This window comes from Limanda limanda, chromosome 17, assembly GCF_963576545.1.
Source record: "Limanda limanda chromosome 17, fLimLim1.1, whole genome shotgun sequence".
NCBI classification, from domain to species: domain Eukaryota; kingdom Metazoa; phylum Chordata; class Actinopteri; order Pleuronectiformes; family Pleuronectidae; genus Limanda; species Limanda limanda.
In genome coordinates, this window is record NC_083652.1 from 22,682,695 (window position 1) to 22,825,631 (window position 142,937).

At 41.9% G+C, this 142,937-nt stretch overlaps 7 protein-coding genes across 10 annotated transcripts; 5 read left to right on the forward strand and 2 right to left on the reverse strand.

Annotated features, from left to right (window-relative positions):
* The first annotated feature begins 15,821 nt into the window (after positions 1–15,821).
* On the forward strand, positions 15,822–34,223 carry s1pr2 (sphingosine-1-phosphate receptor 2). Its single transcript, XM_061089946.1, has 2 exons — positions 15,822–16,163; positions 31,089–34,223. The coding sequence occupies exon 2, from the start codon at positions 31,216–31,218 to the stop codon at positions 32,329–32,331; it is 1,116 nt and encodes a 371-aa protein (XP_060945929.1). The 5' UTR covers positions 15,822–16,163; positions 31,089–31,215; the 3' UTR covers positions 32,332–34,223.
* A 9,885-nt stretch (positions 34,224–44,108) lies between these two features.
* dnmt1 (DNA (cytosine-5-)-methyltransferase 1) lies at positions 44,109–61,111 on the forward strand. Its single transcript, XM_061090164.1, has 34 exons — positions 44,109–44,288; positions 44,730–44,766; positions 46,046–46,153; positions 46,255–46,480; positions 46,581–46,653; positions 46,758–46,839; positions 46,934–46,974; positions 47,058–47,112; positions 48,991–49,074; positions 49,162–49,271; positions 49,385–49,503; positions 49,599–49,691; positions 49,784–49,935; positions 51,143–51,330; positions 52,464–52,644; positions 52,769–52,866; positions 53,068–53,215; positions 53,303–53,418; positions 53,499–53,700; positions 53,773–53,903; positions 53,988–54,167; positions 54,259–54,483; positions 54,561–54,753; positions 55,500–55,590; positions 55,676–55,816; positions 55,915–56,197; positions 56,583–56,724; positions 57,653–57,819; positions 57,913–58,090; positions 58,991–59,186; positions 59,277–59,440; positions 59,662–59,778; positions 60,625–60,721; positions 60,822–61,111. The coding sequence occupies exons 1-34, from the start codon at positions 44,242–44,244 to the stop codon at positions 60,857–60,859; spliced, it is 4,503 nt and encodes a 1,500-aa protein (XP_060946147.1). The 5' UTR covers positions 44,109–44,241; the 3' UTR covers positions 60,860–61,111.
* A 1,854-nt stretch (positions 61,112–62,965) lies between these two features.
* On the reverse strand, positions 62,966–66,929 carry eif3g (eukaryotic translation initiation factor 3, subunit G). Of its 2 annotated transcripts, none has more exons than XM_061089629.1 (10): positions 66,856–66,929; positions 66,714–66,760; positions 65,276–65,367; positions 64,844–64,903; positions 64,635–64,739; positions 64,307–64,502; positions 63,667–63,777; positions 63,421–63,557; positions 63,162–63,268; positions 62,966–63,080 (listed from the first exon to the last, which is right to left on the reverse strand). In XM_061089629.1, exons 1-10 carry the CDS (start codon positions 66,876–66,878, stop codon positions 63,065–63,067), a joined length of 894 nt encoding a protein of 297 aa, XP_060945612.1. In that variant the 5' UTR covers positions 66,879–66,929; the 3' UTR covers positions 62,966–63,064. The 2 variants fall into 2 exon arrangements, with proteins under 2 accessions (XP_060945612.1, XP_060945611.1); XM_061089628.1 differs by having other exon boundaries at positions 63,661–63,777.
* Positions 66,930–68,455: 1,526 nt separating this feature from the next.
* LOC133023731 (suppressor of SWI4 1 homolog) lies at positions 68,456–77,897 on the reverse strand. The gene is made up of 14 exons (XM_061090791.1): positions 77,722–77,897; positions 77,245–77,415; positions 76,343–76,444; positions 75,843–75,893; positions 75,484–75,654; positions 75,200–75,276; positions 74,768–74,875; positions 74,507–74,630; positions 73,910–73,988; positions 73,586–73,715; positions 73,341–73,498; positions 72,245–72,649; positions 69,727–69,802; positions 68,456–69,484 (listed from the first exon to the last, which is right to left on the reverse strand). Exons 1-14 carry the CDS (start codon positions 77,734–77,736, stop codon positions 68,521–68,523), a joined length of 2,631 nt encoding a protein of 876 aa, XP_060946774.1. The 5' UTR covers positions 77,737–77,897; the 3' UTR covers positions 68,456–68,520.
* A 2,471-nt stretch (positions 77,898–80,368) lies between these two features.
* Positions 80,369–85,173, forward strand: angptl6 (angiopoietin-like 6). Its single transcript, XM_061090082.1, has 7 exons — positions 80,369–80,604; positions 81,145–81,640; positions 81,744–81,884; positions 81,983–82,184; positions 83,177–83,370; positions 84,359–84,629; positions 84,720–85,173. Exons 2-7 carry the CDS (start codon positions 81,170–81,172, stop codon positions 84,902–84,904), a joined length of 1,464 nt encoding a protein of 487 aa, XP_060946065.1. The 5' UTR covers positions 80,369–80,604; positions 81,145–81,169; the 3' UTR covers positions 84,905–85,173.
* A 213-nt stretch (positions 85,174–85,386) lies between these two features.
* icam5 (intercellular adhesion molecule 5) lies at positions 85,387–89,982 on the forward strand. Of its 2 annotated transcripts, none has more exons than XM_061090266.1 (10): positions 85,387–85,579; positions 86,132–86,407; positions 86,501–86,815; positions 86,897–87,193; positions 87,310–87,564; positions 87,774–88,100; positions 88,183–88,419; positions 88,833–89,063; positions 89,156–89,419; positions 89,532–89,982. In XM_061090266.1, the coding sequence occupies exons 1-10, from the start codon at positions 85,528–85,530 to the stop codon at positions 89,720–89,722; spliced, it is 2,445 nt and encodes an 814-aa protein (XP_060946249.1). In that variant the 5' UTR covers positions 85,387–85,527; the 3' UTR covers positions 89,723–89,982. The 2 variants fall into 2 exon arrangements, with proteins under 2 accessions (XP_060946249.1, XP_060946250.1); XM_061090267.1 differs by lacking the exon at positions 85,387–85,579 and having other exon boundaries at positions 86,166–86,217; positions 86,315–86,407.
* Positions 89,983–92,286: 2,304 nt separating this feature from the next.
* Positions 92,287–113,281, forward strand: trip10a (thyroid hormone receptor interactor 10a). Of its 2 annotated transcripts, XM_061090842.1 has the most exons (15): positions 92,287–92,377; positions 99,192–99,307; positions 99,948–100,004; positions 101,658–101,805; positions 102,882–102,944; positions 103,613–103,717; positions 103,840–103,968; positions 104,430–104,576; positions 104,675–104,863; positions 108,780–108,944; positions 109,847–109,956; positions 110,211–110,343; positions 111,212–111,297; positions 111,402–111,535; positions 111,738–113,281. In XM_061090842.1, exons 1-15 carry the CDS (start codon positions 92,354–92,356, stop codon positions 111,887–111,889), a joined length of 1,758 nt encoding a protein of 585 aa, XP_060946825.1. In that variant the 5' UTR covers positions 92,287–92,353; the 3' UTR covers positions 111,890–113,281. The 2 variants fall into 2 exon arrangements, with proteins under 2 accessions (XP_060946825.1, XP_060946826.1); XM_061090843.1 differs by lacking the exon at positions 108,780–108,944.
* Positions 113,282–142,937: the final 29,656 nt, after the last annotated feature.

A 142,937-nucleotide genomic window follows, 5' to 3' on the forward strand; every position in this document is an offset into this window, starting at 1 on the left:
AGTGGAGCGGACGCCGGTTTAGATTGTGGTAAACTGGTGAGGAAGTGCTCATTTGTTCCCCTGCACACTTTTAAAACAGTTAGAGGACGAGGGGGGGGTCGGGGGGGAAGCCGGAGGGTCTCAGGGAGAAGGAAGAGGATGATGTTTCTCCCTCGGTGCTCCACAGGGAGCGGCTGCCGAGCCGGACTGTGATTTATGAAAGACAAGAACTTTGCTGCAACTTTTTTTCCTGGAATTCATGGCTGTTCTGAGGGAGCGGCTGGACCGGGGGGGTCGGGGGAGCCGGGGGAGTCGGGGGGGTGTTGGCTGGGGATGGGGGTTAAGGGGCAAGAGTGGTCAGGATAGGAGCAATATTTCACACAGGGCGCGTTAAATCAATTCAGCTGGAAAGCCATGAACATTCTGTCTTTTCCTTTTACAAGTGCCTGTGTCCAGACCCCACGGAGGTTAAAGGATTGTTTCTCTTGGATGGAGCCATGTTGTTGGACCTGCTGGAGGTCAGCGGTGCGGATCTGTAGGTGACTGGAGCTTTCACCTGAAGTACAAAGTCAAAGAAGAAAGCTGTAACTGTTTGGAGTTTTGTCCAAACAGTAATAAAACTCTGATGCTCGGTACAGGAGAGTTCCCTCCGGATCGTTTTACACTTGGAGCAGTGGGAAGAAAATCGAGCTGAGTCGGTGAAAAATTAGATATTTTAAAAAGTGGCACCTTGACTGGTTCACGTTTAAGTACCACACCAGGAATACGAACAGTTTTTAGAGGATTATAAATAACTGGAAGGGTTCGTTTACAGATGGATAGGATAACTTCAAATTTAGTGAAATACAAAAAAAACCCACGGTGGTCCTGTTGCTGCCGTACCATGAGGAAGAATGTCTCCTTCAGTCTGTTTTGTGTTAGTGAGATCACGGCCAGTCAGAGACGAGTCCATGAGAGCTGTTAATTAAACCCACATTTTCTTTTCTGTTATCCAGCAGCGATATTCACTCGTTTTATGGAGCGTTCTCTGTGGCAGCTGCCAAACTCTACACTTTAGTGTTGCATGCTTGAACACGGACTCCACACATGTACATACACAGTACATGCCCACCTCTGACTTTGCATTTCCCATCATCTGCCCCAACACCCTGAAGGCCTGAGCGGATGCTGTCTCGATCCAACCTGCAGTGTGATTAGATCATTACGCAGCCGGCTTTATTCCACCACGCAGACGTCTTCTTTTGTTTTTGCTCTAATGACTCACACATCTCTAGTCAGAACCGGCCCAGCTGGCAAGCAGCAGCATGAGCAAACAGTCATCGTTACGTGCAAACCTCACACACAGATGTGTGTATCCAGGGCCGACAGATCCAATGACGTTACGCCTTCTCAGAATGAGTCCAGCCAGGCTGCACTCTACTCATTACGGCTCCTTGTGGACTTGAGAGTGGAAAAAGTGACGGCTACATGTCATTAGCAAGTGTGGTGATTGTTCAGTGATGTTGTGTGTGGGATGGGTTGCCAGGTCTTTAGCAAGTCGATGAAATCCGGAGCTGTAGTTAATTATCTTTTAAAGTATTGTTTACACTGTGTTTCTTCAGTGGGGCCTTTAATGTGTATGAAAGGATTCACTTGGTTCCCTGGCTGTGGTATCTGGTGAGTTCCCTTTAATTTGCCGGGGTCATTACAGTTTTGGCTGTGGTGATAAATAATTTTGAACTTGAGTGGATGTGGCCGGTGAGGTCATCGTGCATTTCGAGGGCGGCTGTATCAATATCAGCAATCTCTCTACTCGCAATGTCATTTTCCGTCCCCACCTTCCAGCCCGGACCTCCTGCTCACAGACTGGATATCGGCTCAAAGTGTCGGGAAAGGTTCTGCAACTTCTCAAACTGACCAATGTCATTAGTTGTTCCATAAAAAACTTCATGATCTAATTAACTGCTGTTCAGATGTCGCATATCAGCACATGTCATTCGACGACACACTTCTGGAACTGAGGAGCTTACGGAAAAGTTCAGGTGTAAAAACGGGAATTGGATTGTATTTATTTAACACTTCTCTAGTCTTTATGGCCACTTAGAGAGCTCTGCAGTACAGTTAAGCTATTCACTCTTTCACAGATCACTCACACTGCTGCACACACTCACACGCAATTCAAGGTTCAGAATCTTGCCCGAGGACACTTCAGCAACCAGAATAGTGGGCGAATCCATAGATTTATATATAAAGACTAGATGTCTCGTTCGACGGAGCCGGACGTCCGCACATGGCGGCCATCTTGCTACGGGGCAGCTCTCTCACCCATAACATTGTGTTGGTAGTGGTAAATAACCATAACTTGCTCAACGGTTTGGTTTGTTATAAACGTCAGAGATGTACATATGACACTGCATACTTATGAATAATTATGTTAATTTCTAAAAAAAATAAATAATTTATGCAGTGTCATAACTACATCTCTGACGTTTATAACACTACCAACACAATGTTATGGGTGAGTGAGCAACCTCTGGCAAGATGGCCACCATGTGCGGACGTTCGTCTCCGTTGGCCGGCAACGCAAACGAGACATCTAGCCTTTATATATATATCTATGGACGAATCCCCCTCTATCGATAGCCCCCTAGTGGCTGGCTGCAGTATTAATCATAAACCCAGTAGATTGGACTTGGACAAAACTTCAAAGTCAAAGTACAGGTCATATTATTTTTTCTCAAAGGCGAATTCAGTCATTTTATTTTGTTCTTATCAGACTGGTGTTTGTCCAAGTGCTCATTTATCTGGTAAGTTTGTTTTTTTGGTTTATCTGGTAAGAGGAGGCATGTCGTCCATCTTTATTTTCCGTCTCTGGTGTATAAACCCATTTGATTTGCGGCTAAAAGGGAAAAAATGTATGAACCAATGAATTATTTCTTTCCACAAAAGAACCTGTTGCACTCACTTGCTTTACTACTACTCTGCTCACTATCACACTGGAGCCTTATCACTGTCCTCTTAAAGAGGTCAGAGGTCATGGAACAGAGGGGGTGCAGCAGCAGACGCTCAGGAACAGAAGAGCCGGACAAAATCCTATTTATTAACAGAGGAAAACAGGTGAAGAAATCACCTAAGAAAGTGAAATGTGGGGACGATGATCACTTGATCACTAGTGGCGTGAACACACGTTGGATCTGAACCTGTGCAGAAACGTTTCTTCATCCTGCTCAGTGGAGTTGAAGTCACACTGAGGTGGGCTGCTGCTCGCCCGTGTGCGGCTGGGTGAGAGAGGGAGTTTGTCAGCACGACCTTGGTGGAGTGAGGTCTGAGCAACTGGAGGTGTTCCAGCTGCAGCCAATAATAAACACTGGGGTGGGGGTGGGGAGGGGTGAAATGATGATGGGAAGAATGTGTGCAGAGTGCTGATCAAAGCACCACTTCCTGGGTGGCGTGTGGGGCGTGGCCACAGGCAAGGTATACGCGTGCACAGTTAATAAACCTGAGAGCCGCCCTGTTCCGGTTCAGAGGTGACGGTGAAATGACCCAATTCAAAAAAAAAAATGAAAAAAGCTTTACCGGTGCAGAGCTGGTTTGAAACCAGCCTGTTTGAGGTGGGCTGTCTGTTTGGCTTGTGGTGGCGGTGTTTGTAGTTATGTTTCTGAAAGTAGAAGTAGGTAAGTAAAGACTGAGAGACCACAGAACCCAGAGGCATCAACACGAGAGAGAGGCTCACCTGTTTATTCACAGTTCAGTGAAATTTACTAAATCTAATCTAAATGCTCAATCTAAATCTAAATCTAAATCTAAATCTAAATGTTAAATCTAAATCTAAATGTGAAATCTAAATGATTAATCTAAATCTAAACGTTAAATCTAAATGTTAAATCGAAATCTAAATGTTAAATTTAAATTTAAATCTAAATGTTAAATCTAAATCTAAATGTTTCGGGTGAAACTAAATATTTAACTTATATGCAAATTCAAATGCCGGTAACAGGAAGTAACAAAATAAAAGCTTGAGGAGGTCAGAGTGTGTTTATAGTGGCAAATAACGAATAAATCTTATCCGGGGAAATGGACTCTTGGACATGGATTATCGTGATATTAACTACATAAAATAACAAACACATTTGGAGAAACTTTATTTGAAGAGTACTATGAGTTTTTAGTGTCACTTTTATGAAGGATGCGGGACTTTAGCCACTATAGCCAGCAAACTTTCTTCTGAAGACCAGTCAGATGTAAAGGAGATCTTCCCAATGAGGCCATCTTATTTTATGTAGTGCAAATGTACAAAAAAGTGACTCTCAAAAATTCACACCAGTTTTTTAAACATGGTTTGAAGCTAAATGTGACAAAATGTTGCTGTTATTTTGAACGTGAGCTGCTTTACAAACGGCACCCCATAACTTACAAGTAACAAACTTTGTCGACCTGTTTTGAAAAATCAAAGTGTATTCAAGAAAAAGAAAATTTAGTCATGGTCATGGTCTCTGCTGCAACTCTAGAATCATATATGAAGGCAGGGCTTGGTCTGGGTCATGCACAGTGTGTCTGGGTGTGTGTGTGTGTGTGTGTGTGTGTGTGTGTGTGTGTGTGTGTGTGTGTGTGTGTGTGTGTGTGTGTGTGTGTGTGTGTGTGTGTAGCTTTGAAGACGTGCTCCAGGCTCTGTCAGGAGAGTGTGACATTCAGACGCCTGCTTCTCCTCCTGCCATCTCTCCTCCCTCTCTTTGTCCTTTTTTTTTACAATACAATTTACCGCTAGACTACATCTGTCCGTTCCTCGCCCGGTCACATGACTGACGGCACAGAGAGCAGCTCAGGTCATACATCTGGACTCGAGTAATGGCCTGACCCTGATCCTTCTTATCTGATGACCCCCAACATTGACCCCTGGCCGCCAAGTGCCGGCTTTCCTCTGGGAAAAAAAAAAGAGACGTTCCGCTTGAGGAGGGAAACGTTCATCTTTAGATGTGTTAGCACAACACACTCTTTTGTAAACAGACTTTTACAAACAAACAGTGACGCTCTGCCTGGAGCAAAGAATACTCACCGATCAACTCATGGAGCCGGGGGTCTCTGTCGTTCAACATTCAAGCTTCTGCAGGCAAGATTCCAATAGGTGCACGCTTGACCTGGTTCCTGAAAGCTTATTTTACCCTCTAGTGACCAACTTCACTTCACTCCCTTCCCGCCTCTGCACAAAAAACACACATCCTGTTTCTATTTCCTTCTTCACCTCCTTTACGACATCGCCTCCTTCTCTCTCTCTTTTTCATTTAGAGTCTTTTTAACACGAGCGTACACCAGAAAGATCACGTCTGTTTTTTTCTTGTTTGCCGTTTCTGTGCAACATCTGTGCACTAATTCCCTCTGTTGCTTTGGCAAGCACGTAGCACCGTTACACTCCGCGTCAACAGCTGGTCAGAGAGTGCGAGCAGGCAGGCGCCGTATCTCTATTACAGATGTGACAGGAAAGCAAACAGCTTCTCAGGACTTATCGTATACAATCTGAACACAGAACGGCAGCAGCTGTGTTCTGGTGATGCACCAAGAAGAGAGTGGTTATGGCAAACCATGAAAACATCTGATTCTCAGAAATTAGTTAAATTTCAGTTCCTGGCCCTATGCTACTAACTTGCCGATACACACACACTCACACAAACACACACACGCTCATGCAATCCCTTGACTAACCTTTTGAACTCACTTTCTGGTCAATGAATTAGCCAGAAACGTCCGGGTTGGGTTTCTTTGCCAGTGCAGGAGGAATCACTGATGGCTGCCATATGGTTTCAAGTCAAATCAGCAGATGTGTGATGGGGTTGCAGATTAAATGTGCTGTCTGTGCTGCTTCTACACCTCAGCCTATATCCACACTATACTTTTTTTATTTAAAACTCATCAACTCTATTAACTCTATAGTGTCCACACTACTCCGGAGTTTAAGAGCGGCTAAAACACAGACGTTGACCCCCTTCCTTAAGAAAACAACCGGCCTTAGCCAGGCCAGGGGCTGCATCCTTCCGAGGTTATATCTGTAGACCAATAGCGTCATAGAGGCGCGACTAGTCCATCCCAGAGGACGACAAATGCATCATTCAATCCTCGAAATATTAAGGCACCAACAGTTGGATCCATACTTCTCCAACCTACACCAGGATTACCTGCATTTCAGTGTTTTCAGTCTTTCAAAGAAACAATTAGAAGCCTGATGCTAGGATCACACTTCAACTCATCAGAGCAGCATATGGTACAAATGTAAAAAAAACAAACAAGGGGCTTTAAAGCTTTCCAGAGGGGGGCCAACTTCAGCTCTCTCTTGCCAGGCAGCAGCAGTCAGGGTGGGACGAGGTGGTGACACAGATTGCGGGAAGCTTCAGTAGATCAGATCGTGCCATTTTGGTTTCGATCCTCTTCATATACGTGGCCCACGAAGACCGCTTCCTCTGTGGGCCACATGCACCGGAACGATCCAAACCGTGCCCTTCAAAGGATGCTACCCCCTGAATTGAGAAACAGCCACAGAAAATCATTCGGCGTTGTGACCTTGTTGTCTCTATACCAACGGCTGTTGTGCAGTTAAATTATGCATTTTATAATAAAACAACTGCTGGCATGTGAAGGAGACAAGCTGTTAACTGAGCAAGTCCTGTGTTCACCGGGACCTGCAGTGTACATGAGGGGTCTGGTGTGTTTTCAGGCCTGTTAGTTTGGATTAAATCTGATACGGAGCCAAAATGCTTGTGGGGACAGAGATGGTTTTATTTTGTTTTGAAAACACAAACAACAAACGTAACAGACGAGTTATGAGTTCAAATCAAATCAAATCAAATCAAAGTTTATTGTCACATGCACCAATGACATGTGTCATCGGAGCAGTGAAATTCTTATGACATGACAGGAAACATCTATGCAGTAGACAGGCTTTTTACAAAATTTAAAAAAATGACATACCATATAACATATAACATATAACCTATAGCATAGCAGAACAAAGCAGCAACATAGCAAAAAGAAGCAGCAGTAAGTGTTCACCGGGTGAAGGAGTGGGGAATATTAAATTAAATAATATGAATATGAATATATGTGTAGTAAGTGTATTTGTATGGGAGGTGGAGCAGAATGTACATGTAACTGTAACTGTTCCGAGGGTCAGTGTTGATTGAGTTCTAATGTCTATGGAACAGACTCTAATAATGGATGTGTGGATTTGAATGAGTTTTGCTAAGGGTACTTCAGCAAAGCTCAATAAACACAGCACTAATCTGCAGGAAGCCACAAAAGTCATGCCTCCCCCCCCAACCCCCCCCCCTCCCCCCCTCCTCCTCTCAACGCTTTACTATCCGCTCTCCCTCAGAAGACGACTGTCCCCCAACACTAACACTCACGCTGGGTTACCAGGACACAGGCCGGTGCAGCAGTGGATCATGGGAAACAGTCTTTTAAAGGCCCGACTGTAAAAATAAGGTAACTTTAGACTCCTGTGAGGCGTCTCAGTGCAGGGGTGGAGCAATGGATTATTGTGAAAAGACCATAAAGATGATTTCTGTGAGGCAAAACATATAAATATCATCCTTGCAAAGTGCCGCACAGGGGGAAGTCCCAACTGGTTTTAATGCACAAACACATGAGCTCACATTAGAGACCCATCAGGCCCATAGTGTCTATGTGTGTGTGAGCAGATAAAGTGACCTAAAAAACAGACTTTATTCCTGCATGTTGAACAGATCAAATTGTAAGAAGAATGCCAGTTCTTTTGTGCCGGTGGAAAAATAAAAAAAAAGGGGCTGGAACCTGCTGTAGATGTCCCAGAGATAAGCAGTAAGAAAACACTGCAGGTCTCAGGGGAGCGAGTGAAGGATGGACGGATTTCTTCTAAACCTGTGAACAGCACAGACATGTGGCACAGCCAGCACTTAAGCCCCCAGTGTGGAGAGTGTGGAGAGAGATAAGCCGGCCTGTCTCGTCCAGAGGAAACCGAATCTCTGCCGCCACGAGCACGAGTCTGTGTCAGTGAGCTGCACGCACAGATAACACCTTTAAATGACTTATTAACAAAGCCATTAGAGATTTGGTTCAGTCGACATTTCACATAGAAGCTCCTGTTTATAATTAATCTTTTCTAATGTGTGTCATCTTCCCGACTGTGCAATTTAGGTGCAGATGCGGCAAATTCATTAAACCTGGCGCCAAAATAGTGAGTGGTGTAAACCTCTCTGTCTCGGTTTGATGTTTGATGAGCAGTCATGTGGCACAGAAAAGCGGTGACAACAATCACACACTTGCAAAATGTTCACATTTCGTATAGCGCTCAATCTCTGTGCTAAAAATACACAACCACCCGAGGTGAGATGATCTGTGAGCAAACAGAAAACAGTTTTCACAGACACTTCTTTAAGCATGGGGCCTTTATTCTGCTTTTGAGGAAGAGGTGATAGAACATCTGTATGTTTCCTGTTTCCGGAGAAAGAACATATCAGTGGTTCATTACGTGACAGCTATAAGTGCACAGAGTGGCATGTGGTTACCTTTGGTTCGTACATTACCCACAGCTGCTGCTTCTGTGCTTCAGTAGTGTATGTGAATAAACAAGGGGATGGGAAGTCCCTAGATCTCACAGAACACAGAGCCTGAGAACAGTTGGAGTTTACTGTTAATGACTTCCCCAGTGTAATCCTGTGTCTAAAAGTAGGATCGCAGAATATTTAGCTTGTAAGACCAGCTTTGCCTTTTATGGATCTTGGGATCTTTGAACAAAGATCTTCAGAGACGACGAGTGATATGAAAGGTGACTGAGAGATCGCGTGTGTCGGTCGGAGAATCCACCTACAGTACTTTCTTTTGAAGTCCGACCTAAAACCCTTTCAATGTTCCACTTCTGGTAAGTTCAAAATTATGTCAAGAAACCGCAGCGCCTGAAAGATTTCGTAAATTTGTCAGTTCTGCAGTCGGTCTGGTATAAAGGGGAAAAATAATGACTTCAAAAGAAAATATTTGCTAAATGTGCATAACAAGAATAGTTACTTCCCCTTGGTTTCAATCTTTGTGCGAAGCTCAGCAAACCGTCTCCTTATAGCGTCAAACTGTTTACTGTGCAAAAGTTTGCCGTCAACTTCAATAAATCAAATCCAATTTCACACAGATTCTCTTGAGACAGAGAGGTTGTCCCGATCATCCCGGAGAACCTGACTCGGTTATTCGGTGGATTTCCGCCACGTCACCTCCTCCGTCTCTTGACGTAACACGGGGATCTGGGATCTGTGGGGCCCACACCATCTGCTGCAGGACTGAGTGTTCCTCTTGTCTCTAAAGATAGTTCCTCGTGACCCTGGCTGTATGATTAGAGCGGCTGTCATGCTGCAACATGAATCAGGGGCTGATCAGACACCTCGCAGATGGAAGAGAAGAATCTCAACATCTCATCCCGAGTGTCTCAGTGTCAAACTCTTGCTTGAACGTTTGCTTCTCAAGCTTTTTTCTGAAATGGAGGCAAAATGTAAAGGCCTGTCCAGATAGAGAGATTTAAAGAAAGGGGATAAACTCAGTAAATGCAAGAATAGTTCACTCTCTATGCAAGTTGTGGCTTGTGAAAAAGTACCGTCCCAGAGAGTTTATTTTGAGGTGCGTTCACATCCACCAGCACATGATGTCGTTCGTGGCGGTGGCGGCGGGGAGGTTTGTGCAGGAGGTTGCTAATAACAGCTGCCAGATGTGCAGAGTCCCCCGAGTCCATGCACATTCTCACAGACAATGGAATGCTTGTGAGGAGCCCCAACAGGAAGTGAGGTCAGGGCTCTTGACCGCTCCCCTTAAGGCTTCAGTGCGGGACACAGCAGTGGGGCAGCTTCACTGGAGCAGCTCCTGAAAGTGTCCCATCATAAAGCTGCCGACAGTGAGGAGCGAGTCCATGAAGCCTGTCTGACACACGGCTAGGGTTGCAAAATACCGGGAATATTCAAAGTTGGAAACTTTCCATGGGAATAAACGGGAATTAACGGGAATATACGGGAATTAACGGGAATAAACTGGAAATGTTAATTTATACTAACTGTATTTCCCTTGTCATATACAGACATAAATATAAACATTTTGTTGTGTCATAGGCTGATTTGAGCCCTGAGGAAACTTTGGGCACTTGACTATATGCTTCTGCATCGTTGTGTCATTCTTAACATAGGTCTTTGCACAGTATTTGCAAATGTACACAGCCTTTCCTTCTACATTGGATGGGGTGAAATGTCTCCACACATGAGAGAGTGCACGTGGCATTGTTCTGTAGAATAAGATGAGAACAAAGTTTGTAAAAAAACACTAATGCAATGCCAGAGATATAAATAGTTAGCCAAACAATTGGAATCGTCTGTAAACATATTTTACAATTGATGGATAAATGAATGGAAATATGCTAGATGAACAGATGAACAATCCTCAATCAGCATGCTAATATATTTTCCCAGTAATATCATGGAAACTTACCTGACTAGTCCTGCACTCTACAGCAGGCCTCAGTAGCCCTGCTGTAGAGTGAAGCATGCTGGGAGTTATCTGTGCATGTGATGGAAGAATGCACAGTGGAGGGTTGAAACTCAACGTTCCATACATCTTTAAAATAGAGTTTTGAATGATGATTTTATTGCTCAGCGTTTCATTTGCGTATTTGCACCCCTTTGCAACCCTAGTCGCGTGCAATTTTTTTCCAGCATGATATCGCTGCAGGATACATTTAACTGGTGCTGCATCGATATGCTGCGAACACGTCCTCACACACCACGTTGAACATTGTAAAAAAACACTAATGCAATGCCAGAGATATAAATAGTTAGCCAAACAATTGGAATCGTCTGTGAAAATATTTTACAATTGATGGATAAATTAATCGAAATATGCTAGATGAACAGATGAACAATCCTCAATAAGCATGCTAATATATTTTCCCAGTAATATCATCGAAACATCCTTTTTTTTTTTTCAAAATTCCCCAAATTCCCGAGCTTAACTTCCCATGGAAAGTTTCCGGACAGTTTCCGAAAATTTATTGGAAACTTTCCGCCCCTTTGCAACCCTACACACGGCCATGACACGCTGCTCCGTCAACCTGTGAACAGTGTGAAGACCAACTGACAGTTTCTGAAGCTGAAACCGCTGAGAACTGCTCTCCTTCTCCTGAGGTCGACAGTTGGCAGCGAACCCACGCAGAAGTGTTGCAAACCATTTTTTTTGAATTTGCTTGTTTTCCACAAGTTTGTTCTTCTTTTCTTCCGATCAGTGAGTCACGTCCACACAGCAGTGTAGTGAGAGTGTGTTGCACAACCCCAGCGCTCAGCCCCCACCCCACAGAGAAAACCATCAGCAGACAGTGAGTCAAAAGTCATTAAGTGTGTGTTTGCTGGAGACCAGACACAACAGGAGTCATTTCCCTCACCTCCGTTAGGTTGACTCTGTGATCAGCAGTGAGGTGCCCCCCCCCCCTATGTTTAAATGATGTCATTCATGTTCAGAACAACCTGTGTGTGTGTGTGTTTGTGTGTGTGTGTGTGTGTGTGTGTGTGTGCTAACAGACTGGTGTCATTTTAAGAGGAACATGTTCATCTCAGACTGATCACACTGGAAAGTTCCGAGCCCCCTCAACCAACTTCTTTACATAATCTTCCTTTTCCCTCTGATGAAACATTTCAGAAATTCTATTTTAGACACTGTAGGAGGGCCAGAGTTTCCCAAATTCTACATTTGTGTATAATGTTTATCGTGTTTACAGCAGTCTTACAATATGAGTGTATTTTATATGCTTAAAAAACTGACAATTAAAAGGAAAGAAAAGATGAGAATAAAATCTATCTATCTATCTATCTATCTATCTATCTATCTATCTATCTATCTATCTATCTATCTATCTATCTATCTATCTATCTATCTATCTATCTATCTATCTATCTATCTATCTATCTATCTATCTATCTATCTATCTATCTATCTATCTATCTATCTATCTTAGTATATATCTATCTATCTATCTATCTATCTATCTATCTATCTATCTATCTATCTATCTATCTATCTATCTATCTATCTATCTATCTATCTATCTATCTATCTATCTATCTATCTATCTATCTATCTATCTATCTATCTATCTATCTATCTATCTATCTATCTATCTATCTATCTATCTATCTATCTATCTATCTATCTATCTATCTTAGTATATATCTTGATATATATCTATCTATCTATCTATCTATCTATCTATCTATCTATCTATCTATCTATCTATCTATCTATCTATCTATCTATCTATCTATCTATCTATCTATCTATCTATCTATCTATCTATCTATCTATCTATCTATCTATCTATCTATCTATATATCTACCTATCTTTCTATCTATCTATCTATCTATCTATCTATCTATCTATCTATCTATCTATCTATCTATCTATCTATCTATCTATCTATCTATCTATCTATCTATCTATCTATCTATCTATCTATCTATCTATCTATCTTAGTATATATCTTAGTGTCTATCTATCTATCTATCTATCTATCTATCTATCTATCTATCTATCTATCTATCTATCTATCTATCTATCTATCTATCTATCTATCTATCTATCTATCTATCTATCTATCTATCTATCTATCTATCTATCTATCTATCTATCTATCTATCTATCTATCTATCTATCTATCTATCTATCTATCTATCTATCTATCTATCTGTCTGTCTGTCTGTCTGTCTGTCTGTCTGTCTATCTATCTATCTATCTATCTATCTATCTATCTATCTATCTATCTATCTATCTATCTATCTATCTATCTATCTATCTATCTATCTATCTATCTATCTATCTATCTATCTACCTATCTTTCTATCTATCTATCTATCTATCTATCGATCTATCTATCTTAGTATATATCTTAGTGTCTATCTATCTATCTATCTATCTATCTATCTATCTATCTATCTATCTATCTATCTATCTATCTATCTATCTATCTATCTATCTATCTATCTATCTATCTATCTATCTATCTATCTATCTATCTATCTATCTATCTATCTATCTATCTATCTATCTATCTATCTATCTATCTTAGTATATATCTTGATATATATCTTAGTGTCTATCTATCTATCTATCTATCTATCTATCTATCTATCTATCTATCTATCTATCTATCTATCTATCTATCTATCTATCTATCTATCTATCTATCTATCTATCTATCTATCTATCTATCTATCTATCTATCTATCTATCTATCTATCTATCTATCTATCTATCTATCTATCTATCTATCTATCTATCTATCCATTATACATTAACATGTTCTTCTGCCACAAAAGAAAACAAAAGCAAACCAAAACAACAAAGTAACAAACAGACATAAATCTTCAGGGTTGAATTCTGACTTATATTATTATTATATTATTATTCAATCAAAAAGAATACATAAAATATATGTATACATATGTATGAACACTAAATAAATTAAAATAATACAAAAGCAATCATACATAATTGAGAATCAATGTCTCAAACTCAACTTGAATTTATTTATTTTGTATACAAGGAATTACAATTTAATTGTGATCATTGATTCTGTTGTATCACATGTGCTGGATCCTTCTGGTTCTGTATTATTCTTTTCCATATGACTTCCAGCTGTCAAATGAAGGTGATGATCTAATCCTCCTCATTCAGCTCCAAAGGTGTTTGTTAAGAAAACTAAAAGATACTCGAACAACATTTACACAGCAGCTCCCTCTTCTTCATATCACAGACACATGACATCATGGCCTCTGGGGATGACTTTGGCTTTCAGCGTAATGACTGTGAGGAGGTTATGATGATGATGACCTCCTCTGGGGTTGTACACAGGCCCTTCTTCTTCTACTGGCTCCAGCACCTGCTCTATAGGCCCAGCCCAGAGTGACTAACCAGCCCTGACTTACCTTCACCTCATCCTTATTACACACAGAAAGCCAGACTTGGGGGGGGGGGTGGCACATAGAAATTACACCGATGACTCATCAGGCACAACAAAAATCAGAATCAGAATCAGGTTTATTGGCCAAGTAAGTTTCGACAAACAGGGAATTTGACTCGGTAACGTGGCTCTCAGTGTGCTACACAGAATACACATCACAAAACAAAACAGTGCAATACTAACACACAAAAACAATACAAAATACAAACAGTGCAACAGTCTGAGAAAAGAAGTGCAGGGATAATTATTAAACGGTATGTGTATTACTACTTTCTATCTATCTATCTATCTATCTATCTATCTATCTATCTATCTATCTATCTATCTATCTATCTATCTATCTATCTATCTATCTATCTATCTATCTATCTATCTATCTATCTATCTATCTATCTATCTATCTATCTATCTATCTATCTATCTATAGTATCTATCTATCTATCTATCTATCTATCTATCTATCTATCTATCTATCTATCTATCTATCTATCTATCTATCTATCTATCTATCTATCTATCTATCTATCTATCTATCTATCTATCTATCTATCTATCTATCTATCTATCTATCTATCTATCTATCTATCTATCTATCTATCTATCTATCTATTTATCTATCTATCTATCTATCTTTCTATCTATCTATTTATCCATCTATCTATCTATCTATCTATCTATCTATCTATCTATCTATCTATCTATCTATCTATCTATCTATCTATCTATCTATCTATCTATCTATCTATCTATCTATCTATCTATCTATCTATCTATCTATCTATCTATCTATCTATTTATCTATCTATCTTTCTATCTATCTATTTATCCATCTATCTGTCCTTCTATCTATCTATCTATCTATCTATCTATCTATCTATCTATCTATCTATCTATCTATCTATCTATCTATCTATCTATCTATCTATCTATCTATCTATCTATCTATCTATCTATCTATCTATCTATCTATCTATAGTATCTATCTATCTATCTATCTATCTATCTATCTATCTATCTATCTATCTATCTATCTATATATCTATCTATCTATCTATCTATCTATCTATCTATCTATCTATCTATCTATCTATCTATCTATCTATCTATCTATCTATCTATCTATCTATCTATCTATATATCTATCTATCTATCTATCTATCTATCTATCTATCTAAATAAAATAAACATAATTAAATATAATTATAATATATATTATATATAATATAATATAATTTCGGGAGGAACTGTACAGTGGTTATTATAAAGATCCAGGGTTATTACACAGTTCCACAGTGGGTTGGCTGTTCAGAAGTGAGACGAAGAGAGGGAAGAAACTGTTTTTTGAAAGAAATTTCACAGAATTCATGGAAATAACCTAGAAAATGTCCCAGAAGCAGATAGAAGCTGAAACTATACAGTCTCATAGAAGTCATATGCGTGTGTTCTCAGGGGGAAACCGAGGGAAGGACGAGTTGAGAGAAGTGTGGACTCTGCTTCATGCTGGGATCTGTTTGGAAAGAGGAAGTGAGGAGGAGGAGGTGGAACATCTGGATTTCATTTGGGCGCTGCAGAGTCGAAGAGCAGAGAAGGTCCAGAAATACTCTTTCTTTTTTATTTTTTGCTAAATACTGTTTTCCATATTAAAAACAATCCTCATCATGGGTACATGTGGACACTGAGACCCGATTGCGTCTCTTTATGGGCAAGTGACGTTTCCATACTCTTGTGTGTGTGTGTGTGTGTGTGTGTGAGTGTGTGGTGTGTGTGTGTGTCTCCCTCCTGTGCGTCGGTGGGTGTGTGCTTGAGAGTGTGAGTCTGTGTGTGAGCCCCGTGGAGCTGTTGTTTCCCACAGAGCAGTCACAGGAACAATCGGACGAGCTGCTGCTGGATTAGCGCGACAAAAGAGAGAGAAAGCTCGACCTGCTCCTCCCAGTTGCTCCTCGTTGCTTGCGATCGGAACCCGAAGAAGATCCTTCTCTTTTATTTTGGGACCCTGGTTTTTCGCGGTGGAACCGATATGGATTTACCGCTTCGCCCGGAGAGAGAGTGCTGAGAGTCCGCCGGCACAGAGAGAGAGAGAGAGAGAGGGAGAGAGAGAGAGAAAGTGGCACAAAAAAGCGCACAAGTTTTTACGCACGCAGCCTTTGTGGGAACCCGGGGATCACATGTGAGGACGATCGGAGACGTTTGCACTGAATCTCTCATGGGGTGAGTCCATATCAATCAATCAATTATTAGTATAGCCCATATTCACAAATCACACATCGTCTCATAGGGCTTGAACATGGTGAGACATCCTCTGTCCTTAACCCTCAGCAAGAGTCAGGACAAACTACTAAAAACACTTTTAACAGGTAAAAATATGTAGAAACCTCAGAGACACATGTGAGGATCCCTCTGCAGGACGGACACAAGTGCAATAGATGTCAAGTGAAGGAAAACATCATCAAGATTAAAGTTTTTTTAGCAGCATTGATGAGGGTAAACATTTTGAAGGATCACTTCAATACGGTAATGTGAGACATTTTTTACATTTGCTCCCCTCTAGGCCAGCTCAAATGATATATCAGTAAAATTTACACATTTCCCATTAATTCAGGATGTTTTCTAGCAATGGAAATGATCAGTCCTGGTGCAATCATAGTCTCTGGTCAGCAACCAGCAGGATCAGGATCCACTATAGTCCACAGTCATTGTCCACAAATATCTCTAGTGTCACACAAAGAATCACACAAAGAATCTCATGTGTGTGTTTCCCACTGTCCTGTAGAAAGGTTCCTCTCGGTTGAATAGCAAAAACCCTAATTTCCTCAGGTTAACAGGGGCTGGTTATTAATCTGTTGTGTGACGTTTCTCTCTCATGACACACACACGTTGTGGGTTAATAATGAACTGGAAGTTGACTCACGCACATCACTTGACAGCCGCGTGCACGACACCACAACAGACGAGACTATACTTGACTGTGTGTTACTGCACTTTTACTTCCAAGGAGCAGCCTGCAGCCTGGGTTTGGACTGTGTGTGACAGCTGTGTGTGTCTGTCTGTGTGTGTTTGTGCTCGTTTTTGTTCTTCAGGACCTTTTCCAGCACAAACCAGGTCCTACTGTGGCAAAAACCTGATTTCTGAGGCTCTTGTTGAGGTTAGGATTAATGTTTTGGTTGTAGGTTTCTCCAGAAATGAATGGATGTCAATTCAAAGTCCTATGTGTGTGTGTGTGTGTGTGTGTGTGTGTGTGTGTGTGTGTGTGTGTGTGTGTGTGTGTGTGTGTGCGTGCGTGTGTGTGTTTAAATGAATAACATTGCGTGGGGTTAAATATTAACACGAGGCGCTGCAGCTGTCGATCATGGGGATCAATGCAGTCTGCGGCATCAAATGTAGGGTAACTGTTGTTGTGGGTCGAGACACACACACACACTCACACACACACACACACACGCAAACACACACACACAGGACTTTGAATTGACATCCATTCATTTCTGGAGAACCTACAAAAACTAAAACATTAATCTTAACCTCAACAAGGGCCTCAGAAATCAGGATTTGCCACAGTAGGACCTGGTTTGTGCTGGAAAAGGTCCTGAAGAGGCAACAAAAAACAGCACAAACACACACAGACACACACACACACACTGTCCCTTGGAGCCGTTGTGCAGCCTGCTGTGCCCCCATCCCTCCCCCACCCCCACCCCCCCAGCTCTGACCCCTCCAAGTGTTGTTGAGGCTTGTTCATCCGTCACCCTAAAGAAGGCATTGTGTATTGAGAGGATGTATTAATAAGACAAAAGCCTCCATTATCCCGCATGTACCGGAGTTAATCTCATGGGGGGGGGGGGGGGGGGGGCTGGAGATGAGACAAGCTTCAAATCTGCAATGTGACTGAGATTCAGCAGAAAACACTGGTTCATATTGTTTTCAGAGATGTCAGATGTGTTAAAGATTTTCACTAAAGTGGGACAAAGAACATGGGATGAGTTCCTTTTACTTTCACATCAGGATGGAATTTAAAGCTTCCATCTTTAGTAAGTCTAGTAGCTGGATTTCCTTATCAGCGCTCTGAGGTCACACTCACTGCACAGTCCACCGATTGTGTCGGGAGAAAAAAGTATAGAGCCTCCAGAGAGAGGGATACAGAGGTGTCAGCACTCCAGTGTTGGGGGCATCCTGTTGTGGGAGAAACCTGAAATCTCAGTGAGATAAGATGATAAGGTGGAGGAACTAATGTTTATTGCCCAGATAAAAGGCCCCATCCATCACTCTCTACCCAGCGGTCGGTCTGGTTCAGCTGCACAGTGTGGGGCTCATTAGCAGACCGGCCTGAAACTGGGAAAAAGGCTTGTGGTGACACTATCTCCCTCCAGCCCCGGTGGAGGTAATGGGGCGGGAAACCGAACTCTGAAATGCACGCGGATGCTACAAAGCCTGTTGAATCGAGACGGAGCAAACATCTTAACTGTGATAACATCAAGAGTGGAGGGTGAAGAGGAAGCACGGTCAGCGGCGTTAGGAGAAGACTATCGAGTGTCGAGCGTCCTGTCAGCAGCTTCCTTGATGCTGGTTTTGTCTGCTTTGTTTTGGGGGGGGGGGATGCATGCAGGGTCACTTATACTCAGGTGCTTCTCCCAGCTTGCCCTCGGAATGGCAGGAGATGAGGCATGATGCAGCCTGCCGCCCGGCTGTGGTTCAGCACATGTGACCACATGGCTCATTACACCAGAACAACACCCACAACTCCACCGGGCCTTACTTACCACTGCAGGCTTCTTCACAGAATCTAGGGAGAGGTGGTGGACTAGGGGCAGAAACTTGGACTCTGGGCAGAAAAGGTCTCGGGTTCGTCTCTGGTTCGACTCCACGGAGAAACAACAAAAAGACGAACCTGGATTGATCTGTCCAAAAATCCAAGAGGATTCTCCCTACCCTGTCTAGTGCCCCTGAGCAAGGCACCTTACTCCCCCAACATCTGCTCCCCGGGCGCCGTACATGGCTGCTCACTGCTCTGTGTGTCCTGCACCAGATGGGTTAAAAGCAGAGGTTACATTTCCCTCCTTGCATGAGTGTGCTTGTGCATGTCTGTGCATGTGTTTGGGACAAATAAATGTATCTTAATCTTAATAATCGTTCCTAAACCATCCTTGGCCTTGGCTAAATGAACCTCCGGGTTCTGTGAACGGCTTCGTCTCATTGGTCAGATGCTCGGCTGCTCCAGGCTCGACGCAGCCAGACCTGGAATTACTCTACCCAGGCTATAGAGAGGAACTTAAAGATGTTAGAGGGCGGGTGGACTGGTTCATGACATCATGCGTTGAGGATGTGTGTGTGTGTGTGTGTGTGTGTTGCAGACCCAGCTCACTGTGCACAGTGGTCCTGCTTTACTCCACAGGATGACTGCTGAAACCGGACCCCTCTCAGTGGGGAGTGCCGGGGCTTAGCGTGAGAAATGAAGACAAATAGATGACTTCAATAAATAAATAGATGTATAAGTGCGTTGGTGGATAAATAAATGAATGTTAATGCAGCGGTGGGAAATGGATTCGTGGGCTTTTTGTTTTTTTTTAATGGAACGGTTCACTAGGGGGTTGACGGAGGAGATGGGTGGTGGGTGGGTGGTGTCCGTCCCTGAAGAGGATGCTCGGGTTTCAGCTCAGGCCTGGGAGCGATCCGCTAATAGGAAGCAGCAAGATGGCCTTTCTCTGGGCAGGCTGACTCGTCTTTTGTTGTCTCTACTCACCACTTGATTCAGTCACACTGGAGAGTAACAACACAACAAGATCACACAGAGCGATCTGCCAGAGGCACCTTGGCTTTTTTTCTTTCTTCTTCTCTTCACCTGGTTAAATGAAACCAGTCGTGCAAGTGTAAATGTGCAGGACTTTCATAACTTATGGGCCTTTCTCCGTGATATTAATAGTGTTCTAGTGCACGGCCATCTGGGTTCTGCAGGCTCAGAGTTGGAGCTGGTACTCCCCCCCTTCTTCTCCACTGAAAAACACTTTCCTTGGGTGTGGCAGCTGGAGAAAAATAAACGCCTTCTGTTCGCAGGCTGCAGAAGCGCAAGTCACAACACACAGCTGACAGCATGTTGCTTTCTGATTCATAGCCAAGAGCTGGGAGTGTCTCAGATCGGAGAAATTTATATGGCGCCCTCTGTCTTTTTAACCAACTTTGTATACACGTTTGAAAATAAGATGTTGCCAAAGACGGTGTTTGGTAAAGATATGAACATGCACACTCGGTTCTTTCCCTGTTTGTTTCTCCTTTTTAAAAACAACCCTCCTGAGAATAAGATGCTGTCAGTGCTGTTCTGATTATATAAACATTTACATAAGCTGAAAAAGTCGATCTGACTATTTCAGGAAAGCGAAAGAATCCATTAGCTTAAGAGTCTCCTGTTACATTCCTTTTCCACTTGAGGGACAAGATGTAAGACCCCCCATGATCAGGCGCTGATGCTTGTAGCAGCATGCCAGGATTTCCTGACGATTCCAGGGAGGGGGTGAGGCTGCTCGTCTGTCACGTTCCAGGCTCTGACCGGTCCTTGTTCCAAAAATGCTGTCAGTTGGAAGTAATGCAGAAAACGTTCTTTTCATTTCTCTAACTGGTATTTTGCTTTGTGTGAGGCCGCTCGACAGACAGGAACATTCTGCATCATGCGAAGACAATGACATGTAGATTAAACGCCAGGTTTCTTGTTACCGCCGTGGCTCTGGTTGGAATCGGCACCACTTGCAAGCTTCTCTTTAGGGTCATACCGTGTGATTTATGTTCCTGTGGCAGCCTTAATCAGTGTGGTCATGTCGTGGTTTCCCGATCTCTGGTCATTCTCAGCACTCTCTCTCTCTCTGCAGCGATCCTGCAGCAGGTACACATGAAGATGCCGTGGTTTGTGGAGTCCACCTCCTCCGCCTCTGTCCTCTTCCATCCTCGGAAGCCTTTGTTATACACTCAGCTTTTGTTTGTGCAGCTGGAAAACTCAGCAGGAGGATTTACTTCGAGCTCCCTTGATCCAGAAGTAAGCTGCAGAGCGTTTTCTTGGATTTCAAATCACCCCATGCAGCCAGTGAGGGCCGGTCGAAGCCATTCATTAATTTTGGCCTCTCAGATTTTCTAATGCCTAACAGACTGTAAAACCTGCACGGCCTGTTTTGTTTAGAAAGAGCTGTTTATACTGAAAAGGCCCGAGCTTCAGTCTTTCCAGCCTTGAAGACACGATGGAATTAACCTCCATGCACACACAAGCCGGGTCATGATGGAGGCCAGACTGCTCAACTGCAATAGACAGATTGAGTGGAAGTGGCTGCAGTTTACTTAATATGACGACAGTTCCAACGTGTCCGTTTCAGAAGGCAAAGTCAAGTAGCTGTCATCTCGTACCCCCCCGAAAATTACACCAAAGCAGCACTCACTTTCTGACCTGTTCGGTATTTTTGCAAACGATTCCTTGGCAATCCACTCGAACCCAGACCTTGCATCAGTCCCAGTAAAGCTGCATAAGAAAACCCAAGTAATTTACTGTGGTGCCTTTTCTTAAAAAAAAACAAAAAGAAGTACTTGTGCAATGTTGCCAGGAAATAAAACAGACATAGTATCCCTCCAAGATTGTGTAACTTAAAATCCCCTCAAGACTCTTTCCACGCACACAATCGCTGGCCTTTAAATGCAGGTTGTAACTTTGGCTTATATATATATATAGTTTTTGAGATACAGTGATGTCAGAGAGCGAAGGTGATGCCGGCATCACAGGAGTTTTTTTGTCAAGAAATAAATGTTCTCTTCTGTGAAATTGAAAGTAGTGAGGAACAACGCTGGACTGTGTGAACACAACACTGTTCTCTCTCCAGGCAACCGTGTTTTTCTGTGACAACAGTGCAGCGTTTAATGGATCTGTGTTTGCCAGAGGAGTCTGAAGTTGTTTTCCTATGCTGGACCACAAGGAGAGATGGAGGGCCTCCATTAATTTATCATCTTATCAGTTGGCACAAGGCAGAAGCAATCAGGGTGGCTTTGTGGCCTGTGTGTTAGTGTGTGTGTTAGTGTGTAGATGCTATCGCTTCTCCCTTGTTCTGTGCACGGGATGTTCACTCTGATGAAAATTCCTGTGACATCAGTGGAACGAACACGACCGTCACAGCTGCAGCAATCCTCCTCCACACGCAGAACGGCTGCAGTGTGTGTTGTCATGTCTCGTGTTCATTGGCACACCAAGCAACAGGTAATCGCAAACCCTGTCACGGCAACCACACTGTTTCCCAACGAGCAAGGGGGAACATGAGAAGGGGTGGAGTTCAAGGTCTAGCAGCGGAGGAGAATAGAAGCAGGGATCCAGCACAAAAGAGATCTAACAGAGGGTTCAAAGCCATTCATTAGGGGGAGACCTCATTGTAAAGACATGAACACTGGAAGGTGTGAGAGGGGCTTGAGTAGCTGAAACTCGAATAAAGCGCAAACCCACCCCTCAGATCTGAGGTTTCTGATGCTGATCAGCCAGACCTGACCTACCTGCTCTGAGCTGTCGACACTCCAGCCAGCGTGCACATGTCAAACATCCGAGGTAAAGGTGCTGTGTGGTTAACACTTACTTTTGCACTTGCAAATCAGACAAATCCAGCGCTGAGCATTTGTGTGCTTTACCACTGCTGCACTGCAAGCGTTAACTCATTACACATCCGGCACGCTGCAGTGTGCCGGATGTGTAATGAGCTAAAGCTAAAAGAAAAGTGTCTTAAAGAGTTAATGATGCGGATGATATCCTGAAAACTGTTATGAATAAATTCATGAATAATCACATGGATGTTCTGAAAAGAGGATTTGGGAAACGTCTCCGAAACTAGGTCCTTAGTGCCGAGCGTCAGTATCTTGAATTGAGCTGATTGCACAGTGTGAAGTCTTTAATGAAGTCTTTAATGGGGGGGGGGGGGGGCTATAAGAACATGTCTGCTCCAGATGTGCGCTAAATAAATCCCTCTCGATGTGCATTTAATCACTTCTTTGTGGTCTCGTCTTTTGATCTCTGCGGCGAAGTTTGAAATATACGAGAGGGGAGGAGGGGAGGGGGGGGTGGGGTGTTAGAGTGGGCGGGATGAAAAAAGGAAAATATGCAAAACAGAGCAATATTAAAAGAACATGAATAATTTTTTCGGAGCCGTTGGCCTAAGTTGACAGGAGCGGTACGATGGCTGAAGGTATCACACTAATTGCCTCTCAGGCGCCACCCTTGGAGATCCCCCAACCCCCAAGTGGGGCAGACGTGTGGGGGGGTAGTGGGGGGGGTCTCTCCATGCCGGTCATGCGGGTTATGGCTCCTGAGGCTGTGTGATGTCCTTCTTTCAGGCAGCTCTTTGTCTCCAGCTCCACTCGCTGCCACTCTGAGAGCCGGCAGCACAGGAACAGCTGCCGGAGATAAAGCAGTGAAAAGTTGATGAACTGCCCCTGTGAAACATACTGTCCAAATAGATTTATACAAATATATATTTATGTATTTGTATAAATATATATATATATGTGTTGGCTGTTGATTGAACCATGTTGACAGTCTGAACCCCTCACAAGAGGCTGCACCCAAACTGTCAAACTGTTTGACGAGCGAAAGGGTAATCCCTCATTATAATCTGTATTGGGGACACTCACATCCCTAATATCCGGCAGCTTATACATGTTATTAATGAAGCATGACTGTGACGAGCAAAATAAAAGACAAAGAGACACCAACGTTTTCTCTCTCAGAGCTAAAATTAAACCCAGAGCTCGGTGAAAAGACGGAAGCGATTCATCTCTCAGCAAAGAGGAACAGTTTTGTTCTTCTTCTGTTTTTGCTCTCGTCTGATGCCGTGATGAAGCTAATCATGAAACTGACACAAACTTGGAATAAACACGTCTCATATTTTTTTGGGGATGTGATCTGTGTTTGTCTGCGGCAACAGTTTGTACGAGCTACAGATGTTCCTTTGCCGAGATACGGTTTGGTTGAGTTAGAAACTGTGAGACTCTGCAGGCCCCTTGTCTCATATCTCACTTCAGTCTGCTCTGTCTCTCTGTGCAAGTTATGCCGCGACACCAAAATAGGCTATTTTCTCTCTCTCTCTCTCTCTCTCTCTCTCGTTTGCATTTCCTATATAAAAACCCCTTCATTTCTTCATTTGTCTGCTGATTTAACGAGCCGCTGCAGTTACAAAACAACACACGGTCGACAAAATTCGCCTCGGCCCACACTTTCCTTTAGTGGCCTACAGTGTGTGAAATAACTACCACAAAGAGAGTCTGTGTGTTGGTTACTGCTTTGATTTCCGGTGTTTAGTTAATATCAGTAAACTACTGCAGATATCTGTGGCCACGAGTTTAGCTTCAATATTGGCTGTTAGAGGGAATTGATTTTTTGTCTTTTTGGCCTAGAGAACTTTCCCTTTGTACAACGGTAAAAAGTTGTTGATGCTTCCCTGCTCAGTTTGATGTTAAACACGTGTGTTTGTGGACATTGTCTTTGTTTCAGCTGTGCTTCTTTGGCATCGCTGTTATCAGCGGGCTGGTCGGCAGCGTGGCACGGGACAGAAATATGAGCGGCTTAAGATAAGCACAGAAAGCTAAACCAGAGAGAATTGTTCTTGTTTTCATTTTCACCTTTATAGAAAGAGAGTAAACTGTGCGTGACGGTTTAGTCTTTGCCGTGACCAAGGTCGTCTGAAGGGGCGGGACATGGACTTTAGACCCCTCCCATCCCGGGGACAGTGATACTGGAAACACGGATACTTTTTCCCTCGGAAAATGAGGGCGGACAATCAATAGTGTTGCTGTGCGAGTGTGAAAAGATTGCACTCACAAGGCCCTGGGGCTCATTGATAGATAGAGAGATAGATAGATAGAGCTGCATGAGGGGCAGTGCAACCACCTGCCAGCAGACACAGGCCATCCCTGTGTTTTCTGTGGTTCCACAGTGTGTGTGGGGGGGGGGAGGGGCCTGCCTTAATGGGCCCATGTGTGCAGCAGCCACCCAGCAGCTTAGAGGAGGCCGGAGCTATCAGTGTGGAGACAAGAACGTACAGTATGTCATCGCTGATAATGTTGAAAGAACGGAAACAAGTGGAGAAAGAGAGTGGGTGTTGAGCCGTCTCTCATATTCTGCTTCAGTCATTTCCTTAAAGCTGAATCTCCTGTGGTAGCAGCGGTGAAACCTTGTGGTGGTGAACGCTGGGTTTTCTCCAGTGAGTCTGACATGTCAACACTTGACTGGGGGAACTTTCTGACTCTACCTCACTACACTTTTTTATATGGAATTTTCCTCCTCAGGTACTATTTCTCTGAAATGCTCTCAAAACGAGTTCTGACAGCGATAACAATGATACTTTGTATTAATCACACAGCCAAGGACATTTTACAAATCCAATAATTTAGGTCATTAAAACAACATAAAACAATTGATAAAATGATACATAAAATATAGATACTGGTCATAATGGTACACAGCAGAGCGCATTTACATATTTACATAGTTATCAGTCATCTAAATGTGGCTGATTTGTATTTTCAGGATTCATTTTTGAGAAGCAAAGAAATGTTGACAAATGTTGACAATGTTTTTTTTTTAACAATATATTTATTGAGTTTTACATATAAGAAACATACATTCAAACATTTATAAACATACAAACGTTTATGAACACCCCCAACCCACAATCAAACACTCAGGGTAAAGAAAAAGAGGCAGAAATTAAATAACTTAAATAAGATTAAATAAAATAATTTAAAAAAAAATACATATATAAAAATATAAGAATAAATGGAAGTAAATGAAGACATAATTATACAAATACAAATAAATAAAATTAAATTCCAATCGAAAAAGACAATGTTAAAGAAAGTGGAAAAGAAAATTTAGGATCCACCGCCAAAATTTCTTTGAATTCCCTCAAGTAGAACAAACAAAAAACATAAAAATAGGCAAAAACATAACGTTGGCGGAGGTAGAGAGAGAGAAGTTCATCACTGACTCCGGCGGTTAATTGCTTTGAAACAGGAAAGAGCAAATCTCAGCAGCAGATGCTCTTTGTGTGTCCGTGATGGACGACTTGTGACTGTTCTTAAATCTGAGGAGAGATCAGGCCTCTATTAAGAGAGAAAGGCCCTCTGTGTTTCAGCGGGGGGTGCAGGAAGTCATTAAAACACCCCTCGAATGGAAAAAATGAACACGATTAATGTTTCCATATTTCAGTCTGAACAAAAAAAGACCTTTCTGTTATAGTCTGCTGCATTTGTGGTTCTGTGATAGACACACAAGATGCTGAATCTGGTGCCGTGTTTCCATCACAGCGTCCTACGTGCAGGTGGCGTGAAGGGCAGATTGACGGAGATGTGTTAGCGGATGTTTCAGACCACAAACAGCTCAGCAGAGAAACAAACAGTCAACACGTTTCAGTGCAAACAATCGCTGCTCTGACCTCAACTGAAATATTTGTACGTGTGAGTGAAAATGCACCGGTGCAGTTGTGCTTTGTCGAGGCTTCGGTTGCTTCTAAGTGCTTTTTGCTTAAGAGAAGCAGGGGGGGGGGGGGCGACAGGTAGAAGGTGGCGTCATGGGCCGGCGTCGCAGAGGGACAGTCGGCTAATTGGGGCTTATCAGGTGTTTCTTGAAAAAGCACCTGAGGCTTTTGTGCAGCTGTCAGCCCGGTGATGGAGAGGGAAACTCAGGCTTGTTCGGATTAGGAGAAAAACCAGAGTCACCTTTCAACAGGGACCATCAGTCCATTTTTTAAATCAACTATTGGCTGTTAGAAATAAAAAAGGCTTCAAATGCAGCCACTTGCAGCAGTGGTCACATTTTTTTGGTTAAAGCAAATTCTCACATGAACGCTCCAAAAGATATTTAAGAGCGAAATAGCAGAATGAACCCAATGTGTTTATTAAGAATTTCAAATACGTTACTTTAGTAATCCAAATGGAGGCAAATCTTACAATACATAATTCTTCTAAAATGTTTTAGTGTATGTGCGATTGCAAAACACCCCGTAACACAATTTGTTTGCATGCCTGTAGAACGTGTGAACACCACAAGAGACTCTTATCACGTATGAAGAGAAAAAGGTGCTATATTTGTGGGCATAATAAGGATAAAAAAAACTTGAAGGATTTCCTGTCTGTTGTATGTCTGCCTTTGTCTCTTTGGAACTTGTTTTTATTCCTCTGTCTGTTCTTTCTTCACCTTGTCTCACCGTGTCTGTGAAATACAGACAGGATATTGTGTTGAGCTTTCTGTCTCGTTTCTTCACCTTCAGCTTCAACTTCATGTTTGTTTATGAAACTCCTTCACGTCTGTTCTCAAGAAGTTTAGTTTACAATTGAAAAATGTATTAATTCCTAGAGTTTCGAACATCTACGTCCCACTCAATAAAACTTAAGTGTACTTTTATAAGTATTATACGGAAGAGGATTAGTGCCACTGTGGAAAAAATAAGTGAGTTCTGAGTTTAAACTCAGAATTCTGACTTTTTTCTCAGAATTCTGACTTTTTTCTCAGAATTCTGAGATTAAAGTCTCCTAATCCTCTTCCGTATAATACTTATAAAAGTACACTTAAGTTTTATTGAGTGGGACGTAGATGTTCGATGTAGATGGTTTTTTTTTTACCATGAATCCGTTCGAGTAGCCTTTGCTTTTGAATGAAAACATTGGGAGTATACTGCTCGGTCTATTTTTACAAATTAGCAATGCAACCTAAATATAGATAAATTATAGTTGAGTTATATGGAAACACATCTTCTATGCATACATGCATCGAATGCAAAATATACATTGATTGTAAAGTGTAGACATGTAATTCAAAGACACAACAATCTCCAATTGTGGAAGTTAAGAAAGATGTTGGATACTGCTGCAACATTTTTGAATAATGTCCGTTGTGAATAAGTGACAGTTAGGTCTCGGTCACACGTAGCTCACCATCCCGTCGATTGGTCAGGAGGGCGGCGCTGCAGAGTAGGAAGTCTCACCGGGACATCTCCACTCCAGCCAATCACGGTGGAAACATCCGAGTGGCGCCCGACAGGTGGAGGGGGCAGGGCCGCTTTGCCTACAGAGATGCTGCTGTAGGCAAACCAGCCGGTCAGGTTTCCCACACTCAGCGAAATCCCCTGATGACAGACGCCGAGGACGCCGTGTTGTCACTGGGACCTCGAGTTGTCTACACAGCAGATGGAGAGAGAGGTGACTCGAGGAAAACCTGGCAGAGCCGAGTGAAAGAAACCAGACGAGACCGGCCCACGAGCACTCAGGCCTCATTACTACATCAATGCTTACCTAGTCTGTACGCACGGGTGGAACCACACCCATCCTTGACCTTATTTTGATCTCAAACACTCACCTTTAATGTTTTGTGTGTGGATCTTGTACAGTTGTGAACCTGGGGTTGCAAACATCTTTGCACAGACACAAGCTGAAGTACTGAAAACCACCACAAGGGTTCCTAACAAAGGAAAACCAGCGCCTTTTCCTCTCAGTGGGCTCGGGGCGGTGGCGATACAGAGCTGGTCGATCTCAGCCGACTTTTCCATTAAATCAAATAGGCTGCTATAATGTGACCGAATGTAATTACAGCTGGCACACGTGGCCTGCCTCGGGTTTCTTATTCGTGTGTATTAATCGTGCTATAAAGGATTGGGGGAAGGGGGGGGGGAAGGCTGTTATGCTGTAGAGCAGGGGTGGTCCGCGACGGCATTGCAGGAGGGCCGCGAAATTCGCTTTGATATTTCAAAACATTTCCAGATTATTCATGGATATCGTGAAAAATATCTAAAATAAGAAAAATATGCTTAAAATAATATAAAGGTGCTGGTGATCATGAGGTTAAACTTAAGTAGGCCTTTTTTAAGTAGGCATTTTAATTTTGTTTTCAATTCTTAAGCACTGAAAATCAACCGTTTTTGTTGTTTTTCACACAGATTTTTCTAGATTTGTTTGAGGTTTTTAAATAAAACCAACATGGAAAACCAAATGTTAAAACTTCCTTCTATCCACATGCACGCACACACACACACACAGATAGGCACTCGCGCGTAGGCACATCAGTGGGCCGCGGATTACTTTCTAGTCAGAATGGTCCCTGGGAAAAAACCAGTTGAAAACCCCTGCTGTAGAGGTTCTGACAAGGGGTTGCTCAACTGTAAATAAATTCCTGCTATGATACAGTTGCAGCAGCCAAATGGAAGTGTGCTGTCTCATTATTAAGGCTGAAGGGCACCGCTCTTCACATTGAAGGACACTAGTGTTCTTTGTTCCAGCTCGGGGAAACAGTGTGCTGGTTATTACTGGAAACCAATAGCAGCTGTGTGCAGAAATGCTCTGTATTCGGGGCGAAAAGCTTTGCGGCACCATAACGTTTTTTCTGTGCAAACTTCTGTGGCGCAAAACTTCCCACCGGCGACTCTGTGTGTCCATGTGCTCATCCCAGTGACGTCTGGGATTCCTGCCTTTGTGTCCAGATGCCGTTCCACATGCATGCTCGCTGTCCGGCTTTGTCTCCATCCCCTCTCCATCTTTTCGCTCTCCCAGGTTTTGAGTTGAAGCCCGAAAGCAGAACAGAGGAGAAAGAGCTCCAGCTCGACTTTCCACTCAAGGTTCCCAGTTATGAGCTGCCGCAGCCACCCGGTGCCGGCTGTGAAGTCAAGCATCGGTGTAGAATTACCTCTGGAGCTGGCCCTGAGAAAGGGATCCTGTTACTTCTGACTGGTTTAAGACACCAGCTCCACCTGTAATTAGATTTCCAGAGCCGTTCAGTTCTCTTCTCATCCCTATTACTGCAGCCTGTTTTATTTAGGTTTGGTTCAGCTATAGGTTTTTCCTCATAGGAGCTTAGTGATTCATGTTTTTTTTGGGGTATAATTCATTATTGTACATTTAAAAATAATTTGACACGTGATTAGGTCAAGGTTTTCCTCATTGATTAAGCTTGTTTGTGCATTCTGATGTTGGATGCATGACAAAACAGCAACACAGTCCCATAAAGGAGCGTAATTATTCAGACCAGGCATAGAATAATAAACGGCAGCATGTCAGTGACGACTCAGGTAGCTTTAGAGTCCAGGAGGCTCCCTCCTCCTCTTCTCGGGTATCTGTTTGATTTTCTGAACTGGCTGGAAGGGGCCGGACGGGATGAAGAGGTCTGGCTGATGCACGAGCAATGCTGAAGTTTCAAGAGGTAGCTCACTGGAGTGGAATGGTTCGCTCGCCGCAACAATGCCCTGTGTTGACAGCCGAGTGCTCGGACAGGGTTGGTGGAATGTCCCCTTCTGACTGCGAGCGTGGCCCTTTTGTCTCCGTGCCAGCGCCCACAGAGCCTCACACAGTGGTTTATTCCTCTACCTGAAGATGGTCTCTGCCCGCTCAGGTTCGACATCCCAAAAAAGAGAAGATCTTTGAGTGTTGTAATTTTTACAGAGCAAGTTTATATTCCCCTATCAGAGTCATTTTTGTATAGCACATGTATAATCCCTGCCCGTTTGTATGTTACATACAAACACATCTGCATGGATTTTTTAGGAAACTTGGCATTTCTTGGTATTTTCACTCATTACCCAGGAAATAAATAGTGGATCTTGAAAGAAAAAACTTGGTGCAACTGGCAGGAATTTAAGGGAGTGTTGGAGGTTTGTGGAGGTAATCGATCTACTGAATGTCCTTCTGGTTTTATACTGCAACAAGCAGCAACTGTCGCCTTCATGGGAATTCAGTGCAGGATGTAGCAGATACAGTGAGTGCATTGTATTCGCTGAGCGGCCATTCATTTGTGTCATTTGATTGTAGGTTTTTACACTAAATCAAATATGCTCACTCTTCATGTTGAATGTTTACACCTGAAGGACATGACAATATATATATTTATTACTTCAAAGCTCTGCCCCTTTGCTGCTGCTTCTTACTTTGATGTCGAGTCTCTACAATGACGTCTACTGAAAGTAAAATTGAAGAAAATGTTTCCGCTCTGGAGACCGAGGCACAGGTTGTTGCTTAGAGACTTTGTTTTGCTCAAAGAGTTTGACTTTGGCGAGTGCGGGACTTTTCCAAAAAATGTATGTTTGCTTTGCCACAGTTTATTCAATGTCCCCTGTGAGTAACCCCGGCCTTCTCTCTCTTCCTGTGTCTGTGCAGGTGACCCACATAGAGCTTCTGAGACGCAACAGTGGGACAGGCGGTCCCCCTCGCGGTCTGGGCCTGCTTCCTGTCCTGAGAGGCGATGATAATCTGCGTAGACACTCTTCACGACTCCGCTGTGTGAATGAATCTTTGCCGTAAAGCCACCGTGCTCTGCCAGCCCGTCACCATGAGGAGCAAGTATTCCGAGTATTACAATCAGAGTCTCATCCGCGCGTACTATGCGTACGCAAAGAACAAGACCGAGCAGGAGCTGGAAAATTACTATAAGACTAAAAAGCAGCTCGGCACCCTCAACATCGTCATCGTGGTCCTCTGCACCATCATCATCCTGGAGAACCTGCTGGTCCTCCTCGCCGTCTGCCGCAACAAGAAGTTCCACACCGCCATGTTTTTCTTCATCGGCAACCTGGCGTTCTCTGACCTGCTGGCAGGCTCGGCCTACATAGCCAACATTTTTCTATCAGGGCAGAACACTTTTAATCTGCTGCCTGTGCAGTGGTTCATCCGGGAGGGCACGGCGTTCATCGCTCTGGCGGCTTCTGTTTTCAGCTTGCTAGCGATAGCCATAGAGCGCTACACAGCCATTACCAAGGTGAAGGTGTACGGCTCCACCAAAACGTGCCGCATGTTCATCCTGATAGGAGCATGTTGGGTCACCTCCATCCTGCTCGGAGGACTACCCATCATCGGCTGGAACTGCATCGACAACCAACCCGAATGCTCGGCCGTGTTGCCCCTCTACTCCAAGAAATACATTGTCTTTGTCGTGACCATTTTCAGCCTCATATTGCTCTCTATTGTCATCCTTTATGTGAAGATCTATTTGATTGTACGCTCCAGCCACCACGAAGCCACCCACTCACCGGCCTACTCCCTTTTGAAAACAGTCACGATAGTGCTGGGTGTCTTCATCATGTGCTGGCTGCCAGCTTTTACCATCCTCCTCCTTGACTCATCCTGTGGCATACAGTTCTGCAATATCCTCTCCAAAGCAGACCTCTTTTTTGGCTTTGCCACCCTGAACTCAGCTCTTAACCCAGTCATCTACACGCTGCGCAGCAAGGACATGAGGAAGGAGTTCCTGCGCGTGCTGTGCTGCTGGGGGGTGCTGCAGAGCGGGCGGCCCAACGACCGCTGTCTGGTCCCGCTAAAGAGCTCCAGCTCCCTGGAACACTGCACCAACAAACACGAACACCAGAGCATACCCATCATGCAAGATTGTACCACCTGTGTCTAATTTGGTGCAAACACATCAGTGTGTTAGTGTGCGTGTGTGCGCTTGTGTGCGTGTGTGTGAGAGTGAATGTGTGTGTGTGTGAGTTAAAGCAGAGAGGCTGTGATGAGATATTATAGAGAGCAAGCCGTGGACTGACAGGCCGGAGTGCGGCAGTGTGTAGTGACACATTCTCCAATGCAGACTTTCTTATTACATAAAACTTGTGTGAATTCACAATCATCATTCAAACCATTCACCCGTTCACTGGGTGTAAAAACACATTGTTTCAAGAGGAAACTAAAAGGAGAGAACTTTCTGAAATGTGAAAATAGCTTTTTTTCTTATATAGGTACTCCCATTAGTTAATATGGAGTTGCATACCATTTTAATGTATAAGCCTGTCATCTTGTTCTTCTTTCTACACATGTAAACTCCTATTAAAAGCCAAAAAATGGAACAATAGCATGCATTATATCGTAGATATGGTGAGTTGTTATGGGCCTTTCAGGAACTGCATCAATGCAAAGCTTGCAACATTGCACTTTGTAGATTTCTTTCGTGATTGTTGTCCTTTGTGAGGTTTAACCACATTACTCTTCCTCTGTGATATGTGTTAACATTTGACCTTTAGACTCATCGCTTGTTCTTGACTGAAGCGAAGGCGTGATCGGCTCCGCTCCACAGAAGCCATACTAGCACGAGTCTCCCCCCCCACCAAACCAGGGCTATATATCCCCTATATAACCTTGCATCTGATAAATCTGCTTACATTTAATGCATGGAATCCTAACTCTTTTGTAAGCACTAATGTGTACGATATATTCCAGCTCCAGCCTCCATCATTAACACCCCCTTCCCTCGTTTGTCCTCCATAATCTGCCACTCTCGCTTTGACTGTTGTCTTTTGTATCTGAACAGTTTCCGTGGAGGAAGGCCTAATCAGAAAGCACGTTTCCTGAAGTGAGTTGGCACTGATGAATTTTACTCATTGACAGCTGTCCAGCAGCTTTGACTCACGGGACCGATGTCCTGACAGTGTTGTAGCGACGTAGCCGCGACGTGCCGTCTCTGTTTGCGCCTTCCTCTCCGGGACTGAGGCTGAATGTATGTTTGAAGTGTCCGGGGCCGGCGCTCCGTTGTTGACAGTATTATTGATCATCATTTTTAAATAACCAAGTCACTGACGATCGGAGAGTGGGATGAATAGAGTAGATCACTCTCACTGTGAATTCTTAAATAGCACCATGAACAAAAATATTGTTGTGAACTTCCTGGTTTTAATTTGCTAGCCATGTGTTACGTGTAACTTTACATGTCTCGCCTCCCCTACAAAATAAGAGAAGTTCTTGTTCCCAACGCACAGGGGAGTGTGTGTGTGTGGGGGGTCGTCTTTAATTTGTGACATCCTACAACTCGTAACTTCCTTCAGCCATAGGAAGTCCGGTTTTTCATTGTCCGGTTCCTGTTGTTCAGGGTTACACTAACCTTCTTCCTGTAGACACACATTTAAAATCCTCCTCTCCCTCAGTTTTTGTTCATATTGACATTTAGATGGCCAAGTAGAAATGGTGAAAAGCACTTTGGCAGCTTCAGTGATGTTTGCGTTCCCCCAGGTTTTTTTTTCAGATGGAGATTTGTTTTAATCAATCTACCTATCTCTTCATTGTGTTGCCTGATTCTATGATTTTTTTGATAAATATATAAAAAACTATGTATGTTTGTAAGTATGTATGTATCTTTGTACAGTATGTATGATTTGTGTTGTATGAAATGTCTCGTGTGCAATAGCCTTGTGTGTCCAGTAGCACGCTGCCTGTGTTAAACCGGTACAATCTGAAACACTAATGTTGGTACATAAACAATTTTTGTAATTGCATTCCCTTTTTATAAAATAAATGAAATACTGAAATAAACCAATTTTTCTTTCTTTCTTTCTTTGTTGTGTTAATACTCAGCTGAGAGAGATTTTTTAGGTGCAGCTGTATCTTTCCTGCAGGTCCTGAGATGTTTCTCCCTTTGGTGCCCACAAAACAGCAGCATTTAATCCAAACATGCTCTGACAAGGTCAGGAAAACACAAGAATCATCATGAAAGTACAACCTTGCACATGCAGAAGCTGCTCAGCCATTAATCACTGCTCTCTTACCTAATAATATTAGTTTCAATTGGGTGAAGGCAGAGGCAAGACAGGGCTATGATGGGAAGCTGGGCAGAGGGCAGGCAGGGTGAATACAGGGTTTGAAATGGAAGAATGTCTATTTGTAAGATTGTTTGTCTGAGGGAAGCATGAAGAATGGCCCTGGGAGAGGTTTTCGGGTAAGGGGGAGACTTGGGGTGAGGGGAGAGGCTGACTTATAGTGGCCTTGAGAGAGTTGGGCCTGTTTCCTGTCAGACGTCCAGGATTCCTGGGTGGGAACACTGGCTGAATCAGCCCCAGGAGGGTGCGCTGCTGGGAAGTCGGCCAAGTCTTTCCAGTGCCCTGCAGGATATAACATCAGCCTCAGAGGCCTAAAGGTGAAGTTGTGTAGACAAAAACATTGAAGTTGGCGCACAAGACTCATATGCGTTAAAAAGAAAGCCTGACTATTTCACAGATCATCTCTGTAGATTATGTAAATAAACATATACATTTTCCCAGGTCACTTTGGGGAACATTACACTTTGGAGACTTGAACTAATTTCCTGGAAGCGAACCTTAACGTTACCCATAACAACCATTTGCTTGATAGTAACTTCACCTTAACTGTAAACACTGACTAAATTTTCAGCCTTTGTTCCCACTCTGAGAGCCGTCTTTAGTAGGAAATTTGTCTGAAGATTCTCAGCCTTAGTGAAAAGTCTCAGATGTCTATTTTCCAATTATCTATGACATAGTGCCACCTTGTGGTGAAATAGGAACAACGCCAATCCTGTATCCTTTACTTATAAGTAGGTTGGACAGAGATTTATAGCCTTATCTACTTAACGACTGCAACTAATGATTATTTTCATTTCTGTTTATCTTCTCAATCAGTGAGTTTATTGTGTTTTCACTATAATCACAGAAATTACAATGAATAACATGGTTTTATTCTCATATTCTTTTGGATTTTCTACAAATGTGTTGTTTTGTGCGACAGGCAGTCCAAGTCAAATAATATTTGTTCACTTTAAATTAAATTAGAAAATCTTGACCATGTTCGACACCTTCCTTGGAAACGATAGATTATCTGTCCCACTTTTTTTATATACAGTCTATGGTCCCACTGTTAAGCAGCCTGTGTTAAACTGTTACAATCTGTAACACTAATGTTGGTTCATATAATATTTAGGGCCCGACCACTGACAAACTAAAGTCTGTAGGCGCAATTGGAAAAACGCAACAGAAAGCCTGCTATTTTGCATTTAGTTTTTTGTTAATTTTTTTATTTATAATAGTTTTTGTTGTTTTTAATTTGGTTTAAAAAAAAAAAAAAGTACTCCCTGCGCAGATGTCAACTGCGCACATCCTGCACAGTGGACTCTGCACAGGATTCATTTAATTTTATTTTATTAAATTTTATTTATTTCCATTTTTTTTTATAATATTTATTTGTGTATTTTAATTTACATAGTGTAAGATGTTGTGCAATGAATATGTGATTTAGGTCCTGACAATTTTAGGTTCACTGTCTTGCAACGGCCTCTTCGGCACGCAGATGGGGAGGAGTGGGAATCGAACCCTATCCTTGTTGAAGAACGACCACTCTACCACATAGGCCATACCGCCTGCTCATTCCCATGAGAAACTAAGCACAATAAGAAGATGGACAAATTATTGTGTGTGTGTCTGTGTGTTACGTGTGTGGTTGTTTTCCTGTGTCTCCCCTCTCATTCTCTGCAGGTCTCACACCATTGGCTGTTCCTCCACCATCGTCCAACCCCCTGTCCAATCTGGGAGCTGTCTGTTGGCCAATTAGTGTCGTCAGGCCTTGATAACTTGCACCTGTTTTGTCTCCATGGAGAGAGGCCATTGTCTGCCTGTGTGCGGGCTGTGTGGAGCTGTTGCCTTTTGTTTGTGAGATGCCACCGGGGTTTAGGTGAATAGGTAAGACACCCTTGGGTTTACACTGCCATCACGTAGACCATACTCTGTTATCACATCAGGTTAGGAGCGGGGCCACCCTCTGTATGTATTAGCTAGGTTGTATGTGTGCACTAGTTAGTTGTCACGTTATCTTGTTTTCTTTGCTTTGGCTCCGCTTATAGTTCCCTATTCCCCTTGGCGGATCGCTGGCTAAATAAAACACCCTTACTGACCCAGTTTGCTGTTGTGCCCTGTTTTGTTGTTCTCCGAGTCAGCCTAACAGTAACATGTGTTATGGTTCCCCTACTCCCCCCCTAGACGTAGCAAGCTAACATCCTGGAGCCGTAACATATTTGGGGGCTCATCCGGGATCCTCATTGTAGGACTCCACGTCGGGCTGGCTTAGAGGTGTTCGATGCAGGTGTGCACATAGTGTAGCTGGTTTGTGTGTATAAGATAGGCAGTAGTTTTTTTTGTAGGGCTCGTTATGGAGGCTTTTGAGTTGGGTGTCTTTTTGGCTGATCCGTCTATGGATCGAATTGACAGATGCCGGAAGGCTGATTTATATGCCATAGCGGCTCATTTTGAGTTTCCAGTTCAGGGGACCCTGCTCAAAGCGAGACTTAAGGAGTGTGTCGTGGATATGCTGGTGGGCAAGGAGGTGCTTGGTGTGAATGCGGCTTCTCCTTGTAGTGATGATAGGGAGGACATGCAGGCTGGGGCAGAGGCTAAGCCACCCGCTACCTTACCACGCTTTAATCCGTTGTCACCTACTTTATTAATGTCGTCTCAGGACGCCCGTCTGAAAGTAAGGTTGGCCCGCTTGCAAATGGAGGCTGAGCGTGGAGAGAGGCAAGCTGAGCGTGAGCACCATCTGGAGATCCGACGGATTGAGGCAGAGAAGGAGGTGAAACTACGGAGGTTGGAATTGGAGGCTGCAAGTGCAGCACGTTCACCCCAAACCACCCTCTCTTCTCCACTAGCTAGCTCATTTTGCACATTGGATGTGACTAAACAAATGGCGTTGGTTCCGCAGTTCCGGGAATCGGAAATCGATTCTTATTTTGGTGTGTTTGAACGCATCGCAGTTTCTATGCAGTGGCCTAAAGAGGTGTGGCCCCTCTTGCTTCAGTGTAAACTAACTGGTAAAGCTCAGGAGGTGTTGGCGTCCATTTCGTTGGCGGACAGTCTAGATTACGAAATTGTTAAAACCACTGTTCTTCGTGCGTATGAGTTAGTACCTGAGGCATATAGACAAAAATTTAGGAGTTGCAAAAAGTCTCCTGATCGTACTTTCATGGAGTTTGCTCGAGAGAAGGCCACCTTGTTTGATCGGTGGTGCACCGCCACTAAAACTACAGATTTTTCCTCTCTTCGAGAATTAGTCCTGCTGGAGGAATTCAAGAATAGTGTATCAGAACGTATAGTGACATACTTGAATGAGCAAAAAGTGGTGTCATTGTCCCAGGCAGCTGTATTAGCGGACGAGTTTGTACTCACCCACAAGCCCGCTCATTCGTTCTCTACCTCTCCAACCACTCAGTTTCGCAGGTCAGTTTCGCTACCTTTACGTTCTAGGGAGGAACGGGAGTGTTATTATTGTCATGAATTTGGCCATTTAATTGCTGACTGTCAGCTTCGTATGAGAAATCATCCACCGCCCGTTCAACAACAAAAGGGGGTTGGGTTGATAAGTACAGTTTCTCGCTCTGTGGCAGTTATGCCGAATGTGTGCATTTCTGACCTTCCTGACCCCAGCTACAAACCATTCATTTTGAGTGGTCTTGTGTCACTGACCGGTGATCCAAAGGAACAGCAAAAGGTTCAGATTCTCCGTGACACTGGGGCGGCCCAGTCGTTTATCCTCTCTGATGCAGTGCCATTGTCAGGTGATTCATTCTGTGGTTCCAGTGTTTTGGTTCAGGGCATAGAGATGGGATTTGTGCCAGTCCCCTTGCACCTGATACATTTAAAATGTGATTTAGTCAGTGGAATTTTCAAAGTCGGGGTATGTCATAACCTGCCGGTAAAAGGCGTTCAGTTTATCATGGGCAATGATATTGCTGGAGGCAGAGTGCTGCCTATGTTGGAGGTATTGGACTGTCCCGAAGCTAACGCTGAGGATGAGTTAGCCGAGAGATTCCCTGGGATTTTTCCGGTGGGGGCTGTTACACGGGCGCAGTCCCGACCATTGAGTAATGTGGTTGACCTGTCTGACTCCTTTCTTGTCCCAGTGGGGGACGTAAATGAGGTTACTGGTTCTACCTCTGTGCCCCCTCCACAGCCTGATAAGAACAGTGCCGTTGAGAGTGCTGGCCTTAGTCTCGACCCATTGCCTCTACCGATAACTCGTGATAAGCTGGTTGCTATGCAAAAGATAGATTCTACACTGGAGCAGTGTTATGGGAAGGCTGTTACTCCGGGTGGGGATATCGACGGTAAGGTGGGTTACTTCCTAGATAATGCTCTTCTCATGCGTAAGTGGACTTCATCTCTTGATTCAGAACGTGACTGGAGTGTGATCTATCAGATTGTAGTGCCTGTTGCATATCGACAGGATATTCTATCACTTGCTCATAGTCACGTATGGTCTGGTCATTTAGGTATCACGAAAACCTATGACAGGATTCTAAGGCACTTCTTTTGGCCTGGACTGAAACGTGATGTAGCTGCATTCTGTCGTACTTGTCATACCTGTCAGGTCACAGGAAAACCAAACCAGGTTATTCCACCCGCTCCTCTCTGTCCGATACCCGCGTTAGGTGAGCCTTTTGAGCACGTGTTAGTTGATTGTGTTGGCCCATTGCCTAAGTCTAAGACTGGTAACCAGTTTTTATTGACGATTATGTGTGTTGCTACACGGTATCCTGAGGCTATTCCCCTTCGGAAAATCACTGCTCAGGCAGTGGTCAAGGCTTTGGTTAAGTTTTTCTCGACGTTTGGGCTCCCGAAAGTGGTGCAAACTGATCAAGGAAGTAATTTCCTTTCTAACCTTTTTGAGCAGGTGCTGACATCTTTGTCTATTACACACAGAGTTTCCAGTGCCTACCACCCTGAGTCTCAGGGTGCTCTCGAACGTTGGCACCAAACGCTTAAATCCATACTGCGAAAGTACTGTCTCGAGACCGGGAGAGACTGGGATGAGGGTGTTCCTTTTGCCTTGTTTGCGGTTCGTGAGATCGTTCAGGAGTCCTTAGGGTTTAGTCCGGCTGACCTTGTTTTTGGACATACGGTACGCGGCCCTCTCAGAGTTCTGAAAGACCAGCTTATCTCGGGTAGTGCTTCTTCTCAAAATGTGTTAACTTATGTGAGCCGGTTCCGTGAACGGTTGCACAGTGCCTGTGCCCTCGCTAGGGAAGCTCTGTCCGCCTCACAGAAGCGGATGAAGCGTCACTTTGATGAGAAGGCTGTCCCACGTTCACTGCAGACGGGTGACCAGGTTCTAGTTCTGCTTCCCATTCCCGGATCCTCCCTCTCTGCCCGTTTCTCCGGTCCTTATTGTGTGGGACGGAAGTTGAGTGACACAGATTATGTTATACAGACCCCAGATCGGAGGCGCAAGACAAGAGTTTGCCATGTTAACATGCTTAAGTTGTATCATGCAAAAGTTACTCCTCCTGAGGACTCCGTAGAAGGGTCTACGGGTCCCACAGTCAAGTCTGCCGTTCCAGCTGTATTGGTTCCAGGCTCCTACCAGGTTCCTGAGGGTGACGAGGATGGATTGGAGTTGCGGAGTGCTCCTCAACAGACCCCTCGGTTGTTGAACTCTCGGATGCTGTCATCTCTGGACTCGCATCTGGCCTATCTGGATGAGGAACGTAGGGCTGACATGGTAGCCCTAATACGTGGGTTCCCTTGTCTGTTCGGTGATGTTCCTTCCCTGACCAACGTTTTGAAGCATGATATAGATGTGGGAGGTGCAGCACCTATCAAGCAGCATCCATACCGCATTAACGCTACGAAAAGGTTGATCATGTCGCAGGAGGTGTCTTATTTAGTAGAGAATAGTCTGGCGTCTTCGAGCTCTAGTCCTTGGAGTTCACCATGCCTCTTGGTACCCAAGCCTGATGGCACGTTCCGTTTCTGTACGGATTATAGGAAGGTGAACGCAGTCACGGTTCCTGACTCGTACCCGTTGCCGCGTATTGATGATTGTGTGGACACCATTGGGTCTGCCCGGTATGTGACAAAGCTGGATCTGTTAAAGGGATATTGGCAAGTCCCACTTACTGCTCGTGCTTCGGAGATCTCCGCATTTGTCACTCCAGACAAGTTTCAGCAGTACTCAGTGATGGCGTTTGGGATGCGGAATGCACCTGCCACTTTCCAGCGCTTAGTGAATATTGTTTTAGCTGACGTCCCACACTGTGCTGCTTACCTCGATGATGTAGTTGTGTATTCGTCTGATTGGGCTGCTCATGTAGATACCTTGACAACAGTGTTCCAGCGTTTGGCGAGGGCTTCCTTGACGCTGAATTTGGCAAAATGTGAGTTTGGTAGGGCTACCGTTACTTACCTTGGTAAACAGGTTGGGGGTGGTGAGGTGCGCCCCGTGGAGGCTAAGGTGACTGCTATCACTGCCTTCCCAGTGCCCATCACCCGGCGTGAGCTGCGCCGCTTCTTGGGTATGGCTGGGTATTATCGTGGGTTCTGTAGGAATTTTTCCTCTGTTGTCGCCCCTCTGACTAGTCTGCTGAGCCCCTTGGTCCCGTTTGCGTGGTCTCCAGATTGCCAACACGCTTTTGTTTCTGTTAAGACTCTGCTATGTAGTACCCCTGTTCTGGTGGCTCCTGACTTTGAGAAGCCATTCAAGGTGGAGGTAGACGCATGCAATGTAGGTGCCGGTGCCGTTCTTATCCAGGAGGATTCCAACGGGCTGGACCATCCGGTCTGCTACTTCTCACGGAAGTTCAATGAGTGCCAGACACGGTACTCTACTATTGAGCAGGAAGCTCTGGCTTTGCTGATGGCACTCCAGTTTTTTGAAGTTTATTTGGGATCGAGTTCTAGGCCAATTGTGGTCTACACGGATCACAATCCGCTGGTTTTTCTCCACCGGATGTATAATCAGAACCAGCGCCTCATGCGGTGGGCGCTGATTGTGCAGGGGTACAACCTGGTGATTCGTCACAAGAAGGGCTCCGAGAATATGTGTGCGGATGCCCTTTCTCGTGTGTGATGTTTGCTCTTATGGGTGGGGGTGTTACGTGTGTGGTTGTTTTCCTGTGTCTCCCCTCTCATTCTCTGCAGGTCTCACACCATTGGCTGTTCCTCCACCATCGTCCAACCCCCTGTCCAATCTGGGAGCTGTCTGTTGGCCAATTAGTGTCGTCAGGCCTTGATAACTTGCACCTGTTTTGTCTCCATGGAGAGAGGCCATTGTCTGCCTGTGTGTGGGCTGTGTGGAGCTGTTGCCTTTTGTTTGTGAGATGCCACCGGGGTTTAGGTGAATAGGTAAGACACCCTTGGGTTTACACTGCCATCACGTAGACCATACTCTGTTATCACATCAGGTTAGGAGCGGGGCCACCCTCTGTATGTATTAGCTAGGTTGTATGTGTGCACTAGTTAGTTGTCACGTTATCTTGTTTTCTTTGCTTTGGCTCCGCTTATAGTTCCCTATTCCCCTTGGCGGATCGCTGGCTAAATAAAACACCCTTACTGACCCAGTTTGCTGTTGTGCCCTGTTTTGTTGTTCTCCGAGTCAGCCTAACAGTAACATGTGTTATGGTTCCCCTACTCCCCCCCTAGACGTAGCAAGCTAACATCCTGGAGCCGTAACACTGTGTCATTCTATGTTTTTTATATTTGTAATTGCATTCCCTTTTTATAAAATAAATGAAATAAAACAAAATTTGGTTCTCTCTATTTAGTCTATGGTCCCACTGTTTAGTCAGCAGTTATAGTCTTAATCTTCTCTAGATTTACTGGCTGATCCATCATAAGGTAAATACCACCACCTACTGTACAAGAGTGTGTACTCACCTCACCCTCCTCTTCCCAACATGAAAGAGAACCTATGTTAGTCTTCAGTTGTTATAAAAACTCAAAAGGTGTTTAGTTTGTCCAGTCTGGGCTACTGTAAACAACATGGTCCCCACCGCACTCGGACTTTTATTCCACCCCCACACCTCTAGGATGTGTTAAATTAACACAATATATTATATCCTAATATATTATACTGCATTACATTGCATATTGCAATATGACACTGTTAATTGTTTTGCATTTAGCATTTCACTTTTTTACTTCACTTTTTATATCTTTTATCTTTTATACATTTTTATTCAGAAATGTTTATCTCAAAATAAATGTTACTTTGTATAAATATTGGTAAAAAGTGAGTAGATAAGAAGTAAACAGTGAGTAAATATATACTGGTCTCCCATTTTTTATTGCTCTCCTATGCATGTTGTATTTATGTTTCTATGTTCATTGTTTGCACCAATAACCAGAGCAAATTCCTTGTATGTGTGAATGTACTTGGCAATAAAATACTTCTGATTCTGATTCTGATGGTTCCCACTCTCAATGGAAATATAAAGTATATACATACAAATGGCCCATTCTAGGGTAAAGAAAACCACAATTCGTACAATTTAGATGAATCAAACTAGTGAGAACATCAATCTGATTGTTTTTTATTAAATTTATGCCAATAGATCCCTTTCACCTAAATCTTACACACTGAATCTGTCACAAATTTCCTCAAACTCCACCCATTAGCCCTGTGTCTTTTAAATAAGTAACAAGTGCCTTCCTGATGCATCTTATTCCCTCTCCCTCTGTGTCCTTGAAGCTTTGTCTTTCTGCCTCATACAGAAACTCACAATGGAAAACGACATGTTCAGTCTTCAACCCCAAAATTACTACATCTGGAACTGTCCCTCTTCCCTATTGTAAACAAGGTATCATTCATACATGTAGGATCTAATCTCAGTCTTATATAAAGACTTCCTCCATTCTGCTCCTTCCTGTCAACTCCTTGGTTTTGACGGAGTTTTGTATTTTATAGCTACATAGGTCCAGAAGTGCCAAGTTTAGATTAGATTCAACTTTATTGTCATTAGCACAGTACAAGTACATATGCAACGAAATGCAGTTTAGCGTCTAACCAGAAGTGCAAAAAAAGGCAGTAAAAGTGCAGAGTATCGTGCATATTAAAGTGAAAAATGTAATAAATAAGATCTGTACAGTAGAAATATATATGGAATATTACAGTGTTAACAGGAATATACGGACGAGGAATACACTATGAGCAGGATAAAAATAAATATATATAAATATGAATACACTATAGGCGGGATAATACAGTAATAAAAAACAAAGCAACAGTCAGTGCAATGTACGAATGTTCAAATGTTCAGTGGTTAGTGGTCAGAAGTGCCCAGTTATAAGGGGACAAGACAAAACCTATGTAATTGTTGCTCATTAGTAAACAACACTCGTATAGCTTCCGGTTGCTCAGTTGTCTACAACATCTGGCGAACAGCAGGGGTGACGGGGGTTATGATAATCGAGCATTTCAAGGAAATCGTACATTTTAAAATAACACAGCCACGTCGAGTTCCATATATGAGCGGTTGTGTGATAAATGCGTGTTCACAACGCAAGTAACACACTCCCGAGGGACTGACCGCGTCCCACGGGTGGAAGCGACCACCCCCACGGACGAGTGAAGTGGTACCGTCCACGACTCCCGGGTTTCCGCGCGAAAAACGGGCCCGCGCGTCCGAGCTGTATATAGCCTCCATTGCGGGAGCCAGCACGAGCCTGACCGTCCACACTTTGCGGGAACCGAACGCAATTTTAACCTGGTTTTTAACCTAGTGTTTTAAAACCATCTCGTTTTAAAAGTTTTAACGCCAGCTGCTGAACCACCAACCATGCCGGCCCGGACCTCCCTGTCGCTGCCGGAGGACGTCAGGACCAGGTAACGTCCGGAGCCTGGATGCTAACAACACTCGCTCGTCCCCGGGGAGGTTGCGTGTGAATGCCCGCCCGGGGTGTCGGTTCCTGGGCGGCGAGGCTAGTGACAGTCCCTGCCTCTTAGCATGCTACCTTCTGTCCGTGCTAGAACCTGCAGCTAACGCTAGCTCGCCGTTGGCCGACAACGCAAACACCGTTAGCTCCTCTCCCTGTCTGTGCTACGTTAGCCAGCTAGCATCATGTAGCCTGTCAATGGATGGAGGAGCAGCGTGAGAGATTTGGCGCCACTCAGGAAGTTGGGCTCCCTGTGTTCCCTGTGCTAGCTCGCTGTCACACTGAGATTTATGGGGGTGGGTGGGTGGTGGGGGGTGGTGGTCTCTCCATGGGGATTCTTCCTCTGCTGCATAATTCGCTAACGTTGTTTTGACGTGTTCTTTGTTCGCAGGCTGCAGGTGCTGGATGAGGATGCGGGTTCAGACGAGGTGGGTCGAGCACCTGAGACCCCCCCAAGCATTTGTTTTCCCACGATCTGATAACACTGCTCTTAAAGTCCATTGAACCTGGCTGCAGATTCTCTATCTCTAATCTATTATGTTGTCGTGTTCAATAACAACAATGTGAAGTCGAAACTCTTTTATAGCAAAGAGATGAACCGTGCTGCTCCATGGATTCCATGCATGTCATAAAGCCAATTTGTAATTTAATATCACAAATGCTTTCACTTCCCAAATCTTGTGGAATACAACAGTTTTTATATAGTCAACCAATTATGACAATTGGTTGACTATTAGGACAATTATGAACAAAACACTAAAAAATCAAGTCATATATATTCTCAATGTTATTGACATCTCCTGACAATGGATTCCACTTATCTCTAATATATAGTGTCGTGTTCAATAACAACAATGTGAAGTCGAAACTCTTTTATAGCAAAGAGATGAACCGTGCTGCTCCATGGATTCCATTCAGAATTCTTTTAATTGCCAAGTATTTATTCACATACAGGAAATTGCTTTGGTGTGGTTGGTGCACATAAATAACAATCAGACATTAAACAACAATATATATATATATATATATTTAAAACGAAACAATATATACAGTGAGTGCTAAGGTGCAGAGATTTTCTGGAATTCTCGGTGACCGTTAATATTCATTTACAAGGAAAACAGCTGTGTGTAAAAGTAACTCTGGTGACTTGTCCACTGAGGTTAAACTAAGTTAACCTCTTAGTAACCTGAACAGTTGCATATATTGGAAATATTTGAAATTGCTTCTGTACATAAAAACAACAATAGATACAGTAAGAATTGAGAGAAATTATGTGCAAGGGGGTCATAAAGCCAATTTTAATTTAATATCACAAATGCTTTCACTTCCCAAAGTGTGTGGAATACAACCGTTTTTATATAGTCAACCTACGGACAATTATGAATGTAACACTAAAAAATCAAGTCATATATATTCTCAATGTTATTGATATAGAACCTTACAATGTGCAATAAAACAATGAGTGGTAAACAAAACAGAGTGCAAGTGTAGTTTCAGCCTTATCTATACTTAAGAGTATGACTTACAATAAATGTGAGTCCTAAGAATCATATGGGGTTAGCAGGCAGGAGCCGGACCATTCAAGACTTTTAAAAACAAGGCCTAAAATGAGTTTACAGTACTTGACTATTCTAATTTAAATGCATTATCAAAGAAAGTGTTTTTTGGTGGTTTATGTTTTGTCTTTTTCTTAAAATGCCGTTTCAGGAACATGTCAAAGAGAAGCTCAAGTTGGTGCAGGACTTCCTCCATGTGGATGCTCAGGACCAGCTGAGCAGCCTGGAGGAGAAAAGGAAAAGTTCAGAGATCTCAATGGTTGGTAACTTTTTTCAGATATCTCAATCATTACCAAATCCCAGAACCTTTCCAACTCTTTGTTTTTACCTATGATGTGATTTTTGTTGCACTTTCCTCAGGATGTTTACATCTCTAAAGTAAAGGCCTTGCTGGGAAAAGAGCTGAATCTTGGTGATGGTGTGGAGCAGAAGGGGAAGACAAATGGTTTCACTAACGGTTCCCACAAGGATGAGGATGGTGAAGATGTTACCATGGATGTTCAGGAGGATGAGGAGGAAGTCAAGTCACCAACTGCTTCTAAAGGGAAAGGTGGACGAAAGAGCAAGTCAAACTCTGACACCAAAAGTAAATTTCTTATTTTTTAAACTTGCATCTGCATTTTTAAAGAAAATACATTTTATTAGGTTTAAAACAATGGTATATGATTCCTTTCTTTTCTTTCTAGAATCTCCTGCCAGCGCAAGGGTTACAAGAAATGCTGGAAAACAGCCAAGCATCTTGTCCATGTTCTCTAAAGTGTGCGTATAAACTGGGTTTGGTGCTTTATACATTCTCATTCAAATTTTTTGAAATTAAAGAAACTCTTTCAAACCTTATGTTTCAAAGTAAATCTGTCTTGCAGTCAAAAGCGCAAGTCCGAGGATTTGAATGGAGAATCTCCTAATGGGCAAAATGAACTGAAGCAGGAAGAAGATGTTGAGGAGGTAAAGGCACTTTTATGTTTCTGTGTGTTTTTTTAAATGTGAAGAGTTTGTGTCTTTTTCTTTATTCAACACTTGCACATTCTTTCACCTCTAGACTCGGGAGGAGAAACGTCTCAAAGTGGACACTAATGAAAAGTAAGTCTTTTCTCCTCTGAGCGTTTCTGATGTTAATGAAGCTTCCTACAGATACATTCTCTAACACTTCATACTTTATGCAGAACTGCTCCAGAAGAAGCAAAGAGCGAGATTGTCAAGACCGTAACTGCTGCAAAGGTAAATTTGCTCTTTCAGCTGTCATAGCTGCTAGTGGTGGGGGGAAAAAAATCGATTCTGTTCAGTATCGCGATATTTTGCGCCCGCGATTATTTCGATACTGTAGCACAAAGTATTGCAATATTTAAAAACATATGAGTTGGTCACACGGATGGTGGCATTGTCATCAGCTGTCGGAATACATAGTAGTTATCTTGGAGCAATAACCTGCTGCTGTATAATGATAAAGTACAGTGTGGGTGGGTGAGTGGGTAAATTTGGAACAATAATTACCCCCACCTCTGCGGTTGGGTTGCATCGACTCCCCTCTTCTCGTGCCTCCGTCCCTCAGGCTCGGGGGGACATACTTCCCTGTCTTACTCCCCAGTGACGGTGTTGCAGGCTCTGGTTCTGTCGATTCCACAGAGGGAAACAGAGCGCATTCATAAAAAACTGAGTCTTTACCGCAGAACACAAAAAACAGGGTTCCTACAGGTTTTAACAAGATAAATTTAAGACCTTTTTAAGACCACTTTGAATAGAATTCACGACTATACTGGGAAAAAGTATGAAGGAAAATTACAATGAAAGAAGAAATAAGTCACAGAATTACTTACAAAGTAAATTTATACCCACTCAACATAACAATACACAAGCTTTAAACATGCTGAAATAAATTGAAATAAAAGGATGTTCCATAAAACATGTCCAAAGAAGGAAATTAAACATCCCATCTTACACTACAAAACCTCTAACTTCTCAGCTCTGGCCGAATCAAATTTAAGACCTTTTAAAGACTTTTTAAGGCCTCAAATTTCAATTATTAAATGTAAGACCTTTTAAGACTTTTTAAGACCCCGCGGGAACCCTGAGAAAAGCACATTTTTAAAAAAGGAAAGGTTATGGTACCGGATCCAGGAGGCTTGGTCGGGTCTGAGGTGGAAAGCCCAAGCTGATCAGCCAGCTCCTTCTGCATGGGGCCCAGCGTGTCCTTGTACGGACAGCGGGTGGTCCAATGGTCTCCTTTACAGATTCGGCAAGACACAATCTTCTGTCCCTTCAGTTTGTTCATGGGATCCTCCTCTTGGTCTGTGGCGTTCAAGTCCTGCAAGTTTCAAGACACTGTACTTAGTGGTGGGGGAAAAAATCGATTCTGTTCAGTATCGCGAGATTTTGCGCCCGCGATTATATCGATACTGTAGCACAAAGTATTACAATATTTAAAAAAAAAAGGAAAAAAATACTTTAATACTTTATTTACAATTATATATGTAACAGCCCCCGGCTGGCAAAGCATGACGAGGAGAGTTTCAGACTTTAAAAGATACCTAGTGTGTATGAGGAAAGGATGTTCTCCACTGCAGGAGATATAGTAACGTTCCAGAGGAACTTTAACATCTGAGCATGTTGACCAACTCCTTTTTCTGAACAAAAATGCCAATATTACCAAATGAATTTAACATTTTGGGTCATGACCTTGCAGGTCTCAATTTGATTGAAGCTCTAGGTTACTCTTATTTATATGATTGAGCTCAGTGTTCATGTGAGAGGTCTCCTATTCAGAAAATAATTACAAAGGTCCTGTGTCCTGAATGTTCAAGGACAAAGTTTTTGCACTTCAGTTAATGTGTAGAAGACAATGTTGTTCACAGAATTAAATGTGACATTTGAAGTGAGTTGATCAGTCTTGTTTTCCTCATTTTTTGTAATGCCTTTGAATAATATGGGGGACATGAATCGCAATAAATCGCAGAATCGAATCGCAATACTTGCAGTATCGCAATATATCGCAGAATCGCAATACTATTGAATCGTCACATTTTTGCCAATTCCAACCCCTAATAGCTGGAAAGCAGGAAAATACCTTTATAATGTTAACCTTATTTATTATTATTTTAGACACCACCACCAAAATGTCCAGACTGCAGACAATACTTGGATGATTCAGATCTTAAGTTTTTTCAAGGAGATCCTGATACTGCGGTGAGAAATATCAATTTTAAAGTCATTCAAGAAGATTTTTTTAAATATTACTTTCACTGAGAACTAAAACGATTCTTGTGTCCTCAGCTGGATGAACCAGAAATGTTAACAGATGAGCGGCTCTCCTTGTTTGATTCGAATGAGGATGGATTTGAGAGTTATGAGGATCTGCCACAGCACAAAATTACAAACTTCAGGTAATTGATTGTCGACCTAGTTTAGTGCAGCAAATATGACTTTCTTCAATTTCATTAAATTGTAAAGTCTGTGATTTCTGTCAGTTAAAGTGATAGTTTGTTTTGTGTTGCAGTGTGTACGATAAGCGTGGTCACCTTTGTCCATTTGACGCTGGACTGATTGAGAAGAATGTAGAGCTCTACTTTAGCTGTGTTGTTAAACCAATCTATGATGACAACCCTTGCTTGGATGGTATGGAAATGCATATTTCAAGAATCCAAACATTTTGGTAGTTTCTTTTTTTTCTTTAAGTACCTATAACAGTGAATATGTTTCTTTCTTCACAGGTGGTGTCCCTGCCAAGAAGCTTGGACCCGTCAACGCGTGGTGGATCACTGGTTTTGATGGAGGAGAAAAGGCTTTAATTGGATTCACTACAGGTAGCCAACTTTTTAGATTTCTGCTCTAAATGTAGCTTTCCCTCTTCATTCATGATGTACTAATGGTAGATGTTCATATCTTTGTTATCCAGCTTTTGCTGATTACATCCTAATGCATCCAAGTGAGGAGTACGCGCCAATCTTTGCACTGATGCAAGAGAAGATCTACATGAGCAAGATAGTTGTGGAGTTCCTCCAGAAGAATCCTGACACCAGTTATGAAGACCTTCTCAACAAGATTGAGGTGAGGTCCTGTGCGACTGGAATAAACCCAACATCATAAATCTGGCCCCTTCGAATGTGCTTATTGAGGAATTGTTTTCTTTTTAAAAGATTTGAGTCAACTTTAGGCCTTTCGCATTTAGGGTGAACATACTGAAACATACTAATTTCCAAGTAACTGTCGACAAGTTGTTAATTATTCAATTCATTGATGGATAGGGTTGCAAAATTCCGGGAATATTCAAAGTTGGAAAGTTTCCATGGGAATTAACGGGAATAAACTGGAAATGTTGTGGGTAATTTATACTAACTGTATCTACCTTGTCATATACAGACATAAATATAAACATTTTGTTGTGTCATAGGCTGATTTGAGCCCTAAGGAAACTTTGGGCACTTGACTATATGCTTCTGCATCGTTGTGTCATTCTTAACATAGGTCTTTGCACAGTATTTGCAAATGTACACAGCCTTTCCTTCTACATTGGATGAGGTGAAATGTCTCCACACATGAGAGAGTGCACGTGGCATTGTTCTGTAGAATAAGATGAGAAAAAAGTTTGTAAAAAAACACTAATGCAATGCCAGAGATATAAATAGTTAGCCAAACAATTGGAATCGTCTGTAAACATATTTTACAATTGATGGATAAATGAATGGAAATAGGCTAGATGAACAGATGAACAATCCTCAATCAGCATGCTCATATATTTTCCCAGTAATATCATGGAAACTTACCTGACTAGTCCTGCACTCTACAGCAGGCCTCAATAGCCCTGCTGTAGAGTGAAGGATGCTGGGAGTTATCTGTGCATGTGATGGAAGAATGCTCAGTGGAGGGTTGAAACTCAACATTCCATACATCTTTAAAATAGAGTTCTGAATGATGTTTTTATTGCTCAGCGTTTAATTTGCGTATTTTTTTTTTTTCAAAATTCCCGAGCTTAACTTCCCATGGAAAGTTTCCTGAAATTTACCGGAAACTTTCCACCCCTTAGCAACTCTATTGATATATCCAAAAATATATTTTTTTGGTCAATATCCGAAGTACAAATGACAAACAACAAGTACACAATAAGCAATTGAGCTCAAAAGCTGGTGTTTTATGATTGGTATTTCCTTGCCTAAGCATTTACAGACAAAACGAGAAACTTAGCAAGAGAACGTAGCTCATGTTACTGCATCACAGAACCAGGACACTGATCATCTTCTCCTCCTGCGGCCCTCAGACCACCGTGCCTCCCGCAGGGCTGAACTTCAACTGCTTCACCGAGGACACTCTGCTGCGGCACGCTCAGTTTGTGGTGGAGCAGGTGGAGAGCTACGATGAGGCTGGCGACTCCGACGAGCAGCCGATCATCGTCACACCGTGTATGAGAGACCTGATCAAGCTGGCTGGAGTCACTCTCGGAAAGAGGTACGGCAAAAAGAGCCTTTCTATGTTATGGTTTAATTTTCTTTTATCATTCAGCAGACTCGGCTGAGATCCAGTTTATTGCAACCATCACAATATAAGTACTGAAATCAAACTCAAGCATTTGTCCGTGCTGTGTATTTAACATCAGTGAGTTATCTTTTCAACATTGCAGATTTGTAGCCGCAGCTATTTCCCTAGCAAAAGTTTTCCAATTTTATTTTTGCTTCTATTCCTGTGTTTCTGCTCCTTTCTTTGTTCTCCCCGATATCTAACAATCCTTTGGCATTTCCTAACGCAGCATGCTGCTGTACTGGTAGGTAGGCCTTGTTATGAATGCATCCTTAGCTTGTATGGTGATGTGTTAGTGTGAAGTAATTAGACGCTTTTACGAACAGCATTATACCAGAGTTCACGCTAGACTCGTTTTCCCCGTTTTCTTTAAATTAAATTTTTTTGGAAATGTTTTGTAGGTTTTAATGCTGAATAAAAATTCTGGCCATGTGTAACACCAGCGTGTTTGGATGGACAAGTGTCTCTGATTATTTTCGACTGGTAGGATTAAAATCTAAGAAACCTTGATGTATACTGTCATGGAGTCAAATGGACTAATCCTAAGGAAATTAACTACTTTTTCTTTTTGAAATGTTGGTGCTAACTGATCCTCTGATCTGTATATTCTTGAGCTTAATGCATTAAGTCATGTGTTAATTACACTAAATACAGTATATAATGGTTTATAGAAGCTCCTAAGTGTAATTCAGTGAGGAACACAACAGTATTTAGGATAGAGGTTAGAGTTCAGCAGTTGGTAAGAATAACTGAGAACCATCTTAAAGGAGCCATAACACCCAAGCTTATTCTTGGATGAAGAAGGAAAAACAATAGTTTGCTCTTCTATTTCTTCGACTCGTTTCCTTTGCAGGACAGATTGTTTGGAAAACGTTTGTTGGCCGGTTGCATCTAACGGGAACTCTGCCTTGTACATCCTGTCTGTTTGGTTTTTGTTTGCTTGTTTCATCTGTTGCATGGCCTGATGCTGTGTGATGTGTTGAAGGCCAGGGGCTTCATAAGGCCATCGCTCGACATACTCCAAGTTTTCTTCTCCTCTAAACACTCAAACTTTATCCTGACAGGAGAGCTGCCAGAAGACAGGCCATTCGTCACCCAACGAAGATAGAGAAGGACAGCAAGGGGCCGACGAAGGCCACTACCACCGAGCTGGTCTACCAGATCTTTGATACCTTCTTCTCTGACCAGATAGAGCAGAATGATAAAGAAAATGGAGCCAAAAGACAGCGCTGTGGTGTCTGTGAGGTAATTGGCCCAAAGGGAAACCCCGCTGTTTTATAATGAGCTCGATTTCAACATTTAGTTGGTGTGATGTACAATTTCTCTTTGGTCAGGAGACAAAATCAATGCATGTCTTTTCTACCTGCAGGTTTGCCAGTCTCCTGATTGTGGAAAGTGTTTAGCTTGCAAGGACATGATCAAATTTGGAGGAGGTGGCAAAAGCAAGCAGGCTTGCAAGCAGAGGAGGTGAGCATGTCTCAAATATATGGCAAAAATATATATTGCACTTAAGATTTGTTTATACATATAGTTATTTCCTCTTTTGCTGCAAGAGTTACAAAAGAATAGAAAGTTTCTACTCTAATTTTAAAGCCACATCTGCAAGATCTTGCCCTGGCCTCTTTTAAGTTCCTCTTGTTAATTCCTCTTTTGCATGCCTCTGTTCAGGTGCCCAAACCTTGCAGTGAAGGAGGCTGAGGACGATGAGACCATTGAAGAGGAAGATATTCCAGTGGAGAAGCCCAAAAAGGTTTCTCAGGCTAAGAAAAAGAAGCAGAGTCAGTGCAAGCTGACATGGATTGGAGAGTCTGTTCAGGTATTTATTTCCCCCCTCCCTTTGTTGAAATGTTCTTTTCCTATCCAGCATTGAATGTATATAAAGTATTTCTCCAACCCTCTTTAGACTGAGGGAAAGAAGAAGTACTACAAGAAGGTCTCTGTGAACGATGAAGTGCTGGAGGTGGGAGACTGTGTCTCCGTTTCATCCGAGGATCCATCCACCCCTCTGTATCTGGCAAGGTGGGTCATTTTCAAGACTCAATCCCTGATGACATTTTGTTAGTGGTTTGGTTTGATCTTAATGAGGATTTCATTCTCAGGATCACATCCCTGTGGGAGGACGGCAGTGGAAAGATGTTCCACGCCCACTGGTTCCGTCGTGGGACTCAGACAGTGCTGGGAGAGTCTTCTGATCCGTTGGAGCTCGTCCTTGTGGATGAGTGTGAAGACATGCAGCTCAACTATGTCCAAGGCAAAGTGAACATCATGTATAAGCCCCCATCTGACAATTGGTTTATGGAGGTAAGTTATCCCGACAGCAGGTTAATTTCCTTTAAGTGATGTTTCTTCATCCCACGGTTGTGTGTTTTTTAGGGTGGCACGGATGTTGAGATCAAAGTCATTGACGATGACGGGAAGAGCTTTTTCTATCAGTTCTGGTACGACACAGATTTTGCACGTTTTGAGACCCCTCCCACTACCACTCCATCCGACTGCAAGTTCAGGTAAGCACCATGCATTTTTTATTTTTATTGCAGTGATCTGTTGAGTTATTCTGACCCTGTGGGTATGCTCTTGTTTTTTTAAAGATTCTGTAGCAGCTGTGAAAGGACTAAAGAGCGAGCCGAACGGGAATGTCCTCGAGCTTTTGAGCCTCTCGGGAACGAAGCAGGCGACTCTAAGGCTCTGTTTGCCCTGGCCTCCTTCAAGGGGGAGCAGTTCAGGGTGGGAGATGGCGTCTATTTGCCTACTGAGACTTTTCATTTCAGGTGACTAAAGTGATTTACAAAAAATGTATGCAACAAAACATTTATGATAATGATGTTAATGGGACTCACTGTCTCTGTTCCTGGCCCGCAGTGTTAAACCAGCTAGTCCAGTGAAGCGCTCTCACAGAAAAGAGGATGTGGATGAGGAGTTGTATCCAGAGTATTACAGAAAGTCCTCTGACTACATCAAGGGCTCAAACCAGGATGCTCCGGAGCCCTTCCGCATCGGGCGCATCAAGGAGATCTTCTGTCACAGGCGTAGCAACGGAAAATCTGACATGTCTGAGGTCAAACTGCGAATTTACAAGTTCTACAGGTATGAGTGGTTGTCTTTTTAAGGTTTACTCTTTACTCGTGGCTGTTTGTTATTAACTGGCTTATTTCATCTCCCAGGCCTGAGAACACTCACAAAGGCGTCAAATCCAGTTACCACACAGATATCAACCAGCTGTACTGGAGTGATGAAGAAGTTACCGTCAGCATGGCCGAGGTGCTCGGCCGCTGTCAGGTAGAATATTCAGAAGACCTGAATGAGTCTGTCCAGGACTACTCCAGTGGTGGACCTGACCGCTTCTACTTCCTGGAGGTACAGTGTGTTAGGGCAGAATCTGCTGATCAAATCTATAATGGACAATTCAACAAGTAGCATATCTTTGTATACTGCTAAAATGTTGGTATTGTTTGAAATATCTGCACAAAGTTCATAATATTCAGGGTTCGTACGGTCATGGAAAACCTGGAAAAGTCAGGAATTTTAAAATGTGTTTTTCCAGGCCTGGAAAAGTCATGGAAAAAAATAATCTCCCAAAAGTTTTGGAAAAGTCATGGAAATTTGTTATATTCATATTTTCATGTCGTTCATTTTAGGGATGGGCATAATTAATAGACGATCGATTAAGACTATTTAATCGGATGCCCATCCCTTGTTCATTTACGCTGAGTTTTAAATAATTCATATGCTTTTAAAGAAATACGCTCAAAATATAAGCAGGCATACTTGGGTTTGTGTCATTTAAGGTTTACTGTTTGCCTTGGAATACTCATTGTTAGTTTGAATACTACATTTTGTCATTTTTTCGTGTATACACTGAGATTTCACAAAATGTTCATTCATGGAAGTTTGGTTTAAAGTTATTGAAAAGTCATGGAAATTCATTGGTCAAAATGTGTATGAACCCTGAATATTGCACGGGGGCGTGTGGCACTTTAATGCTGAATATAATATCATACTCAACTTTGGCATGATAATGAATTAATGTGAAAGTAGACAACATTGATCATATGTTTAATGCAGTGTGTGCATTTGATCTTATACGTGTTCCCCTCTCACAGGCCTATAATGCAAAATCTAAAAGTTTTGAAGACCCTCCAAATCACGCTCGCTCAGCTGTGCAAAAAGGCAAAGGAAAGGGCAAAGGGAAAGGTACAAAACTTCTGAGATGAATACATAAATGTTTTTGTTATTTTGCTCAATAGAATTTAAAACCAATGTTCCTCATCTCTACAAGGTAAAGGCAAAGGAAAATCATCAGCTGCTCAGGAACAGCAGGACTCTCAGAATGAATCACAGGCGCCTAAACTGTCTAAATATCGCACCCTGGATGTGTTCTCTGGTTGTGGTGGACTCTCTGAAGGCTTCCACCAGGCTGGTAAATGCTTGTTCTCTTTAACTAATGAAATTTATACAAGTAGCTGCAGATTTTCTTTTCAGTGTGGTGGTGAAACTGTGATGGTGGATTATCTTCAGGTATCTCTGAGACGCTGTGGGCCATTGAGATGTGGGAGCCGGCAGCACAGGCCTTCAGGCTCAACAACCCTGGCACCACCGTGTTCACTGAGGACTGCAACGTCTTGCTGAAGTTGGTCATGTCTGGAGAGAAGACGAACTCTCTGGGCCAGAAGCTGCCTCAGAAGGGGGATGTGGAGATGCTGTGTGGAGGACCTCCCTGTCAAGGCTTCAGTGGGATGAACCGCTTCAACTCTCGCACTTATTCCAAATTCAAGAACTCGCTTGTAGTCTCCTATCTGAGGTCAGTGTCTCAGAGCAAATTCTCATTTTTGCTCAGACTATATATATTTGTTTATTTAGAAGGATCCCCATTAGCTCTACCCTAAGACAGAGCTACTTTTAGTGGGGTCCACATTGAAGACATGCATACAGATATCAAACATTTAAAACATACATTACAGTACCAATATCAAACATTCTAAACATATGTTAAATTACAAATATCAAAAGTTAAAATACATTAAATAATGATCATACAATTATATGTTACAGATATCAAAAATAAGTTAGTGGTTATGCAGTTTTACCTTTGTCATGATATAAAACATAAAAAAAATATAATGCTTGTATTGTCCATATGATCCCTTGGTGCACATTCAAAACCTTTTTTTTCCTTTTTGTTGCAGTTACTGTGATTACTACAGACCCAAGTTCTTCCTGCTTGAGAATGTGAGGAACTTTGTGTCGTTCAAAAAATCCATGATCCTAAAGCTGACCCTGCGCTGTCTTGTGCGCATGGGTTACCAGTGCACCTTCGGTGTCCTTCAGGTGAGTCCAACTAAACTGACTATTGTGTTTCTAGCTGGGAGGAAATAATGACTCAAAACTGATTCTTTGAGGAGACTCTACAAAGGCTGTCCAGATTCACCTGTAGCTCATGGCAGTAAGAGGGATCACAGCATCAAATTGAACCAGATATTTTTAACTTAAGAGAAAAAGGGGAAAAGCTAAAACTTTGCATAATAGTTGTTAGATTGCATGTCTTCCTGGATAATTAAAAATGTGAGGATGTCAGATGAAAATAACAGGGTTCGTAAGGTCATGGAAAACCTGGAAAAGTCATGGAATTTTAAAATGTGTTTTTCCAGTCCTGGAAAAGTCATGGAAAAAAATAATCTCCCAAAAGTTTCGGAAAAGTCATGGAAATTTGTTATATTCATATTTTCATGTCGTTCACTTAAGGGATGGGCATAATTAATAGACGATCGATTAATTGATCATTAAGAATTTCGTAAATTACATTTTTTTATAATGATTAATCGAAAATCGATCGTTAATTCTCCCGACGATCGATTAAGACAATTTAATCGAACGCCCATCCCTAGTTCATTTACGCTGAGTTTTAAATAATTCATACATTTTTAAAGAAATACACTCAAAATATAGGCAGGCATACTTGGGTTTGTGTCATTTAAGGTGTGCTGTATGCCTTGGAATTCTCATTGTTAGTTTGAATACTACATTTTGTCACTTTTTCGCGTATACACCGAGATTTCACAAAATGTTCGGTCATGGAAATTTGGTTTAAAGTTTTTGAAAAGTCATGGAAGTCAATTGGTCAAAATGTGTATGAACCCTGAATTAAGGTTCTCATTTCTTTACCACATGAGCAAAATAGTCATACATGCCAGTATTTGTATGACTGAGCGTGTTGGTTGTGTAGTAGATGTGACCTCAGTGCTTCCTTCCTCACCAGGCGGGTCAGTACGGTGTCGCTCAGACCCGGCGCAGGGCCATCATCATCGCTGTGGCTCCTGGAGAGAAGCTGCCTCGCTACCCCGAGCCGCTGCATGTGTTTGCTCCCAGAGCTTGCTCTCTGAGCGTAGTGGTGGATGAGAAGAAATACTTCAGTAATGTCACACGGTAATGTTAACGCAATCTATTGATTTGTAATTGTACATCTGAAATGAGTCGGTGTGACACGTCATTAGACTAAATGTCTCTGTCTGACCACAGAGGTAATGGAGGAATCTACAGAACCATCACTGTCCGGGACACCATGTCCGACCTGCCGGAGATTCGCAACGGTGCAAATGCACTGGAGATTTCCTACAATGGAGAACCTCAGTCATGGTTCCAGAGGCAGATCAGAGGAACACAGTATCAGCCCATCCTCAAAGATCATATCTGCAAGGTGAGCTGTCTCACACTTTTGTACTTTGACTTTGGAGTCTCATAATTAACATAATGTTTTTGTCCTCTAGTATTAGTCCAGGCAAAGTAACCCATTTTGGAGCCAAAAATAGAAGTAATTGTAAAATAATTTTTCAGCATAGATCATTTCTATGAGGTGTCCAGAACAACATACTAAAAGTCCTAAGAAATCCTAGTTGAGGAAATATGTTTAATTCTCATCAATGTGTGCCAATAAGGCAACAATACACCCCAAAAAGACTATTTTTTTCCTTTACTCCAATCAAAATAAAACTTTACACAATGAAAGTAGCCATGAAACGTAACATTTTTTGTATTGCAAGTTTCTTTGAAAATGAATTTATGTATGTATTTGTCATACATATGAATGGTGTTTATGCCTATGCAAATTAGGACATATTCAATAAGTGTGGAGCTCATGTGTTTGTCAAATTCATTTCAAAAGAAACTTCATAAATACTTTTACTATATAAAGTTTTATTAAGCCTATTTGGGTGTATTTTGGGCATATTCGATTAGTGTATAGCTCATTTGCATATTCAAATTCATTTTCAAAGAAACTTGTAATACAAAAAATGTTACGTTTCATGGTTACTTTCATTGTGTAAAGTTTTATTTTGATAGGAGTAAAGGAAAAAAATAGTCTTTTTGGGGTGTATTGTTGCCTTATTGGCACATTGATGAGAATTAAACATATTTCCTCAACTAGGATTTCTTAGGACTTTTACTATGTTGTTCTGGACACCTCATAGAAATGATCTATGCTGAAAAAAATTATTTTACAATTAGTTGGTCGTAAAACGCTACTTTGCCTGGACTATATCTCTTCCTCTCTTAAATAGATGTAGCTTGATAACAAAAGGTGCCTCTTTGTTCTCAGGACATGAGTGCTCTGGTGGAGGCTCGGATGCGTCACATCCCCTTGGCTCCAGGCTCTGACTGGAGGGATCTGCCCAACATTGAAGTTCGGCTGAAAGACGGAACCATGACCAAGAAACTGCGCTTCTCACACCCTGATAAAAAGAATGGGCGCAGCAGCACTGGGGCACTCAGAGGTGTCTGTACATGTGCAGGAGGTACGCAGCTTTAGTATTTTTCTTACTTGACTTTAGGGCTTACCTGACTTTAGTGGATTCATTTCTAATTTCCGTTTCTGCATGGTGTAGGGACGCCATGTGACCCTGCAGACAGGCAGTTTAACACTCTGGTCCCCTGGTGTCTGCCCCACACCGGTAACCGTCACAATCACTGGGCTGGACTCTACGGGAGACTGGAGTGGGACGGCTTCTTCAGCACAACTGTTACCAACCCTGAACCTATGGGCAAGCAGGTACATCAGCTTTTTGAAAATGAGTGAATAAAACCAACAAATGCGATTTAGAGCCTATTCCTTTCTGTACCATACTGTGAAACAGCCCTCATCTCGTTTACATTGAAGTACAGGAGAACTGGCTAAAATTCTGCCATCCCAGAGAAATAAAATCATTATAAAGGCAAAGTAGTAGCTGCCCTTTTTAAAGGCCTGTAACCAATTTCTTATCATAATTCCAGGGCCGTGTTCTGCACGCTGAGCAGCACCGAGTGGTGAGTGTGAGGGAATGTGCTCGCTCTCAGGGATTCCCCGACACCTACCGCTTCTTTGGAAACATCCTGGACAAACACAGACAGGTAAAACCAGGACTTCTTCCAGAACTTAATTGAAACTTAAGTGTCATACAGCCCTTAAAGGGGCTGCAACTAACGACTATTCTGATAGTCGATTAATCACCGATTATTGAAACGATTAATTGACTAATCGGATTATGACTGACACAAATTCTCAATTGCTATTATTTAGCAAGCAGCTTTTAAATTTAGCTTGAGGTTGTTCGAGGCATGTGATGACTGAAAATAAAGACAATAAAGATCGATACTTCATTAAAAAAAACTGTCTTTTAATAAACTTTGCTGCATATAAGGGTACTGTTGACACAAAAGTCAAAAATCAAGTTTTTGTCCATTTAAAACCAAGGACGGGCAAAGTGCTAATAAAAAAATTAATTTAAATTCAAGTTTCCCTTTTTACTGTGAACTAAGAACAGGCCAAGTGCTGATACTAAAAATAAATAAAAAATCAAGTATCCATTTTTCGTGTTAACAAAAAAGACAGTGAAAATAACAATAATAAATTCAACAAACAAAACTACAGTCTTCTTCGGACTAAATAATTGTGATTTAAAAAAAGACGTTTGTCAGGCAATAGGATAACATTTCGCTTTTAAACTCGTTAAAACTGACTTAAACTGACGTCACCAACGATTCATCGACGAGTAAATTCGTTCGCGACTATTTTTGTCATCGATTTGTCGACGACGTTGACTAATCGTTGCACCCCTAGCCCTAGATGTATAATTGCTGTCTGTTTTGTTGGTAAAAATATGTACCACTGACACTGGGAATGCTATGGAAGCTATTTGTAAAGAGATTAGGTCAAAGTTAAAATTGACTAATATGATTTTTGCTGCTGCCTCCTAGGTTGGAAATGCTGTGCCCCCCCCACTCTCCAGGGCCTTGGGCCTGGAGCTTAAGAAGTGTGTGCTGGAGAGAATGAAGGAAGAACAACAAGCAACGGGTAACTAATCTCTCAATTCAATTTGTTTTTGTTATTCATGATGTCACCATATAAATATGTAGAAATCCTTGTACCAATGTATGTTTATTTCCCTCCCCAGAGAATATTAAACAGGAGAAGATGGAGGTCATTGATTAGTCGCTTGTCAACTTCCAGCAAGAACCGGTTCCACAAATCCTGATGCTGTTGTGTCGGGCAATGATTTCTTTTAAATAAGATGGCTTTTATCTGTCACTAAGTGGCCACCGTTGGCATTCTGTTCAGTGCCCTTTCAATGTTGTTTTAAAATGTGCTTTTGATCATGTGGTTCGGAAATGATCACCTAACATGGATTAAATTGTATGTAGTTTTTATATGTAATATTTCAAATAAAGCTCTTATGAAATCAAATGCTTGTGAATTTTTTTTTTAATTAAGCGAAACTGGAAGTGATAACTTGGTTCAGACCAACAGTGGCAGGAAAAATACCATGAACCCTGTGATTTGAAGCAGTTATAAAATGTGATTCTCAAATCCTTTGAGACTAACTTAATGGGATTAATCTAATGTACAATTCTTAGATTAAATCAGGGGTTTTCAAACTTTCTGACAATATTGCTTGTTGAGGTGCTACTTATGGTTTCTATTTACATCCTGTTCGCAATGGTGTTACAACAGCCTGTATAGATTTGTCTCAGAGGGGGATCGCAGCCTTGTTTTGGTGAATTTAAACTACGAGACTTGAGCTAGGCAGCTCGAGGACGCCGTGTCCTCACAGCCAGATGTTGCTCAGACATCTTGGGACTCCTAACCACTTTCCCAAATAGGAGTTGATCATTCTCTTCATGTTGACAACTGTTAGTGGCCACTTCAGTTTGATCAACAGGCTTAACCTTAGGCATTGACTGTTGGATTCTCTTAAGGCTGCTGCTGACAACCTGCTCGAATTTTGAGGCTTTCATCATCCAAGGCTTTATAGGACGCTGTTGGAATGGGTTCTCCGTTAATGAAGAACCTATGGGCTGATCTCTTAATTTTTCTTATTGAATTTGAGCCTTATTCTACCTAGTGACGTGTCCTCCCGTGTCGAGTAATACAGGAGGATTTTTGTAAAGCGGGTATCGAGGCTTGTGTTGATTACATACGTCTCTTTCAAAATCCATATGATTGGAGTACTGGGGGGGCGGTATCTTTTCTTCGTACCCCAGCTTCATCTGTGCCCTGTGAAAGGATCTTTTCTAAAGCAGGCAAAGTTATTTCAAAAAAGAAACCGCCTGAAACCCACCACTGTTGAAAAGATGTTTTTAAATAAAAATTAATAAACCGTTATCCCTATTGTACGTGTTACATTTTGTCCCGATACACATACCCAGTAACACAAGCACATTCACATCACAACCCTCTCACTAATTTGTTTTCACCACGCCATTGTATCATAAAGACAGGCACCATATTAATAATAATCGTTTATGTATTGGCATCACAAACATCATTCATTCATTTATTCAATTCAAAGCCTCACACTACAACTCCATGGTGTCATTATAATTGCATTTACATTTACTGTCCACTTGATGGCGCAGTAGAGCAAATGAAGCCCCATGATGCTTCGGCCCATGAGCGAACCTATTGGATGGAAAGCTTCAATGCTTCATGAAGCTTTCCATCTTTACATCTCGCCATCACTTATTCTACCCCATGTAATGTTCCCTAGCGAGTGCATGGTGCTGTTTGCCCTAATTGGTGTAAATACAACCCCTGACTTCTCAAAAATACCATGTACCCTGTCAAATGTCTGATTTGAATCAGTCATTAAATGACAAACTAATCTAAATTTATTTTCTTGGATCAAATCGGGGGTTTTCAAACTTTGACATGTTTGTAAAGACCCTTATAACTACACTGCACTGAGACCAGTACGATTTGTCAAACAACCTTGCATCCCCTACAAGGCCTCTAGTTGTTTATATCAGATGCTTAATTACGTAAATACTAGATTTGAAGAATTGGCATCAGATTAAACTACCTTATTCAGACTGTAAAACGCCATTCATAGTCTCAATTTCTTCAAAAAAAAAGATAATACTACAAATCATAAGACTGGATAAAATCAATTCATGCTCAGCACAGCATGTGAACACTAGCACATTTGTGGTTTGATTGGAATTCGAACGCTCATCTTCCACTAACATCTCGACATGCTGTGCTTCTGATTCTGGCTTCACGGTCAGAACAGAGTTGGAAATGAGCAAAATAACCAAGAAATTGTGATCACAAGTACTCTTTATTCTCTTTTGGTAACAGCCATATTTAACCACGACAATCAAATCTGGCTTCATTTCGGAATATATTCTGCCAGATTCCTTAGTTGTTGGACGGCCTGCAAAGAGAAGCTAAAGGTTAGCAGCAAGAATAAATAACAGACTTACAGTTGCTTGGCAAAACTGAAAAATGAACTTACTTGGCCCATTCAACATTGAGAATAAGATGATCATATCCAAATCCTGACACTCCTGCAATAGCTCTGGCTGCATCCTCCCGACGATGGAAACTGATGAAGGCAAATCCCTGCGAGAAGCAAAGCAGTGGATGGATCAGAGAGCTGGACCATGTTTATTTTCAAACTTAAATTGATGTATTTAAAACTCATCTCTTCTTGGTGTCCTTCTCTTTTTAACATTAAATGTGCACGTCTTTGCATTCTTAACATGGACACTGACCTTGGACTGTCCAGTATTCTTGTCCTTGGCCAGATAAATCCTGGAGATGGAGCCAAACGGCCTGAAAAGCTCCTGCAGGTCAGTCTCTCGGGTGTCCTCGGACAGATTGGTCACACGGATGGTGGCATTGTCATCAGCTGTCGGAATACATAGTAGTTATCTTGGAGCAATAACCTGCTGCTGTATAATGATAACGTACAGTGTGGGTGAGTGAGTGGGTAAATTTGGAACAATAATTACCCCCACCTCTGCGGTTGGGTTGCATCGACTCCCCTCTCCTCGTGCCTCCGTCCCTCAGGCTCGGGGGGACATACTTCCCTGTCTTACTCCCCAGTGACGGTGTTGCAGGCTCTGGTTCTGTCGGTTCCAGAGGGAAACAGAGCGCATTCATAAAAAACTGAGTCTTTACCGCAGAACACAAAAAACAGGGTTCCTACAGGTTTTAACAAGATAAATTTAAGACTTTTTAAGACCTTTTTAAGACCACTTTGAATAGAATTTAAGACCTATTTCACGACTATACTGGCAAAAAGTATGAAGGAAAATTACAATGAAAGAAGAAATAAGTCACAGAATTACTTACAAAGTAAATTTATACCCACTCAACATAACAATACACAAGCTTTAAACATGCATTAAACATGCTGAAATAAATTGAAATAAAAGGATGTTCCATAAAACATGTCCAAAGAAGGAAATTAAACATCCCATCTTACACTACAAAACCTCTAACTTCTCAGCTCTGGCCGAATCAAATTTAAGACCTTTTAAAGACTTTTTAAGGCCTCAAATTTCAATTATTAAATGTAAGACCTTTTAAGACTTTTTAAGACCCGGCGGGAAACCTGAGAAAAGCACATTTTTAAAAAAGTAAAGGTTATGGTACCGGATCCAGGAGGCTTGGTCGGGTCTGAGGTGGAAAGCCCAAGCTGATCGGCCAGCTCCTTCTGCATGGGGCCCAGGGTGTCCTTGTACGGACAGCGGGTGGTCCAGTGGTCTCCTTTACAGATTCGGCAAGACACAATCTTCTGTCCCTTCAGTTTGTTCATGGGATCCTCCTCTTGGTCTGTGGCGTTCAAGTCCTGCAAGTTTCAAGACACTGTACTCAGTCACAGTAGATTACAGGGGAAACTACACGTTTTTTGGCATTGTGTGGACGGTGGCCCGGCAGTTAGCAGCAGGACGAAACCCAAGAGCCCACATTGCTTCCTCACCTCCTTGCTGGAGAGGAACGTCATATAGACATCGTCACTGACTGTGGTGGTGGCCACGTTAGGACCCGGTGAATCAAACTCAGAGGTGCCGAATTTCTTCCAGTTCTGAAATGAGAGAACAACCACAAACATCAACAGCTGACTTCAGCCAGAGTCGTGTTTACTTCCAAGTAAATTCAGTTTCAACTACGTTCAGTTCGGGAACCCACCTTTCTCCGGGCCACAGCTTTTGAGGCTTTTCTATTCTCGATCTTGAAGGTTCGCACAATCTAAAAGACAAAGACAGCAATACATATGTTTTATTAATTTTACTGTGGTCAAAATGCTTATCTCCCTTACAAACCAAATGTGATGATGCATTCAGTTTATCAAAACAATTCTTATGACCATTCAAAATGTATTTTAAAAGCTGGAAAGAGTGGCTGAAAACCTGTTATAACCGTTAAAACCTTATTAGAATACTGAAATGTGAAAGATACGCTAATAAATACAACTGTACCACAATCTCACAGCACAAGTGTATGAACCATAAAATCTAAAACTATCTTGTTGACGCTGCAGCCATGACACGTAGTCCTACAGAAACAAACCCTGACTAACATTGGCAGATGTAACAAATAAAACAAATGAGTCTCATTTACCTTGAACTTCTTTCCCTCATCCTCGTCTATTTTATACTCGGTGGTGGTTTTAATGTTTCCTTTGATGGTTTCCTTGGGAGGTGGGAGTGTGCCTGTGAAAGGAGCATCAAGTTCAGCCAGATAGATAGATAGATAGATAGATAGATAGATAGATAGATAGATAGATAGATAGATAGATAGATAGATAACTCTATTCATCCCCGAAGGGAAATTAAGTCGTCATAGCAGCCGGTATATTTGAATACAATAAAATACAATAGAATAAAAAATATTGAGGTAGAAAGAATAAAAAAACAGAAACACAAGATAAATAGGTAGATAAGGTGCAGTGGCAAGATGATGGTAATAGTACTGATGATATGATGGTAATGTTAATGTTAGACAGTATATATAGTATATAATATAACATAAAATATATTTATATATGATAGTAATTATACCAATATAATAGCAGTATATAGTAATAATGGCAGGAGCAACGTTATATAAAATAATAATAGTAATATAATAATAATAATTATAACAGGTACACATGTATAAATATGTGTATATAGACTTATATATACAAAGAATATACAGAGAGTATGACATAATATATGACATATAGTAGAGGTATAAATATAAGTATTTGACTATACAATAGATAATATAATATACTATGAGTGTAAGAATATGTAGACAGAGTGTGTAAAAGACAATATTATTGTATAAAATGATATATAATATCAATATGGTTTATATTAACACATATCACATATGATGTGAAGTAAGTGTATATGGAGCAGAGTGTTGTACAGGGTCCACAGTGCAAGGAGACAGGTTTATTTAGTGCAGTTCAAGTTCAGCCAGATGTTAGACAAGCAACATCTGTGTAAGTTCACAATGAACACACACAGATGTTGTTGCCCCGGATATGACAGTGGGGGGGCAACAGGGGGCATGTTTATCAGGTTCATCAGAACTCAGATCTGACAACAATAGTATAAAGTTACTCTATGTCGTCATCACTCTCTCACTTGTACACACTTCTGAAATGGATCCGTGTCAAGATATATATTTCACTTTCCAACTGAAAGCTCAAAATCAGATTAACTTTTAAATCTAACGGAAGCCAGGACTATAGCTAGCATGCTAGCGCTAGGCTGGCTAGCTGCTAGCTGCCTGTTACCGGGTGACGCCACCGTCCACATGACGATCACCCGGTGGATCGGAGAATCGTCGGTGAATGTCAGTGAGTCTAACGTCTTTTTTTTAAGGTTGATAATGAAACCATGTGATGGTGAGTGTATCAAAGATGGAGGTTAGAGCCGGGCAGCCACGTGGAAGTGGAAGCCGCCTCGCCGGCCTCCTCCTTCGGGCTCCGGACTGTAACAGATGTGCTAATAGCGGCTAAGCTAACAAAGCTAACAGCGGCTAACAAAGCTAACCAGCGCGTTACCTTCATCTCCCTCCTCCTCGACCTGGTCTGCCCAGCTGGGCTTGGAGCTGAGGGAGAGAGGAGGATATGAATATTAATATCTGTGGATTTACAAACATCCGGTGGCAGCAGTTATTATTAAAACGTTTGTGAAAACACTCACTCGTCGTATTCCATCGACGGCATCCTCTCGGCTAGCTTAGCTTCACGACCGGAAAGAGAGCAGGAAGCGAGCGGACGCGCCACTCACCAGTGATGTGTACTTCCGGGTCGAGGTTTCGAAGCCAACTTCACAATAAAAGTAGAGATTTCTGTTTAACTTCCAGCTTCACAATAAGAGTCGTACATTATATGTCTTTTTTTTCTAAAGCTGGAAAAGATCAGATATTCAGTGAAAGGTAGCTCTAACAAATTTTATAATAAGTGGCTTCCCTTTCTTACATTCTTCCACTCTCTCCAGTCCCTGCCCCCTGATTGACGGACCACCCCCCCCTCTCTCTCTATTTTCTTCTTCCTTTTTATTTATTCATTTACTTATTCTTTTTTTCTTTTCTTTTCTTTTTATTTATTTATACTGTGCAGCTTTAATAATTAATTATTACTTTATAGAATTTTCAGTTATTTATTTATCATTATTATTATTATTTTCATTGAATTGTGTAATGTATTGTTCGCAGAACCACATTCATGTGGTCCATAAATTAAGAAAAACATCCAAGGAGGTAGACTGTATATCTTACTCTTAACCCATCGAGATGCACAGTGTTGTTGTTTTTTGGTGTCAATATCTCTATATATTGTTAATTGTCGTACAGAGATTATGTGACACTCAATGTAAATTTGACATTGATTCTTGTTCTACTGTGCCTTGCCTCCTAATAAAAATATATTTTTTTAAAAAGAGTCGTACATTATGTCGCTCTTGTTTTGTGTTTTGTTTTGTGTTGCATTTTATTATATTGGCATTATTTATATATATTATTGTGGCACCTTGAGATTCTCGGATGAAGAGTGCCTTACAAATAAAATGTATTTATTTATTTTATTTATTTTATTTATTTTATTTATTTTATTTATTTTATTTATTTTATTTATTTTATTTATTTTATTTATTTTATTTATTTTATTTATATTAGTTTTATGTGGTGATGAAAAAAATCATTCTCCCATATCCTCTGCCTCATGACTCCTGTCTTGAAGAGGGTATCTGTCTGAAAATATAGTGTTTATTATTGTAGATTACTTGGAGTTCATGTTTTAAATCCCATTGCTGCAAACAACAATTTTCTTATCAATCAATCAATCAATACATCTGACAATTTTGAATGATTAATTATCGGTGTGACCAGAAAATGAAGTTCACCATCATAAAAAACAAGGATGGAAAGTTAGTGAGTTTTATTTACAGGGAGGAATTTTCCTTTTTTTCCTTTTCAACCTGTGGAAAAACAACCTGAGACTGAGTATGTTTGTTTAATGCCGCAATTCACTATTCAGGGAGAAAAATGATTGACCCGACTTTTGGCCTCTTAAATATATTAAGATCAACTTATCTTACATCGTTTTTTTTTTCATTATCTATGAAATAGGTTTATATATAGTGGGTAACACAGGAAGTGCATGAGGAAGATGATAATCAAAGATTTATGAAACGGAAATGAGCACATTACAGCAACGAAGATGATTTATTTCAGATTGTTATGTGTCAAAGTTGATAATACAGAAAGCATAATATGGCAAAAATCCATGTCTTCAAAAGTGAGATATCCTGTGGAAATAATTCCTGTTTAAACGTTATTATATTTAAAAATAGAAGAAGGCCGCAGCTTTACTTCCTGGCCATAGCGTGGATGTCGTCCTCTGAGCTCTTCCCACAACACGCTACTCTTATACTGTCAAACAAGGCCATGTAGAGGACTGGGTGCAGGCACATGTTCAGGGTCGCCAGGGCCTTGGACACTTGGTACATTTTGAAAACCCAGCACGTGTGTGATTCTGATTCAGGTGTGTGCTTCTGCATTCTCAGATACAGGTTGTAGGTCTGGAAGACGTGGTACGGCACAAAGGAAACAGCATACAGCACCACCACCGCTCCGACCAGCAGGGCCACCTTGCGTTTCTCAAGTGTTGTAACACTGACATTTTTCCACACCACCGAAATCACCAGACAGTAAGAAGTGAAAGTCACCACAAAGGGAACGAGGCACCCAAACACAGCCAGAAATACTTTGTACGTGAAGTGAGGCATTTGATCTGCAGGATTCTGAAGACCAACGGACACACACAGAGTCTTGTTGTTGTGCACATTTTTGCTCTCGGTGGCAAATTTCCACACAGGGGAGGAAATGACCCCAACGACAACCCAGATGACCACACTGGCGGTTTTGGCGTGTGCAGGCATCACGTAGGAGCGGGTGAAGAAGGGAAACACGAGGGCAATGCACCGGTTCACACTTATTGCCATGATGAAGAAGATGCTCACATAGAGGTTGCAGTTGAAGAGGAACCTCTCGATCTTACATGCGGCCATACCAAACATCCAGTGTTTGTCCGCTGAGTAGTAGACGATCAGCAGAGGCAGCGTGAGGATGTAGAGCAGGTCGCTGACGGCCAGGTTACAAGACAAGACAACGCCGGTGTGCCAGTTCCTTCTCTCTCTGCCCACCAGCAGCCACAGGGCAAAGAGGTTTCCTGCCAGAGCCACGATGAACTCAACCCCGTACACCCAGGGCAGCAGGTCTATCTGAAACTTCTCACAGTTGGTGAAATTTTGCGCCATCTTGCTCTCGTGTCTTTAAGTTGTCATAGATCTAGAAATGGAAGAATTTTGACAAACGTTTAGTAATAGCTCATATATGATTTGTATGTTTCCTTAGAGGAAGTTAGAAGACTTTTTAAAAACATGACCTGGAAGGAAATGATGTAACAATTATAAAATGTCAATTTTCTACTTACTGAAAGGCAGATTTTGCAGTGCACTGTGGCGTGAAGGAGGAACCCGAGTGTTCATGTCTGCAGAAAGAAAACGTGCGACAAAAACACCACAGCAGGAAGAGATGTGAGAGCCGCGGTGAGCTGCTGCATCTGAACATGGAAGTTCCTCTTACGCTCTGCAAGAGTTTCACAATTTGAAGAAGCAAAACTGTGACACCCGTGCATTTGAAAACACACTGGTGGTAAAGATCAGGCGGTGTTGCAACAGCATCTCAGTCAGACGTCTGACCCACAAGTCGTGAAACGGATGCTAAGGTCATGGCTGCTTGTTCTACTCCGTATTTGCACGAACATCCCAAACCTAAACTTCTTCATCAGAATCAGAATCAGGTTTATTGGCCAAGTAAGTTTGCACAAACAGGGTATTTGACTCGGTAAAGTGTCTCTCAGTGTGTTACACAAAATACACATCACAAAACAAAACAGCACAATACTAACAGTCACAAAAACAATACAAAATACAAACAGTGCGACAGTCTAAGAAAATAAGTGCAGGTATAACACGGTATGTGTATTACGGTTATACAGTGAAGTGAAATAAGATAACCATAATTAAATATAATTATAATATATATTATATATAATATAATTAGGGCTGGGCAAGTTAACTCGTTTAATCGAGTTAACTCAAGTGATGAGTTAACTCGATTCATTATTTTATCTCGCATTAACTCAGGTTTGATTATTTATTGTTTTATTGTGAAAGTCAGGCTTTTATTTTGTGAAAGTCTGTTGCTGACTGCTGCAGAACAGGAAAAAAGAAAATAATTGGCGGATAAACAATCGAGTTAACTCATCACTTGAGTTAACTCGATTAAAACGAGTTAACTTGCCCAGCCCTAAATATAATATAATTTCGGGAGAAACTGTACAGTGGTTATTATAAAGATCCAGGGTTATTGCACAGTGCCACAGTGGGTTGGCTGTTCAGAAGTGAGACGGCGAGAGGGAAGAAACTGCTTTTGTGCCTGGAGGCTTCATAATTTCCTTTGCCAAGGAGTAGTTTGAATTATGTGTTACGGGTCAGGGAGGAGCTCGATAAATTGTGGCATGAACGCAGATCAGGGAGTGGACCCAGGAATTGTTTTTCACTTTTTTTACATTGCGAGATATGGCGTTTTCAAATATTTTCACTGATTTTCCAGGAATTAACTCAGCTTGATGAAAAACAATCATCTTGGCCTCCTATAAGCTCTACTGAGTGCCATTCTACCTCATGTATGAACTATTAAAATACAGACGCGAAACCCATTTCTGTGAAATCACTCCGACTTTATGCAGTTTTGTTGGAAATCTTTTCCCGCTGATTTTAAGTCAAGCAACAGAAAAACTAATTGTTTATTCTGTACAGTTGTTATAACAGTTCGGACCTGCTATTCTGAATGTTTGTCAACCACTGCATAGTCAAAACCAGAGAGAAGTGCTGGAGTAATTCACATTCTCATTTAACATTCTTTCCTCTGAATATCTGCACTTTATCAAAGGATTCTAGTTTTCATTTAATTCTTTAACACAATGACCCAATCACTGATTTGAACCTTTTACCCCTTCATCTCTACTTTGATCACTTCCAGACAGAAAACATAATAATGACCGATCAGCCTGCGGCGCCACCAGAAATACTAGATGTAGTCCGCTGTAGTTGCAAGACTGCAGCACAAAGAGATGAAGATTGGGCCGATGTTTTTGTCATACATATGAATGGCGTTTCTGCCTATGCAAATTAGGACATATTCAATACGTGTGGAGCTCATGTTCATATTCAAGTTCATTTCAAAAGAGACTTGTAATAGAAAGTTACTTTTCATGTATACTTTTACCATGTAAAGTTTTATTGTGGTAGGAGTAAAGGAAAAAATTAAGCCTATTTGGGTGTATTTTGGGCATATTCGATTAGTGTATAGCTCACTTGCATATTAAAATTAATTTTCAAATAAACTTGTAATACAAAAAATGTTACGTTTCATGAGTACTTTCATGGTGTAAAGTTTTATTTTGATAGGAGTAAAGGAAAAAATAGCCCCTTTGGGGTGTATTGTTACCGGGCCTTATTGGCACACATTGATGAGAATTAAACATATTTCCTCAACTAGGATTTCTTAGGACTTTTAGTATGTTGTTCTGGACACCTCATAGAAATAATCTATGCTGAAAAAAATTCTTTTACAATTACTTCTATTTTTGGCTCCAAAATGAATTACTTTGCCTGGACTACTGATCAGCAAACACAATCCCTTACTCTGTTAATAGTTTCATCATTAGTCCTATTATTGGATGTCTTATTATCATACAACTCAATGTGCAACCTTCATTTCAAGTCAGGTAGATACATTTTAAACAATTTATTGAACAAGTACATTTTCAATATTATTTCGTACAGTGTGAAAATATACAACTCTCATCTTCACTTCTGTCCTCCTGCTGACGTTCAGCAACAAACAAACAGTTTGTCAACACAACCTTTCACTGATGGCAAAATGGATACTTGCTGCCACCTGGTGCTTCAAAATAAAATTACACATTCAATGTCCCGAGTCTGGGAAGTAGGTTGGATCAACCTTTTCCCTTCCTCTGTTTGAATCCTTGCTTCGCTCCCATGCCTTTCTTCTTGAAGCCATCTTTGCTTTTGTGACCTTTAGATTTGAACGAGTTGTCCTGGTTTTTCTTTCCAAACGTTTTCTTCCCTTCAAATTTCTTCTTTCCACCAAATTTACTTTCTCTGTCACCGAATTTACTTTCTCTGTCACCGAATTTCTTAGCCCCGAATGCCTTTCCTCCGGGCTTCATTTTGTTTCCAAATGGTTTCTCCCTGTCCCCGAATTTCTTGAAACCTTTTCCCTTATTGTCTCTGTGCGAGCCTTCTGGACCTCCTCTCTTCGGGGATTTAGATGGTCCGTCATGTCTCCTCTGCCTGGGAGCTCCATGTTCTGGTCTCCGCCTCGGTTTTTTGGCTGGGAACATGTCTGCAAACAGAATTTTTTTTTAATAATTAAATAATATCAAACCAAAATTCAAGCTCCAACATTTAAGTCCATCATTACTAGGAATGGGGAAAAAAAATCGATTCAGTTACAAATCGCGATTCTTGTGAATGACGATTTTAAATCACCATGCTGCTTTATTTTTTTTAAAACATATTTATTGGTTTATACCGGGGGGGATATATGGGGGGAGCAACATCACACCAGAGCATGTTGACCAGCTCTATCTATGCATCGCCTACATGCAAACAACAACAACCTACTTTGTTTATTTCAAAGATTATATTTTAAGTAAACTTTTATTCATTCTATTTAATTTAGCTTTTATTTATTGTTTAAAAGTAGCCTAAGTGGCTTACATTTCTTAATCTGTCAGTTTGTGTGCAGTCGACAGGGGCTATACAATAATAGGGCACATTTTTATGTATTTTCTCTATTGGCTGCCCGGCATTCATTAAGTTAATGTTAATATTTGAAATAAAACTGTTAAAGCTCTAAGTGAATTTTACAGTGTTGTATTTGAAGGTATGATTCAACTTTTTTCCATGGTCCAGTATTTAAAAAAACAAAAAATAACCAAAAGAAATCCCAGGAAATCGTAATATCGAATCGCAATACCCACAGTATCGTATCGGGAGGTCCCTGCCGATTCCCGTCCCTAATCATAACTCACCTTCATCTGGCTCCTCCCCCACAGCCTGTCTGTAGTACTCCTCCTCATCGTCGGACACGTGAGGAGCTGTGGCACCGTCTTGCCTCCCGGGATCCTCCACCTCACTGTCCTCTTCTTCCTCGTCGTGTTTCCGCTTAATGCCCGCCAGACTCTTTTTCCTGTTAATGATTAAAAAAATTACACTCAAGCCAAATGCAAAATAAATAACAGACAGAAGATTTAAATATTCATCAGGGTCAACTTACTTGTTCTCTTCTCGCATCTCTTTTTTCTGAGCAACGTTCTGCGCCTGCCTCTTCCTCCGATCCGCCTTCACCTTTAACTGGGCTTCCTTCCTGTTCAGGATCTCCTGTATTTCCTCCTCTGTTTTGGTGACTGTTAAAAAACATAGGTCAAAACAAAATATCCGGTGAAGAACAGTTCGTGCTGGATGTTGATCACATTCAGGAAGCAGTAGATGTATCAGTAAGCGTTTACTTTTAGAGAGAGATCATGGAATTCATACTGTTTTTTTCATCACGTACACCTGAACAGCGAGCAGAGAGATGACTGAATGATAAATGACTCACTCATGGTGTGATAGAGGACGTTTCCTTCTCCCATGCCTTCTTGGATCTTCGTCAGCTGCAGAGTCATACGAGGACCAATCTGTGGAAAAACAGAAACACAACATTCAGCTTTAATCCCAGCAGCAGCTTAACGTTTTCTAACCAAACTCCCTCTGCATACTCCAGGGTGCATACACAACTTGACCAATGGATTTCTGTGACTTTTTAACAACTTTAAACCAAATTTCCATGTCAAAACATTTTGTGAAATCTCGGTGTATACATGAGAACGTGACAAAATGTAGTATTTAAACTAGCAATGAGAATTCCAAGGTACACAGTATACCTTACGCATACGCTCTCATACTAACTCGGTTAGTTTGAGAGCGTATGCCTGCTTATATTTGAGCGTATTTCTTTAAAAGCATATGAACTATTTAAAACTCAGCGTAAATGAATGACATGAAAATATGAATATAACAAATTTCCATGACTTTTTCCAAAACTTTTGGGATTTTACTTTTTTTCCATGACTTTTCCAGGCCTGGAAATACACATTTCACTATTCCTGATTGACTATTCCAGGTTTTTCATGACCGTAGGAACCCTGATACTGACCTCGGTCAACCGGACGGCACTCTGCTGGGACGGCATGTTGCCTCTTCCGGAGTAGACCTGCGGCAGCTCGGTGATGTTGTGGTCTCCGTCTTGTTCCGCTTCACTTTCAGAAAGGTTCGCCCCCCTGAGAGAAAAGCACAAAACCGTTTAGACACAACCTCATGTCAACAACTCAGTAAGTGATAACGCAGCTGCAGAGGGGACGTGGTTCCCTGTGGCCTCAGGAGGACTATACGAGTTAAACCTGCACTAGAACCTTACTTAATCAGCAGCTCACTGATGTCCTCGAACTTGTTCATGTTGGGACACCTCTCCTGCATCAGCTTCTTGACTCCGCGGCTCATGCCGACAGGGACGACCTTCAGGCTGCTGCAGGGGGGGGGAACAAGATCATCTGGGTCACTTTGATATCTCATCAATAAATGGCAGTAAATACAGTTAATGTCACGAGGCCCATCAGTGCGTTTACTTTGAACAAACATCACTGGACAGTCAAGTCCTGATTTGTCATCATCTGAGCCCAGGCGTCATTTCAGGATTTGATACATGAAAATTATTTCTGGGGTTTTTTCCTTTAAAAACTATAAAATACTGTGACATAACTTGAAAGCAATTTGCATTTTTTTTTACAGACACTGATAAAAGAAAAAAAGACTTCCACTTTAGTTTTAATGACAAAACAGATTTACTTACTAATGCCGAAACTCTATTTCCTCAGTCTCTGGGTTGTAATTCAGCAACACACACCTCTTGATGTTGTTGAGGCTTACCTGAAAAAAGAAACTCCGCATTTATCACTTGAATTCACACTCAACTTTTAAAGCAAAGAATCATTTAAGCCTTAAAAGGTCAGATAGCGTTTACTTTTGATGAATCTTCAGGGGAAATCAGAAGACTATACCATCATCATGCCAACAGGGCTTTAAACCTCTAGGTCTGTCGCTCTCTAATGCATCGGGTCAGTGGGTCAAACGTACCTTGTGCACATTAATGGAAGGAAACATGTTTTGGAACATGGTGGCCATGAGTTTAATGTGCATGCCATCAGTTCCGAAGTTATTGAGGATGAGTAGAGGATGATGGGAGAACTGCTGCTCGTGCATCCGGTGCTTCTTCAGAGTCGAAATCACATCCTTGATGAGAGAGTACTGCAGGAGAAATCATTTGAGTGTGTTTAATAACAGGGGGGGGGGAAAGGAACTGGTTTAAAATGACCGTCAGTTTGGGCGCATCAGTACGTTTACTTTGAAAAAGATCACTCAACAGTCAAAATATTAAATCCTCATCATCTGAGCCCCTGTGTTAATTCATATTGATCATTTCAAACAGTGTTTACCTTGAGCACTCTGAAATGAAGCGTGGGGCCTTTGGGAAGTCGAGCAAGTCTCTGAGAGGAAGAGAAAATCTTTGTTAGAGTCAGGGTTCATACATATTTTGACCAATGGATTTCCATGACTTTTCAACAACTTTAAACCATACTTCTATGTCCAAACATTTTGTGAAATCTCGGTGAATACATGAAAGATTTACAAAATGTAGTATTTAAACTAACAATGAGAATTCCAAGGCATACTTTACCTTACGTGTATTTCTTTAAAAGCATATGAATTATTAAAAACTCAGTGTAAATGAACGACATGAAAATATGAATATAACAAATTTCCATGACTTTTCCAAAACTTTTGGGATTTTAGGTTTTTCCAGGACTTTTCCAGGCCTGGAAATACACATTTTACAATTCCATGACTATTCCAGGTTTTCCATGACCGTAGGAACCCTGTAGAGTTAAGACTTAACAGGGGGGGGTCTGAGTCCTCAAGTAAGATGGGCTCTCACCATGTTGATACTGCTGGGGGTCTTGCTAAAGATCATGAAGTGTGTCACTCCCAGGGGTCCTGCGATGGACACGAAATCCTTCAGCACGTTCTTTTTCCTGACCTGGTGTGAAATAAAAATTAAGAAAACAGATCAGGCAATGAGACTGTGACAACCTGAGGAGACACATCCTGTGGTGTTATGCTGTTTCTCATGAACGGATATGATCATATAATACTTTATTAGTCCCATGATGGTTGGATTTATACAATAATATTGTCTTTTGCACACTCTGTCTACATATTCTTACACTCATAGTATATTATATTATCTACTGTAGTCAAATACTTATATTTATACCTCTCCTATATATCATATCATATTATATCATACTCTCTGTATATTCTTTGTATATATAAGTCTATATACACATATTTATACATGTGTACATGTTATTATTATATATACACTGCTGCTGCCATTATTACTATATACTGCTATTATATATGTATAATTACTATCATATATAAATATATATTATGTTATATTATATACTATATATACTGTACTATTTTTATATAGTGTGTAACAATAACTTTACCATCAGTACTATTACCATCATCTTGCCACTGCACCTTATCTACCTATTTATCTTGTGTTTCTGTTTTTATTCTTTCTACCTCAATATTTTATTTTATTCTATTGTATTGTATTTTATTGTATTCAAATATACCGGCTGTTATGACGACTTAATTTCCCTTCGGGGATGAATAAAGTAATCTATCTATCTATCTATTTGCAATATTACAGCCTAACCCTAACCCTACAGCAATAGTAAAAAATTAAGTAATAACAAGTAGCATGCAATACTTAAATATAAAGAAATATATAACATATGAGTGGAATAAAAAGCAAGGCCCTACCTTGAGGGACTCGGCGGTGTAAGGCTCCAGGACCTTCCGCACGTCCAGGAGCAGCTGACCCACGTTCTTCCCGACCTGCCCCCGGTGGAAGACGAAGGAATGCGGCACCCCTCCGTACGTGTGCTCGGCCACATGGTTCGCTGCGACTCGGGATTTCTTCTGGTTCTTGGTCTGAGAAAAAAAAAAGACACACACGAACAAATGACACGACGGTAAAAAAATCACGTTGGGAGAATAGAAAAGTAAGAGTTTGAGGGAAAAAATGCGATTTAAACGCACGTTGCCTCGGCTAAAGAATGTGGATCATGCGGATGTGAAGCGGCTTTGATCCCGCTGTCACACATCCACCAACAAACAACTAAACTAGGATTTAACTTATTTAACACAAGTTACACGTTTTCACTTAAGAACAGTTGTTTAGCAGTCTCTTTAGTATGATCAGCTAATGCTAACCTGTTAGCATAGGCCGTTACCTACCTTTGATTTCCCCATTTTTTCCGCGACACAAAGTGCAAAGTGACACTAAACGCGACGCAGTGTGTTTGTACTACACAAACAAACCACGATCATAATTACAGCAAACACCTGGAGACAACTGTTCAACTGTGGACTGGACACGACGTGTGGCACATGGCTCCTGCACTGTGTGTCACACTAAACAGGTCCGGTGTTTCTAGCGTGTCTTGGTTCTTAGTTCCGAGCTGAACCGGATATATAGGCACTTACAATCATAGTGCTGCGGCCTAGCACGCCCCCTGCCGGCACGCCACGGTCTAGAAGGCCCTTTCATTCAATGAGACTCTGTCCACTGAATGGTGTCTTCTTCTTTTACTGATTCATTCCCTAAAGACATGTCCCCATAACATCCCATAACATCAACTGGTGCCAGGCATTGATTAGTGCAGTAGAGCATACAACTGATATTCTCTATCTTGTCCTATGTTCTAAATTCTTATTATTGGCCCTCAGTCTAAATTGTTTTCTTTAGATAGATAGATATATAGATAGATAGATAGATAGATAGATAGATAGATAGATAGATAGATAGATAGATAGATAGATAGATAGATAGATAGATAGATAGATAGATAGATAGATAGATAGATAGATAGATAGATAGATAGATAGATAGATAGATAGATAGATAGATAGATAGATAGATAGATTACTTTATTCATCCCCGAAGGGAAATTAAGTCGTCATAGCAGCCAGTATCTTTGAAAACAATAAAATACAATACAATAGAATAAAATAAAAAGTATTGAGGTAGAAAGAATAAAAATAGAAACACAAGATAAATAGGTAGATAAGGTGCAGTGGCAAGATGATGGTAATAGTACTGATGATATGATGGTAATGTTATTGTTAGACAGTATATGAAAATAGTACAGTATATATAGTATATAATATAACATATTATATATTTATATATGATAGTAATTATACCAATATAATAGCAGTATATAGTAATAATGGCAGCAACAGTATATATAATAATAATAGTAAATATAATAATAATAATAACATGTACACATGTATAAATATGTGTATATAGCTTTATATATACAAAGAATATACAGAGAGTATGATATAATATATGATATATAGTAGAGGTATAAATATAAGTATTTGACTATACAATAGATAATATAATATACTATGAGTGTAAGAATCTGACAACCGGTAACAGCCAGTTCGTATATAGTCACACTAGCCACAGTGAAAAAGGCAGCGGTAATGGGGATGTGGTCGAAAGCTGTAAAAAAAAAACAGGGTTGGTGGCAAGTTCCACTTCCATCTTATCAGTAGAACATTTCATCTGCTTCTCAGCAGATATAAGACCAGATGCGGTTTGGGGCGTCACCGTAATCAAGTACAACAATAATTTCCCACCTCACAACATTGAATGTTTGTTTATAGCTGGAACTTTATGGTTACACATTCAGCAGAAATACTGAGCAGCCCTGCATGCAACTCAAAACAACTCCCCTGGGTGAAGAGTTCAAGATCTCTAACAGATAAAGTATTTTACTTCACTATATTTAAAGAAAGAATGATTGTACTCCACCTTCTTTATTTGGCAATAACAGTATTAAGTTACTTTGCAAATGTATATGTTCAAATATTAAACATGTAGATGCAGTGGCGATTTTAGCCTGAAATTTCTGGTGGGGCAATTTTGTATGAGGTCATGTCACCGTCACAAAAATAGAGGTAGCTGATTATTATAAGCAGTAGGCCTATATAGACCAGTAAGATATATTATGGGCTGCATTTTGACTGCCAGCAGGGAGCAGAAATCCTATTTCAAATACATTTCACATGCTTTAGCACTCAGCGCAACACAAATATGTTGCCTATAATACAGCATTAAAGTAAAATGATTGCAACAAAGTAAAAAGATTAGAGAAATAACTTAGCTCAAATAACTTTTATTATTTATTAAACAAAACTTTGTACATGTCTTTCAGCTCCAAAAAAAAAACAAGCTTTGACTCACCAATACCGATCACTTAAAAAGGAAGTTGGCGAGTGAAATAACTTTACATTCAATTAGTCGGATTAAAGCACCAAGCAGTACAGAATTTCATTTGTGACATCCGTGGCCATCTCTTTAAATACTTATTTTAGGATATAATTTTATACTTTTAATAAATTAAGATTTTAAATGCAGTTATTTTTTATATTGCTACTTTTAGTTAAATAAAAACTAGACTTCTTCCACCACTGCTCTAGTCAGAGAGAAGATAAAGCTGTAAATAGTCAAGAGGACCCTGAAGAATATAAGTTCCAATGTGTGTAGGCTGATGTAAAATTGACAATTAAACTGTGTTTTTTGTCAACATTTATGTAAAAACTGTATCTCACATTGAACAGAGACGGCATGCTTTCTGCACACGGGAAGATAATTGAATCAATTGAACCAAATAGGTTTCAACAATGAGGTCAAAGTGGAAACAACTGAGCCCAGTAGAGTTTGTGTCCGGGCAGCGGGTCAGTGATGGCAGAGGGAGGAGGAGGAGACTCCTGCACTCAACACCCGGCTAAACAACCAGCACTGGGGGGCGGTGCCTTTCGGACAATGTGTAATTAGTTGTCTCCTTCTTGAGACGTCCTGGGACAGACTCCACAGGGAAGACGAGCTGGTCTGACCACTGACACAACTTACTGCATCTGCTTCACTTTAACATCAGAGAGTACCACAGATGTCTCTTTATTTGGAAGAAGCGGCTCATTTATGTGACTCTTAAAGATGTGATTTCTAAAATGTCTTTGCCTTAACTCTACATCAGCGGGTGCTGGGAGTTTTTCCCACTGGAAAAGAGCAAAGACTTCTCAAAACACTTTCCAGCTGCTACAGTAAGTAATGAATGGTCTTTTTCTAATACAATCTATTTTTAGGTAGACTTGCATGTATTTGCAAAGGCATTGAGGTCAGATCATTTTATTGCATATTGTTATTTACCTACTGGAAAAAGAATTCCCTTTTCCTGGTGGTTTGTTTCAGATTTCTACTGAGTTAGAGAAGATGCTTGTTTAAGAAGTCGGTATTGATTCATGTGTTTACGGTGTTGACCGTGGTGGTTGTGGTTGGATGTGGAGCCGAGCCGTCTGTTGACTGTGAGATGGAGGTGTGTTGATTCTGGCTGGCCTGTGTTGACTGTTCACCCATCAGTGTTGACCTGCTAATAAATTCCAACCAGGGGGGAAATACGTGTACTTTGACTTTGAGGAAACATCTGGCAGACAGTGAGAACCCACAACACTCAGTTTTCCTGGAAGTCAAAGTTGACGTCTTTATGTCAAAGTGTTAGAATGATAAAGGCTCATTCAAACATTATCAGGTGATATTAAGGTGCTGGTGGTGATTCTCATTATGTCCTCTCCTCCACTTCCAAGTTGTCACCAGAAGCTGAACACATTCATGGAGAAGACACTGACGATAGGCCTGACTCTTTTTCTAACCCTCTGTGTGAACATCCCAGAAGCTGGTGGACGGAGGGATGCGGCCAATGGAAATCACACTCAGAAACGGCCATCACGGTCCTCAGATACAAACGGAGGCCGGTGCTCCTACACCTTCATTGTCCCCCAGCAGAAACTGACAGGGGCGCTGTGTGTGAACACACACACTCCTGCTGCCAACCAGTCTGAGGTGGCAGCGCTGCGGGCGGAGCTCAGGCGACAGCAGGAAGAGATGGAGAAATTCAGGGGCCAAGTGGACCAGGAGGGGACCCTTGCCATGGAGGTAAGAGCCCTGCGCAAAGAGAGTACCAGCATGAACTCACGCATCACCCAGCTCTACGCCCAGCTGCTGCAGGAGGTCATCAACCAAAAGGACCAGGCCTCGGAGCAGCGACGGGTGGAGAACCTGCTGCTCAATGCTACAACACAGGTGAGCAGATCACTGCCGTCCTCTTGAAGGTTTGATTCATGTCACAGCGAAGCTACCTGGTCAAACTCATCCTGTGTGTGTTCTGGGGGCTGGGACGTCTCAGGCCCTGCAGGTGTCCAGCAATTACAGGGAGCTGGAGAAGAAATACGGAGCCATCACTTCCATGTTGAGCTCCCAGACCCAGTTTATTGCTCGTCTGGAGAAGCAGTGCCAGTGCAGGGACTCCACCCACCAGCCCTCCGTGGTAGGAAACCATCTGTGGTCTGCATGTTGCAAGTTTGTGCTCGATTTTTGTACACAGGAACTGAGATAGATGTGTTGTTTTTGTCTCGGCCCGACCAGGTGATGACTGAACCACCCAAACTCCAGTCTAACGTGCATCCTAATTACAGCTCTGCAGCCAGCGAAATGACCAACGACGTTCAAAGGGACCAAAGTGCTCCTCCACCACAGCAGGACACAATCGAGCCAGTTCATAACCTCCCCAGCACCAACACTTCTACAGAGCCCCCTTTCATTAGCTCCCCCGTCACAAAGACTCCAGGTACACACAAGTCAAACGTGTCTTTAAGCAAGAAGTGCTTAATGAGACTGAAACCTGTGTGTGTATAAAGTGCACAGATCTTCTGTCAGAGTTATTTCACTGCTCAGATAAGCAGCAGAGGCTGATGGAGTCAGTGACCTGCTGGTAGGAGCCCTATCTCACTGGGAAAGCCTAAACAATGTCAGAAACAGCTCTTATCCGAGCAGAGGGGGATTTATAATAAGACACATGCATGGAGCACAGCGCTTGTTGTAGCTATAGACGACGCTGCGAACGGAAACTTACACAACTGGAATGTTTGAAATGACAAAGTACATGATCTTAGCCGTCCCTCCGACAAATCAGGGGAGACAAAGTGTGTGACTCAACGTCTCCCAACAGGTCTGATGAAAGATGTTTCTGCGTTGCCACATCGCACTCATGTGAGAGTGGAGCAAAAGCACTTACAGGCATTATCACTGGAGGCTTTCCTCTATGTATACATTTTCCCCCCGTGCAAATTCCCATGTGCATTTCATCACTGTGACATGAGACATTGAACATGAGCTGGAAACAAATTCCTCAGCAGGGAACAGATAAGCTGAAGGCCCAGTGATGATGGGACACAACAACAGACCGAATTCCGAAACTCCCTGTAACTGGCACTTCTTTGTGTCCAAATTACAGATTCTGGTTTTGGTCTGTGTGAAAGTAATGAACAGTCGGAGCCACTGACCTCATTTCAGAAGTTTTCAGGGAAGAATAAAAGAAGATCAGTTGTGTCTCTATTTGACTACTAACTATTCATAACAGAATCAGAATCAGAATCAGAATCAGAATCAGAATCAGAAAGGATGTAGGTTAACACCTACCTGGAATTTTCTTTGGTAAAAAGGTGCATACATTTAACATAAAGCATAAACTTACTTACTAGTACAAATTGAAATGATGATATATATTAAAACATCACATATTTGCCTATTATTTTTCTTATTCTTATTCTCTCGACTCAGGGCCATGGAGGGACTGCCAGCATGTGCTGGAGTCGGGCGAGACCACCAGTGGGATTTACCTGCTCCGCCCACAGAGCGCTAACCGCCTGATGCAGGCTTGGTGTGAGCAGAGTCAGGCTCAGGGCGGCTGGACGGTCATCCAGAGACGACAGGATGGGTCGGTCAACTTCTTCAGGACTTGGGAGCAGTATAAGGTGATTTTGTGCACCTTTAAAAATAACGGTGTGGTTCATTATTCTTTTTATCGTAAAGAGCAACGAGTTTTTTGGGCCTTGTATGTTAGCATGGTAGCTGAAGTGCAGCTGAGGCTGATGGGAAAGGCCTTTATTTGGAAAGTTTTGGTCATAAACACATTGACATTCTGACCTGATGATGCTGCTGGATTAGGAGCTGATTACAGTTCATTGTAAAAGTCAGATGAATGTTAAGGACACCTTAAAAAACACCTTAAAAAACACTCCTCAAACACCACCTGTTCACCGAGGCCTTCGACTCCATTAGTTCTGTTTATTTCTGTCCTGTTTTGTGTGGAAAACTTTCTTTTTTTTCTCGTCCCTAGTCACACATTTAAAGCATCACTTGAAAGGCTCTATAAAAGTTTAAGTTATTAATAATAATAATAATAATAATAATACATTTTATTTGGAGGCGCCTTTCAGATCACCCAAGGTCACCTTACATTAAAATAATACAAGATAAAAAGATAAAAGCGTAAAAGATAGAAACAACATTAAAACAGAACTTCAAAAATAAAAACAAGTGAAGTGCACAGGGTCCAGTTATAGAGAGTATGCCAGTTTGAACAGGTGAGTTTTGAGTATTGTAATTTTAAGAGGTAGAGTCAGAAAATCACTAAAGTCAGGAGGATTCATCTTCTGGGGACCATGAATGTCTGTACATGAGATTGTTCCAATACATCGTACATTGTAAAAAATAAAAACAGGTTAACAGCTTTTTGTATCGGAGGAAAACACAGGAATCACCCAAATTATGATTTATCACCCGGGGACCATGAATGTCTATGAATGGAATGCATCCATTGGTTATTGATATAATTCAGACTGGACATAAGTAGTGTAAAAAGCTGACTGACACTGCTAACCTCAGACCAATGCTAAAAACTATAGGAAAAAATGCAAACTGGCAACACAGTTAACTGTAAATAACTTCTATATATTACAGCAAGGCTTTGGGAACCTAGACGGAGAGTACTGGCTGGGCTTGGAGCATCTCTACTGGCTGACCAAACAGGCTGATTATAAGCTACGCGTGGCTCTGGAGGACTGGCAGGGCCGGCAGGTGTATGCCGAGTACGACAGCTTCCACCTGGAGCCGGAGAGTGACTGGTACCGGCTGCGGTTGGGCCAATACCAGGGCAACGCAGGGGACTCGCTGTCGTGGCACAACAACAAGGCCTTCACCACCCTGGATCGAGACAAGGACAGCTACACAGGTTTGCTTTCCTCCCAACTGCCCCTGCTTGTTTTCTCAGTGACTTTTCATGTGAGTAACTTCTTCTTCTCACCTGCTGTTGTGTTATCAGGTAACTGTGCCCATTTCCAGAAAGGAGGCTGGTGGTACCACATGTGTGCCCACTCCAATCTGAATGGAGTGTGGTATCGGGGTGGACACTATCGCAGCCGCTACCAGGATGGGGTCTACTGGGCGGAGTTCCACGGAGGGTCCTACTCCCTGAAACGAGTTTCCCTGATGATCAAACCCACGTAACATAGTTGTGATGTGAACATGGGAGAAGGAAATGTGATCCACTGATGTGAATGATTCTCAGACGTGTGTGAAGGGATTCAAACTGTGTCTGTGAACTAAGAGTTGTCTTTAGATGCTTATTAGAGGCCTTTCAGTGACATTTGTGTAGATGGTGAGTCATTGGATGATGACTACCATGTAGCGAGTTCTCTCTGTGTTGCAATTTCCTGACAAAATTGATGTTTTTTCAATTTGCTATGAACTTTTCAATAAAACGTTGCCAAATTAGAGCCGGTATGTACTTTTTTGAAGAAGCTGCACTGAATGATTTCACAAAAAAGTGGGAGGAGGAGAGCAACTCACCAACGGTTGGCCCACACAGACCTGTGGTTGTGATGTTTTATATCCGCTTCACAGGCGGTTTCCTGTCAACTAGGGCGTTGAACTTCCCCTTGTTTCCCTTTTTTTTTTACTCTCCTCTTCAAACTGGTTCAACTGTCAGAAAGTCATCCTCATCATCCACGGAGCCAGGTCTGGGCCAGAATTGATCTAGTCCAGGTCCTGAAGCTGGACATCCTCTGGACCATCTTGAAACGTCCTTCCCTTCTTCCATCCACCTCTTTCCTCCCGCGTGCTGACCTAACATGCCGCCTCTCAGGATGCTGCATCTCCTAATGCTCATGGCTTTGCTGTGTGGTGAGTGATAGTGATGCTCTGCATGACACGATGATATACTCATAATGTAAGTGTTATTTTAGAGAGCGATAAAACATATCTAGATGTAAAACATATTGAAAACAGGGTGGGTCTCTTGCTTGCGTATAGTTTCGGGCGCGGCACATGTGACCAGTGATGGCAACGACAAAAATAAGCTAAAAGAACATACTAGATACAAATTTAAGCTTTCTTTTAGTGAGACTTTGTTTGGGATCATTTGGAGGAAATCAGAAACTGGCATTTATTGACTCATTGCCTATTTGACAAAATGAACAAAAAATAAAAAAAATAATTAATGGAGATGTTAGTAGGAGCTGTAGATGTGGTAATGTTTTTCTTTGAAGATATCCGCGTTACTATCTGTGAAATTTGACTAACTCGTGCTAACTTCAGAGGATGAGTGAAGGTTAGACTCCATGAGCTAGAAATAACCCTCCATCAGTGACATGCATTGGTGACATGAGCCAGCAGAGAGCAGCAAAGTAAACCTGTTAAGTCCAAATAGAACATCAGCGTTCGGTCTATTCACAGGTGCGGACGCCACCTGCCCCGAGGAGTACAACCCTCTCGTCCTGGATCCCCCTGAGGTGATAGAAGAATATGGAAGCGAGGCCTGGGTAAACTGCACCAGCTCATTTGAAGATCATAACTCGATGTACTGGTCAAACGAAGAGTCTGGAAAGACAGTTGATGACACGTTTATCCACTGGATAGGGAATCTGTCAGACTGGAACGTTACGGCTACGTGCATAATAGAGATGAATGACTCATTTGTTTGCAGTAAAGACCTCAAGATAACTTTATACAGTGAGTGTAATTTCAGATAAATATCATGTAGTGGCGGTAGCGGGGGGGGGTGGGGGTTCAACTCCTCTAACTCATTTTCTTGTGCTTTGACAGAGAATCCAGACAAGGTCACCCTGTTTTCTTTGAATAATCCTGTGGTGGAGAGAGAGTTTGTTCTGCAGTGTGATGTCCACGATGCTGCTCCTGTTCAGAACCTGACGGTGAAGTGGTACAAAGACAACGAGATGATCAAGACAGACTCTTTCCTCAACACATCCAAAACACCAGTGACCGAATCCTCTCATTTGACCGTCAACGTCAGCAGAGGAGACAACGGAGCCGAGATTCGATGTGAGGCTCAGCTGGACTTCGGGCCAAATGGGCCAAAACCTCCCCCGGTATCTGAGACTAAAGTTATCTCCGTGCAATGTGAGTAAACAGTCTGTTGCCAGTTTTTATTTCAACCTTCATCCTGTATTTGAATGATTCAAAAGGCATGTTCCTCTTCAGATGCTCCTGAGTTTGGCAACAACAGCCTTGATGTGTATTTGACGGAGGGTGATGATGTCACCCTGAGCTGTGACGCTGAGGCTAACCCTCCTCCCCACTTTCACTGGACCCGTGATGGGGTGAACATGATGGAGAACACAAAGAATCTCAATGTTACTCAAGTCAACGTCAGCGCAGAATACACCTGCACAGCCTCCAATTATCTGGGAAGAACAAATAAGTCCATTTCTATCCATGTGATAAAAGAGGTCATGAGAGCGCCTGCTGTGCCCGTGACCACCGCTGTGCCACCAACGGGTATACTTCTCTCAAATATGCACCATTTATATCTTTGTTTATCAACCTGTAGATGCTTTTAATAACTTCATATTTATCAAACGCTGATGGACTATGATTTCCTTTCTGAATGGCAGTTTGCCCCCTGACGCTGACACCTGGTGAAGTTGTGGTGAGATTTGGAGACAGAGCTTCAGTCAACTGCAGCACATCAGCCCTGGATGCTGTAGGAATGGGTTGGGAGGCTTCCGTCAATGGCTCACGATTTGAAGAGCCTCCATCTGTCACCTGGACGGTTGAGAATCTTCAAGCCTGGTCCATAAAACCCAAATGCTACGTTACTCTGAGGAATAATCACCAGTGTTTCACGGTGCCAAACATCACGCTCTATAGTGAGTATACAGACCGCACGATACACAATCTCCTCTTCATCTCGAGGGGATAATCATCCAAAATGTTTGAGATAATAATGTGAAGTAATGTCGTCTTGCTTGCGTAAACTCTTCATAGACACTTCGTATACAATTGTGTTTGCAATGTCAGGATTATCATCACCGTCCTTTGTTCTTACCACACATTTCCCTTTGTGTTGTATTCACAGAGACTCCAGACGCCGTGTCGGTCTCAGCGGAGACTCCAGGTCCCATGGTGGAGGGCGTCCAGCACCTGCTGAGATGTGACATCATCAGTGTGGCTCCTGTGCGGAACCTCAGGGTGACGTGGACCATGGGAGAGGAGAACTATGGCGAGGAGGTGTTCAACGACACCAGCGAGACCCCAGTCAACAAGACCTCTCTTCTGAGAGTGACACCTACGAGAGATCACAACGGAAAACTTTTCAAATGCAACGCTGAGCTGCACCTGGGACCAAAGGGACCAGCAACTGTTCCCACAATGTCCTCTAAGCCTTACACCGCTGTTGTGCACTGTGAGTTTTCCACATATTAGAGATAATGGTATGTATCTCTCTGCTAACATTAATTGTAATCTATCCTCGTGTTTACCTGCAGATAAGCCAAGGATGCAAGATTGTCCTTCCACTTCCACTGGAGTGGAGCATTACTTCAGGCTGGAAATGTTGTCCTGTAAAGCTGATGGGAACCCTCCACCCACTGTTCACTGGTACCATGAGGGACAACTGATCCACCCGTCTGAGCCTCTCTCCAGGGCTCATTCAGGAAAATACACTGCAGTACTTTCCAATGAGCTCTCCTCGACCAACACGTCTGTTGATATCACATTTGAATGTGAGTACACCCGACTCTACAGTACCAAAGATTCAATAAGTTTGTATTTTCAAAGGTCCCGTGGGTAGGATTTAGGTGAAATGGATATATTGGCAGAAATTGAATATAAAATAATCCTAGAGATGTTGTCACTAGTGTTTTTTATCTGAATTGTACATATTGTTGTTTTCTTTTCCCTAGAAAGGGCCCTTTATATTCAATCACTTTATATTTACATCCTCTCTACGGAGGCCCCCATGTTTTTAACAGTAGTCCAATTTGAACGAACTAAACACCTTCTAAACACGACTGAAGGATACCACAGGTTCTCTTTCATGTTTGTGGTGGATAGGTGCATATTCACCACTAGATGTCACTAGATTCTGCACCCTGAACCTTTAATTCTGAAAACTATCCTAACACTATATTCACAGATGGCCCTTCATTTACCTGTGGTGATCGCTATGAGGTCATGGAGAATGGGAAGGCCAGAATGGAGTGCGAGCCCGAGGGAATACCTGCACCCATCATGACCTGGTGGATGATGGATGGTGCAGTGAAGGTTCCCCCACAACGTTGGACAAGGCGCGATAGTGGAAAATACGTCCTCAGAGCAACCAACCAACACGGAACAGCCAACCACACTCTAGATCTTGATGTTTTGTGTGAGTTTGAATGTTTGGCGTCACAGAAAGAGCCTTTTTTCATGTTGTGGTGATGTCTTCTTCTCTAATGTGACTTCTTCTTTGCTCCACAGTTGCCCCTGAGTTCAAGGAAGGGAACCACAGTCAGGAGGTGACCCCGGGTCAAGATGTGACCTTTGCCTGCAGCGCTGAGGGAAACCCTGTCCCTGAGATCAAGTGGCAGTTCTCCCCTGTCGAGAATGCGAGGGAGACCACTAGAGGGCGCCAGAAGGACGTCAGTGTCACAGGAGCCACGTCTACCAATGCTGGTGTTTACATCTGCGTTGCCACGAATAGAGTTGGGAGCGTGTCCAGATCTGTCACACTGATGATGAAAGGTCATTAATTCTGATTCTGCAAATGACACTTGTTGAAATGTGGAGCAAGAAGTTTTTGCTGATGCAGATGTGGTGGAGGAGAAAAGTAATATTATTATTTTCTTGTTTACAGGTAAGAGGGGGCGCCTAAACAGTAACTTTTGGTGGTACCTGATTGTGTGCCTCCTCGCCCTCCTCCTCATCTTCGTCGTGATCACTCTCTGCAAACGTCGTAAGAAACATGGACAATATAGCTTTATTCCTCCAGCCAAGGAAGGTTCAGGTATTCCTCTGACTACAACGTCTGGTGGGGACAAAGCTTAGGATATTTACTAATTGCTGAATATTGTGAGATATCAGGTTGGGGGCAAGAATGGCATGTAAATACTGTACTTTAATGTTTGCCCCTGTATGGTACTTTCCTGCATCAGCTTACACCTCTAATATCATTTTAATGTTTCCAAAAATGTTCTGTAAAGCTGTGCTACTATCTTCCAATGTGTTGTGCTTCTATTTCTCATAACTTCCTTCTAGTGAGAGCAAAACCTTTGCCACCCTTGCAGTTATTTTGTTTTCACAATTCAGCCTCGGCTATTTTCAATCTTGAAAACAATAAAAACTGATTTTTGATTTCTTTTGACCATGTTGAGAAGTTATTTCACGGTTTCCCTGGTTTTATCATTTCAGAAGTCAGTTCACATGAAAAGCTGGGGGAGGGAAATTCTTAAAGGGATAGTTCACCCCAAAATGAATATTCACTGAATATCTACTCACCACTATGCCGATGGAGAGGTGGGTAAAGTGTTTGAGTCCATAAAAGACTTTTGGAGTTTCAGGGGTAAATAGCGAATCCAAAACAATTGATTAAAATGCCTCCATGCTTCTCCTGTGGTGTCAACCAGCCGTCCGTAAGCCCCGGCATTCAAATTCCACTCGATACTGCATCATTTACCCCATGTTTTAACCCTAAATGTCCATAATATCCTCCCCGGAGCCACGTTCACGAGTTTATCACAGCGGATATTGTGGCTAACAGTGGAAATGACATTGTGTTGACATTTAAATGAAGATTCAATTTAATGCAAAACAGGGCAAGCATTTTGAGGGGTCTCTTGGTGTGAAATCAACTTGGTTTGGGGTGTAAATTGTCCCAGAAAATCTGGTTCCATAAAGAGTATTTATTTTTGCAATTTTCTGGTAGAATTTTAATGTCGGTGCTTATGGACAACTGGATTACACCCCAGTAAGCAGTATGGAGGCATTTCATATTATATTCTGTTGTCCTTTTTGCGTTTGAAAAATCAGCCACCATTTACATTACATTTAATTTAGCTGACGCTTTTATCCAAAGCGACTTACAATAAGTTAATTCAACCATGAGGGAACAAACCCAGAACCACAAGAATCAAGAAAGTACGATTTCTTCATTAAAAAAATAAAAAACTAAACTACAAAGCGCTACAAGTAAGTGTCATTTAAATGCTACAAAATTGTTAGTTTTAAAATTTTGATTCAAGGTATATTTCAATTGAGACTCCAAAAGGGCTTTGTGGAGACAACCACTTTTCACCCACCCCTCCATTGGCATAGTGGTGAGTAGAAAATGAGTGAATTTTCATGTTTTGGAAACTTTCCAAAAACTTTCCATGGGAATGGCAATAGCCCTGCTGTAGTGTGCAGGACTAGTCAGGTAAGTTTCCATGATATTACTGGGAAAATATATTAGCATGCTGATTGAGGATTGTTCATCTGTTCATCTAGCCTATTTCCATTCATTTATCCATCAATTGTAAAATATTTTTACAGACGATTCCAATAGTTTGGCTAACTATTTATATCTCTGGCATTGCATTAGTGTTTTTTTACAAACTTTTTCCTCATCTTATTCTACAGAACAATGCCACGTGCACTCTCTCATGTGTGGAGACATTTCACCTCATCCAATGTAGAAGGAAAGGCTGTGTACATTTGCAAATACTGTGCAAAGACCTATGTTAAGAATGACACAACGATGTAGAAGCATATAGTCAAGTGCCCAGAGTTTCCTCAGGGCTCAAATCAGCCTATGACACAACAAAATGTTTATATTTATGTCTGTATATGACAAGGTAAATACAGTTAGTATAAATTACCCACAACATTTCCAGTTTATACACGTTAATTCCCGTATATTCCCGTTTATTTTTACATAAACTTTTGTTACTTTTGTTAAAATGTTTACATTTTACATATTTTTACAGATCTTATTTATTACATTTTCACTTTAATATGCACAATACTCTGCACTTTACTGCCTTTTTTTGCACTTCTGGTTAGACGCTAAACTGCATTTCGTTGCATATGTACTTGTACTGTGCAATGACAATAAAGTTGAATCTAATCCAATCTAATCTAAAATCGTATACCCGTTAATTACCGTATATTCCCGTTAATTCCCGTTAATTCCCATGGGAAGTTTCCAACTTTGAATATTCCACGGAATTTTGCAACCCTAGTTCTAACCCAAAACAACACCTAACTCTCTGGGTTAGGACAGAACGCATCGTGAGTTCTCTGGTCCCTGGGCCTTCTCTCTCCTGTGGATTCTGCGCACTGGCCCTTTAAGGTTTAGGATTTGGGAGTGACGCGGCTGTGGGAGTTTATCCTCCTCCGCCGCCGGAGAGAGAGAGAGAGAAGCACTTGAACGCAACGCGAGCAGCGACCGTCAGCCAGAATTAATTAGCTCATTATGCTGCTGCTGCACATGAGTCGTTGAATGAAGCCGGAGCGGGATGTGCTGAGGTTACGACTGATTAATCACGTCGGGATTCTTGGTGCCAGGCCCTCCTCCTCCTCTTCCTCCTCCTCCTCCTCCTCCTCTTCCTCCCCCTCCTCCTCTTCCTCTGAGCTCCAGGGATAAACTTGTGGAGAACTTCTTTGTATCCTCGGACTCTCAGCTCGGCCAACAGGCTGAACATGGACTGGGGCACGGAGCTTTGGGTGAGTCCCTCATCCCCCCCCCCCCCCCCTTCGATGATAGAGTGACACAGTTCGTGGAAGTGTGTGTGACGCTTTGAAGTGTGTGTTTGATGTGTGGATTAAATGTTGGAGGGGTATTTTTCGCTCCGTAGCCGCTCTTGTGTGTTTTTGCAAAACGGTGCGTTCACGGACGCGGTTCCATTTTCGGACGATTTTACTTTGGAGCGAAACAAAGAGTTGTTTTCTTTACAGTTGTTGTTTCCTCTCATATGAACGTGTTGCATTCCCTGAACGCGAATATGAGTTGATCTGTATTTTAGATTCTTCTTTACTGTGTGACTCTTCACTGACTTCAACTGAACAGATGTAAAGTTATGTAGTGTGCAGGCTATTTGCGTCTCTAACCCACTGGGAACAAACAGGAACTAAATCAAACGTAACTTGAATATTTATATTTATAATTCAGCCAAGATTTCCCGTCAGACTTAGAATTATAATATTAATAATGTATTTTTTTTCTATGGCACTTCTCAAAACAACGTTACAAGGTGCTTCATAACAAAAAAAACCCACAAGTCGAATAGATAAACAAATAAAAACAGTCATAGAAGAATGACAGGTAACAGCAACGTAAGCAGGACCTCCTATTAGAATAATAAAAGTAGAATCAGGTAAAATCTGGGATTGCGCAACAATAAAAGTACATTTTAGACTTTTGATTCATAGTAGGATTGTGTCAGTGTCAGAGTATTATATATTCTACAGCCTATACACAAATTTACACACAAACAAGTGTAATTGTGCTGAGTTGTGTTGTAGTGAGATGATTGATTGTGTACACTGTGGCACACCTTCCATAGGGAGGACACCAGACGCCTCCTGGATGAAACACATTGTGTGTCCTCCTCGGTGACATGATCGCTTATATAAAAGCCGTGCACAGATTTCATTCATCTTCCTTTTCCAATGAGCTGCAAAGGAGTCATGTGTTGGATGTAAACAGATGTGTTATATTTTTTTACGGCTTAGCTGACATTCACAGTAACTAGATATCAGCTTCTGTGACTGGGGGCTGTTGAAAACAAAATAAGGTTCTACAGCTGAAGAAGTAAACTTGGATGCAATGTGGAAAGCACCGTGCAGAATCTAAACTAATCCTGTTTAAAAATCTCTCCGTGCACCACCCTGCCCTGGTGACTGCCACAGTTCACGCACCAGTGCACTGTACTGGGAAGATAAAGCCACACGTTTTGCAAACATGCACATTTGCAGGGCACCTGAATATGTAAAATGGAGCACTGTGAGGATGCGGACAGGGAGGTTGTGACCTCATTACAGACGTTCCCCCTAGGCCTCTTCCCCATGTGCCTTTTCCATCGTTCACGCTGGTGCAACAGCCTGATTAGTTTTGCCCTACTTTGATTGAGACAGAGAAACCTCCGCACCCCCACTATTAATCAGAAGTTCGCTATCTGAACAGAAGGCTCTCGTGTTCCTCGCTGTGTTCGTTTCACTTGTTTCAGAGGAAACTCTTCCCACAAGAGATTAGTGGTGGGGGAAAAAATCGATTCTGTTCAGTATCGCGATATTTTGCGCCCGCGATTATATCGATACTGTAGCACAAAGTATTGCAATATTTAAAAAAAATAAAAAGTGTGTATGCGGAAAGGATGTTCTCCACTGCAGGAGATATAATAACGGCCCAGAGGAGCACTTTAACATCTGAGCATGTTGACCAACTCCTTTTTCTGAACAAAAATGCCAATATTCCCAAATGAATTTAACATTTTGGGTCATGACCTTGCAGCCAACTGGACTGGACTCTAGTAGTACACATTTGTTTATTTTTCTCAATTTGATTGAAGCTCTAGGTTACTCTTATTTATATGATTATTCTCAGGTTTATGTTACTCTATTATGTCTGCTTTATGTTACTGTATTGTATTTAAATTATTGTAAGTTATGTGCTGGGAGCTCAGTGTTCATGTGAGAGGTCTCCTATTCAGAAAATAATTACAAAGGTCCTGTGTCCTGAATGTTCAAGGACAAAGTTTTTGCACTTCAGTTAATGTGTAGAAGACAATGTTGTTCACAGAATTAAATGTGACATTTGAAGTGAGTTGAGCAGTCTTATTTTCCTAATTTTTTTGTAATGCCTTTGAATAATATGGGGGACATGAATCGCAATAAATCGCAGAATCGAATCGCAATACTTGCAGTATCGCCATATATCGCAGAATCGCAATACTATTGAATCGTGGCCCAAATATCGCAATACTATTGAATCGTCACATTTTTGCCAATTCCCACCCCTACAAGAGATTCTGCCTTCGGTCAGTGTGAAACCCGAATTATCCGGCTCTTAGTTTCTGTACCGAAGCCTCACCTGTCTGGTTAGACAAACCCCCCCAGGCATAATTGGTTGTGTTTATGTTTGGCCAAAGAGTCTTCCCGTGAGCCAAGTCAGCTCTATGGCATCTGTCCCCTGATTGTTGTTAATCCATAGGCTATTTTAAGGCTTGGTTTGCAGAGTGGAAGATCAGTGGCACTAGCTGTAGCATAGAGTGAGCGCTACCAGGCCACTCCTGAGAACTATTGTGACAGATTTTGTCCAGGGCCGGGCCCGTGGTTTTTCTACAAGACGGGACGAGTCAGGGCTCAAACATCCGCCTAAGCCCTGCAGGACGGTGAGTTTCTCGGTGACTAACTCTTAAAGTTATGTGGCACTCCACAGATGCCAGTTTTCTCTCCTGTATTTCGAGAAGGACTGGAGGATAACATCTTTGAAATCCCAGTTTCGAAGCAGGATGAGGCCTATCTGTCTTTTATTGCACCCCTTTGGCTAAATCTGTGCCATAAAATGTAAATGATGACTTTACGATAAGTTCTATAATCTATTGGTCATAAATACAGCTCCAGTAATGTGTCAGTTTTTAAAAAACAAAAAAGCGTAAGCGGTCTAAACTCTGTTAGGACAAGGGGAATAGGCTGCATTTATAATGAAATAACCAGGATACAAGCCACAAGTATCAGTGAAATTTCCTGCTCAAACAAAGGCACGACCAACCACAAGAGTCGGGATCAGTTTCATATCCAGCCGTTAATGATTTATGAAAATCAGCTCAGTACTCACTCTGTCTCTCATGGGTCCTATGACGGTTATTTTGACTGGTGATGAAGTGCAGCTGACATGTCTGAGAGCCACTGGTGTTTGCCGACACGCTGACGTTGGCTTGTAAAATCTATTTTTATGTACTTGATGACAGTTTAAACAACATGGTTTTTTTTTCTAATTGCAGCACTTTAGATTTGAATCAAGATGTTATACAGTTAATATGTATAGATAATCAGATTTGACCTCTGTATAAGCTCAGAGTTCACCCAATGGGCTGTTGTTCTCCTGCAACTCAGCACCCAACCTGAAAAATATGTGATGCATTTTATGTACAATAGTCAATATACATAGAGGGTTGATTCTACAGTATTGAATAATCTAGCGTTCTGCAAGTTTGCACTGTGCAGCTGTGTTTTGTATGGTTGTGTAAATCCTGGATTGTTGGTAGTCACTTACTGGTGGGGTCACTCAGAGTTAGGGGTGGGAATTGGCAAAAATGTGACGATTCAATAGTATTGCGATTCTGCGATATATTGCGATACTGCAAGTATTGCGATTCAATTCTGCGATATATTGCGATTCATGTCCCCCATATTATTCAAAGGCATTACAAAAAATGAGGAAAATAAGACTGCTCAACTCACTTCAAATGTCACATTTAATTCTGTGAACAACATTGTCTTCTACACATTAACTGAAGAGCAAAAACTTTGTCCTTGAACATTCAGGACACAGGACCTTTGTAATTATCTTCTGAATAGGAGACCTCTCTAATGAACACTGAGCTCCCAGCACATAACTTACAATTATTTAAATACAATACAGTAACATAAAGCAGACATAATAGAGTAACATAAACCTGAGAATAATCATATAAATAAGAGTAACCTAGAGCTTCAATCAAATTGAGAAAAATAAACAAATGTGTACTACTAGAGTCCAGTCCAGTTGGCTGCAAGGTCATGACCCAAAATGTTAAATTCATTTGGGAATATTGGCATTTTTGTTCAGAAAAAGGAGTTGGTCAACATGCTCAGATGTTAAAGTGCTCCTCTGGAACGTTACTATATCTCCTGCAGTGGAGAACATCCTTTCCACATACACACTATCTTTTAAACTCTGAAACTCTCCTCGTCATGCTTTGCCAGCCAAGGGCTGTTACATATATAATTGTAAATAAAGTATTAAAAAAAAAAAATTGCAATACTTTGTGCTTCAGTATCGATAGTATCGCGGGCGCAAAATATCGCGATACTGAACAGAATCGATTTTTTCCCCCACCACTACTCTGAGTGGGAGACAGAATAATGTTATGTGGACCCACTGCCCACTCCACACAGAGACTACACCCAACACATCTTATCTGCTCATTTCTGACTGTCCCATTAATCGGTGTCCACAGACGTTGACCTGGCACGATACTGACAGGCCGCTCAGAAACTGAATATGCAAACGATAGACATGTGTATGCAAACTTTCTGAATCAAGAGCTGCCAAAACTAAATTTGACTTCATTTCTGCTATCAACGTCTTTCCGTAATATGATGCATAAACTCCTCGTAGTGATGTTATTGAAAATCAACATTTAATACTCCGAAGAAATTCAGATATGTCAGCCCTCCTCCTTGTTTCCTTAATGGTCATCACGGGAGTTAATGTGATGACACTGCACTTCCACATTTCACACCTTAACTCCCCAGTTGTTCAGTTTAAACATGAACAGTATTTCAAAAGGTTCCTCTGTCATATTCCTCATATTTCATAACTCGCCCTCTTACAGTGGCCTTTAAAACTTTGATTCAGACCCACGTAGTTAGTCCTCTCCTTACCAGGTCATTTGGATTTGGTCTCCTGTTGGCTTCAGTGCTTCAGTGCTGAGTTATTATGTGTTCATAGGTTGCTGAAATAGTTTCTTGTCTGCTTGTTTGTTGGTTGGTTTGTGTTGTTTTTAAGCAAGATTACACAAAAACCAACCAGACGGATTACTATCGAACTCTATGGAAGGATGCGGTATGTGTCACAGAAGAAACAATCACATGTTTGTAAGGATCTGGATGAGGGTTCGGATCCAGGGTTGTTTTCTTGAACATGGCAAGATTTATCTAAATTTTCACAGTAACACCACAGGAAGTAATTTGTCGATTTTTGATGAAAAGAAGAAAAGAAATCTGGTATTTTCGCAGAACTGATCCAAGACAATCCAAGAGTGTGGGAAAATTTGTTGCAGCTTCATTGTATACAAGGGTACTGTTAGGCCTTGGTGGAGGTATGTGCTCAACTATGTGCCCCTCTAGTTTCCCCTGTAATGAATCCAACGTGTGTTATGTTCAGCATAGATAACTGCAGACTTACTTTTCTGTTCAATTGAATGTGGTGATATTGAATTGGATTCAGCCAGTTGCTGCTCTTAATCATTCACAACATAAATAATCTGTCACGAGGACGATAATCTGTTTTTTAACGCAGGCATCTTTGGAAAACGGGAAAATCCATAGTTGTAAGTCGTCTGTAGCGACTATCGTTACTTCAGCTCTGTAATTAATGGCAGTGAATTAAACCCCCGGTGCTGCCTATTGGTTAGGTGTTACCACGGTGATGGATCGCAGGCCTCTATTAGAACCTTTTTTTTTAACTGTGTCCTGTAATCAGTCTAAACGCTGCCTCATTCATTTGAGTTTTGTCTCTTTTGTTTTTACCTGGAGGGGAGGAGGGGTACAGCAGAACGTGGCCCAACTTGTTAGGAATCCCTCTTTTCAAATTGCACCCCCCCAAATACTTAAAGTCAGCAGCAAAGAAAACATGAGGGAAATAGTTCCTGGTGTAGAGTGAGAGAAAGATTGGCTTAGATATCATCTCCCTCTATTAGTGGACCTGCCTCGGCTTGTAGAGTGCACCAGCAAACGAGAGAAACACGATGTACCTCCTTCGTACTGGAAAAATGTAAAAAAGCAAATGTCAGCAGATTCAGTTGTACGTGAACAGACAAAGGAAATAGGTCATAGATTTGCATTATAAAGAACTCATCTGATGTAAGTGAACACATGACACAGAAGAGAATGTCAGATCAGCTCAGGGCTGTGCAATAAAACAAAATCAAGAACGATCACAATTTAAAGCAATATGACAAAAGCCAAATATTGATATATTGCTTATGCACATATACATGAGGATGTATTACGTATAATTGAATTGTAAAATGTTTTGCTGTTAATCTAGTGTTTGTCATCCTCTGCTTATAAAGAAGAAATAATAATTTATCGGGACAATTATCATGAAGATCATTTTTTGGGCCCTCCTGAGAGTCGTGACCCAGCGTCCCTTGCCTGTGCTCTCTCTCTCTCTCTCTCTCTCTCTCTCTCTCTCTCTCTCTCTCTCCCTCTCTCCCTCTCTCCCTCTCTCCCTCTCTCCCTCTCTCCCTCTCTCCCTCTCTCTCTCCCTCTCTCTCTCCCTGACAACACGAGTGCCCCATGATTTACAGCGAAGCGGAAGTTTGCAGACCGTTGCCAAGACTCTGTGCACATGTGGAGAGCATCCGTGGAATCCAACAAACCTTGATGTGTTTAGTTTATCCCCCTCCATTCATGATTCTTCTCGCTGACCTCCAACTCAACCAGTGGAACGTCCCAGATATTTCCCCCCCCCCCACAGAAGTTCTCAAATGCCTTTTTATAATATCTTTTTGCCTTATTGGTCTCTCGTGCTCCCCTTCCCACCATGCAGGACCAATATGACATCATCGAGAAGCACACGCAGTCCGGCCTGGAGCTGGTGGAGAAGTACGTGAAGTTTGTGAAGGAGAGGACGGAGATCGAGCAGAACTACGCCAAACAACTGAGGTAGGAGCCGCTGTTGATGTGGTTCAACTGTGCTTTTCTTTGCCTCAAATGCCTGTGTGCAAGTGTGTCGCTCAAAGCAGCTCATACTGTGTGTGTGTGTGTGTGTCTGTGTGTGTGTGTGTCCGTGTGTGGGTGAGATTTGTGTTTGCATGGGTGTATGTTAGAAGGCTGTTTATAAAATGTTTGTGGGGTCTTATGACTACTTTGGGACAGAATCTAACTTGTCTCTGGAACACTGGCCTCATTCTCCAGCTGCAGTGTGTGCTCTCTCTCTCCTTCTCTCTCTCTCTCTCTCTCTTTCTCTCCATCCGTGGAGCTCCCTCTCCCATGCAGTTGTCTTCCAGAGTGCAGGCCCACATCTGTTGTTGTGCTGAGCTTTGCTGGAGAGGAGAGGAAGTGGGACCAGACTGGCGCATGATAGACAGGATGTGGTCAGAGGGAGAGTGAAAGGAGGAAGAACAGCTATTATAATTCCATATAAATGGCCTTTTGTTTAAAAAAAACCTCTATTGTATAAAAAGACACCAGGGGGTTCCTAAGAATATTTTTTATTTGATCCTTGTTTTCAACCACTTCCCAGTGAGAATTTGTTCCTTTGTATTTGTTGACTAATTGTGTGAGGCACTTTCTCTGTTTGCAGGAACCTCTCAAAGAAATTCAACCTAAAGAGAAGCAGCAAAGATGAACCAGAGTGCAGGTGAGCTGCTATTCTCCTTAAGAAAACTAAGAAACACACGTGTGAGGTTATTTTTCCCCTTTTTAAATTGTGTTTATTCAAAGTTTTTACTGTATGTAAAAGTATAAAAACAAATGACAAATTATATGACATGAAATTGTCTAATAGAAGTGATTAACTCGCACAGAATAACCACCCAAATCTGCATCTCCCGTCAATTTGATCATTTAGCTCAATAGCACGGTGTAGCTGTCCTGGTCGTTTTCAGCTAAATCCAGCAGCTGTTTTAAAAGAGAAAGCTCTAGTTGATGAACATATTGGAGCATTTAACAGCCGGAAACCAATTTTCCCCTCAGGAGTTTGGAGAAAACACAAAAACGGAAATAAGAGGGTGAATAAAGACTTGCTTTCACCAAGTTGACACAAACCTTGTTGTTGCCAGTTTCACCATGTAGAGGGTGATTTATACATCACTGTTGCATTCACAACTGGTTTCCCTTGCTAAAAGGGATTGTTTTTTCAGGTTTTTGAATGATGTTGGAAACATTCCTCTGAGATTCTGCTCCGGGTTGAGATGATTGCGTCACATGATTTCTGCAGATCTGTCAGCTGCACATTTATGCTGCAAATTCCCAATGCTCATTCTACCACATTCTAATGATCTGCTGACAGTGTTGAACTTCACTAAACTCGTCTTTGTGTTCTTTCAACTGGTTTGAGACATTTAGCTTTGAAACACGTGTATCATCATACTGGAAGTTGCCATTAGAAGACAGTCAATTGTGGCCATAAAAGGATGCATGTTGTCATCAACAATACTCCGAGAGGATGTAGCATTCAAATCATGATTGGTATCAAGGGGATTTCAAGAAATCCCCTCACTAATACACCAGCACCCGTCTGAACCGTGGACACACAGCTGCTGTGTTTCCGGTTGTTCATCAGACTGTCCCATTCTTCTGAATATCACCGGAAAATCAGAATTAACTGATTTGATTTGGGTGAAAGGTCAAAAGTAACTGTGATGCTTACAAAGCGTGTTTTTTGGCAGATACTCTAATATTCACATGCTCATCATGACACAATTTAACACAATTGTGTGATGGTATTCAATGATAACGTTGTGACTTTCTATATCCAAAGAGTCAAAGATCAACTTTGAACACTTCTCTTGGCCACAGTTCACCATCACTCAGGAAGAGATGGGGAGATTGTGAACATATTTCCTTCAACTCGAGATTACATTTCATTCCCGTTATGATGTTTGATGTGAACATTATCTAAAGCCTGACCTGTATCTGTATGATTTTATGTATTGCAATGCTGCATTGTGATTTGGTTAAAGCTGCAAAGCATTACCAGGTTTATTCCAGCCAGTTTGTTAAATACTCAACGAGGGAACTAACAAGTAAAAACAGAACTCAACTCAAGCTTCAAACTGTGAGGGAGCATTGTGTCATGTGTGGTATCCATGCTGTTGTGTGGCACTGCTGTTGCAGCCATTTGAATGCCCCTAGAAGGAAACAGGAATGAGGGAGGGATGAGCCTCTTATGACTTGGCCCAATGTTGACTTTCTCTGTGTATTTATCATCATATCAGTGCCCCTCATCACTGTGTCATTATTTCTCCACCCTTTCCTCTCTCCTCCACCACCTCCTCCTCCTCAATGGCAGATTATCCAGCTACCAGTCTTTTTCGGACATCCTGAACGAGATGAATGACTACGCCGGGCAGAGGGAGCTGATTGCTGAAAACATGATGATGAACATTTGCATCGATCTCACCAAGTACCTCCAAGAGCTGAAGCAGGAGCGGAAGACGGTGAGTTTAGAGAGATGTAGAGAGAACATGGGAGTGCACCCGTATTAGCAGGTAAAGGTCCATCTCTTTAGTCTGTATACTCCAAATAAGAGTGTTTCTATCACTTAAATGGTGCATTTGAAAACTAGATATTGTGATCCCTTGGAATAACATGTCAAAATGTACCCACAACCTTTCAGGGCCGTATTTTCTGTACTTTTAATAGAGTTTTACCAGTTTCTTTTTTTTACTTCTTGATTTGAGCCTGATCCCATTTCAAACTCTTTCATCTGCCGTGGAAGAGCTAAACAGAAACACCTAGATTTGATTCGAGTGTATGCACTTGTACACTGGTATGTGTCTGCAGCATCACATTCAACAGCAGCCTGAGAACATGCCTGACGGGAATTTAATCTCGAGTGTACAGACCACGCTGCTGAAGTGGAGTGTAAAGGGCGAGAGGAGAGAAATGGCAGACGAGGGGTGGAGATGCAGGGATCTCACTGTTGTGGCAGGAAGGAAGTGTCTCCTGAGGAAAGCATGGTTCGGGCGGAACTGTGTAACTTGTGTTAGAGGAATGCTTCGGCTTTGTCTCGCTGGACTGCAAAGCGTTGCAGCCGTGTAAAAAGCTCGTGCTGCAGACGTGACGTCTCGAACAGACACACTGGTATTTGTTTTCTTCTCTGACATGTTGAGTGAGTTTTGGAGGCCATTGTTTATTCTGTGTCTGGCCGTACATGTGGATCTCTCTCTCTCTCTCTCTCTCTCTCTCTCTCTCTCTCTCTCTCTCTCTCTCTCTCTCTCTCTCTCTCTCTCTCTCTCTCTCTCTCTCTCTCTCTCTCTCTCTCTCTCTCTCTCTCTCTCTCTCTCTCTCTCTCTCTCTCTCTCTCTCTCTCTCTCTCTCTCTCTCTCTCTCTCTCTCTCTCTCTCTCTCTCTCTCTCTCTCTCTCTCTCTCTCTCTCTCTCTCTCTCTCTCTCTCTCTCTCTCTCTCTCTCTCTCTCTCTCTCTCTCTCTCTCTCTCTCTCTCTCTCTCTCTCTCTCTCTCGCTGTCATCTGACCCTCCTCACACCCTGGCTATTTTTATGAATGTCTGCAGTATCTGATGGAGGCTAAGAAGGCCCAGCAGAGTATGGAGAGCACCTACAAGCAACTCGACAGTGTAAGTCAAACATTTTCTGAAATACTTTTTTCATGGAAAGTCATCCAATAAGCTTTATAACAGCATTTTATAGTGCAAAAGACAAGACTAATACTATGAATGGCACTTAGTAGATTGCATACCTCTGCCAAGGCCCAGCACTCTCCTTGAATTGAATCAAGCTGCACCAAAATTCACACACTCGTAGAAATCAGTTCCCTCAATGTGAAAAATATCTCCTGGATCCGCAACAAATATATAATAGGTTCTTCCTTGACCTAAACTGACTCCTTCCACCAAGTTTCGAGGAAAATCTGTGAAGTTGTTTTTGTGGAATCTGTCTTGCAAACAAACAAAACCAACAATCAAAGGGACAGGGGTGAAATATAACATTTCCTCTGTGTTGTTTGTTTCAGAAAAAACAAAATTATTCTCTGTAAAAGAACGTCTGCAGGTTCAGTGCGATCTTTCAGATAGCTTAATTTGTTTAATGGCTGTTAAGCAGTTTCCTTATTTTAGACTAATATCATCAATCCAAGATTTCTTTCTACCGATGATTGAAAGACCGTAACAAAAGATTCTTCTGCTCCAAAAAGTCAAACCTTTTCATTTTTCACTGAGGCAATGTCTCTCTTACTCTGATGAAATGACCGTGGTCTCTTCTTTTTCATTTTCTCTCCGCACACCAGAGTAAAAAGCGCTTTGAGAGGGAGTGGAGAGAAGCCGAGCGTTCAGCACAGTACGCAGAGAAGACCGATCAAGACATCAACGCCACGAAAGCAGATGTTGAAAAAGTAACAAAGGGGGGGGGGGATAAATCTGTATTATAAGGACTATTTCACACAATTTAAAGTCAAATCAGATTCTGCTGGTTAACCTGTCTTCTCTGTGTGTGTGTGTGTGTGTGTGATTCTAGGCCAAGCAGCAGGCTCATCTGAGGGCACATGTAGCCGAGGAGTGTAAGAACGACTACGCTGCTCAGCTCCAGAAGTACAACAAGGAGCAGAGCCAGTTCTACTTTAATGACATGCCACTAATATTCAACGTAGGTGAATAGAATACTGCAACAGGACAATGTGACTGCAATAATACTGAGCCTGAAAACTGAATTTCTTGACTCCACATGATAAAGGACACGCATCTTGCAATTTGAGCATATATCAGTTTTTCTAAATTTAAATGCACACTGTACATGTGTATATCACTGCACACTTTGTACCAGTAATAAAAGCTGAACTCACTGATTTTAAAATCCAAGATTAACTCTTCAGTTAAATTTGTTCATTTTGCCTATATTGGCATTAGCACTTATACAGTATAACAAAGTCATAAATTACTAGACTTGTTCAGCTTCTATATATTGTATTTCATCCCAAAGCAGATCCTGTGCCACAGAAGTAACATGTTGTGACCCTGACATTGAGATACTCGTTGATTTATGGGCTCTGTATTATCTGAAACCTAATATTGACAGTGTCTGAGCAACTGTTGTTGTGTTTTCTGTAGAATCTGCAGGATCTGGATGAGAGGCGAGTACGGAAGATGGCCCAAGGTTACATTTTGTTCTCGGACACAGAGAAGCATGTGATGCCTATCATTGGCAAGTGCCTGGAAGGCATTACTAAAGCCGGCACTAACATTAATGAGAAGAATGTGAGTTGGTTTCCAAAAATGCTAAATGGATTTGAATGTGTTGCATGGCTTTATGCTGCACATTGAGAATGACTCATTGATAATTACATCAACTGCAGGACTCCATGGTTGTAATAGAGCAGAACAAGTCGGGCTTTGAGCGTCCTGGAGATGTGGAGTTTGAGGACTACAGTCAGGGCATCAACCGGGCCTCGTCCGACAGCAGCCTGGGAACGCCCAAAGGCCCCTTGGACCTCCTGGGAAAGAACAAGAGCAAAAAGATTTGGCTTTTCAGCAAAAAGAGCAAGGTAGGATGTTTCACGCTAGCAGAGCACAGTTTATCCTAATGACATGGCCTCGCACTTTGCTTTGTGGAACTTTTGCAACGAATGAGTTTGCACCGATGATCAGCAACGGCAGATCTGAAAGTCTGCTGGGCGGCAGCCAGGCAGATTAGTGGGTGACTTCTCGCATGGCAAAGTTACTGTTTGAGCCAAAGAGCCAGAAGGCAGAGTCAGGAAATCCCCTCCACAGAGAGCACTCATGATGGACCTGTGGTTGTGGCTACACACACACACGCACACACACAAGCACACGCACAACTAGGGTTGCAAAACTTTCCATGGGAAGTTAAGCTCGGGAATTTTGGGAATTTTGAAAAAAAAAAAGAAAAAATACGCAAATTAAAAGCTGAACAATAAAAACATCATTCAAAACTCTATTTTAAAGATGTATGGAACGTTGAGTTTCAACCCTCCACTGTGCATTCTTCCATCACATGCACAGATAACTCCCAGCATGCTTCACTCTACAGCAGGGCTATTGAGGCCTGCTGTAGAGTGCAGGACTAGTCAGGTACGTTTCCATGATATTACTGGGAAAATATATTAGCATGCTGATTGAGGATTGTTCTTCTGTTCATCTAGACTATTTCCATTCATTTATCCATCAATTGTAAAATATGTTTACAGACTATTCCAATTGTTTGGCTAACTATTTATATCTCTGGCATTGCATTAGTGTTTTTTTACAAACTTTCTTCTCATCTTATTCTACAGAACAATGCCACGTGCACTCTCTCATGTGTGGAGACATTTCACCTCATCCAATGTAGAAGGAAAGGCTGTGTACATTTGCAAATACTGTGCAAAGACCTATGTTAAGAATGACACAACGATGCAGAAGCATATAGTCAAGTGTCCAAAGTTTCCTCAGGGCTCAAATCAGCCTATGACACAACAAAATGTTTATATTTATGTCTGTATATGACAAGGTAAATACAGTTAGTATAAATTACCCACAACATTTCCAGTTTATTCCCGTTAATTCTCGTTAATTCCCGTATATTCCCGTTAATTCCCATGGAAAGTTTCCAACTTTGAATATTCCTGGAATTTTGCAACCCTACGCACAACCCTCTCATCTCAATTCAGTATCATAATGCATGCACCTCTTTCATTATGTGACACATGAACTCACACGTGCGCCGACCGACACCTCTAGAAAAGGTCCTTTGCATGACTCTGTCCCTGGCTGTGAGTGAATACAACCTCTCCTCCACACGCTCCCTCTCTCTCTGCAACGTGGTTTCCAATAGGTCGACAGTCAGCATTCTGCTTGTGCTTTCATCAGCACAGAGCCCAAACAACATTGAATTTTCCTCTACAGGGATACGCAAACACACTGCTCCCATTATACAGGCCAGAACCTAGCATTATGTCTGTCATCACAATAAAAATCTCTGGACCCTCAGCAGGACGACACCAGCTCAGAGAAACTGGATCACACACATTCATGCTGTCAAATCTACTGCTGACAATTTTTCTGTTTGCTCTCGAGTATCGACTTCAGTCTCGTGAGCTTCCATACATTGTAAATCTTTGAGCTTTCTTGCTGAGGTCCCGAATTAAAGTGGTGATACGAGTGGCTGACCACTAACCAGCTAATGGTTCCCCCCCCTCCTCCAGTCCCAGCACTAAACGATCCCTTCTTTCAGTGTTTGCTTGTTCAGCGCCTCTCCTCTCTGCATGTCGTACTGGCTGTGCTTTGCCGTGCACTCTTCCTGTTCTGTGTATGTGTGTGGCACACTGCTCTGTGTCATCAGTCATGCTCTCCCAATTAGGCCTGTAGCTGTATGAGAAGGAGGCTTTCTGCCCGGCCCCCCTAAACATTTCCATTCTCAGCTGCCCTCCTGTATTTAGAGCCCCATAACTCTCAGGGAAACTAGCACCTAGCCTGTAGAGGTTCACGTAATAATAGTGTTGCACTTAAGACTCTCTGTATTTACACAAGGAGCCTTTTTGTAGAGCAGTTATAGACGTTCACGGTATAGACCCGACTGGAAGGTATCAGCTTCCTATGTAATTTACCTAATAGAGCCCACCCCAACCTCTCCACATGGACATAAAGCTGAGACAGGTTTTCTTTACTGGAGTTCACTCCGGGCATGTTTTCAAGTTGACCTCATTGTAAGAGTTCACTCAGGGTATTTACTTTGCTACAAAAAATCTATAAGCACTATTCCACTGTGTTAATTAAGCCGCGTGCACTGATATATGGACTGGTATTTCATCTGCATAGGTCCGACTGGGAGATATCACAGATTTAACTGTGAACACTATGTTTTGGTTTTTACTTTGTCAGGTTTTTATTACATGGGTCTGATTTTCACAGTTTGAGACATTTTCCTTATTTAAATTTTTTTTTACGAATTGTTTTCTCCGGGAATGCATAGGACACCATCACTGTATCCAAACCCCAAAACAGTGTGTGTGCATTCTGACTCGTTTGTCATAATTTAACCAAGAAGCAGCTCCTGAAGTGTTAATGTTTTCGGTAAACAGTTTGGGTAAAACTTAACTTTGATTGTTTCTCAGTAGAGCTTCTTTGGATCATGAAATGAAATCATTGAAATGAAAATTTCATGGATGTTCTTGCATAATTCTGCTCACTAATGAACAAACAAGGCCCAACAGTCCCCTGATGAAACCACATTTAAATGTATTTGATCTGGAATTCATTTGGAATTGTACACACTCCAAATATATGCCCCCTAAACATGCTCAATTTAAATTTTTTTCCTCATTTTGCCTCAAGAAATTATCCAGATCTGCACCAAATTTCCTGGAACCGGTCAAATGTTTTATTGGCGTAATCTAGGGCTGCCACTAACGACTATTTTTCTATCGATTAATCGGACGACTATTTTATCGATTAGTCGATTAATCTAAACGATTAATTTTCCTCCAAAAAAATCAAATTGACCATTTAATTTCAGTTAATTTTATATTGACAACAAACTGTATGTCATCGTATAATGCAACACAAAACAAAATGTAAACAAAGGCTCAAATATTTAAGTGCAAAAACTGTAGGTTTAAACTAGCAACTCCAACGTGATAAAAATAAATAGAAAAAGAGGGCTTAAAAGTTGAGTCAGCAGTGCAACTCAAAAAGATATCAAAGTTTCTATTTAACCCCTTATCAAAATAAAAAAGTTAGGTCTGCATATTAAACAAAGTGCAACATGTTTAGAGTATAAGAAACAATGGTGTCCAGCTCAAAATCCGACTCAAACGTCAGTTAGACATGTGTGTTGTAATGTAAGAATGTCAGCATGTCCACGTGTTCTGGACTCAGGCGACGAATCGCGGCAGCCATAGCGTAATCCTGCTGACAAACAAACAAACAAACAAACAAACAAACAATAAGTAGTGATGTCCTATTCAACAACATTGTCGTTTCACCACAGCTCTTCACTGTGGCTGTCGAGTAAAACAGCATCTAGCTCACCCACAACCCAGCTTCCTGCCTGTGGCTCCCTCCTTCTCCCTGAGGCGAGGTGGAGCTGCAGGTACCAGAGCTGCGGTCGGTGGCTTTCCTCTTGTGTTAGTTTTTTTCACGTGTGTGTCATCGAGAGCCAAAGAGACGATTGTGTGTTCGTGCTTCTCGTGCTCTCTGGGCTCGTGTGCTGGGTTTGCTCCAGTGTTGTCCTCCTGGCTTCGTGGTGTGCTTCAAGGTGTTGACTGTGTCTTTTTCTTTCCCCTTGTCACCTTTTTGTCTTCCCCGTCTTCCCTCTCCCTCTCTCTCTCTCTCTCTTTTCTTTCCATCCTTCCATCCCCTCCCCCCCATGTCTCCCCCTTATCCTGAACACCACCCTCCGCCTGCATATCTCATGCTCGGGTGCTGGTACTCTGGCGGCGCTCCCCTCCCCTCTCTCTCCAGCTCTCTCCCTCCACGCTCCCACCTTTCTCCACACCCCCCGCCCCCTCGCCTGCTAACGGACCCCCCTCCCCCAAGTTTGGCCGGGACCCCCTGTCGTACTGTTTGAAGGAGATCAATAAGACAGTCAAACCCAGAATCTCTTCCTTCCGGACGCTCCGGAGATCGGTGAGTCACCAGGGGGAGAAGGTGTGGGTTGCCAGGAGACCTCCACCCACCAGGGCTGGCAGACCCCCACCATGTGTTCCTGCCACACTGACCCAGGATTCACACACTTACACATGTGGCATAGCTCTTACTACTCATTTCCACTATTTTCCATATTTGTGTGTTATATCTAAACATGTAAGGGACACTTTGTTGGGATGTGGAAAAACGAAAAAACACTTTTAAGGATACTTCCAGATATTTTTCTATACACATCCTGTTTCTGTTTTTCCTCAGAGGGTTAATCCAGAGAGGATCATGGTAATATTGACAACAAAGCTGGTGTGGGTGGGGGTCTCAGCCGTGTGGCACATAAACGTGGCCACCTTTCCATTACAACACCTCAACTCGTTGTAATAACTTTCCCTGCACGACTGTCTGTGCTCAGATGACTCAACATGCAGCATCCAGCAGTGTTACGTGGCTCCGTTGTATTGAAGAGGTGGCCACCTGGTGGTAGAGCGAGGGACAACTACTTGGTAGCAGGGGAGGAAATGGAGCAATAACCCTGATTTTTAAAATAGCTGTTTCTGCATGCTCGTTTATCATCACAGCTTTATTTCTTGATCATGTAGCCAAAAGGAAAATGGGACAAATTTATAAAAAGTGTACTCTATTGTATTTGTTTGTGGATGGGTGGTGGTGGCTTTCAGTTCAGCTCACTTTTGTACTTTTCCATTCATCTGAAGCCCAAAATGTGTAACTAAGGCATTCGAAACTTCTGTTTAGTCAGTGGAACAAATTGAGCTGAACTCAAACCGCAGGCTTGGTGTTTGTTTCTGTTCTCATGGTAACTGTCGTTCTGAAACTGCTGCTGTGGAGTAAGTGGCGTGTTAACCCACCCTTCCTGTGACCTCTTGCAGCCGACAGTGACGGAGGACTTCTCACATCTTCCTCCAGAGCAGCGCAGGAAGAGGTTGCAACAGAAGCTGGAGGAAGTTTGCAAGGAATTGCAAAAGGAAGTGGATCAGAGGTGTGTGTGTTTCTGTCTCCTCCTGTGTGCGTATCACAGTCTGTTGGAAGCTCTCTCTGGCAGAGGCGGGGGTAAAATAATTCATGCTGTGCACATCAGCGTGTTTAACTTCTGCGGTGCCTGTGTGAGTGTTTGAATCGTGTTCCCAGCCCTCAGCTCTGCCGGGAACCAATTTCTACTGAAAGTCACTCCTCCTCCTCCTTCCTCCCTCTTTCCTCCTCTCACTCTCCTCTCTCTCTCCTCTCTCTCTCTAGCGAGGCTCTGGGGAAGATGAAAGATGTTTATGAGAAAAATCCTCAGATGGGAGACCCCGCTAGTCTGGCATCCCAAATCAGCCAGACATCCCAGAATATAGAGCGACTGAGGGGAGAGGTCAATAAGTATGAGGTAATCATGAACTCTGCCCTTTTTAGTCTTATTATGAGGTAATCATTTACCACAATGAGGTCATACGGCTCTCGGCAGCTATTCTAACTTTAATGTTAATGAAGTGTCCGTTAGTTATTATGATGTCATAAGGTCCTTGCTTTTTCCCCCTTCCAACATTTATCATGCCCTCTGCTCTTAATTACAACTTACTACATTTTTCATACAATATTTATTCATTTTTCTTCAGATCTATTTTTTCAAGGAAGGGTCAGACAGAGGGCCTGTAAAGATAATACACAATGTGAAAAGGAAAGGTGAATGCCATTTTTATAAAAATAGAGGAGGCAATTAAAAGACCGACCTTACGAGAACACGGAATCGTAATATGTGTCGTCCTCTGGGTCATAAGTCAGTAAAATTGGACACACACCAACATGACCATCATATTTTTGGATTCACTGTAATTCTCCCTCTCTGAGGATGTCATTAATTCCAATGTCCATCACTAATGAACGTCCTCCAATCTGCTTAGAAGTCATAGAAAACACACTTTTTTGCTAAACCAGAACTTGTCTGAGAATCTTGTTATTTTTAATGATCTTTCCGTATCAAAGGGATTCAGTGATGTGTGTCTGGAAATCTGTATAAACTGCAAACTCCAACCGCATAAGAGCTAATCTGGCGTCTGTTTAACGGTGCCAGTTTCCCCAAATGTAAAGAAATATAGACTAAACATGGCTGAAGTGTTTGCCCACAGCTAGGGTTGACCTAGATGATGACAGGAGGTGTTGGGGTGTGAACTACTCTGCGTCAGACTTTGAACAGGACTCTGTATTTCATGAGCAAATGAATTATCTAACAATAATACTTAATCTCTCTCTTGAAGACCTGGCTGGCTGAAGCAGGAGGTCGAGGGGAAACGTTGCGCTACAAACCTCACTTCAACAATAACGGAGCTCATGATGTACAAAGGTAACACTGCTAACAAGGCGTCATGTCTGACTCCGTGAGTTGTGGTTTGTTCTGTTGCAGGAGAAACTGTGTGATTTTATTTTTTGTGTTTTTCCTCTCCCCAGCCCCGATGGAGCTCACTCAGATGAAAGCACTCCGGATCCCTCCCACGCCATCTACGCAGAGTTCGACGATGACTTTGAAGATGACGAACTAACTGCTGCTATTGGGAATTGCACGGCCATGTACAACTTCCCTGGTACGTGAACCGACATACACGTCAAAGACATACTGCAGACTTCTTTGTGTTGAAGAAATACAACAATGCTCTTTTGAAAAATCACATTTCTTCCCAAGCTTGGTTAAGTTAAGTTCCCCATTATTAATGTTTGCGTTGTATCTTTAAAAGGCCACAGAGTTTTCTTTCCTTCCTTCCATCCAGTCTCTCTTCTCCTTTTCAGGTGCGAGCGAAGGGACCATCTCGATGTCGGAGGGGGAGGTGCTGGCTGTGGTGGAGGAGGACAAGGGCGACGGCTGGACCCGCGTCCGCAGGAACAACGGGGACGAAGGCTACATCCCCACGTCCTACGTCACGCTCGCCCTGAACAAATGACACACACACGTACGCGTGGGGAACAACAGAAGTAGAGATTAACACTTTGTAGAACTGTATGCAGTTTTTCCCCGTGGGGCCGATCGCTGGACAGGACCTCTCATGAGTCCAGGGAGGAATCCAAACATTGGCTTTGATTTCTTGAGGGAGGGGCCCCATGTGAGCAGAGGCATGGCGCTGAGAGGATGTTCCTCACGGCCGTCATTACATTGTTCTGCCTAAACCACCCGAACCACAAGGATATTTAAATTTTGATTGCATGTCACAATGTTTTTCATTTTGGTTTTGGTTTATAAGTGTTGCATGGATCTGAGGCACCATCCTGGTCGCTCCAGAGCCGAAGAAGACGCTAGCTTTCTGAATTTGAGAGGAAGAAGAGGAGGAAGAGGAGGAGGACAAGAGCTGCTGCCATCTGTACACTGAGTGTTAATATCAGTAATGCATAGGAGGACGTTACCCTCACCTGTTTACTTTATTTCAGATAAAAACTGACCCCCTCTGACCCCCTCTGACCCCTGACACTCCACGGCCGAGCGGAGAACACGATTGCAGTTTTCTGTCTCAGGCGTGACACTTTCTACTTTAAATAGCACTTGTGAAGCTGCATGGCTCCGTCACTTTGCCGACGGTGGGAGATCTCGAGCGTCCCCAGGGGATGAGCGAGGCTCCGGGGGGGAAAGTGCTTCACCTGTTGTCGCTCTCCGACAGTTTGTGCGACCACATGTGAGCACGGCTCCCTCCTCATGGTGAATCACAACCGACTAAACACTCCACGTTCTGACAATCACAGCCATATCATCATGTAAGTTCAGTGTCAAGCAGTAACAAGGATATACACTAGCTGTTTTCTAAAAGTTACATCCTGAAAAATTGTACTAAAAATAATTTATTACAAATGTGTATGTTTCATAAATAATATTTTTAAGTTTGACAGAAGTTGTACTTTGTATTAAGGATGTTCTCACTTTGTTTTCCCCCTTTGCACACTTAGTGGACAGATTGTAGCCACAAAAGGGAGTAAAAATGCACACGTAGAATGTGCTACATTAAGAATATTGTATATATGTAATAAATAATATATATTTTAGTTATCACAACACCACTATTGTCTTATTAGCTTTTTAAGCTTTCAATTAAAGATAGTTACATTGTGAGAGAGAAAACTAAAAAGCTCTTATTGTGTTGCTAGTATTGTTTTATTATTATTATTATTATTTACTTCTCACATTTTCAAGCTGATCCACATCCTGTTTTTTCATTGTTATTGAGCCAGCAAGAAGCAATAACTGCTCGCGTGTCTCTGGTGCCTTTCTGGTTAAAAGCATTGTGTATATACCTTTTTTTGCATATTAAATATTTTGCTTTTTTTCAAGATTTAATAAATGCAAAGCACATTTCAAAGTTACAAATGGTTACGTCGTTTCTGGAGAAAACCCAGTGTCTGTTGGTTCGGCAAACTGGTGACTGATTCAGTGAATTTGAGGAGTGTCTAGTTATTTATTGTTGAAATAATTTCCTCCTTTTCCTGGAATGGTTGATTTAGTGTTTGTGAACATTCATCCCTTTTAACCGAAGCTGGAATCTGGAGAAGTTGAATTTAAATGTGACCTAATTTACTATAAAGTTAATGAGGCAGTGGCTGGATGCAGGATTTGCGGTTTTCTGTATATTCTGTTTTTGTAAAGGATGAATTCCATGTTAAAAATCGGTATTTTCTTAATCGTATCAATTACATTTGGTGGATTTCTGTTATTTTGAATTTGTATTAGTCACAACCAACTGATACTGTAGCAATACAGTGTTAATGTAATGGCAAAAGTTATTATTCATGTTTTATGTTAACTGACCTAACATAATCTCTATTTTTACTTTATATTTATTCATTTATATTTTTTGTTCGATAAAAATAGGACCCAGAACTCATTGCGTACTTGTTGCCATCCACTGATCACAGTGTGTGCAGTTCATGCACAGTAGGTGGCACTGTTGCATCATTTCTTTGGGACGTGACACAGATCTCCCATCTACTTCCCCCTCAGCATAATTATGTTTTCAATATAGGCCATGCCTTTGCATACCTGATTAAATTGCACTGGCTTTAAAACACCTCTGTTGATGACTAATTAATAATCCCCAAATTGGCATGCGTCCCACTTGCGTATTCACCTTGTTCACAAATGTGAAGACAACGACCGTGAACGTGGTAAAAAAGACAAAACAACATCTAGAGTGAATTATTCTGCCGTGATTGTGGAACTCAGAAACCACAGGGGGCGAATGATGAGGCTCCATTCAGCTGATGGAGAATCCAGCAGTGGCGTTGACAGGCAGATCCTCTGACCGCCATGCAGGTTCCTGAGGAATTGGATCCACATTGGTATGCAAAGCCTCAAGTCTGGAGATGCGTTAAAGGTCAGCTTTTCAATAAGGCAACTGGATCCAGCCAACATCCTGCACCTGTCTACAGATGAAGGGGGGGGCATTAAGGGGGACATCTACACTCAATGGCACAAAGCAGAGAATAAAACATCTGCTCTAGTACCTGCTAGTGCTCATGCATTACACATGTTACACTCCTGACCAACCTTCTGTTGTAGGGAGAGGAGCAACATGTTGGGAGGTGCGACTGCAGTTTGGTGTCCTGTGTGAATCATTAAAGATTTACCCTTCTGAAAACCGACAACCGCGATGGTGTAACTACACCTCGCCAGTCCCTGTTTACCATGACTGTTAACAACAGCTACTTTCTCTCACCCGGTGACAGGGATTAGACTGGAGCTGCTCCAGTGGTTCGGAACGAGCGCACATCCGGAAGAAATATCCGAGGGAAGATGCTTTGGCAAGACGACACATTCACCACGGCTGTGCAAGGGAACATTTGCCAGATAACATCTCTCTCGGTGAAGCTCATATCATTTTCAGCAGCTCTTAACGAGATGTTAAACACGGCCGGAGCGTTAATGTGGGTTTCACTTATTAATCTGACGAGCCCGTTCACATTTAATTTCACTTTCTTCTTCCGAAAAGAGAGAAAGAATATTTATGCTATATTTATGTGCTTGTGTCTTTGCAGAAATAGCATGACAACTCAAAAAGAGAATAGATGGGTTTCTTCAACCGACAATACTATAAGTCACAATTTGGACAAATCCCAAACAGCAGTGGATATACGGTACCTTTTTCTGCAACCTTGCATTAAAGGGTTGAGTCAGAGGTTGTGATTTCGCAATAAAAGCACAAGGCTGAGCTGACCGACTCATTGGTTGCTGGTGGTTTCACTTTGCCATGTTTCTAGTACCAAATAAAAAAACTGGTCATTGGACCCGACAGGTTGTTGAGCTGCGTGTGTTGCAGTGATTTCAGGAAACGTCTGTGAGCTGTTTCGTACAAACTAACGGTACGTCGAACTTATGTGCTCCCCCCTCCTTGCTTCACATATATCTGATAAAAAGGCTCCTCATATTGTCAATATTGCTGATCTACTTTGCAACAACCTGACGATCATTAGGAATCGTTTCAGGTCAAACGTAATAACCTGCAATGTAAACAAACATCTTCTGCTAAAATGTCAGTATCTGTATTCCGTGTCGGCCTCCGTATCATATCCCTCATGATCATAGCGGGTGCTGTTACAAAATAAGCAATTATTTCTCTGCCTGCTGCACCACAGGTGATTAAAGATTTAAGAAGTCGATCTTCCAGTAGTTGCTGCAGGGGAAAACAGACAGAGATGGAGGGAAACCTTTAAGCTTTCCAGCAGCTACATGTGGTCTAATAGTCTATGATCCCACTATCTCTCTACACCATGAAACCTTTCCGGAAGACAATTTAGTAAGATTAGTTTAGGACAATAACTGAATAATTAATAGATTGGTTTTAGACTTTGTGTAGCTTGCACCGCACTGCTTTTTATACATATAAATAAATATATAATGGAATTCATAAATAAACAACAAACTTTAGCAAATGCTTTGTACAGGCTTTTACTGTAGATTTATAAATAAAAGTCCCTCAGATTAATCACTGCCTCGTGTTTACTCCTGCGGCACCGCTTAAGGCCAGTGTTCTCTCCATTTACTACCTCTGTCTTCTCACATCCATTCTGCTGAAGCTTGTTCCCACCACAATGCTAGAATCTGCACATATGAATCCAAAGGGTCTGCAATAAACAGCACCAATCACAAGTATTTAGATCCCACAGTTAAGCCTCTTTCCAGCACCAGTGGAGCCAGAGGTAATGCTCCTCTTCATCGCATCACACAAAGAACATTAACATGAGAGTAAATCCAATATCCCCACTGAATAATAAGCAGTGCAATACTCAGTCATCAAATGTTTGCCTCCATAAAAGTCCAGTTGGAATTTTCCGATTATTGTCAAAACGAAAACGATCCATAAGGATGTGATTCACGCTCTTTCTAATCATTAAATATGCATATTCTCAGAGGCAGTCCTCTCCTCGGTTGATGTTTGACTTAGCAGGCAAGATGTAAAATTAAAAGACCTCTTCTGTGTGATGTTTCTCCTTTGTGAAACATAAAACTGCAAGAAAACAAATGGAAAGGAAACCGGATTAGACAGGTCCCGTAAAAATGAAACAGAGGGGCTGGTTCCAGGCAGGTGTTTCAAAAAGTGGGTTTTCTTTCTCAAGGTCTTGTTAAACAAAAAAGAATCCAAAAACAGATCATTTTTTACTATTTACTAAAGCAAATATGTTTTAGCTCAAGTAATACCTGCATGTCAGACTTCAGATCTACGAGGAACAATACTAATTTTACGACTCTTATGTTTTATTTTGTTCTTTCATGGAGATAATAGTATTAGTAGCAGGTTATAGACCGACCGTATGTTCACTCGAAAGCTAAAATTCTGATTATTTTTCTCATACAGAAAACAGTGGGAAAAACAGGCAAATCTTAATGAAATCAAAACATGAATTGTTATTGCTCATGGTGATATATGGTGTGTTTATATTCTGCTGCAGTTATACCCAGGAGCTTTTTATTCATTACTGGAGATAACTCTGACAGTAACCGTTGGGAGTTGCATGAAAAGGTTGGATGATCATCAAGATCTCGAAGGCAGCAGCATATCTGTATAATGCAACAGCTATATTCCCATTATATATATAACATCCTTTGTTGAAGACAATGGCACCCGATCACAGCCTTTGCTCTTAAATTATATAAACCAGCAACAAACTGTATATTTTTCCAGGTCTCTAATTGAAAAACATGTTGGTTTTAGAAGGAATGTTGAGTAAACACAAAAAACAAAATGCTGTTAAAATATTAAAAAGGTTGATATTACACCTGTGCAAAATGTAATTCTGAGAAGATTTCACTTGAACTAACAAAAGAAAAGCTGAATTTCAGACAAGTTATTGAACTTTTGTTTTTCAAAACCCTGTATTTGGATGACAACGCTCCTTCGTACGCATTTCTAACTTACAAACTGAAAGCAAATAATAGACATTCTGTGATTTGTGGAAAACAAATACTCATCTGTGCGTCCTTTGAAAAGCAGAAGAACAAAGCTGGAGGGTAAACCAGACTCCTCTCACATTATGTGCATGTAAGATAATAAACACATTTACATTACACATAATATAATTCCAGATCTGCAGAATACAGAATCTATTATCTACTTCACATAATAACCATTAATTCGATTCTAAAAACAGAAAACTGAGGAAAACAAGTGAATATAAAAAATAAATATACACAAAATAACGGGACCACATTCTGACAGAGACACTGTTTAGTGAGAAAAGATGTGAAAACTAAAGTTGCTTGAAAGTGACGTTGTTTGAAAAGTATAGATTTCCCCCAGAAGGATCGTTTCAGAGTGGATTATATGGATATGGCAAAAGATACTGAAGAAAACCCCCAAACACTGGAGGATACCACAAATAAATGATCCTATAGACAATATACAACTTGTGGTTTTTATTCATGGGACCCCTGCAGATTTTGGTTAAGTTCCCATGCACGGAAATACCAAAGATGTGCATGAACAAGTGGTTATGGCTAAATTCAGCTGTGACCATCATCATCCTCATCCTCATCCTCATCCTCATCCTCATCCTCATCCTCATCCTCATCCTCATCCTCATCCTCATCCTCATCCTCATCCTCATCCTCATCCTCATCATCAGACGTCTGGTCGAACAGAAGCAGTGTGAGACATCACACCAGAGGTAAGTGCAATATACATGTTAAATTGTTTAGTATGGCATACTGCTACGGGTTGTTATTAAAATGCAAATGGTCCTTGATGGTCCTCTATCCATATATCTTTCCATCTATCCATCTATCCATCTAACCATCTATCCAACTATCCATCTATCCATCTATCCATCCATCTATCCATCTATCTATCTACTGTGGTGCCTTTGGGCTTACCTCCTGTTAAGGGGCAGGAGGAGATCTTAAATCCCTTACTACTTCAGTTAATCATGTAGGGATGCTCCGTGGCTTCCCCACACAGGAATGATTGTTAACGAGGCGAACTGTGATTAATTAACTTTATTCTAGCGGCATCAGAATGATTTAAAATACCAGAGGCGTGAGGTAAATAACAATACAACAGACATTTGTATTCATTGGAGTTCGCCTTCTTCCTTGTGATAAGGTCGGGTTAGCTGGGGCACACGTCCTACCTGACAAGACAGAGAGGAGGAGAAGTGAGCCCACTACAACAAGATAACTATCCTGTCACGTGAACCACCTTACAGGAGCCAAGCATCTAGATTCCTATCTATCTATCTATCTATCTATCTATCTATCTATCTATCTATCTATCTATCTATCTATCTATCTATCTATCTATCTATCTATCTATCTATCTATCTATCTATCTATCTATCTATCTATCTATCTATCTATCTATCTATCTATCTATCTATCTATCTATCTATCTATCTATCTATCTATCTATCTATCTATCTATCTATCTATCTATCTATCTATCTATCTATCTATCTATCTATCTATCTATCTATCTATCTATCTATCTATCTATCTATCCATCTATCCATCTTCCTATCTATCTATCTATCTATCTATCTATCTATCTATCTATCTATCTATCTATCTATCTATCTATCTATCTATCTATCTATCTATCTATCTATCTATCTATCTATCTATCTATCTATCTATCCATCTTCCATCTATCTATCTATCTATCTATCTATCTATCTATCTATCTATCTATCTATCTATCTATCTATCTATCTATCTATCTATCTATCTATCTATCTATCTATCTATCTATCTATCTATCTGTCTGTCTGTCTGTCTGTCTGTCTGTCTGTCTGTCTGTCTGTCTGTCTGTCTGTCTGTCTGTCTGTCTGTCTGTCTGTCTGTCTGTCTGTCTGTCTGTCTGTCTGTCTGTCTGTCTGTCTGTCTGTCTGTCTGTCTGTCTGTCTGTCTGTCTGTCTGTCTGTCTGTCTGTCTGTCTGTCTATCTATCTATCTATCTATCTATCTATCTATCTATCTATCTATCTATCTATCTATCTATCTGTCTGTCTATCCATCCATCCATCTATCTATCTATCTATCTATCTATCTATCTATCTATCTATCTATCTATCTATCTATCTATCTATCTATCTATCTATCTATCTATCTATCTATCTATCTATCTATCTATCTATCTATCTATCTATCTATCTATCTATCTATCTATCTATCTATCTATCTATCTATCTATCTATCTATCTATCTATCTATCGTCTTATGTAAAAAGGAATTTGAGTTCTGCATTAGCTTGTATTCAAATTCAACTTGCCAGAAAGTAGCTACTCTTGGTCATTTTGTGTTAACATTTTCATTTTCTTAACTTTCCGCATACGAGCACTGAATAATGCAAAAATGTTAGTGATGGCTGACAACACTTGTTTTCCAGATGATTTGCCAATGGCAAAAAATTATAAAGGCCGAGCTCAAAACAGGCACGTATTGTCTGTAGTTTTATATTTTCTCCTCCAGCACTTGGCACAGCACCATGCGGCTGGACATCAGAAAATAAAGGACCTTTTTTAGACATTGCTCTTTTTAAAATGGAGTTGAGCATCTCCCAAGAAGTTTGTGAGTCATGGGATTTCTTGTTTTTGAGTGACAGAATGAGGGTCGAAGAGGTCGTCTGATTTGGCACATTTGTAATGAATTTGTGATGCTGTTTAATCGTCCCTCAGACACATTGATGGGTAGGTTCATATTCTCCATGCAAAAACGGGTGATGCATTGATGGGAGGGGGGGGGCAATTTGGTTTCCAGGACATGCATTGTTCTGCAGACGCTTGGTGTTTTTTTAATCGACTTTAAAGCTGGAGTTTCTGTCCGGTACGTTCTGCTTGTGTATGCCGGGAGCACGGTTAGCAAACGCCAGCAGCATTCCTAACCAGAGCATTATAGAGACTTTCACTAGTATTCACTGTCCAATGTGTCCTCGTGTGGACCCCTGTGTGATTTGCTGCACTGGTATCATAACTCTCGGAGCAAAAAGGTCATCCCTTAAAGAACTTTTTTCCTCTGGCTGAGCTTGCATGTTGTCGTTTGTAAAGCAAAATCTGCAGCAGCAAGAGTTTCTGACCTGTGAGATATTGCCCAAACTCCCACTGGGAGATGTTTGGGTGTCGACCGGCTTTGTACGCCAATAAACAGGGAAATAAAACCATTTTCATTTAGAGCTGATGTTTCTTTGCTGGATTAATCCCCTTAGGTAGTATATCCCCACCCCTCCCTCTTTTCACAGTTCAGCTAATTAACTGGTTTTATTTGACTTAAGGTTTGAGACTGCAGTGGTTTGGGTGTTCCAGTCGCGGTGAAGGACGTGTGCATTCAACTCGAGAGGAGAGTCTGAGGCACAAATGGGGGCAAGAGAAGCTAATGAGCTCCTTCTTACAGTGAGAAAATGCAGGCTGCCAAAAAGGGTTCCCTCCCTGGACTGTATATTCTAGAAAAGTTCGGAGGCTCTCACAGGTTCAGGATTGTGACCAGAGGTGTCAAGTAACAAAGTACAAATACTTCGTTAACTTACTTAAGTATAAATGTTGGGTATCTATACTTTACTGGAGTATTTAATTTTCAGACGACTTTTTACTTCTACTTCCTACATTTTCACGCAAATATCTGTACTTTCTACTCCTTACATTTAAAAAATAGCCTCGTTACTCCGATTTAATTTTGGCTTGTTTTCATTCCGGTTTGTTATCGTTCAAAAACACACACAACAAAAAGGCAACACAACCTTGTTACGACTTTTACTTCCTCTAGATAGTCAAGTTTGATTATTGGTAGTGTTGAGTCCAAAGGTCTCTTCCAACAATATATGTATTTGCATTGTAATAAAATTTTATAATTTTCAATGGGCATATTTGCAGATCAAACGGTAGCCTAGTGCATCCCACATTTTTCAACATAACATTTTAATATAACATTATAGTCATAGTGGCCTTTAGAAAAATGTGTTTTTTGGAGGAGGGGGGGTAGTGCACTATAGGCCCCTGAGACTCGGCTTAAGAGTTTGTCCTTAATGGAAATTTTTTCCCCTTACATTACTTTTACTTTGATACTTTAAGTAGTTTTGAAACCAGTATTTTTACACTTTTACTTAAAAGCTTGAGTTGATACTTCAACTTCTACAAAAGTATTTTTAAACCCTAGTATCTATACTTCTACTTGAGTATTGAATGTGAATACTTTTGACACCTCTGCTTGTGACAGAGATCCTGCATCCAGGTGTGTACATGGTGGGATCCTCCACATCTGTAACATCTCATGATCTCATCATTTTTTCCCGCCTGTTGCGTCACATTATTCCTGGTTCTTTCACCTTCCTGTGATGCAGAGAGCTGAAAATAAAACGTGAACCACACACATGAGTCAACATCACCAGTGAACAGTACAGTACAGAACACGTGTATAATACAAGCAAGTAGATAAATAGAAACAACAGCAAGGACTATTTTTGAGCATCTGATGATATCGAGGGTGTTTTACTTTGAAAAGAAACCGTACTCTCCATTGTTATTAATAGAGTATATCATATATTTATTTAGAGACATAAAATATAGATGCATTGTGATAACTTTATCTGTAATCTTGTCCAATCAGGTGTCTGGAAAATTGCATGTTTTCATCAGTGTATTGTAATATAAAGTATATTGATAATTTAAATTGACATAATGTGAGATATGTTAATGTGAAGGGGAATCTGCCCAATTACTTACATACTCTTTGTTTATTTCCCATTAATTTGTGTCATGACACATTAGTCTGTTATTGTTCAACTAAATATAAATAGGACAGAAAATACTGTATATACACCACGAGGAAACATGTACATTCTCCAGTTCCTGTCACATGCTCTTATTCTTCATGTTATAATTGTGACAGCTGTGTACTGTAGCTGCAGAGCCGAGGGCAGGAGAGAGAAAGGTAAATCAGAGCAAAGACTAGCGGTTTATCTTTTTCTCCTCTCGTAGGCGTGCTTCCCGCCATCAGCGATGAATGGGGCTTCTTTAAATAGCTCTGATTAATTAGAGGTTTTAATTGGAAGGGTGGGGGTTGCAGCGGCCGTCCCCCCCCCGCCTGCTCTCAACCCGCTGGGTGAGTGGTGCCCGTGTCAAAAGGACACCTGGCACCGGTCGACTCAACGCTCAGATTTGACAAGAGCCTCAACCATCGCTGGCCGGGCAGGTGTCTGATGTGCAGTGCTGTTTGCCTCAGGTGCCTGCTCCCCAACTCCAGCTCTTCTTTTCATCCCCCTTTTCTCCCCCCTTATCTTACTCTTTCTACTCTGTTGCATCACCTCCCCCTTTCCTCTCTAGAGTGAGTTATTAATGCCTCACTGTTATATTCTCAACGCTCGTGGGTCCATTGTTTCTTGCTCTGTTTTTCGTCACTGTGGGCTGTGTAGAACTATCGTCAGGTGGAGACGCACTAAACCTTTTGTATTTGAATAGTAAGAGATGACTCCGGTGATGTTTCAGCCCAGGCTCCTCTCAGGTAATCAATACACAAATTTTACTCAAGACTCCAGATTCATGCGGGTGTTTGTCAAATGAAATACAAGTGTCTCATTTCATTGTCATTTCACAGAGTGGTTCTCAAGCAGACATGTTTTTTATCATTGTGAAAGTACATATAATTGGCCCGGTGAGTGACATTGCTTGGCCTTTTCCTACCTTCGATAGACCTGCTTAGGTATTCACTGTGGCCCCCTGGTGATTGATGAGCGGGCGAGGGGAGAGGAAATCTATCCCCAGGCTGCTGCGTGGCCCTGGTGATGGATGGTCCTGTGGAGGTCTTAGCAGAAGTGATGGGTCATGGGCCTCGGTGAGCCCAGCGCTGGGAGTAAAGAAGGCAGAGCAGGTAGGGGAGGAGGAGGAGGAGGAGGAGGAGGAGGAAGAGGAGGAGGAGGAGGAGGAGGAGGAGGAGGAAGAGGAGGATGGAGACAGAGATCTGAGAGTGAGGGGGGAGGAAAAGCTAAATATATGACACAACAACAACCTGTATTTTTGTCTGCAAATACAGTGAGATAAACACATTTTTTCCCCCATCCTGTTATTATGAGCTATGTGGGAATCACTGTGTGAACTCATCAGGTTTGTGGCTCATTCCACAGACATTAGTAACACACAAAACAAAAACAGCTGTGTCTCATTATCTGGTAACTTATTGTTTTTCTTGTGTTGAGTTTTCCAGGCGAAACTTTCTCTCGAGCTGGAGACAAATACTCTTTCTCTTCAAGGGTTTGCTGGACACAAGGTTCGGCCCGGGGTCTTTCTGTGCGGTGTTTGCATGTTCTACTCCAGAGGTCTTCAACAGGGGGTCCGCGACCCCTAGGGGGTCCGTGGAGGTACTGCAGGGGGGTCGCGAAATCTTTGTTTGATAAGACAATTGTTTTTAAAAATTATAATTTTAATTTTTTTAATTTTTTTTAATTTTTGGAACCAATTTTTTTCCCAACAAATTGAAATGTCTTTAAATTCACATTAACATGCATCCAACATATTGTGAGGCTGATTTCACCCTCTGCCTGACAACCTCCATCTGTCCAAGGTTAGATAAGTTGTGTGCTACCCATCAGGGTCCGACATCTCACTAATGTGGGAGTGTGTGTGCCATCCACAGATGAGGATTCACTGTCTCTTCTACATGTATGTTAAAAAATAAAAACATGAATCTGTGAATTACTTTAATAGCTCAGTGTTGTATGCAAGATGTATGTTTATAAATGGCAGTGACATGGCCAACCTGTACCTTGCACATGTATAAATTAAAAACATGAATATATGAACCTGTGTAACATTGGAATAGCTTAGTATTGAATGCACAATAACAGGATAGCTATGCTTCTACATGGCACTAGGCCCAGTTTAATATAAAACACAATTGTATACAATATATATAGTAGGGGGTCCCTGCTCCATCTCTCCACCAGTTTGGGGGTCCTTGGCCTGAAAAACGTTGAAGACCGCTGTTCTACGCCCACAGTCCAAAACCACACAGGTTGGGGTTAGGTTAACTGGAGACTCTAAATTGACCGTAGAGTGTAAATGGTTTAGTCTCTGTCTGTTGGCCATGCGACCTATGCATGATGTACCCCGCCTGTCGCCCAACGTCAGCTGGAATTTGCTCCAGCGAGAGACCCTCAAAGTATTAGCGGTATAGGTAAATGGACGAAATGGAAGGATGGATGGTCCAATTCAACCAGTTAAAAACCGTCACTGGTGGAGATGCACGACGCAGATCGAGGGATTCCTGGGAGGCTCAACTCGGGGCGAACCTTGAAATATCGAACGTGAAAACATTACAGTCAAACATGAATGATGTCCTCCATTTGGGAGAGAATCAAGTGCGACGTCAACATGTGATGGAGACAAACATGTGATGGGTCGGCTTCCACTGTTGTTCCTCCTCATTGTTTTGCATTCTCCCCTGTTGACCTCCCATCATTGAAAATAAAGTCAATATGCTTTTTTTTTATTTCTCCGTGTGACATCTTAAACGTCAACATCACCCTGACAAAAAGAAGGGTTTTGTATTGGAAACAGACTCTTATGATCTGTTGGTGTACCACCTTTCTGGGACACATATTTGATCATCTTCCTCCAGCGAATTAAGTGAAAATCAATCGAGATGATGCACAGGGAGCGTGGAGAAACTGACAGAAAATAATATAATCTGTGTTTTTATTATGGCAGGAGACGCTCCTGAGGGCTGGTGATGATTGGGGGAAAATATCATGTCTGACAGGTTTAGCCCTGTAAACATGGACGGCTCATATTAGGCCTGGCTCTTTGACGTGCACATATTTTATAAACAAGTAATGAATACTTCTCCGTTGGCCTTATGCACTTAAAGCAAAAGTGATCATCAATTATTCTCTCAGTGTAGCAAATATGGTAATGAATCTCTCAATAAATTTTGCGATGCTCTTTTGCTCCCGGGGCCATTGTGGAGATTCATTACTGTATCACTGCACAACAGCAAACTTGGCCAGCTTCCATGCAAACATAAAAGTTGCAAACAATGGCTTTCTTTGACTATGTGAACAAGGCCATCTCATAACCCTATGCAACACATTCAGCCTATACACACACACACACACACACACACACACACACACACACACACATATGAATACACGTACACACGTACACTAAAACACCTGTCATTTACTCAGTGCCAGAGGTCCGCTCTGTGGCAATATGCCACCCAGAGGTATCCAGCGGGATGGGCTGCAGTAGTGATAAATTGGCATGGATTAAATGTCAACCCTGGAGCAGATTCGCCATCACTGGAGCTATATGAGCTCAAGTTAGATAACTCTGCACATCATCTTAATATATGTGAATTCCATCGTACCGAGGGGCCGATGAACAGGCGCACAAGTTATTACGGCCTGACCGATCGGAATTTTTCAGGGGATCAATATCAAAATCGGGGAGTAAAACATTTCTGTTACCGATATACAGTATAGACCAATATACGAAATGTAATTGAGACTTGATATTTTGCAGTTTAACCATACTTTTTAAAAAATGTATGATTAGAAATAAAATGTTATTTTCAAGTAAAATGTAAACATAAATGCACATATTTTCTGCCTTGTTTATCATTTAAAAAAATAACATCAACAAACATAAATGTTGTTTCTGATGTTTGTGGTTCAGGCTCTTGTCTTCCCGCTCTCGGGTATTGCTTGGACAGATATTGTTACACAACCCTACTATCGTGTGACAGCAGCTCTAGTTCTCTAACAATTTCACACGCTTTGAGTTTGAGCTGAACTTTGGGGAAATATGACTGCCTAATGAGATCTTTAAAAATAGATGCACCACTGTCTTTAAAATAGCACCAAGATGATAAACCTTCCGTTAAGAAGTATGATCCCAGTTGGGAATCTTGCCTATTTCAGCGCTAAGAGACATGAAGTTGCAAAGAGTATAACAGCACTCGACATTAAAGCACAACATTGTGGTAAATGCAGTTCAGACCTCTGCTGTCAGCCTCTTGTTTTCCTCTTAATCGGACACTAGGACATCTTCCTCCACTGTCTCAGTGTCTCAATCATGTTGTCAGACTTGCCTGGAGTGCAGTGCAGCAGTGGCATCCAGAAAATAAAGAACAATTACACAATTGAACAGTGTTTGGATGACAGGTATGCCTTTCCTCCTGGGCTATGTTTCAACCAAATCAAGTGCTGAGTGAGAGCAGGAGTACGAGGGTGTGAATGTGTGTGTGCAGAATTTTGAGTGCACTGTTCCTGTTCATTCGCCCAAAGGCTGAGAGATTTCCCATGTGAGCAGCAATTAAACAAGTCTCTGGTGAAGGAGTCAGACAAACCCCTACCACGTGAGAACCTAAATCATGCTGTTATAACCTTAGGCTAGCTCTGTACAGTAGGTGTCTCTGGAGGTGTCTCCTCCTTCCTCTCTGTGCAACTTTTTAAACGCTTCTAGTCTTCAGTCTCATCGCTGAAAGTGGCTGTGATATGATTTACAAACACTCCGGCCCCCTTTTGGCAAGTTTGTGTCTTAATTTAGCCAGAGCCCTCCGCACCATGCCGCTCCAACAAGCAACTGCTGGAATGGCTAATTGGCTTCTCTGTTAGCACATGCCTTGCTCCCCCAGCTCGAGTCAGACCCTCAGACATGCTGCTCCTCCATTATCGTGCTCGTGCATGAGCAGGGACGCAAGATACACACAGAGAGCTCAAGATGTGTGGTTACCCAGAGGCCCAAGGAACCATTACTGTTCTGTTCAAAGAACATTAAAACCAACTTAGCATAAATATGTGAGCACTGAGCCATCAATCATTTACCTCCCTGCACAGTTCCAACTGTCTCACACGTTCCAGATTTGTGTTTGAATTATCTTCAACCTTTCTTATGTATGGATTCTGTGGTGGCAATTTCTACAATCCCACTAGCAACGAAGAAACGAGTCTCAAAAACTCTTACAGTTTCGTCACCTTTAATGCTCGAGCATGGTGCATACCACAGGGTTGAGTTTGTAATATGCACCCAGATAGAAAACAGTTCATTACTTTTATACATTCGGCTAACCCCTCCCACTCTGGAGGGGGTTTGTTAAACAGGAAAAGGTTGAGATCCTTTGATCACATGAATACAACAATGCCTAGTCTAGAGCAATCAGAGCAATATGCATTCAGTAGTAAAGGGCTGTGTCTAGAGAAAATCAGGTTACAGTGTCTATGGTAATCAGGCCAATACACATTCAGTGTCTACAGGAAGAAAACAGCATGATCAAGGACAGCATTGTAAGAGTTTCATTCATGATCAATCAAAAGGGGAAATAAACATGATTATTATGGTTAACTGTTATATTTCCCTTACAATTCCATCAGAGCTTGTTGCAGCAGCAGCAGCAGAAGACCTTTCCTAATGCAGATGAAGGGTGCAGCAGCAGCGATGGAAGAGAAAACGGGGTGAAGACGTTTCTAATCGCTGAAGAGGGACCGACCAGCACGTGTCTGGGGATGGTTGGTTTGCCTGGCAGCCAACCAGAGATGAAGGCTTGGGATGGGGCAAGCTGGACAAAATGGGCCTCTCTCTGTGCTTGGACATTGATGGACGACTGCCCAGGTCTAAGTTGTTTCTAGGAATTGGGGGGGGGGGGGGGGGGTAGTAAGAGTGCAACACTTGTCGATGAGCACCGAGAGCAATCATAAAACACGCACTGCTTGGCGAGCCGGACACTGACTTGCCTGAAACCCTCATCATTACTTGTAGAAGGCACAGTGTGAAATCTGTGAGCTGCGTCACACTCCGGTTCGCAGACCTTTTTGTCAGCTCTCTCTCTCTCTCTCTCTCTCTCTCTCTCTCTCTCTCTCTCTCTCTCTCTCTCTCTCTCTCTCTCTCTCTCTTGCGCTACTTGAGAAGCCACCGGCACCTGTCAGCAGCTACTTAGTTCCTTTGGATGGGCAGCAGATTCATAACACACCTGCCTCCTCCTCCTCCGTATCGCCCGCTTGACTCCCGAGATGAGAAGTACGCTCAGGAGTCATTTGGCGGTAAACCAGAGAAAGGTACTGCGGTGGCAGAGATGTTCCATTGAGGTGGCTGGTAATTGATGTGTGGCTTCAGCCATGTTAGGGCTGTGTAGTGGTGAAGAGGGAAGCAATTTGTGACTCGGCTAGGGGCCCTCTCAGCAGCTTCAGTAAGCACTCCAATTTCCCTTTCATTCTGCCCAGGCTTTTGTCTGAGGATAAACGACAAGCTGTGAATTTCCACTGATCACATGGGCTCTCTGTTACTCACACACACTCCGGGATGGATTGGGCGTCTTGGATGGGCTGGCATCCTTAAAAGAATGTTTTCAAGGCAGAGTGAATTTGAGCGGATTCCTTATTTCTGACACACAGTTCACACAGCGGAGGAAGAAAAGGGTCTGTTTGGGTTTTTAGCAGAGAGTTGTTTGAGGGTCTTAATTGTTTGGTTGCATTTTTTGGGGGGCTTTTCGGCTGCACAGAGAAGTGTTCCCATGTGTTCCTACTATATAAATATTCATCTTTCTCATTGTTCTGCGTCAACAGATGATACACTTTCATCTATCTGCATTTGCAGTTTAAAAAAAATAGATCAGTCTAGCAGGATTGACTTTGCAAGGATCAAGTCTGAAGTCGTTATCATGCATTCGAGGAGTCAGACACATGCAACTATCTACGGGAAAAACATCTACGGATGACAAGTTTTAATGTGTAATGATGTGTGTTGCTGTAAAGGAAATAAACATTCAATATCATTCAACAGACAGTTCTAAGAAAATGCAGTTTTGTTTCTCACACACAGCTTGTGCACATAAGAATTCAGTGGCCTCAGTTTTTATCTTCATTTAATATATCTTAAAATGCAGCCAAATAGAGCCCTTAATGAAATTGAAATGTCTGCTCGTGCTTTTAGCTGCTTATTTTGCAGCCAGGGACTCTCTCGGAGGTTAATGCAACAGGACCAGTTTGCCTTGAGGTGACAAATTAGTATAATGGGTTTGGTGAGGATGGTGGAGGAACACTTTAAAGGCTCCAAGCAGGAGTGCAGCTTTTCCACATATTGGTCCACATGTTGGAATCACGCTCGGTGGGAAGCGACTAACTAAGGAACGGAAACAAATATTATATAATCATGACATATATAATAATAAAATATTTATTGTTACATACATATAGACACATAAGCTTATTCAATTATTGATATTTGATATTAAATATTCATTTTTATATATTTATTCTACACATGTAGAGTATTGTTGGATGCAAAATCCAACATACAGGCTGATTTTTTAACTGCATGTGATGTCTCATCATAAGCACTTACTATTGATGAAAAGCCTTGTCGGTGTTCATATACTACATTCAATTTTCAGTTATTGCAGGGGAAATTAAACACGCCTGTCAGATTCTGTTTCCAATGAGCTCCATCATGTTATAACAAACAGGGTGGGACATTTTCTCTCCCCTGCTCGGTGTTTATCTCTCTCTCTCACACACACATACAAACAACCATAGTCCTACACACACACATGCAGTATAGTCCAGTCTCTGCTGCTCCTGCCTTAACATCATTATTCATTGTCTTATGCGTGTCAAAAAAAGATTATTAATCACAGTAATGATTTTAAATTGAATCACTGAAATACTCAAGTCGTAGCAAATCGTAACTTTCTGCAATTTCTTGTATATGTAATCTTCTGTCTAATTATATAGATATATTTTTGCTCCTGTGGTTATTTGTGCGTCTCCCAGGTGATTGTGGTTTCCTGCTCTTGTCTGTGTTTACTCAGAAATCCGTCAGCTAACGTTGAGTTTAGTAAGGAAAGGATCCCTGGAGCCCTGGGGAGTGTGACCGCTGGCCAAACAGTCTGATGTATATTATGTGAATTATTGTAGCACATCTGAAAATTCTCTTGACATTAATTAAACATCCCTCTGCTGAAAGTAACTCCTGATTGTCCCATAAATTAATCCATAAACCCGTATGCAAATGAATCTCCCCATGCCTTCAGTTTCTGAGCTGTTGCAGCCTTTGCAGATGGTTGAGCGAGCCGGTCGCCCTCCTCTACATCATTCATTATGCATGAGACAGATCATATCGGGTGGTGATCAAAATTCCTATTTTTCTCTTTCTTCAAGGTCCATACTTCCTTCTATCATTCTCATTTATTCTCCAAAGGAACACACACACGAGCCTTCTCCTTTGGACAGATTAAATATAGCATGTGTTTTTTGAATTTTCTATTTCGAGACGTTATTAGTAATTTTGTCAGTGAGCTTGCCCTTTTCAAACTCTGTTATTGTGCCCGTCTTGTATTAAATTTGACATGCACTGACAGGATATGCATTCGTGAAGGACTGCAAAGATAGAAAAACAGATAAGTCTCATTCTTTCATAGGTTTATGGTTTTATTGCTATTGTCTTAGCCAGAAATCACATGTTGATGCTTACTTTCTATTTAAAATGCATTGTTATAATAAGGAGTCATGCATAACATGCACATACATAAAAAATAATGGATGTTACTGTAATTATGTTTAAATGTGCCAGTGCACTCACTTTAAACATTATTTTAATTGTTTTTGTCAAATCCTATATATTTTCACATAAGCAACTAATAAGTTTAAAGTTTTTGTGCAGGTTTCAAATAAGTCTTGTGCCTTTTTAAAAAAAAGTTGAATTTTCATGAAATGATTATGTACCTTTTGAGAAAATAAATTGGTTAAATGGCTTACTATATCTCAAGCAAGGCTGGTGTCTCTGCAGTGCATGTTGACATCAGTTTTAATGAATGGAAACCAGTGCCTGTCTGCAATGAAAGTAGAGCGCGAAGAAAATGCCCCGAAGAATTGCCAACAGCAATGAGGTGAATAACTGTAGCGAAATGGAAAAAACATGTTAAAACACTGGTATTGTCATTTAAAAAAAATTGTATTTATGATGTGACTCAGTTAAAGTGGACTTAGCGATAGTTTCTCGATTTTATTTGTAAAAGGGTTAGGGTTAGGTCCTTGGAATGGTTGTTTAGCACCACATCCACAAGAGGGCAGCACCGAGTCGAGGGTTTCTCACAGCAACAAACGTGGCGACAGTCGAGGAGCTTCTGATAATGTAGTGTGATAATCATAGATATCATATGTCTATGGTGAAAATTGTTGAATTTTCTTCCTCATGTCCTATGGTCATCTCGGTCAAAACTATCGGCTACACTGCCCCCCAAACAATTTTTGGTGGTAGTGCTCCGTTGAGTCTGTTTGTCTGTATCCAACGTTGAGCCCAGCTCCCCCCAGCTCTGGCCTTGTCGAAATAGAGTCGATTTCAGATTTGCCAACCCACTGTCTGATTGAGAATGCCCCTCCTTTTATTATGCGTGTTCTGAATATGCATAGGCTGTTAGGAAGACATATACCTATTGTAACCACACAGCCCGAGAGATGCTCCGGGAGTCATAAAGGACCAAGCGGGAGGAGACGCTGAATAGCAATGGATGAGCAAATGCAGAAAAGGGACCTGTGAGCTTGCCTGTGTGTGTGTGTGTGTGTGTGTGTGTGTGTGTGTGTGTGTGTGTGTGTGTGGACTATTGTGATGTGAATAATAACTCTTTCTGTTCACCAGTGGCCCTGAGTGCCTGAGAAGTCGCCGCAAATCCTCATTTTTGCAGACAAAGCACAATGCCAAGGAGGAAGAAATGAGTTTTATTTTAAAGCTTTGTCTCATTCAACAGATTACATTCCTCTCCATCTTAGGTGCCTGCACACAGCCTGGTTATCTGGCCACACCGACAATATGTGGACTGTCCCCCAGTTTTTTACCGTCTGACTTATAATGCAGCGTTGTTACTGTGGCAGTTTACTCAGGGTTATTGTGTCCATATTGCCTGGTGGCTCTGTGGCTTCTATTCTATCCCGATAAACTTTGAAATAGCATTTCTATTTGCCTCTATACAATATCTTATTTCCACAACACTAAATCCAACCATTCCTCCTTCATGTTGTCTTCCACAAGCCAGTGCTGCTTGGAGCTGGTGCTAATTGAGATTTTCTAGGTTGCTGTTTACAATTTCAAACATGGCAGCAGTTAAAACATGTATTTATATGCATGCACACTGTTGTTTCCCTCGCAGTTATAGAATCATTATGGAGCGGAATACTGGAGTTCACCAGTTTCCTCTAGGACAGAACACGAATTCTCCCGTTGTTCAAATTTTCCCTGTAGAGAATTTCTCAGTCTGTTCTTTCTCTTTTTCATTTCAGTTATGGTCCTTAAATCAACTCCTTTTTAGAAGAAGAGTGTATGAGGTCTGTGGTATAGTTGCTTCACATTCTACAGATGGGAACCGGTTTGAAACGCAGATTGTAAATAAAGATGGACGACCTGAGTGCTCCCCAAAAGTGAAGCCAAATTCTCTTGGTCGCTGGCTGCAGTATAGGTTATGAATCCAGACTCCTCCATGTTAGTGGACTCATGGGATATGCACGTACTTGCCAAATATATTTTACCCAAATGTAAATATTTTATTTTAGGGTATTTTTTTGGTTGAGTTTAGTTTTAATTCGTTTTTTTCGGTTTCTTTTGAGAAGTCCTGGAATCCCTTTTTGTCTTATGTCAATAGCACAAGCTGTCTGATCGCTGTGAGCTAAGTACTGCCTAGCTGTTTCTTTTCTTTTCTTTATTTATTTTTCTTTATTTTCTTAATATTTTAATTTTTTATTTTTTTTGTATTGATCGTATGTATCTATTTATTTATTCATTCATTATTATTGATGATTTATGTCATCTATTCTTTTATTAATGTATTTACTTGCTTATTTATTTATCCTTTTTTCTCTCTTCCTCTATCAACCCATCTGTTTTTGTTTTTGTTTTGTTTGTTTTTCTTTATTTTTCAACTCTATGTGCTTATCTTTTGGGGCTAGGTGCCGGAGGGAGGGGGGTGGGGGGTTGGTATCTGTTCTGTGGTATGTTGAAATTACATCTGTAATTTTTATTGATGGAACAGTATTGTTTGTTTGTTAATTATGTAAAAATTCAATAAACAGATTGTTAAAAAAAAAAAAAAAAATTAGTTTTTTCAATTATATAAAAAAGGGGTTCAACGTGACGATAGACGGCTGAGTAGCTGTATAGTGGGAGTAAGTGGAGACGCGTTTAAGGTCGTTAGTTGCTTTCGAAATGAGAACATAAAAAAAAACCTGAAAATAACAAATAGCTGTGAACAGCCTCAGCAGCAGCTCCATCACCGGGGGGGTTGTCAGGCGTTCCTGAGATGCAACTGGAGCCGCCGCACATGAGTCAGCAATTTGACTGCCGCACAATTTACAGCTCTTCTTCTCTGCTGGCCGTCACTCTCTTCCTCTCCCCTCCCTCCTCCCCCTCTCTTTCTCCATGTAGGAACACCTGCTAACCAATGCACACTGACACAAACACACACACACACACATACAGTATGTCACGTACACAAACTTACCGACCACCCACTCACAATTCCCATATGGAAATTGTTTACTTTAGTGTATTTTTTTTTCTGTCACCAGCCTCCATAATGGCGTGACTCACATCTGTCGAGAAATAATTAAAACTTCCTTTTTTTCCCCTTCACCCTTTTAAGAGAAACCTGATCGCAGCAGAGCTTCGTCAGCTCCGGGGAGCCAATCCTCTTTTTTGTTGCCTTTCCATCCTGTGTTTACCTTTTAGGTATGTTCACGTTATGCTCACGACAGACTGAACGGACAGCAGCTGACCTTATAGGCTTCGAATAACTTTGAAAGCTCTTCTATGAAATCCAAATTGCCTCAGTCGCCGCCTTTTTTTATGTGCCCACAGGTCTCGAGCTGTCGTTTCCGTGTTCCGCGATCAGTCATGCAATCCTGGCCCGTGCGACACACTCCAACAGTTTGGGACTGCGTTGAAATCCCAGCAGAGCGTCCCTCTTTGGTTGCTTACTTTTCTACTAACCAACATAAATGAGAAGCATGCGTTTGCGCTTTGTGAATCAGAATTTAGCAGTTGAAAGTGAGTGCATATGCGTTGGTAGACCATTAATCCTGCAGTCTCATACGATAAGGGTTGCTACCTTTCTCGCCACGGCTTCTGGGTGAACGGTTTATTCATTGTCTGCTCTCCTGATGTGGTGTAAAGCGAAATGAATCGATACTTGCTGTGCTTCAAAGCGAATAGTCAAAGAATAATTGAATGAGTGCCCCTCAGACTGAGACAAATGACTCATCTATGAGTGATTGGACTTGTTGCTGCCTTGCCCTTCGATGCCTTACACTTACCCCTCCCGTCTCCTTATTGCCTTGCTCCACGGCAAATTGAAATTCAAATGAGCCTCAGTGGCTCGACGACAAACAGTATGCGTTCGCCAAATCGCGGCTCCGACTCTGCTGAAACAAGTCACAACAGTTAAGATGAGATAAAATGCAAGTTTAACATCACACATCCGTACTGGCAGGTTGATTTCTGCTTCATTTCATGTCTTAGTCCCTGTTGACATCACAGAGGACGATGGCACAAATTGCTTCAGCGAGAGTCTGGCGGTGTACAACAGAGAGAGGAATGGATTCAGAGCCCAATTATAGATATAGATGTCTTTTTTCCTTGTAACAGTGTACCTTGAAAACTGGATAAGTGGTTATTGCTCGAATTCATGGCCAAGAGTGTTCCTTGTAGTTCTCATTCTGCAGCGACAGAACACCTTTATTTCCATTCTATATCAGTGTCTGCTCTGGTTTTATTGCCAAACAGGAACAACAGTGTTAGAGGTAGAACTTGTTGTCAGGCGTGAAGAGCCTTATTCCAGCGTTATTTCTATTCATTCCAGTTACATCAAGTATCTCACCAAAGCAGAATTTCAAACTTTTGTTTCATCTATTATTCATGACAACATTTAATTAAAAGTCGAGTGTGTGTGTAATGATATGACCTTGCGCTTGTTTTTCTAATTACTGTGGCCACACCTCTCCCTTTCTTTCTGACGTGGTGTTCTCTCTGTCTTTTATTATTTGAGCCACAAACCGGTTTGGAGTAATGACAAAGAAAAAACTAATTAAATGTTTTTATCAGTGATATGATCAAACCAAAGTGGCTGGAAGAGATTGTGTTCTGTTGGCAAGTATCTGTGCTTAATGTTTGGACCGACCCGAGGTGCGTGAGGGGAAGGGGGGGCAGCTGGGAAGGGTAATTAAATGTCTCCTTCTCTGGACCCTGCTACATCTGGCTATATGCATGTGTGCATACTAAGAAACAGTATACGTACAGAAAGTGGGACAACACCTATTTAAAGAGGCCGTGTTAATCAAAAGTGCAGTCTATAATTAGAGATCTGAGTTTGCGGTGGTGCACTCACACGGCTGCTGCTGCTGGATGCTGTGGTGAATTGTGATGTGAGTGGTGGAGTGCAGCTGCCGGCGCCATGACGAGATGCACGGGGGAAGTTAAATTAAATAAATTATGGCAAAAATAGGAAAAGCTTCACATTAACTTCAACCTTTTCGCTGTCCTTCTGGAACAAAATGTGTTTGTAGCTGCGGATTGAGTAGTTCAGAGGAAGTAAATCGCTATTCCACAGTGGAAATGTTGGACCTTACTTTGAAATATCTCTTAATCTGTACAGTAAAAATGTCTGATATTCAGTATGTGGGTAGTCAGAAGGGTCCTGAACACAGGCATATCAGTGTCTCTCTGGAATTATTGAGCAAAGTCTTTTTACAGTACTTTGAAATATCCAGAAATTACCTACTTGAAGCTACAAATGTGTGACTTTTATTTTGTAAAATCTCTTCATTGATACAGTAAAAATGCTAATCATAAAAATGACACAGGTAAGACAATATGTACTTCTTCTGAATATTATCCAATACATTTTACTTTCAATTATCCATTTTTTATAGGCTCCATGTCAACAGTTTATTTTGAAAAACGGACGTAGGCCCACATGTGCTCTTCCTCTAACTTCGAGTACTCCGTTGCCGTCCCCGGTCTGGGTGTTTTGGATGCGTTTACCATAAATGTCAGTATATGAGTGCAGTAGAATTTCTGTGTCGGCTGATTTGACCGCAGTCCCGTTGCCGACCTCATCCATATGCTGTCTGGTGTCCTGAGTTATGGAAATAGGATTAGAGTCGTAAAGCAATACACATTTTAGTTAGCAAACTTCCTTAATGATGAACGATGATGTCCTGAGATCAAAAACCAGAATTTCTTTCTCATTGTGCTTCATGGGATTATTCAAGTAACTCTTTCTAGTCAGTGACGTCTGCCCCAATAATGTCACCTCTTTTTAAATAACTGTGGGAGACGGAGTGGTGATTAAACAGCGAGCTTCAGCCTTTGGAAAGACCTCCACCATCACGAACACAGATCAGAATGCAGGATGACCTGAATCTCTCACTCAGCGTATAGCAGCTCCCCATTCACATTTCACTTTTTGCACACGTGTGCTCGCGTCCCACGTGGACGTGAGTCTTCCTCCCAGATACATAACCTGCACATGTATAACTTTGATAGTCGTCCCGCCTCTCGTGATTTTTTTTCTTAACATGCACACACATGGACACGCAATCTCAAGGCTCCCACGTCGGTTCAAAATGATGTCAAACGAAACTTAATGCAAATTATGTCTCAACGGCAGCAGCAGTTTAATTATGCATCTGGTGTATAAAACAGTTTCATGCCTGGAAGTGCAGCTCTGAGACAAATGTACAGGAAACATGTGGCGTGTGCTCCTCTGCACCATAGATATATATAAAGACTTAATATATATCTATGCTCTGCACCGCCTCCTGCTGTAGAAGCTGTCAGCTGCTGTCAGGTGCTGCGGGTTTTTTTGTGCGATGGAAGATTGTGGAAAGAGGGGGGGGGGGACCTGCTGTGTATGAGTGTGTCTCTTTTTTCTGTCTGTGAAGACCTCAGAATTGCGAGCCTCCCGTTAGACGCACGGCTCCTCTCCCCCCCCCCGTCTCTCTCTCTTTCCTCCCTGTTGGGCATGAAAGAGCCACGTTTCCTTCTCCACCTCCTTTTTTTGCTTCCTGTCTCCCTCTGTCAGGCAGGGGGGTTCGGCCCTCGGAAGGGTTGCTGTATTCGGGAAAACATTAGAGAGCAAATAAGGCAGTCAGTCGGAGGGGCCGGCCAAGCAGGGGTGAGGTTTGGTGTCAGGAGTAGGGTTGCAAAATTCCGGGAATATTCTAAGTTGCCAACTTTCCATGGGAATTAACGGGAATTAACGGGAATTAACGGGAATAAACGGGAATATACGGGAATATACGGGAATTAACGGGAATAAACTGGAAATGTTGTGGGTAATTTATACTAACTGTATTTACCTTGTCATATACAGACATAAATATACCTATGGTACATATGCTATACCATATGGTTAGTCAACCCTGTGGATTGACTAACCAGCTTATTGAGTGATGATTTCAGCACAGGCTGCAGTTAATGACAATCATTCATTAAAGGTTTCATTAAGCTGAGGAGCTTTTCACAATCAGAATCAGTTTATGGTCACTTCACACGTCTTGTGCTCATGGAGGTGAAGACCAAACCCCACAGACGAGACTGACAAACACGTTGACATGTATTTTATTTATTTTCTACGTTTATTTGCAGACACATTACTGTGTGTCATATTTAGGGTTGCAAAATTCCGGGAATATTCAAAGTTGGAAACTTTCCATGGGAATTAACGGGAATATACGGGAATTAACGGGAATAATCTGGAAATGTTGTTGGTCATTTATACTAACTGTATTTACCTTGTCATATACAGACATAAATATAAACATTTTGTTGTGTCATAGGCTGATTTGAGCCCTGAGGAAACTTTGGGCACTTGACTATATGCTTCTGCATCGTTGTGTCATTCTTAACATAGGTCTTTGCACAGTATTTGCAAATGTACACAGCCTTTCCTTCTACATTGGATGAGGTGAAATGTCTCCACACATGAGAGAGTGCACGTGGCATTGTTCTGTAGAATAAGATGAGAAAAAAGTTTGTAAAAAAACACTAATGCAATGCCAGAGATATAAATAGTTAGCCAAACAATTGGAATCGTCTGTAAACATATTTTATTGATGGATAAATGAATGGAAATAGGCTAGATGAACAGATGAACAATCCTCAATCAGCATGCTAATATATTTTCCCCAGTAATATCATGGAAACTTACCTGACTAGTCCTGCACACTACAGCAGGCCTCAATAGCCCTGCTGTAGAGTGAAGGATGCTGGGAGTTATCTGTGCATGTGATGGAAGAATGCACAGTGGAGGGTTGAAACTCAACGTTCCATACATCTTTAAAATAGAGTTTTGAATTATGTTTTTATTGCTCAGCGTTTAATTTGCGTAGTTGTTTTTATTCAAAATCCCCAAAATTCCCGATCTAAACTTCCCATGGAAAGTTTCCGGAAATTTACCGGAAACTTTCCGCCCCTTTGCAACTGTTGTGCAATAATGGTTAGGAGTGATATCATAAGCTGGTGTGCCTTTAGGCGTTCAATAAATTTGGTTATCAAAATAAAATTTCTCATCTGTGTCTCATTTAGATCTAGTTCACTAAGAAATCTTAATATTTCCTATTAAAGATTATATAATGAACAGTTAAGGTTTATAGAGTTCTTGACAGTGTTACGGTTGGCAAACTTCACTTATGCAACATTAATGACAGGACAAGTTTAAAAGAAAACATTTATTATGGACATAATAAAGTATCAAAACACAAGTTACTAACAAAATGTACGAACTAATAAAGATGTGTGTGTGTTTGTGTATGTAAATTAGAGTCCTTTCAGAATGGTTCTTGACCAAAAGTTCACACCTTCTTCAGCATGCTTCCAAAATGGTGGTTTGACCCCCCTAAGATAGCAGCCCCCTTCTTCTGCAGAAGTGGTTTTACGACCTGCAGTGGTCTGAGCTAATGAGGTGAGGAGATATGCGTCTCTGTGTGGATGTTAAACAGATATCTGAAAGGGTCAGAGAAATCCTGTGAGGAGCGTATCTAACATTTAACTTTCATTTTACTTGTAACCACAATAACACCACATATAGCAAACTTTAAAAACACCACACAGAATCAAATAATAGTCTTGCTAAGCGTAGTATAATTATTAAGACCAGTATGTTACCAGTCCTTGAACAGGGAGAAAGTTGCTATGCGATTCGCCGTTCGTCCTGGCTTTTGAAGTCTCTGGTTCGTGTGGTCTCTGCTTCCGCGGTTCTGTTGAGCTGTGATGCTCTCGCTTGTTGAATTCCTTACCTGCAGGATATCGAATCGCTGCAAGGAGATTGGAAGAGCTTGAAGGGCGAGGAGATTTCCTTGAGAAGATGAGCTGAAAGCTCGACCTTTGCCCTCCAGTTGTTGGATGGGAAGAGGGGATGTGCTGCTGCAGCCCGGCCCTCTCCTAGGCGGTGCAGGAGAGACGGCTGGTCGCCTGCTGTCCTCAGTGGTGGTCGGTGGAGAAAGAGTTGAGGAGAAGAGAGAGAGTTGGGGGAGCCTTGGTCTTTTATATAGCCCAGTGACCCCCAGGTCATGTGACCAGAGTGACCAATTGGAGTTGATCCTTCTAGAACTTCGCACCTATGTATGAAGATGTCCAGAACACAAGAAACCGGTGGCCCCCTGGGAGACTGAGACATGCAGCTTTCTCAAGACAAAGAACATGTGCTTTCAGCTTTTGTCCACACATTTAGGCTGAAAGAGAGGTCTACTTTTTGCTCAAAAACCATGTCCCAACACAACCCTAGTCAGGAGGCACATATATGGGAGATGAGGAGATGACAAGAGAGGGAGGATGGAGGACCTGGGTGAAAGGGAGGCAGAGGAGGAAAACCTGTGCGGCATGTTTACTTCCAGGCGGTTGAAGTGGCAATAAAGCTCCAGAGATGCTCTCCAAAGTATGTGTCTGCCTCCCATCGTCCTCGCCTGCCTCCCTCTTTCTGCGGTTTTCCCCTCAGAAGAACCAGGAACGTACAGCTTTACATAATCGCTTGGTGTCCCACATTCCATCCGAGCAGCGTTATCAGTATGTGGGAGGAACAGTGGGCCAATAGGAAATATAACAAAAGCCAAACTTTGACCTCTGTGAGTCTCTACAGCCATCTGTGCAGTAACTGCCGGCCTTGAGCTCCCCTCTGCCCCCCCCCCTGACACCGATGCATTCATTCACATGTGAGCTCAGAAAAAAAAATGTGTCAGACGGAGAGAAGGACACAGAATGTGAAAGCCAGGATAAAGGGAAAATGTTCAGAGAAGCGTCCTTGCAGATTTCCACCACTAGAGGCCGAGTGTTTGAATCAGTATAAATAAGCCGACGCACTGTATGACTGCCTTTTGATTGCGAGCGCACATCCCGCCTTTCTCCATTTCTAAACACTCTAATCATTTCATCAGCCGCTCTTCTTTCGCTCCGCTCCTCATCACAACCCCTTCTATCCCCTCTCATCTCTGACTGTGCATTTCAACCGCGACGAATGTGCCGCTGCGACAAAGAGCGTGTTTACACTCGCCGCAGCATCTGGTTTTCTTTACCGCAACTTTACTTTCCGCCGCCCACGTGTATTAACGTCACACAAACTTTTTATCTGCCAACCACAGAATTGGCATTCGCTCACTATGTGGATGTTGATTAAATCCTTCTCGAATCGCACCAGACACATATGCTGACACATGCTTTATATAACCGCTTGTTTATAGCTAAATACACTAGAAAAACAACCAAAGCAGCATAAGTTCATGATTATAAAGGGCTCAATTATTCAGTATTTTTGTCTTATGAACCCTTTCTAATGTTAATTCTCTGAACTAGTCGTGCAGCCGTTCTATATCAATCAATCAATCAAATTTTATTTGTATAGAGCCCATATTCACAAATCACAATTTGTCTCATAGGGCTTTAACATAGAGAGACATCCTCTGTCCTTAACTCTCAACAAGAGTCAGGACAAACTACTAAAAACCCTTTTAACAGGTAAAAATATGTAGAAACCTCAGAGAGACACATGTGAGGATCTGTCTCCCAGGACGGACACAAGTGCAATAGATGTCAAGTGTAGGAAAACATCATCAAGATTAAATTTTTTTAGCAGCATCGATGAGGGTAAACATTTTTGAAGGATAACTTCAATACTATATGTCAAGCAGTCCTGCTGGAATCATAGTCTCTGGTCAGCAGCCAGCAGGACCATGATCTAGCATCCCGGTCAGAGGCCACTTTAGTCCACAGTCATTGACCACTGCTGCTTATTAGGATCCATCATGGGCTGCCGCCTCGGTCCTGGTCCACCGCCATCCGATGCCAATGCGACAGAGGATCCGCCATTCCCTCTACGATCAGCCCGCACGATATAGAATCCGCCATACTGGATCCAGCATTGCGACCTCTGATGCGCGATCCACAAATCGTAATCCATGGCACAGTTATTTGCATTCTTCATTGTGTGGTGTCAGTCACCCTAACTTGCTCCTAGGTCATTTTTGAAGTGGTGTTGAACTGTTTGAATTCACACTGGATGGTTTGTGAACTTAGCAGCCTGTATGTGTAACAGGTGACAGTCAACCTTCATAATAATGTCTCTTACAGTCCAGTCTTACCTGAAAAACAGAGACCCAGTCTCCACACATTTCTCATTGGCCTTGTCCAGAATAGTGACAATCATGTGTCTGAATAACAGGGTTTGATCATTCTAATCAGATTATTGTTACGTGGAACTGCTGCTGCTAAAACTTTGTCACAACTCTGATAATCATCTCATCTGAAAGACGACTGCAAGGATCGACTCGGGGCGAAGGGTCTGACCTCCATGTGACCATGTGCCTCCATTAAGAATTCAAGTGAGGTTGGTCTAAAATTAGGAGTTGCAAAAATAAGAAAACATGGTGACTGTTTTGGTCGAGGCCTGCAGAGGATGCACACTTTAAATCTTTTATATTGTTCCAGGTCTGTGGGTGTCCACAGTCCCTTAGTCTCCAGTCAATTGCGGCTTTTGTGTACTTTGTCCTTCCTACGCCCCCCCCGATTCATCCCCTACTTCCTTTCTTTGCATCAGAGGGTAGCTCGGTGTCTTTGTCGCTATACCCTCCCCCTGGGTGGCACGTTTGTGTGTGTGTGTGTGTGTTTGTGTGTGTGTGTGTGTGTGTGTGTGTGTGTGTGTGTACTGCTCCCCTCTCCTCTGAAAGTCAAGCACACACTGATATGAATAATTAAAGCGCTGGGGAGAAGCTGATTCCTCTCTTTTCGCAGCCCGGCTGTTTGTCTGAGAGCGAAAGCGTTCCTGAATCTGTTTGCTCTCTGATGTTCCTCCCCTGGTTTCCTCTGGAGATCAGTCGCAGCCTAATCAGTGGTTAAAATAACGCAGCGCGGAAATTCAGATTTCCTGGGCCGTTGCAGTAACCTCCAAAAGTTCCCAGCGTTCTCTCACTTTGCTTTCGCGCCATTCCTCCGCACCTCGCGCTCCGTTCTCCTCCGATGAGATTGGGGAAAAGGGCAAGAGGAGCCCGACTGTGATATGAAATGT

What these genes read in the sequence shown, in the direction of transcription:
- s1pr2 (XM_061089946.1), top strand. Translation starts at nt 31,216, where the DNA reads ATGAATCTTTGCCGTAAAGCCACCGTGCTCTGCCAGCCCGTCACCATG.
- dnmt1 (XM_061090164.1), top strand. Translation starts at nt 44,242, where the DNA reads ATGCCGGCCCGGACCTCCCTGTCGCTGCCGGAGGACGTCAGGACCAG. An exon ending in AGGATGCGGGTTCAGACGAG is followed by an intron (nt 44,767 to 46,045) that starts GTGGGTCGAGCA and finishes ATGCCGTTTCAG; the next exon opens with GAACATGTCAAAGAGAAGCT. An exon ending in TGAAGGCTTCCACCAGGCTG is followed by an intron (nt 55,817 to 55,914) that starts GTAAATGCTTGT and finishes GATTATCTTCAG; the next exon opens with GTATCTCTGAGACGCTGTGG.
- eif3g (XM_061089628.1), bottom strand. Translation starts at nt 66,878, where the DNA reads ATGCCGTCGATGGAATACGACGA. An exon ending in CGAGGAGGAGGGAGATGAAG is followed by an intron (nt 65,368 to 66,713) that starts GTAACGCGCTGG and finishes CTCCTTTCACAG; the next exon opens with GCACACTCCCACCTCCCAAG. An exon ending in ATGAGGGAAAGAAGTTCAAG is followed by an intron (nt 64,904 to 65,275) that starts GTAAATGAGACT and finishes TTTGTCTTTTAG; the next exon opens with ATTGTGCGAACCTTCAAGAT.
- LOC133023731 (XM_061090791.1), bottom strand. An exon ending in ATCAGTGAGCTGCTGATTAA is followed by an intron (nt 74,631 to 74,767) that starts GTAAGGTTCTAG and finishes CTTTTCTCTCAG; the next exon opens with GGGGGCGAACCTTTCTGAAA. An exon ending in CGTCCTCTATCACACCATGA is followed by an intron (nt 73,716 to 73,909) that starts GTGAGTCATTTA and finishes GTTTTTTAACAG; the next exon opens with TCACCAAAACAGAGGAGGAA.
- angptl6 (XM_061090082.1), top strand. Translation starts at nt 81,170, where the DNA reads ATGGAGAAGACACTGACGATAGGCCTGACTCTTTTTCTAACCCTCTGT. An exon ending in TGCTCAATGCTACAACACAG is followed by an intron (nt 81,641 to 81,743) that starts GTGAGCAGATCA and finishes GGGACGTCTCAG; the next exon opens with GCCCTGCAGGTGTCCAGCAA. An exon ending in GGACTTGGGAGCAGTATAAG is followed by an intron (nt 83,371 to 84,358) that starts GTGATTTTGTGC and finishes TATATATTACAG; the next exon opens with CAAGGCTTTGGGAACCTAGA.
- icam5 (XM_061090266.1), top strand. Translation starts at nt 85,528, where the DNA reads ATGCCGCCTCTCAGGATGCTGCATCTCCTAATGCTCATGGCTTTGCTG. An exon ending in GCTCATGGCTTTGCTGTGTG is followed by an intron (nt 85,580 to 86,131) that starts GTGAGTGATAGT and finishes GTCTATTCACAG; the next exon opens with GTGCGGACGCCACCTGCCCC. An exon ending in CACCGCTGTGCCACCAACGG is followed by an intron (nt 87,194 to 87,309) that starts GTATACTTCTCT and finishes TCTGAATGGCAG; the next exon opens with TTTGCCCCCTGACGCTGACA.
- trip10a (XM_061090842.1), top strand. Translation starts at nt 92,354, where the DNA reads ATGGACTGGGGCACGGAGCTTTGG. An exon ending in TTTTCAGCAAAAAGAGCAAG is followed by an intron (nt 104,864 to 108,779) that starts GTAGGATGTTTC and finishes CTCTCTCTCCAG; the next exon opens with CTCTCTCCCTCCACGCTCCC. An exon ending in GAGAGGTCAATAAGTATGAG is followed by an intron (nt 110,344 to 111,211) that starts GTAATCATGAAC and finishes TCTCTCTTGAAG; the next exon opens with ACCTGGCTGGCTGAAGCAGG.